This window comes from Taudactylus pleione, unplaced genomic scaffold (assembly GCF_031769625.1).
Source record: "Taudactylus pleione unplaced genomic scaffold, aTauple2 ptg000065l, whole genome shotgun sequence".
NCBI lineage: Eukaryota > Metazoa > Chordata > Amphibia > Anura > Myobatrachidae > Taudactylus > Taudactylus pleione.
Genome location: NW_028284467.1, coordinates 11,530,532 through 11,674,710, shown reverse-complemented (window position 1 = coordinate 11,674,710; position 144,179 = coordinate 11,530,532). Strand labels below are relative to the sequence as shown.

At 45.3% G+C, this 144,179-nt stretch overlaps 1 protein-coding gene and 1 pseudogene across 1 annotated transcript; one reads left to right on the top strand and one right to left on the bottom strand.

The window, feature by feature from the left end:
- Positions 1-57,915: 57,915 nt before the first annotated feature.
- Positions 57,916-117,163, bottom strand: LOC148534686 (TRAF family member-associated NF-kappa-B activator-like). The gene is made up of 4 exons (XM_088466363.1): positions 117,088-117,163; positions 93,674-93,799; positions 90,420-90,949; positions 57,916-58,317 (listed from the first exon to the last, which is right to left on the bottom strand). The coding sequence occupies exons 2-4, from the start codon at positions 93,783-93,785 to the stop codon at positions 58,150-58,152; spliced, it is 810 nt and encodes a 269-aa protein (XP_088322489.1). The 5' UTR covers positions 93,786-93,799; positions 117,088-117,163; the 3' UTR covers positions 57,916-58,149.
- LOC148534687 (5S ribosomal RNA) lies at positions 82,940-83,058 on the top strand (annotated as a pseudogene).
- Positions 117,164-144,179: the final 27,016 nt, after the last annotated feature.

The window sequence follows — 144,179 nt, the reverse complement described above, 5'->3', positions numbered from 1 at the left end:
CATTCGTTACTTCAAAATCAGAGATTGTTTACACTGACATTAGTAGACTCTTCCTGCAAGGATTTGCAATTTTTGTCACTAAGATTGTGTGTTGTATTTTTATGTAAAACAGGCACAAGAAACACCTAACAGTAACAATCTAATTTCCCTTTTTTGGTGTAGTCACAACATTTTGGTGTATTACTACATTTTACAGGTTCCTATTTGGGGTGCAAGCTGCTTAGGCCGATATTACGAAGCCAACTGATTGTACAGGATTCCTTTGGGTGTTGGTTTGGACCCTGAAAACATATTACATTTTAGCTCAACTTGCGTCATTACTGGATTACCCCTTAGGCAAATGTAACGTGTGTGAACCTGGTTACACTTGCTTGTAACGTTCAAAAAAAGGTACAAAGACATTTATTCACAACATAACTCCAAAATCAAAGTGGTCACTCACAAACAAAACACACAGTGATAATCACAAATACAACACATACCAAAAAAAACAAAAAAAAAACACCACAAATCAAGAACTGGTTGACGAAGGACCATGCCAACATGATTCCACAAATATGGCGTTGCAAGATGGGTTCCATAATATATCCCCAAAATTTCCACATACAGGTTTTTTAAGGGTAGCAGGAAGTAGTCATCGTTGGAGTGCCAAAGATTATGGAAAAAAAAAAAAGATGGAGAAAATAAAAACAATTAATTAGATGTTCTCAAACAAACCGTACCACATTGGGTATAAACACTGTTGTTTTGACAATAATTACCTAAAATATCTGGCCACCACATCATCGCGTATGGCCCCCCACATACTGACCTCCGACCAACCTCGGGGGGGCCATCCTCAGGTAAGGCATCCTCTGGCTGCATTGGGACACCACTCCTTATGGCAATGTTGTGAAATATCCCACACAGGACCACAATTTTCGAAACCATATCCGGCAAATACATGAGCTCGCCACCAGAGCGGTGGAGGCATCTGAATCGGCCTTTTAAAAGGCCGATACAGCGCTCCACCACTTGCCTGGTGGCTGTAAGTGCGGCATTAAACTCACTTTGTGGCCCTGGTGTGGGAGCCAAATAAGGAGTGAGCAGCCAGGGTGTGCAAGGGTAGCCACTGTCTCCTGTGAAAAAGAATAGACAACATCAGGATCACTCTGTATGAAGCTTAACATTGTTATGTACTAAAGGTCTCCACTTACCCAGAAGCCATGCATCACCAGCTTGTAGGTTGGTTAATTTGTGCCATATCCCTGATTGCCGGATGACGAAGGAGTCATGTGCACTTCCTGGTAATTTTGCATTCAGGGACAGGATCTGGAGGGAGGCATCACATACCACCATTACATTCAGGGAGTGATAGTGTTTTCGGTTTCTAAATATTGCCTCCAGCCGTGCTGGAGGCTGAAGTGGTATGTGAGTACCATCCACAACCCCTATGATGTGTGGGAAGCCAGCTATTTGGTAAAAATTGGCCTTGGCCACACTAAGGGCACCCATATCCAAAGGCATTTGAATAAAATGATGGAGGTGCTTGAAAAGTGCCTCCATCACTGCCCTCAGGATCCGTGAAAAGGAGGATTGTGAGATGCCCGCCACTATTCCCACCATTGTTTGAAATGATCCTGAGGCACAGAAATGGAACACCGCCATAAATTGCGTAAGTGGTGGTATTGCTGTAGGACTGTCAATTTGCCGCTCAAGATCACTCTCTATTAATGAGAGAGTGTCTATGATGATTTTGGGAGGAAGACGGTAGCGTCTTAAAACCTCATCATCGGGCATTCCAAAAAGGGTGACACGTGTTCTATATATCTGGGGCCTTGCACGCCTATGATGCCTATGCCTGGGACGAGATTGAGGTTGGTCAGCTTCCGGGAGCATGGCCAGAACAATCCGACCCGGATCAACCTGAAATGGCAAGATTTGAATGAAAGGCTTTTTAACCCCCCCAAAAAACAAAAATATAACTTAGCTTGATGCTACCATCCATTGATGCTTACATGCCGGGGTATTGTCATGATACGTGCAAACTGGAAATAATCACAACATAAATATACATCATTTTATGCTGGCCATTTCTGTTTTCAAATTTTGTGCAAGACAAAACATAAAAGGGGATAAACACACATTTGGCCAAAGAGCAAAACGACATTGCGCACACTATGTCAAATTGTGGCCAAATGTAAGCAACAAATGCAAAAGAGAAAACACAAACAATTTTACGGGATGAATAAGCATTTAAAAATGCGCTAATTAGTTCGCAAATACAAGTCACAATAGAAACTAATAAAAATGCGCTAATTAGTTCGCAAATACAAGTCACAATAGAAACTAATAAAAATGCGCTAATTAGTTCGCAAATACAAGTCACAATAGAAACTAACAAAAATGCGCTAATTAGTTCGCATATCCAAGTTAAAAAATACGCAGCTACAAAAAAAAAAAATTTTTAAAACATTTCGGAGTTAGAAAAACAAAGGTTACAAGTGTAAGGCCACCCAAAGTTGCGTAAAGACAAACATGAACATTTACAAAACAATGAAACAAATGAACTTACCAAGAGATAATATATAAGATTCCGGATCAAAAGGTCTTTGGGGCACAGCCCAAAAAAACCTAAGAGAGATGAAATGACGACAAAAAAACGATAGAAAAATCAGAAACAGAAGGAGACACGAATTTAAGCAAAGTTAGACTTCCAAAAACTTACCAAAACAAGAAACGCCAAAAAGAAATCCAACAGAAAAAATGCGAACGGAAATAAAAAAAGCAAATATATCAAAAATAAACTACTTCCACCAACGCCAACTCCAAAACCCGCCAACAATCAACTCCAACCAACGTAACCTCCAACAATCAAAAAACGCCACCTCGACTCGAGACGCCCCAAGCCATAAATAGTGTTTAGTTTCCCGCACAAATTAAGGAGGGATCATAGGAACGCACAATTAATGATGCGGTCGAAAAATAAGGATGCATGTATAAATACGTCACGAGCCAAACCAAACATTCTGGTGTATTTCTTGTTTTGAGCTCAGACATGGCTACAGACCAGGGAAACAATGGACAACAGTCTGGCGGTAAGTATTTCAGGCATTTTGACTCAATGATGAATTAGAAACATAATATTGTGCAAGTTGTGAAGTTGACAATTCTCCAAATTTACACAAATAGGTGAGGAGGATGACATGGAAGAGGCTGCCGGGCCCAGTATTCCGGGCAAAGCTGCCAAAAAGAAAAGGCAGCCACAATTCACAAGAAAGGAGATGGAGGTTTTGATTCAGAAGTGTGTGGACATCCTGCCACAGGCAGACAGGAATATGAGTGCAAGCCAGAAGTGGAGAATGTGGGAAGAGGTAGCCGTTGATGTCAATAGGGTGGGTGATTATGTCCGTCTAGCCCCGGATGTCAAACGGCGGTAAGTAAACACTTGCCCCCCCCCTAAAACCAAAACCCATTTTAAACAAAAGGATAATGGTTCCAATTTCACCCACAGATGGGCCGACTTCAAATATCGCCTGAAGCAAAAACTGTCGGACAGGGCTAGGCATGCAAGGGGGACAGGTGGGGGTCCCACCCCTGTGTCATTGGAGTTGAATGATTTAGAAGAGCTGGCACAGGGGTGTGTGCAGCCTGTGGAGGTGTTTGGCGTGTCCAACATGGATACGGACATGCCAGACTTTGCGGCTCCTCTAAATATTGTGATGTCACCAACTCTGAAATGTTATTGTGCCAATATGTAGATTCTAATGTGACTCTTTTCTCATTTTTCCAACAGAGACACAGGCGGATGAATCTGCTCCAGAGGGGAGCCTTTGCCGCAGAATTTCTGCTGGCTCTGCAGGGGAGGAACCAGTACATCCGGCTGAGGACCCTGCAGAAGCCAGTCCAGGGCAATCCCCCTCGCAGGCAGTGTCCCTCCTCACAGAACTCAATTTTAAATCGGATTTCCATACGGAGATTCTGCAGAGGATGGACGCCAGTCTGGTACGGGTGGCTGAGGCCCTGGAGCAAAATGCTGCGGCCAATGTGACCATTGGTCAGGCCCTGGCGGAAAATACCAGGGCCAACATCCGCATCGCCAATGCCCTGGAGCAGCTCGTTCGCCAGCACATGGTGGAGCCGACCTCCCTTCCTGCCGGAACATCAGGATCCTCCACCTCTGGCACAACATCAGCCAATCCTCCTAATGTGCCTAGCCCTGTGCCTAGTCCAGAGGCCACAACATCTGCCTCTGGACAGGCCAGCCCGATGACATCCCGGCCTGGCGCCCTCCCTCCCCCAGCCAAACGGGCGAAAAAACGGTGACAGCATTGGCTACTTTTCCCACACTCCTTCTGTGCTTGCCTCATATTCCTTTCTGGCCAAAACTTCTCTCTCCTTTCTTGTGAATTGTTTTTAATTTTTTGAATTACGTATACCAAAAATTTATTGTTTGCACAATTAATAAATATTGTGGAATGAACACTGCCAAAAATGTTTGTGTAAAATATGTGCATTATTTTTTTTTGGGATAGCAATAAATTTACATCAAATGTACGACTTTGTATTCTGACATTATTGTCAAAATGGGTTACATTTAATCCGGGCCCACAAGGCAACAACGTTCAAAAAAAACATTTTACATTTGAAAAAAAGGGCTCTTTAAGGAACGTTTAAAACATTACCTAAGGATGCAAATTCACCTTGCAAAAACAAAATGAGACTAAAAACCTAAACATGATGACATTATTGTTACAATAGTCCAAAAACCACAAATTGAGGCCAAAATAAACCCCCACAAAAGTACGCTAATTGATTGTGTAATCCAGACATTAGCAGCTATGATTTCCACCTGCGTTCGGTTTTGTGCTATCCAAAAAAACTGCTTTCCAAACACATACCAAGCCGGTTTTCAATCCAACACTAATTGATTTTCTGACAAGCCGGGATTAATCGATGCTACATCGTGGAGTGCCGGGACGGAGGAGAAGGCCATCGCCAATGTGGTCGAGTTATCCAGACCCTAAGCTGTGCGAACATTTTGAAGGGAAAGAGGATCATCCAGTGACGTATGAGTTGGTACGAACACATTTGACGTTCGCATTTGTTAATGTATGTACGCCCCAAAAACACCTCGCCACGCCTGCGTTTTTCCATCTCCTCCCCCGTCAACACCCAAAAACGCCCTGTTCTGTCAATCACATTTGACATGTCACTTCCTGTACGCTTTTTGACGAACGAGACAAAAAAAACTTGCAATCTGCCGTACGCACATGCGCAGTGTAACACCGACGCATGCGCGGTTAGTCAACATCGGAACGCAACGAGCGTACTGCTGTTAACGAACGGCTCTGAATCAGGGCCTGTATCTCCCCTGGTTTTGGATCTGGATCTGGTTTTGGATCTTTTTCCTTGGTGTTTTGTTTTAAAGTTTTGGTTTTAGATCTGTATTTTTTCCCAAAAATTATATAAACAGTTAAAACCACATAATTTGGGCCTATTTTTGTTCCTACAGTATTATTAACCTTAATAACAATCATTTTCAGGCATTTCCATGCATTTTAACCACATCACAGCTCACAATATTGATCTTTCTAGTTTTCACCAATACAGGCCAAAGGCTGCAGCGAGCTGGCTGGCTAAAGTAAGCAACAGAGCAGTGGCACAAACGCACGGCAGTTAAAAAAAATATAGGACATCTATGAAACATTGCCACACAGCAGTGGCAGACAAGATGGCAATTTAATAAACTATAATAATGTCAGTCGGCAATGCCCCAAATTGTGCAAAATGTAAAGAAAAGAGGTGTAAGATGGAATTGTCCCTCCCACCCACTCTTATGTGGGATATTAAAAAGGACATGCACAGTTTAACAAACCAAGCACTTTAGCCACTAGGACTGACACTTTTGTGGCTCAACTCCTTGGTTTGTTTGGGCCCCACAAAACATTTTTTGGAAGGACTACCTTGAATTATTAAGGAGGAGGTTGATGATGAAGGTGTTGGTGGTGGAGATTGCATGTGCTGGTCCAAACTGCTGGTAGCTGATATTTGACTGCTTGTTATTAATTTACAAATTATAATTTTGTTAAACAATATTGCATGAACTCGTTGCAAATGACGTAACAGGGAGGAGGTGCCTAGATGGTTAACATCCCTTCCTCTGCTAACTTTGGCTTTACAAATGGAACAACAACTGTTGTCAGAATTTAGATTAAAATAATTCCACACCCAAGACGTGGCTTTTCTGGCTTTCTTTTTATCATGAGCAAGAACTGCTGCCACTGGTGACTGATTTACGCAAACAACATCCTCATCATCAACATCTTCATACCATCAGATAGGACACAAATTTCCCCCTTATCCTCCTTTTGCACTTCCTCCACACTATCATCCTCATTTTTTATTATTTCATCTAATATTATCACAGCCGTCATGGCATCAGTGATCCGCTGTGAAACTGGGTGACAGCTGTTATACTTACTTCATCTATCAAAGGACTGTTTAATAGGCAGTTGTTTTTTTTATTACTACTAGTAGTAGTCTTCTTGGTCCCTTTCTGGGATGAAGATCCACCCCCAGCAGCAGCAACAGGCGTAACACTCAAGGATCCTTCTAAGGAATCATGGATAGGAGAGGAGTCAGTCATGCTTATGAAATTGGATGCAGGACTACTTCCAATCACGAATGAGGATGGTGATGATGATGCAGGTGTTGGTGGTGGAGATTGCAGGTCCTTGGATCCAGATAGAAAGGGAGCAGCTAGGTGACACTAAACTGATTGTTGTTCGTTTTATTGTCCCCAAAGATTTAGAATTTGAAATACCCTTTCCAATTTGATGAATGCGCTGCAAGTGACGTAACAGGGAGGAGGTTCCAAGATGGTTAAGGTCCTTACTGCTACTCTCTGTTACTTGGCAATGGTTACAAATGGCTTGGCAAAGGTTGTCCGGAATTGGGTGGAAATAATTCCAAATATGAGATGTGGATTTTTTGGTCCTTTGCCCAGGTATACCAACAATGGGATTTTTCCCACAATGGGCAACAACTGTTGGTTGATTTATAGTTTTTACACAAACATCTTCCGCAGCAACATCCTCATCATCATCAACATCCTCATCAACCTTCTTGTTATAGCCAACAAGATAAATATCCTCCTTATCCTCCTCGTGCAATTCCACAGAAGCATCCTTGATTTCAATGTCAGACTCAGAAGGCACACAAATGGTCGAAGGAGGATCCTCCTCAAGTACAGTAATAGAAAGGTCAGGCTTACACGTGGCAACCGTGGATACACTTGGACTCTCCTCGAGGATTTGTGATTTTTCCGAGCACACAGTTGGTTCCGGTGTCTTTCTCGTCTTAACAATTTTTTTTGTACCTCTCCTACAAGCAGAGGGGCTTAAATTATCATTAGAACCATTAGTCATAAATACAGGCCAATGCCTTATCCTTTCTTTGCCACTTCGTGTAGTGAATGGCATATTGCCAATTTTTTGTTTCTCTAAAGCTGACTTAGCTTAGCTTTTTTTTTCTTTTTCAGGGTAAAAGTTGATTTTTTTACACGGCCTGACTTAAGCCCTAGTGCATCGGCCTTCATAGATGACATTGACGGCCTTGCATCGTCTGCTGGCAGGTACAAGACTGGTATGTGGATCCTGCTCTCCTGTCATGTGACTGTCCTCCATACTCTCTGCGGTCTTACAGCACTGTCACCAAGCAATTATAGTGCAGCTCAGCTGTGGCTAATGCACACAACAAAAAAATTGTTTTTATTTTTTCACTGGTGGTGTGGCAGGCTAACACGCACACACCAAAAAATAGTTGGTTTTTTTCACACTGGAAGTGAACCCCTGAAAGAGGCAGCATCCCCTTGACAGACAGTAGCACAGCACCCCTGCACACCTACGCTGATGACAAGTGTGGCTAACATGCACACACAATTTTTTTTTTAATTTTTCACTGGTGTAGTGGCAGGCTAACACGCACACACCAAAAAATAGTTTTTATTTTCTCACTGGCGGTGTGGCAGGCTAACTAGGTGACACTAAACTGATTGTTGTTCGTGTTTTTGTCCCCAAAGATTTAGAATTTGAAATACCCTTTGAAATTTGATGAATGCGCTGCAAGTGACATAACAGGAAGGAGGTTCCAAGATGGTTAAGATCCTTACCTCTACTCTCTGTTACTTGGCAATGGTTACAAGAAATAGTTTTTATGTTCACACTCCAGGGAAGGAGCTGTTGGGTGCCCGCTAGTAACCAAATCTCAGCGGGCACCCAGCAAATGGAGTAAGCAGTGATGGCGCCTCCCTGCGGCGCAGGGCCGGCTGAGCGAATTGCGCCGGCCCTGCTTCTACTTAGCCAAATATATTATGGTAAGTCTTCCATATTATTTTATTGTAGTGAACAGATATCAGTTTACTATATCTAATGTAACCACTTTCCTGTGTTATAATAAAAGTATAACTAAAATATTATAGTCTGCTGATATATGTAATCAAATATAGGGGGAAATTCAATTCAGGGCGCTGTTGATAGCTACGGGAGGGAGCTATTCAATTCAGCGCGCTGTTTGGTCCGACAGTTAGAAGTTAAGTCGGAGAATGCCGGTTCTTGGAACTTAACCTGGGTGTTTAGTCGTGAGAACCGGCATTCTCTGATTACAGTGCTGGCCGCGAGGCCAGCACTGTATTCTGTATCTTTTTTACGGAAGGTAATAAGTGGAGCATTGTCTATCTGATTCCGCAAGTATTTAAACTTAATGTTTATTACTAATAAGTCTTTCTGGCAGCTACGGCTTCGTGTTTTCCTGTTTGCACAGTTTGGCACTAGTTACAGAGAAATGTAGCTACAAATTAAAGAGACTAATGATCTGCAGTAATCATCCTAGGACATGCCACCAAGCTGCTATTTCCACTAAGGCAGGTTCTGCAGCGTTAACCAGTCATAATAAATTCAATTAATTGTCTCTGCAGTAAACCACAAAGGTCTTGTCGATTTATGTAATTGTTTGTAGGGCTAAATTTTCTTTATATTTCAAATGTCTCTAATACTAAAATGACTATCAGTAATAAGATTAAGAAAAACATGCACACCAATACAAAATAAGAAATATATTACTACTAGGGACATTCTTAGGCACATATTCTATTTTTAGTTTTACACATTTAAAAAGCCAGTCATCATCATGAAGGTGATATGATGAATGGTATATTTAGTATGCTGCCAAATAAAGATAGTCATTCATGTGCTTTAAACGTATCTCTTGATACTACCACATTCTAACACACTTAGGATATATGCCTTTTACAATGGGCCTGATTCAGAAATGGACATAGTTAGCACTGTCGCTGTTTCTATGTAGGCAGCGGCTGTGCTAAAATATGCATAAGCAGTAGGAGGCGCCTTGAGTTAAAAATCGTCCAATGCCGGCTTCTATGTTCTGATGCTGCATCCAAGGACGCATCATCGGATCAACTGCATGACCATTGGACATCTGAGTAACTCTCAGGTAACCCAGAATATCCAGTTAAATCATGCATCCGTGGCTGGTGAAGCTACATCAAAGGACACAGCCATTGGTTTTGGTACGCCCAGTAAATGGGCCCAACACCCCCATTTTCTGTAATGCGTCTTGTCGCCGCCCCCAAATGCCAGTAGCATGTCAATCATGCTGCGGCAATTGAGGCACTGGGAGCAACATCGCAGCCCCAGATCTGCACATGTGCAGTGTGGCTTCTGTGCTTGCACAGATATAAAAACATTGGAGAAATATGTAAACGTGCATCTCTGAATTAGCCCCAATAACCAAGGAAGAGTGCAATATTTGTGACCCACATCTCCCATGTATGATTGAGCTACAAAATGCGTATTGAGCCACAATGTGGTGAAGCAGGGGAATATACAGGGTGTACGTTTTATGTGGTTTTATCTACATGGACCTTGTTGTACTGCAATTCCCTTTGCAACATTTTTATTGATATTTAGAATAATTAATTTATCTTGAATTTTAAGTATTCTTACAAAGGATCAGAGTCTTTATACTGTAATTCACATGTCTTACTCAATGTCATACCTCCCAACATTTGAACATCTCAAGGAGGAACAGGTCGCGCGACGAAGGCGTGTGCGGCAGAAAAGGGGCATGGCTTATGCAAAAGGGGTGGTGTCTATGGAAAACAGGGCGGAACCTTCGTGACTTCCCCCGTTTTTGTCACTTTGGGGGCCCCCAGGCAGTCCATACACTTGCACACGGCTTCTGTTCTCCTCCTGCACACCAGCTGCTCTGCTATGCAGAGCAGCAGTTTGTGTTCTACCCAACTTCCCCCCCACAGCGGGACACTGTGGCCCGGGGGTGGGACAGTGGGACAGTCCCATAAAAATGGGACTGTCCCACTTGTCACAAATCATACTGTTCTCCTCCACAGCCGCCAAGTGCAGTATACAATCTTGCTGCACTACTGGCTCCAGCAATCCGGTCCGATTCCGATGTTCCAGAACTCCAATCTCAATCCGGTGTTCCAGCAATTCGGTCCAATTCCAGTGTTTCAGCAACCGGTGACTTCAATGTTCCGGTTCCATTCCGGTGTCTCCAGTATTCTGGTTTCATTCTGGTGACTCCAGCGTTCTGGTCCCATTCTGGTTCTAAAGCATTCTGGTCACATTCCAGTTCTACAGCATTCCGATACCATTCCAGTTCTCGACATTCCGGTTCCAGTCTGTTTCAGTGTCTTGGAAACCCAGACTGGTCTAGAGCTACTCCTGGTTCCTCTTGATCCAGTTCCCATCTGTTTATAGCCTGGTTCAAGCTACCGAAGCTTTCCTTTGTCTTGTCTACCTGCACCTGTGTGCATCAGTATCTCCTCCAGTTGCCAGTAGCCAGATCTTGGCTACCAGTGACATACAGTGCACTCTCAATACATTTAACATTCCTTACTCTAGTACATGAACAGAAACTATATTAGGATGCCCAGCTTTCAGCTGCTAGTTCCAGAGTCCATTCCAGCCAAAGACTCCAGGTTGGTTTCACAAACAAACACAAATGTGACAGTTATGATGACAAGCAGTAATATGATTTGCATGTCAATTTCATGTTTATATTCTATTGTTCATATCAAGATTTTGATTATTTACATATTGTGTTTAATGTATGCAAATTGGAAGGAATTTAAAGAACTGTAGTATAATGTATATTTTCTCAATATTGTAAAATTTAGGTTTATTATTCATTGCTTTCATTTTTATCTGTTAGTATGTAGATCTTCAATGATGGTAACATATGTTTAAACACATTTCTCATTGTGAGGACTTACTGCAATACCAGTTACAGGCGGCAGCTGACCAGGGCCGGATTAAAGTCTGTGGGGGCCCCTGGGCAACAAACATGTGGGGGCCCCTATTACATGCCCTTTATGCAGTGCACCCAGTAGTAGTGCCCCCAGGAGCATTGCCCCTTATGCAGTGCCCTCTATGCAATGCCCCCTGTAATTATACCCCCAGTAGTAGTGTTCCGAATAGTAATGCCCCCTGTATAAATACCCCCAGTAGTAATACCCCTGTAGTTGTGCCCCCAAAAGTCATGCCCCCTGTGTGTGCCCAATAGTAATGCCCTCAGTAGTAATACCCCTGTAGTTGTGCCCCCTGTGGTAGTGGCACCAGTAGTAATGCCCCCTGTGGTAGTGGCACCAGTAGTAATGCCCCCCCCTGTAGTAATGTCCCTCCCGAGTAATGTCCCCTGTAGTAATGTCCCCCCCGAGTAATGCCCCCCCCCCGAGTAATGCCCCCAGTAGTAATGTCCCCTCCAGCAGTGGAAAAGCCGCTTGCGCTACAGAGAAAATAAAAAATCATACTTACTTTAAGCCCCGCTCCCCCTGCCTTCTGATCCGCTCGGCTGGCGCTGCTCCTCTGCACAATGGGAGAGACGCACGACCCGCCCCCTCCTACACACTGAACACAGATGATGATTGTTCAGTGTGTACGAACGACCATCATCTGCAGATATATCTGTATAGTGTGTACCCAGCTTCACACTGATCTCCATCTCCCAGCATGGTATGAAAGTGTCGGCACATGCGCTGCCAGCTTACCTTTCAATGATAGATAATTATTCTATGAACCTGCTCTTGTGATCTGTGAACATTTGAGCTCTTCTGACCTTTGACTTTATTTTAGACTATTTTCTTGCCTGCTCCCATGGTATATATTATGCTTAGCAACAATCAAAATGTTGACAAGCATTATGGGGTTCCCGGAAGTCAGGCACTGCTTTGTCAGCAAGTGTATAATGCTATTTACATATACCTGCTGGCAGTACAACTGAAGACATGATAAATTACCATCATGTTTACTGTTGTACTGCCAGGGCATGTAAAATGTTTAAAATAGCACTTGCTAACATTGTGGTGTCTGCCTTCTGGGGTCCACATACTGCTTGTCAACTTGTCACCCATGCTTGCTGCTATTGCCTTCACGTTAGGGAATACGATTCTGGGATTGTTTCTGGTGCTCAAATTTCCCTGGAATCTCAGTATCAAATCCCGTACTACGTGTATTACGGGACTCTCACAGTATCAGTGCCAGATTTACAGATACATATATGAACCCGAGGGTTCATGTGGGCATTATACAAAGGTGCAGCAATATGTAGTGCTGGAAATTTGGTGTGTTTCGATCAGGGATGTGCGGAAAAGATAAACGTTTTGACGGAGACAGGCATTTTTTTTTCCTGTTACTGAACCGTCCCATGAGAGGCCAGGCCACTGAAACCCTGCCAGACAGCCCCCAAACCTACCCCGAGTCAAGGGCAAAATAGAAATAGTGACACAGTAGAGGGCTTCACAAACCCTCTCTGCGCCGCGTAGTGTCTCACTGCTTCCTCCGAGTCGTTATGTCACGCAGGGTGACGTCACATAGTTGGGACGGAGTCGGACTTGATGTGTCCAAAACAAGATATGCACTGCAGCGCTCAGTGAAGGCGGCCTGGTCCTCCTTCTCTTCATTGTAGTGACACCATCCAATTCAGCTAAACCAAAAATCTGCTGTGAAGGAATTGCTACAGTATGTGAATGCACTGCTCCAATGCTGCTGCTCTCTCCGCAGATCCTGGTAAGTTGCTGCCCTCATAAAATATATATAAATATGTATATATATATATATATATATATAATTTCTGTACGCAGATGCCTGTAACTCCTAGGGGTATATTTACAAAAGTGAGAGTTTTTAGAAGTGGAGATGTTGCCCATAGCAACCAATCAGAATCTACTTAACATTTAACTAGCATCTTCTAGAAGATAATGGCTAGAATCTGATTGGTTGCTGTGGGCAACATCTCAATTTCTAAAAACTCTCACTTTAGTAAATTTACCCCCTAGAGTAACTGTCAGGTTGTTGTACAGGTTGCTTTTCTCCTGTCCATGAGAAACCAGCCTTATACCATACATGTAGTTGCTAGTTTCTATAGGTTGCTAGGTTCTGTAGGTTGCTAGATTCTGTAAGTTGCCACGTACTGAGGAGCAGTTTGGAAAGCCACTGGAAGTATGTTGTAAACCTATGGAGGACACAGTTACAGAACATGCTGGGGATTGTAGTACCATTTATTGACTTTTTTTTTTGGTCCTGTTTGCCATTTTATCATTAGATTGTAAGCTCTCACTAGCAGGGCCCTCTTCCCTCTTGTGCTCTTCCTTCCCTCACTTATACCATTATCTCATTCCTCTGCCTGTCTCGACACAAAATCCTTTGGGTTCTGCCACCCCGCCTATGATTTGGGTCTAATGATTGCTAATGCAGCAATGTTTATAAACATTGTCCTTGGTTGGCAATGTTCTGTACTGTTATTCAGGGGGGGGGGGGTTCATACTGTTCTTGTTTATGTACACTCAGGGCCGGTTCTAGACATTGTGGAGCTCAGGGCGAAATATTCCATTTGCGCCCCTCCCCCCCAAAAAAGGTTCTTACAGATTCCGTTCCTCTGCTCGCGCTTCCGGAAAGGGGGCATGACTTATCGTGGAGGGGGTGTGTCCTTTCAGAACACCCCCAATTCATCACACTTTGGGTCCTGCCCTGCACTTACGGAGGTGCTGGGCTTCCCCCAAGCTCTCCCCTCATGAAGAATAATTGCTGTGCGCAGTAATGCGCCTTACATAGTAATGCCCTTTATAACACATTATGCCACACACATGTAATACCCTTTATAACACATTATGCCACACTCAGTAATGCCCTTTAGAATACATTGCAGAAGCCGTTCTTCAGTAGTATCTGGGTATGTGAATGAGACTGCCTCCAGTAGTCAGTGTCAGTCTCTAGGGTTAAGTGGTCCCTGGGTATGTGGAGGAACCTGCCTCTAGTGGCGAGTGGTTCCTGGGTATGTGGAGGAACCTGCCTCTAGTGGCAAGTGGTTCCTGGGTATGTGGAGGAGCTTGCCTCCAGTAGAAAAAGGTATAGAGGTAAGTGGTGAAGCCTGCCTCCAGTGGTGAGTGGTACCTGGTTATGTGGAGGAGCCTACTGCCTCAATTTTAAGGTGTACCTTGGTTATGTTGACCCTCAGTGATAAGGGCTACAGGTGTATGCCTCTCAGCAGTAAGGGGTACCTGCCTGGGTATGTTTCTGAGCCTGCCTCCATTACTCGCTCCCCCCTTGACCGCCACTCTAATACCAGCAGCAGTTACATTCCCCCTCCTTTACACCAGCAGCAGTTACACACTCCGTCCCCCTTACCAACACCCCAGCACCTGCAGAACACTCCCCCCCTCACTAACCAACACCCCCGCAGCACACTCCCCCCCAACTTACCAACACCCCAGCAGCACTCCCCCCTTACCAACACCACAGCAGCACACTATCCCCCCCTTACCAATACCCCAGCAGCACACTCCCCACCCCCACTAACCAACACCCCAGCAGCACTCTCCCCCCTGCATACCATCACCCCAGCAGCACTCTTTCCCCCACATACCTATACCCCAGCAGCACACTCCCCCCCTTAACACCCCAGCAGCACACCATCCCCCCTTACCAACACCCCAGCAGCACACTCTACCCCCTAAACACCCCAGCAGCACACTCCCCCCCTTCTTTACCAACACTCCAGCAGCACACTCTCCCCCCACTTACCAAACCCCAGCAGCACACTCCCCCCTTAACACCCAAGGAGTGCACTCTCCCTTACCAATACCCCAGCAGCACCCCCGTTACCAACACCCCAGCAGCACATCTCTTCCCCCCCTTACCAAAACCCCAGCAGCACATTTCTCCCCCCATCCCCCTTACTAACACTCCAGAGCCCAGCAGCACATTTCCCCCCCCCTTACCAACACCCCAGCAGCACGTTTCTCCCCCCCCTTACCAACACCCCAGCACATTTCTCCCCCCCCCCACCAACACCCCAGCAGCACATTTCCACCTCCCAACACCCCAGCAGCACATTTCCCTGAAAAATGGGGCTGTCCCGTTAAATTCGGGAAAGTTGAGAGGTATGATCTTTACAAAAGGCCCTTCCTAAATTTCAGCTCCAGGCCTATGTGGACCTTAATCTCGCACTGCATCCAACTAGTTGATTGGTTGGAATGAAAATCTGGTAAGGTATGAAAGCAAATAATCAGCAATTTGCTACCAATACGGTAAGTGGACAAAAACTGTTGTTTGAACAAATTGTTTAGATCAAACATTTAACAAACTTGTCTGACGGCCATTTTCATCTGTTTTCTGGCATTTAGGAGCAAATTGCAGAATGTCATTTGCTTTCATACCTTACCAGATTTTCATTCCAACCAATCAACTAGTTGGATGGTTGGACAGAAAATCTTTACATGTGTATGCAGCATAAGGATGACAGGTCAGAACAATTTACTTCACTTTACTACTTTACTAAATTTTTTTCTGAATTTCTCAATAACAAACTTTTGACTTAGGGGTGCCGTGAAAAAAATTGCTGATACCCTAGGGCACCATGATTCAAAATAGTTTGGGACCCACTGGGTTATGTTATCATTACTGTACCATATGTACTTTTACTTTTTTTTAAATAAAAGTGTAAAAAACTTTAATTTCATTGTTGCAATATTTGCTGCTTATTATTAGATCTGTTTGTATGATCTGTTTTGTACCTCTTTGGAATTTTTTATCATGGCAACTGCACAAAAAAGTGCAACGTTGAACTTTACTCAAAAATGTTGTGTGAGTTGTCTAGTTTAATTTTTTGACAGCTATTGATAATGAAACAGCACAATGCAAAACTTGCAGAGCTATTTTAAAAACCGATTGTACAAAAGTAGTGCGTACAAATGTAACTGTCAAACATAAAATACAAGTACATCTAAAAGAGGCCATGGTCATAGAAAGTCAAAGTCAAATGAATATTGATGAAGGTCCATATATAAAACAAAAACTTTCCTATTATTTTGGGCCTTCTGAAAATACATCACTAGATTCCGCCTCCAAGATTTTGTCCTCGCTGCTCCCCACCTTTGGAACTCCGTCCCTCTCCCCATTAGACTCTGCACCTCTCTACAATCTTTCAAAGAAATTCTTAAGACCCACTACCTCATTAAAGCCTTCCAGCTCTCATCCTAACGCTGCTACATCTTTCTTCTTCCCCGCCTACCCCATCTGTGTCACTCCTGTTTGTCTGCCCCTCCCTTAAAGAATGTAAGCTCTTTCGAGCAGGTCCCTCTACCGTCTTGTGCTTCTCCCTACTGTAATTTTAATTTATCGCTTACTCCCCACTAGGGCAACTAACACTCGGCTGCTTATGTGGGCGTAAAGGTCGCTAATATAGCAATGTTTATTATACATGTCCATGTCTTGCTTTGTATTGTATTGTAAGAGTCACTTGTTTAAGTACTTTGTAAGGCGCTGCTGAACACTTGTGGCGCCATATAAATAAATGATAATAATAATAACAGATTAAACGTTAGCACTAATGACAGCTTTAGATGGACTGGCATTCAACTTTTTTTCTACATCACATGATTTAAGGCAATTATTGATTGCTAAAGAATATGTTAATTTATCTTCCACCACCAATGTCATACGAAATAGAGTTGTGAAATCATAGAGGAATTAGGTCATTATAAAATGGAGGGGTCTGCTGAATGATGAATGGACTTCTACTGCTAATAAAGAATATATGAATATTATCTTACAAGATTGGGTCTGGTCAGAGTTCCTGGATTGATCGTTTTTTTTTTTAAATTTAATAAAGTTTAAAAAGTATTTTTTTTTTAACTATTTAAAATATACCTAGGGGGTGTTGTGCACCCCCCCATATCCATAGGCACCTATTGTAATATCACTTTCCAACCCCCATCAGAAATAGTCCCCCAGTGGTATTAGATCCCATCTTTATCAACACCCCACCACCCTAGTAGTACATTATCCCTGTGACAGAGCCCCCACCCTCACCCACAATGGGCCCCCAGTTTAGTTCCCCTCTGATGAAACTGCCAATATTCACAGCGGAGAAACGCGTAAGGGTTTCCCTTACATACCTACCAGCTGGTTTCTTCCACACTTTGCCAACAACGTATGTTCCAGCAATCTCCGGGGATACACGTGAAGACCTGTCACTTCAGCCCAACTGAGGTTAATGTGGCTTTGCGCGTGACGACTGGAGAGTCCCGTCTGTTTTCTACTGACAGAGCAGGACTTTTTGTGCAACAGCCGGCCGACGGTAAGACACATTATTACAACTGATTTATGGGAACCAGTCTTTAACACACGTGTATGGACAGTACTTTATCTTACTGTGACTAAGGTTCATACCAATGAAGATATGCTGAGGAACCTCAGAATCACTTGCTACAGATGACTGACATTAATTGGTGCTTTGTTATTAAGTACCAACTTCAAAACAAACGTATTTATACCTTCAAGGGTGAGATTTAAATTATAGTGACTCTGATGTCTGAAATACATTACCTACCCGGATAATCAAAACCATATGGTGGAACTGTTTTTCATAGGGCAATTTTTGAGATACACCTACTGCAGAGGTGTACCCAATTTGCTTAGTTAGACTATTCTCATTATTAATCACCAGCTTTGTGTATGTTTGTGTGTGTTATCGATGTGTTATTTTTATGTTATTTTTATCTTATTATGTATTAAATTGATTTTTATTACAATTTAGCGCTCTTTGTTTGGCTGGTCAGAGTTGTCAATTACACTACTGATGTATCAGTTTTATTTTTTCGATACTCACTATAGATCCAGAATTTATTGTTTTAGTTCCCCTCCTCCCCATGTGCCTCTATGTGTGTACATTTTTATTTTTAATATATTCCCCCCCCCCTGTCAAATCTAAACATATTTTATGGGGCAGCATTCCTCACCTTCAGTGCCAAAACATGACCCCCCCCCCATTATCCCCCTTCTCTGTGGCCTAGCCCAAACCCCTCACCTTATTGCAGGGTATAGTGGAGCATGAACCAGGGAAGACTAATCATCAGTCCCACCTGCTGCATATTTGTGCTCGGAAGGGAACTATGTTCTCCTCCTCAAACTTTTTAGGCACATGCACCCTAGATTGCCATTTGCATGGCATTCTGGGGCACAATTTTGGGAGTGATATCAGCGGTCACAGACCGCTACATCACATTTTCCACATGTGCATAATCGATCACTTGACTGCACTGACCAACCAGAGTCTAGCAACATTGGTCACCTGCTTTGCCAAGCCTATCGGCACTCAGAGCAGACTATTTAAATCTGGACTTGCACTGTGATCATTGCCAGAACAACTTCTCTTCTCCTCATGATCTGCACGAGGAGAAACATCATCAGGCCCAGAAGTTTCATACACTCTCCCAATAGAGCAGCTGGCCCAAGGGGTCCTAATCTGAATCACCAAGACCCTAGGGTTGTGACAGTTTATTTTGGCCAATGGGAACACACCCTATTGACGAACTCAGTCTAATTCCTGGTTAGCCATGTGGAGAATCAAGAAGCTAACCTGGACCAAACCATGGAATTCCTTCAAGGCCTGTCTACTCACATAAGCCCGTATTCAATATGTTTCGCACCCGCAATACTTTTTCGCCTGGTGGACTTTTCACCTACAGTCAGGTCCATAAATATTGGGACATTGACATAATTTTCATATTTTGGCCCCTATTCACCACCACAATGGCTTTGAAATGAAACAAACAAGAAGTGGTTTAATTGCAGACTTTCAGATTTAATTTGAGGGTAATTACATCCAAATCAGGTGAACGGTGTAGGAATTACAACGGTTTCTATATGTGCCTCCCACTTTTTAAGGGGCCAAAAGTAATGGGACAAACTAAACAATCCTAAATCTAACTTTCACTTTTTAATACTTTGTTGCAAATCCTTTGCAGGCAATTACAGCCTGAAGTCAGGAACGCATAGACATCACCAGACGCTGGGTTTCATCCCTGATGATGCTCTGCCAGGCTTCTACTGCAAATGTCTTCAGTTCCTGCTTGTTCTTGGGGCATTTTCCCTTCAGTTTTGTCTTCATTAAGTGAAATGCATGCTCAATCGGATTCATGTCAGGGGAATGACTTGGCCATTGCATAACATTCCACTTTTTAGCCTTAAAAAACTATATGGTTGCTTTTGCAGTATGCTTCAGGTCATTGTCCATCTGCACTGTGAAGCACCGTCCAATGAGTTCTGAAGCATTTGACTGAATATGAGCATATAATATTGCCCAAAACACTTCAGAATTAATTCTGCTGCTTTTGTCAGCAGTCACATCATCAATAAATACAAGGGAACCAGTTCCATTGGCAGCCATACATGCCCACGCCATGACTCTACCACCACCATGCTTCACTGATGAGGTGGTATGTTTTGGATCATGAGCAGTTCCTTTCCTTCTCTTCTCTTCCCATCACTCTGGTACAAGTTGATCTTTGTCTCATCTGTCCATAGGATGTTGTTCCAGAACTGTAATGGCTTTTTTAGATGTTGTTTGGCAAACTCTAATCTGGTCTTCCTGTTTTTGTAGCTCACCAATGGTTTGCATCTTGTGGTGAACCCTCTATATTCACTCTTGTGAAGTCTTCTCTTGATTGTTGACTTTGACACATATACACCTACCTCCTGGAAAGTGTTCTTGATTTGGCCAACTGTTGTGAAGGGGTTTTTCTTCACCAGGGAAATAATTCTTTTGTCATCCACCACAGTTGTTTTCCATGTTCTTCCGGGTCTTTTGGTGTTGCTGAGCTCTCCGGTGCGTTCTTTCTTTTTAGGAATGTTCCAAACAGTTGATTTGGCCACACCTAATGTTTTTGCTATCTCTCTGATGGGTTTGATTTGATTTTTCAGCCTAATGATGGCTTGCTTCACTGATAGTGACAGCTCTTTGGATCTCATATTGAGAGTTGACAGCAACTGATTCCAAATGCAAATGTCACACCTAGAATCAACTCCAGACCTTTTACCTGCTTAATAGATAATGAAATAACAAGGGAATAGCCCACACCTGTCTATGAAATAGCTTTTGAGTTGATAGTCCCATTACTTTTGGCCCCTTAAAAAGTGGGAGGCACATATTGAAACTGTTGTAATTCCTACACCGTTCACCCGATTTGGATGTAATTACCCTCAAATTAAATCTGAAAGTCTGCAGTTAAAGCACATCTTGTTTGTTTCATTTCAAAACAATTGTGGTGGTGAATAGAGGCCAAAATCTGAAAATTCTGTCAATGTCCCAATATTTATGGACCTGACTGTATATCGTGTGTTTTGAGTGTGGAAAGTTTTCGCACGCGTCCCCACGATTCCCCGTATTCAATATGAAAGTACGCGAAAACGGCACCCGGCAATACTTGAACAGGGGGAAAGTCCTCTCCAAAATGGGGTTATCAGCCTGGCAACCCCTAAAAGATACACTGGCATGGGGGATCACTATGGATACCCCCGAATTGGCCGCCTAGGTATTTGGTGTATTAAAACACCTGGGGCATACTTGGGGACCAAAACAGGAATCTATTTCACTTGTTTTTAACTTTGTCCCCCAACTTTGTTTTTGTTTTTGTTTTTCACCCCCAAAGTGAAAGTAATTTTTTGAGGTGTTCTTAAGTCTTTTTTAAGATTTTTTTTACGCAGTTTACCTTTGGGGGACTGTCTTAAGGTTGCACGGGGGTTCCAGCAACGTTGCACTCCAAAACCCCAATTCTGCACTTTTTTCCGCCTATTACATTGCATTGATTTTCCGCCTAGACGGAAAGTCTTTGAAATTGAATACAGCGATACTTTTCCGCCTGGTGAAATGACATCATCGGTGATCAACGTTTTTCGCCGATCTCGGCTTTTCGCTCCAAATTGAATACGGGCCATAGACTCTATTCAAGCGTCTCTGAACAGACAACACCTCCTACACCAGCCAAACATGATGGCAATCCCAAAACATGCAGAGGATTCTTAAATCAACGTAGTATCCACTTTTAACTACAACCATTGAAATTCCCTACATTAAGAACTAAGGCCCTCATTCAGACACGCTCACAAGCGCTATGCGCTCACAAGCGGGTCGATGGTGGGGCACTGCGCACGCGCCACGCGTGCTGTGCACGTGCGCAAGCCCCGGAGCGAGTGAGAAATTCACTCGCTCCGGGGCTCGCTACAAACAGGGCGGCTGTCGATGTCGATGTTCAGAGCCGCTTTTTGCGAGCGGCTCTGAATGTGGTCCTAAGATCACCTATATCATATCACTACTCATTGGGCAAGCCCCGACAGGGGAATCTCTGCTTTTTAAAAAATCTCATCCCATTCTTTCAGATTATGTTACATTCATAACCACTTTTCGTAGGATATTTGAAGAGCCTGGGAGAACCACCATCCCCTGCATCAGACATTTTGCGACTACATCAAGGTTTACATACTGTGGGACAATACGTAGTGCAATTCCGAACTCTGGGCCTGATTCAGCAAGGAACGCACGGATGCAGACCCATGCATCTGTCCGCTGCGAGAATATGCTAATCAATGCATACTATGCCGCCCATCTTCCTTTACTCACAGCCTGATCAGCACGCAAGACAGCGTAAACATCGGTAAACTCAAGAACCATCAGACTGATTAGCATAATAGTGGTTGACCTAACCTGCCGCAGGATTTTGGACCTGATTCAGACCTGCTCGCTAAACTGCGGCCGCTCGCACTGACTGATAGTCGCCCATCTGCGCATGCGTATAATTCGCAGTGCACGTGCGCAAGCCAGTCTTAGCGATGGGGAGTCGTGCGCTCGTAGTACACAGACTGCCCGCTAATTTGAGTGACAGAATGTGCCGTTTGAGGGTGGTAACGGGAAGATGCTTGTGAACGGGGGAGTGGATGTGCAAATGGACGTGTGTCTGAGTGTACAAACGAGTTTTGTGGGTGTGCATAATTAGCAAAGTAGTGTCATTGAACACGTCACTTGGTTGTTTTTAGCCTGAACTGCTCGCAGTGCTTGCGGGAGGGTAGAGTCAACCACAAGCGCTGCTATCGCTTCCGATGGTCTTCAATGTACCAATGATTTAAGACACTTCCTGGAGATGACGTGTGCTAGTGGGCGTGTAAACACACGCTAATGGGCGTCTACATTGACAAAGTGATCGCATGCCAAGACATAGTGGCAGTGCTTATGCCTTGCCGAGCAAGCGGCTGCCTTGACGTCACTTTGCAAATTTTCATAAGCTGGGAGCGAGCGGCCGCAATTAGCGAACGGGTCTGAATGAGCTCCTTTGTCCGCTTCCTGTGTACAGCTGATGGTATGGCTATGTATCCCGCTGCACTGCCTAAATCATGCACGTCCCTATAATGCACGCAGGCGTTATAACGCCTGTGTTCGCCTGACCACCCCCACCTGTCACCACCCACAAACGGCACTACCTGTCAATCAATATCGGAGGGGTCTGCTTACACAATGCGTGTAGTCTGCGTACCCTAACCCGATCGCACTGGCTAGTTTGTGCACGGGCAGTGCAATGCATACGCATGCGCATTGCAAAAACATTGGCCAAGTGCGTGCGTTCCTTGCTGAATCAGGCCTTCTGTCTTCCGAGCTCAAGTGGAATAGCAAGGAGCCTACTGCTGTCTTTTGGCAATGCCTTTCAGATTGAATTAAAGATGAATTGGCTGCCCAGGACATATTGCAGTTTGCATTACATTTAGTCATGTAACTGGGCTGTTTTACCATTTTGCTTTGACTTTCTTTTTATTTATTTTTCTTATCCCAATTCGGAAAGTAATCCCAAGATCCCGACATTGTATCACGGTAGCCCTGAAATCATGGGCTTTCTAAATAATTTTGGGACTGGAATTCCTACTTCCTATGCAGCTGACCATTGGCTGTTATTTATTTATTACCAGTTATTTATATAGCGCACACATTAAGCCGCTTAGGTATGAGGGATTCCCTTGTGCCTACTTCCTGGTAGCATCTTTTATGCACTCTATATGACCACCTTTGAACCTCATTGAATAAAGACACAACACACCATAGGTGGTGGAAGAAGATCCAATTTATTTATCACTTCCATAAAGTTGGTGGCCCAGAAAAAGCAATTGCAAACATACTATTCAATTTTGTAATTATGGTGGGTACTCCTACCCATCCCATCCACCGGTGGGCCCATTCAAGCCCACCCAATTGCAACGGACTGGGTTCTCCATTCCTACTGACCATTGAAGCGAAGACCTCGGTCACTCCTCCTTCACTAGTGGGGTGACGGTCCAAGTTTGGGCCTAGTGCCCCTGCGCCTGCCAGCTTGGGAGGAGCCTTCACGTTCCATCATCTAACAAAAGGGGTTGTGACACTACTCACAGCACTGCTGCCCACATTGGCACAGGTGTCATACACCGACATAGGTCTGTTTTGCCCGTCATGAGGCAAAGAGAAAGCATTTTCCTACACATTGCCTTTTGCTGACTCCGATTCATCACGTCCCTGATTAACAGGCTGTGGCCAATTGGGGGTGGGCCGGCCTGCTTTCCTGGAAATGGGGGTGTGTCACCCTTATTTTCTGGGAGTGCAGAGGTCAGTCAATCCCAAACCCAGCTAGTTCTGCTCTTGAAGTTAATATCAACATGGCCCTCACTGAGCTGAAACACCTCCTAAAGGGGATCAGTTGCCCTATTTCTATTCTCACCACAAACAACAAATCTGCATTATATTCAGGGGATTATACGGTTGAACTCTTAATTGGCACAGTGTGGTATTTACTGTAACATGCCAGCAGTTAAGCCGGGTACACACTGGGCAGTGTGTACCGGTGTCATATGTTGGTCCGCCGGGCCGAAATATCGTACCTCGGGTACACATTAGAACAAAGTGATGAACGACAGAACGATCCCTCATTCTGTCCTCCATTAGTTGCAATGGGGCTGCATGCGATATAGTCCGGTTGGATGTGCAGCATAGCTGACCAGACGATACCGCATGTGACTGCAGAAACACGCATATTGGCCATACACACTGAGCGATGCGGCCGATATGACGTTCTGATACGGCCGGAAACAACATATCATGCCCACATCATCTCAGTGTACCCAGCTTTACAGTATCTCCAACATTATACCTTCATGCTTAATTCTTTAAGTGGACATCTTTTCAGAGCTACTGTACATATTCCAATTTGAGACTGCAACACTCACCAAGGTGCCCATGGTACTCTTGGATGCCTGTAACAACTGGTCCAACTTACTTCTGTGGGCATAGTTGTTATAGAGTAACCTACTGCAGGAATCTATAGGGCGGGTGTGGTATAAGAGATAGACAATTCCTAGGTAGACACCAGATCTTAGATAGACAATAGGTCTACAGGGACAAAAGTTTGACAGGGACAAAAGATCGACACACAAAAGGTCAACATGTTAGAAGGTCGACAGGTACAAATGGTTGACTGGGTCAAAAGGTTAACACAAAAATGGTTGACGCATGATTTTTTTGTGTTTTCTAGTCCTAATCTTCACCCTAACCCTCCCTTTGGTGCCTAACCCTAACCCTCCCTCCTGGTGCTATCGATACCTCATAAAAACCTCTGACAATCCTGCTTATACCTTCTAAAATTATTGCAATTAGCGTAATGAGTCATACAGTAAATAAAAGCCTTCAGACTTTGAATGTGTTTCCAACGCACAAAAGGTTATTATTCAACATAAAAACAGTAGGTTACATGCTGTGATCTAAAGACAATTTAGCGCAAATAAATTATGCAGACCCAAGGTACAGTTGTTACATACGCTCGCGCTCTGGGACCAGATACCAGCATCAGCAAGAAACCTCCGTCAACAGCATCAGCAAGAAAACTCCCGATTGGGGTCAGAGATCGCACATTTATACTTTTACAGGAATAGGCAATACAATAGGCAAGTATGGCATGATTCCATTGGTTCTCCGTCACGATGCTTCTGTTACAGGACAGTTAACAGGTCAATTCAAATGAACACAGGTCAGCCTCCAACAGCCTTTTGTCTCCTTTTTCCCGCTGCATGCAAATCTAAGCTGCTAATATTACATAGTACATTTTAGTATTTTAACTCTATATAGTCCATAAATTGCGGACGCATGTTGCGATCTTCTCACCGATGACACCGGAAAGCTGTTGAGACAGAGTAGATCAGTACAACACCAAACATGGTCTGCTTATCATGTACTAAACCTTAGATACCAAATAGTCTTTATTTCACAACATTAGTAATAAATGAATAAACCTTGAATATTACCTTGAATATTACACCTTTTCTGTAAGTGTGCAGTGTGTAAGCGTTAGGGGTTTGGGAAAGGACGCTAGTTAGAGTTCACCATGGTAAGTGACTATCTGTATTTATGGAGTATGGACTTTTAACTTGGGGAAGATGCGTACGCATGAAACTAATAAACAGCATTCGTACGCAGGGTATTATGCATTCGCTAATGTGCGTATGGTGTTAACAACGCAACTGTTCGTATTTAATGTGTATATAAGATATGCGATCGCACGATGCTAATAATTGCATCGCCATATGTACTTAAGTGTGAGATTCGCTAAAATGGCGCTGGGCGGCCATTCGCAAAATGGCGTTGCGTAGATCTCATTTTCAAAATGGAGTCTTGTCGCCATTCGCAAGATGGTGTCGCTCTGATCCAATTTTTAACTGATCCTGTCTCAGCCAATTATCCGGCTTCGACAGTGCCTAACCCTAACCATCGGGGTAGGTGTCTGACCCTAACCCTCTGGTAAGTGCCTAACCCTAACCACAAACCTAACCCCAACAAAAAAAAAAAATCATGTGGTAGACTTTTTGTGTCGACCATTTTTGAGTCGACCTTTTGACACTGTCAGCCATTTGTACCTGCCGACTTTCTTACATGTCGACCTTTTGTGTGTTGATCTTTTGTCCCTGTCGAACTTTTGACTGTCTATCATCTGGTGTCTACCTGGACAATGTCTATCTAATTACTGTCTATCTACAGTCCAGAACCCCTACAGGACATCCCCATTCTATCTTATCAAATGATCACCTTGTCTTCCCATCATGCTTCTGGGGTACCTTCTTCAGAAACGCATATACAGTATGCCTAATCACTGTGGAAGAGGCTGCAGGAGTGACTGAAGATAGATAGGTAGATTACTAGAAAACGTTTTTAGAGTAGTGGAGACTGAACAGGTCAGTGTTATGGGCGACAAAGTGTAGCTCCCACTCTTAGTAGATTGGTTTATTTTATAAATATTTACAAATTAAGCTGTTACTGCCTAAGCAAAAAGTTTCCATAGTGAGAAAGTGTTTCAGTGACTGAGATGTCCTTTACACATAATACTGATAAAAATACATTGAGAGATAATATTGAATCATATTATACTAACAGAATCATGTTTGTAGATATGACACTTTTTAATGAAAGGTATAATGAGCCTTGAGATTCCGTACTTATGTCTCTTAGTTGCAAAAGTATGGTACACACAGCATAGGAAAGCATTATGTTTATGTAACGTAAGTGCACCATGTTATCTTGTGCTAGAAATGATGTGATATCAATCGACATGCATGAGCACCATTATTATTCTTTTTATTTATAAAGCACTGACATACTATATTAGCAGTGGTGTACAATGAGGGTCATCATGATATAACACAAGGACACATTGACATAAAACAGAAGGTAAATATGGCCTTCCCCAAATGAGCTGGGGAACACATGTTACAGAAGGTAGTGTGGCTGGCTATTGTTCAGTAATTGTATTATCACCCTTCAATAATAAATAATAAGCAGTCATTGGCAACTGGCACTTCTATGCAGCTACTAGTGGTGTGGTACAGATGGAACAAGGAGAGGCCACGGAAGGCAAGGACTTGAAACATGAACCAATCACTGCAGAAATCTTTAAGCCACCCATTTGTTTTATTATTCCCTTTTGTTAATTTAACTTAATCCTAAACCTAGGAATAAACACACTGACACATGTATGGAATTAAAAGAGGTCACAGCCAGAATTTATTGATCAAATTGAAATTTTAGAATAGGTGGCAAGAAGAAAGCAGTGCTCCAAGGCCACAGCCCGATGGATACCAATACTAAATAATAGGGGCGGATCCCCGCCCTGCGCAGACTGACCTGGGGCAGTACCATCCTCCCCTAATTGGCACAGCATTGGCCCCTCCCTTGGAACAAAGACCATGTCCCCCCTTTAGGCGGTGACAAACTGGCCGCTCTCAAAGGAAAGATGCTACCACAGGCACTCCTGCGCTAATAATAGGCCGCCCGTGAGCACTGCTTCCCGCCAAAGCCCGGTTCGCAGAACTAGGCCTGCCACTTAACTGTTACCTTCCTGAAAATAAAGGGAAACTGCAGAGGTCACTGATCAACCACACTAGCCCCGCGTCCAGGAGTTTAGCCCCATTGGGTCTATGAAAGCTCTCCGCCCTGTAACGTAAAAAACTTGGGTATTGCATGACGCGTCCGACAACGCTAGATGACAAGTGTGCAATGACCATATCCGCTCAATACCCATGCATGCGCCCAAATCATTCCCTCCCAAGTGGGGCCCCAAACGTCTCGTCTGCTGCCCATAGGGCATCTAGCAGGCACTTCCAATGCATTTCTCGTAATCCTAACAATTGCAACTTACCCACTCACAACAAAAAATTGGACCTGCAAATCCAAGGGGTGCTGGCTAGCCCAGTAAAAAATAGGAATTTACCCACACCCGACAATTAGCATTCCCGGACAAACCTGTCCGAGAGTTCACGTAGACATAAATTGGCATTTATACAGACAGATATTGGAATTTAATACAGACAGAAATTGGTATGTAATAATAACAACAATAATTTAACCCCAAGGAAAGGGAAACAAAATAGTTGGGTGACCCATCTGAAGATGAAAAACAGCAAAACCTCTTTGAGGGCAAAAGCTGAAAATCCTTTCAGAATCCCTAGCGGCAGTAGGCATAAGGCCCCTAGGTTTCCCAACAAACTCGCAAGGAGCGCAACTACCTAGTGCAACTTATCCTCCTTTAAATACGACCTCACCACCCTAACTGTTTTTAATAAGTCGACTGAAACACCTGCCCCCGCTGCGCAAGCTGCTGCCCTAACTAAATTAATGAGTCCTGCAAAGCTCCGTAGCTATACCTAAAGCAATAAGATAATTCTGAAATACCCTCATAAACTGCCACCTGGACAAAGGGGGTTAGATTAGCAAGGATAAACCAGTGCCCGCCACCTGGAGGGCGAACATTATTAAAGCACCCTGCCTGAGCAACTGGACAAAATCACGAGATATGCAAGCGCCTGAATAGAAATGCAACGCCCCTTGGCCAGCTAATCTGTCTTAAACCTATGTAATTAGCATAAGATCAATACCTGCTTAATAACCACCTTATTAAACCTTAAACCTGCTAGCGCATAAAGCTTATTAGCAGCAACTAGCTTGCCCATGTTTAGTATAATGTAATTGGCCAGATCCGCCCACGGCGTGCCTGGAAAAATTTAGAGATACTTGATAATGCTGAAGACAAACCGCCTTGGAATGACCCCTTTCGTGGCATGCCCCAGACAAACTCTGCTATATAATCATCAATCGACCTACCTCACCCGCTCTTGGAAGCTAAGACCCTGCCCATCGTACCAAACCGCCGTGTAGGTCTTTAATGTACTAGGCGTCAATGACTTCAGTGTGAGGTCCTTGATGCCAGCCCAATGAAATGCCGGGCATGGAAAGGGAAGGTTAAACCATTTAAACAGGAGGCACGATAAAATGAACCCGTCCCACTGAAAAAGATTTTAGGCGTCCGCCATACCGTTTGCAGCGCCTGAAACCTGCCATGCCCTAAATTCAATATTCCTTACCCACTTAGCAGTGTAAAATACATCAACAACCGTAAGGCTGGATCTAAGTCCGTCCCTAATTAGCACCGACCTACACCACGCTTAAGTTATCCAAAAGGGAATTCGCCTATTGCAAATCTTGCTCTCCTACAGCTACCTACCATTGGGAACACTCTCTAAAAGGAGGATGTTCTTGTTTAGGCCCTGAAACCCATAAGTAATCGGCCCGGGCTCCATGCACCACACCCTTACAAAATGCACCAAAACTTAAGGAACCGGACACATCTGTAAACAGTTGAAGTTCGAATTGGCTACAGATGCCGGAGGCCATATCTTTACGCCATTGAATTCGCACATAAACAACCAACCAAAAACGCAGAACCTCACTCAGCTCCAAAGAGATGCAGAATGAGGTTATGAGGCTTCCTAACCCCCGCTGAGGCCACCTGCTGAAAAAAAAAACCCAACTCCTAGGTATGACTCTAAACGCAAAACTGAGGGGACTCAATAGCGATTGCAACTACATTAACTAAACCTTCTTTACCGAAATGAACGCTTCTAGCAACTCCCCCGAAATGCCACGCCCTCTCCATAGACAAGTGGCATAACCCTATCAAGGTATCGGTTTCTACATCCAAGTAATATATGCGCATAAGTAGACCTTACTAACGACGAACAAGGCCGGCAAGCAAAAAAGTAACTAAACCCTCGAAAAGTACACGAAATGAAACAGCCCATCGACAGACATCAGTCTACGTAATAGAGCTCTACTACTTTAATTCCCACATATCTAAAGGACTCGGGGTGAATGGGCAACAGCCGTAAAGCGGATTCTATATCCACCTTAGCTAGTAGAGCCCTCCCCCCGAAACCTTGTACTATTTCCAGGGCGTTTTTTTTTATTTTTTTTATAAACAGATTGGCAAACGACACGACAATCTGATGGGCATCATGCGTGGGAGCCCAACCCTTCTATCTGGGCAAGAGAGATGCTGTATCAACCCAAATCTACTCGGTTCCTTCTACAGTGCCGCCTTAAAGGCGGTGCACCTAAACTTTCAGAAAAGGGGGGGGATGCAAAAAGGTGGCCACACATGCGCCCTAACCTGGCTTCCGCCTCCACCGTACACCTAACGACTTCCAGATGGACATGCGCTGATTTCAGAATCCTCCTAGAAAACCCAGATATCGCCCATGTCAAAGGTAAACACCAACCCACGCCAAAACCTTGCCCCCCCAAAAAAAGGCTGCTTCCTCCCCAAGGGGATAACGACCCAACCAACTCCTCAAAATCCCCAAATTACTCAGCAACGGCGCTTCATTGAACACCTCCGCGATGCTCGTTGCCCTATTCTCCTCAACCTGTTCCTACGCCGCAGACCCCCTGCACATCTTGGCTGGGTGACCACTCCCGCAGAGCATGCAGATATGCCAATATCCACAGCCTGCCCCTCATGATGCTGCGTGTTATTACATGCGCAGCACGGCACGCAACTGGTGCCCGCAGATCCAGGGTGGATCAGAAAAGGCTGCTTCAGACCAGCCGAGGAATCTGCAGGCGCGTTAGGCAGTTGATTGACTGCAAGCCAAACCTCGACGTCCTTGAAACCGAATTAAAACACTGCCACCCCCTCCTGCTGTGTCCTAAATGCGTCATATTGCCGCCAAGCAGTACCTTTAGCTGACTAGTTTAAGCCATGTACCATGTGCATGTATTTTAGCACATTCATAATACTCCCCAGGCCTGGATTCAAGGGGCGTGCCGCGAAAACATATATACGCGCCACCGAATTCTGGTAAGAACGACATGTCGCCTCCGCAACTACCCCAGCTGACTAAGTCCGATCCAAAGACCTACTTGCGTAATCCGCAACCGCAAACATATGCACAAATTTACTCTTCTTGATCTGCTCCCTAAATTTAGAACTTAAACCCTTAAGGATAGCCATATTCGCGCAGTGAACCTAATCTCCCGATGCATCCGGCACCTTAGTTGCCGACACTGTGTTAGACCTCTTATAGCTCCCCCGCTTTGCCTTAATTTTTGTTTATTTATTTATTTTTATTTATTTATTTATTTATTTTTGCGCAAAGTAACGCCTGAGATTGCGCGGCCTATCAGATGAACTGGAAGAATCGCTAGAATCAGTGGAAGATAAATGTGCGCTGCGAAATGTAGAAAAACCATGCTCACCAGAAATTGCCGCCGAAGGACCAGACATTTCCTCCTGAGCATTCGCCAACTGTCCCTCACTGCGCGGTGCGCCCACCACGATTTGACTCGCTGATACCACTGCATCATCCATCTGCTGGACCTCGATAACGCGACTGGAAAGATCAGAAACTCCTACCTGGGGGCTTGAAACAGTAACTGGTGAATTGGACCGCACAGCAACTGTGCCTGCGGAATGGGGGGCAATGGGTGGCAGTGGGGGGCGTGGGCAGATTGCGGGGAAGGCAGGGGGGACAGAAAGGGAAGGGTTGCATATGTGTAGTTTGGGAATATGCAGGTGCGGGGGCATGAGGCAGGGAAAAGGGGTGAAAAAACCTGATAGGAAGGTGCAAAAACCTTGTAAAAGGGGGTTAGGGTCTGGAGTTGCAGCAGGGGGGGGCTGATGGTACACGGAAGGGGCAGGATGGTAAGGGGCAGTATATTTCAGTGTAGTGTGGTGGTGTATAAATATGGGGACCTGTCCTACTGCTGAGCCAGAAACGGGGCGAAGGGGTATAACTCCCGCCCCTGGGAGCCGGCCAACAACAGGGGAAAGATTGCTGGGTGTATAAATATGGGGCACCTGGGGCCTTGGAAAACCCTGTTACTAAAGAACAGCGGGGAGTGCTGGGGGGGGCCCTGCTCCTGGAGCAAAGGGGGCGGACGAAGGGGGGAACAGGACCAAGCAGGGCTCCCTGCGTAGGCCGAAAATATATAAAATGGCCGCCGTGACCCTGTGGCTGGGGCCAACCGCCGGCGCAGGGAGCGGGCTGGCCGTGATCTGCGGTGCTGGGATGGGGGGCTGTGGCCACCTGAGCTACTCGCGGCGCCGCCGGAGAGCCAGACGGCCATGATCTGGGCCATGTGCGGGAGCGCAGACAGGCGCGTGGTCGCGGCCTATAGCAGGGCGCGCCCCGCTAAGAGGAAGCCACTGTGGTGAGAGGCGGCGGGGGGGAGGGCGTTGGCTGAACGGCGGGGCCTGGGAGTAACTGAGGGGGGTACTGGAAGGGGACGAGGGGGCCGCAGGGCGAGAGGCCTGGGAGCTTCCATAAGGCGGCGGGCGGGCGGGGGTTGGGGGGCGGCTGAACGGCTGGGCATGGCTGAGAAGATACTGGCAGGGGACAGGGGATGGATGAACACAAAAGCAGGGGAGGGAGGAGGAAAATGTGGAACAGAGTCTAAAAGGAAGCAAAATAGATAAACAATAAAAGAAATACTGACAGGAGCTAGAGAGGGTGTAAGAAAAGGGTAGATAAATGAGGTGTAAAATGCAGATGGGCAAGGGAAAGACAGGCAGATTAAATATAATATATAAATGACACTTAGCCAGCCTGGTTGAATAAACTGGAAAGAGGAAGATGGCTCCCTTCCCCAGACTATTTATATGGGACCTCTAAGCCCTCCCAGAAATCCTACCATAGGCTTATACTCCTCAAATGACCAATAACTAACCGCACCCCCCTCCAGCTTTTAACCCTTAACTTACCTAACAAAATTACATATCAAACAGGGTGCTTATCTATCCTCAAACTTATTCAAGTATTCGGATGCATAAAACAGCAATCTATGCTGGCAGCCCTAATTGTCCATCTCCATTTTTCATAATGCAGCAACCTTCCTGTACAGGTTCCAGCCAAAGCTTTTGCTGTCATTCTGCACAGTCACTCTTGTGGTTATGTGTCAGTTTACAGCAGCCAGGGCTGTACCTAGGGATGTGTGCTGTGCCGCCTCACAGAGTGGCGGGCCCTGTAGGCGGCACTGTTGCTGCTCCATGGTCCCTGCATCTGGCTAGCAGGATGCCTAAAACAGCACCCTGCAGCCAGAATCGCTGCAGTGGTGGCACTTGGCAGTGGTGTAACTAGGGTATTTGGAGCCCAGGGCAAATTTGAAAAGGGAGCACCCCCCCCCCCCCCCGATGTGCGCGCGCCGAAGGCCCGCGCGGCAAAAAAATGGGTGTGGTCACTTAAAAATGGGGCGTGTCAACATGACACACCCCTTTATTTTCAAACTGAACATTCCTATCCATATCCACCTTAACCCCAGTAGTAACCATTACTCAGTACCCCAGTAGTGGCCCCCCCAAATGCAGTGCCCCACATAGTGTTCCCCCTTATGCAGTGCCCCCAGTAGCAGTCCCCACAATGCAGTGCACCCAGTAGCGGTATCCCCTTATGCAGTGCCCTTTATATGGTGCCCCCAGTAGTAGTCCCCCCCTATGCAGTGCCCTTTTATATAGTGCCCCCAGCAGTAGTCCCCCCCATGCAGTTTTCCCAGTAGTGGTCCCCTTATGCAGGCACCCTGTAGTGATCCCCCCTATCTAGTGCCCCCTGTAGTGGTCCCCGCAGTGCCCCTAGCAGTAAGCCCCTTATATAGTGCCCCCAGCAGTAGTCCCCCCCCCTCCCATGCAGTGCTCCCAGTAGTGGTCCCCCTGATGCAGGCTCCCAGTAGTGTCCCCCCTATCCAGTGGTCCCTGTAGTGGCCCTTCCTATTATTGCCCCCAGTAGTAGTCCCCCGAGTGCAGTGCCTCTAGTAATAGGCCCCTTTTAGAATGCCCCCAGTGGTAGTTCCCCCCCCAAGTAGTAGTCCCCAGTAGAGTAGCCCCCCCAGTAGAGGTCCTCCCAATGGTGCCACCAGTAGTAGCCACACCTCCCCCCGTAGAGGTCCCCCCAGTAGTAGCCACCCCCCTCCCCCGTTGTGCAGATAGGTTAAAAAATAAATAAATATATATAAAAATATACTTACCTGATTCCACGCTGCTCCTGTCCGTGATGCCGCTCCTGCCCGCCAGTCCGCCCGGGCTGGCGCGCTCAGCATTATGGGACAGATGTCATAACATCAGTCCCATTACCCACTGCAGGAGCCGGACGGAAGTCCGGCTCTTGCAGTGGGTGCTGCAGCAGTCAATGACAGTCTATGTGACTCTCATTGGCTGCTGTTTAACACATGCATCGCCGCCAGCGCTGGCGGCGATGCGTGTGTTATGCACAGCCTGAGCCCGCCTCCTAGCGCTATTGGGCAAGCGCTCAGGGGGAGGGAACGGGCTCAGGCGTGCAGCACAGGACCAGCGCTGGAAGCCTAGCGCCGGTCCTGTGCAAATGTGTAGCGCTGACCGCACTCATTGCGGTCGGCGCTACACTGGCTAACTAGGGAGGGCGGGACGGTACCGTGGCCGGCGACGCCCCCCCGTGCCGCCGGTCCAACGGCGCCCAGGGCACGAACCCCGCTCACCCTGCCCTAGTTATGCCACTGGCGCTTGGACACTCCAGACGTGGACACCACAGCCTATATATTGTTGTGATGAACTTGGGTCCAAGGGCCTGATTCAGCAAGGATCGCTATAGCAGTTGCAGTTGCGATTATGCATGCAGTCTAACTGCGAAAATATGCTAATGATTGCAATCGCAATGCCGTTGCAGCCAAACATATGGATTCCCACTTTACCTTATCCACATCCGTAATACTTTGCAAATCTACAAAAGCATTGGTAACATTGAGTACAATCGCAGCCTCACGCACACTTGCACAAGGCCTGACCTTACTCAGGAATTGCTAACCTCATCGCACGCAGTGAAAGCCCAAGCTGCGTATGGCATTGCAATGGCTAATTTATGCACGCCCCTGTAACGCCTTTCAAATGCATTGACACGCCTGCGTTTCACTGACCACCCCCCGTCTCCACCCACAGACGGTCACTTCCTGTCAATCACTCTGTGATGGGTCTGCGTAGTCACTGCGATCGCAGTCCCGATCGCAGTGGATCCTTCACGCATGCGCACGGGGATGCATACACATGCGCAGAACGCAACTATTGGCCAATTGCATGCATAATCACAGCTGCGATCGGTAATGAACCAGGCCCCAAGTTAGAAGCTCAGGAGGTACAAAAGTCTTTCCAACAGGAATTTAAACTTGCTCTGGGTGATATTAACCAAGATCACAAGTCCGGAATTGGCTTGAGGTCAGAAGTAGCAAAGGATCGGAAATGGCATCAACCTTCATGTTCTTGGATTCTGAGTGAAAAGTGATGACCAGATCAAAGCAGGAAAATAAAAGTGCCCATTTTGCTGATCATTGATTCAACCTCTGAGCTATTGACTGTTAATATAGGTTTTTATGATCTGTGTAAATTGTGATAGGTAATGCTGCTTCTTCCAGTATGTGGCACCACTCCTTCAAGGCTAGTTTAATAGTCAATAATGCTTTATTCCATATTCCATAAGTCTTACTGCTGGGGAGAATTATTTCAGAACCAAAACACAAAGTTGGAGTTTGCCTTTATATATACAGGTGCTGAGATAACACTGCCCCAACAGCAAAGGAAGAAGTATTCACCTCTAGGAACAACAGTGCGAATGGGAGCAGATACAAAGGTTTCCTTTAATTTATGAAAAATTGAACAGCTTAATCTGCCCAGACCTTCGAATTAGCACCTATGTATAACTCATAATGAATTGTCTGTAAAATACAAGGAAATGCTGAGTGGATTTAATTCCAGAAGGTTGAGGCCATTCCGGTATAGCCTTGACTTTTTCTGAATCCATTTGCAGACCCTGCCCAGACAGGATGAACAAAAAAAAGGAGCATTAGTTTGCTCAAATACGCATTTTTCCAACTTACAGTATATGGTAAGTGATTCTTTCTCAGATGCCCAGACAGGATGTAACCAAAAAAAGGAACATTAGTTTGATCAAATAAGCATTTTTCCAACTTACAGTATACGGTAAGTGATTCTTTCTCAGATGCTGCAAAAGCTCTTGAACCTCATTGTTCCAATTTAGATCAAAAGCCATGGTTCAGAACTGAATAGCATATTGACCCAATGTAGAAGACTCTTGGTTTAAACAGAGAAGTCATGTGGCAACTGATGACACCGTCCAGGCTCGTTGAATATTTTGTGGAAGGTGTCCAGGAAGTCAGTACAGTTATGTAGTGGATCATTCCACTCCCAAAGAGAGATGCTCAGGTCAGGGTTTGGTCAAAGAGTAGCAAGATTATGAAACATGCTTTAGCCTTCTCAGAGAGAAAGTTTCCCGGAAGAGTTTCTAAATTGAATAGTGCATCGGGTAAGAAACCTCTTTGGCTCCCCATCATACTTGGGAGGATTGGAACTTTGTGACAAAGCCAGAGATTTGCCCAGTGGTGGCTCAGTGTGGCCCCTTGTACACATAGTGGGCTGCAAGGAATCCAGGTGCTGAGCCAGGCCCTGAAGAAACTGCATAACCTATTAGTGAGACTCTTCCTGTTTTGTTATATGAGAAATCAGATTTTGTAGCATCTTTTGGACTGTCAACAGCATCCATAATTGTGTCCAGAGTGATTTGTCACAATTCTGAGGTATTTGGATTAGACTGGGGTTAGCACTGGCAAAGTCAAGTCATGGAGTCTAATGGACTCCCCTCTATTCACTAAGAATGCCGCATAGCAGGATGGACTTAGATTTTGGGGTCCACAGGTAATGGCCCTTTAATGCCCACCTAGCAGTGACTTTGATGAAGTACAGGCATATTACAGAATTGTCAGATACTATAAGTGAAAGGTCTAGCAGGCAAAGGTTAGGATCACATGCACAGTTTCAGAGCAATAGATCAAACCAATGGTCAGAGTCACTGGATTAGACCCTGTTTTAATCTCTTATTTTTTTAAGTCTATATGCTATTTTATCATTCAGTTGCTATTTTTATTATTATACTGTGAAGTTTTTAGTGTATGCTATTTTGATCTTCTGGTTAGTTATGTGCGCTGGCCCCCGTGTTTTGGTTTTGGTTCGAAAATAATTGTGTTTTGCTTTTGGCAATACCACCCTCAACTGTTTTGGTTCGGTTTTGGTTTTGGATTTCTTTCAAATTGAAAAAACAACTAAAATCATGTAATTTGGACCCGTTTTTGTTCCTGCAGTATTATTAACAGGGGTGTGCACCGGCCACTTTTTGTGTTTTGGTTTTGGATCTGGATCTTTCTTCGTGTTTTGGATCTGGATTGGTTTTGCCAAAACCACCCTTCCGTGTTTTGGGTTCTGGGTTTTGTGTTTTGGATCTGTATTTTTTTGAAATGGCAGTTTGAAAAACAAGGCCCCAAACAGTACATACTGCAAAGAAAAAAAAGAAGTGCAAGATGGAATTGTCCTTGGGCCCTCCCACCCACCCTTATGTTGTATAAATAGGACATGCACACTTTAACAAACCAATCATTTCAGCGCCAGGGTCTGCCACATGACTGGGGCTGAAATGATTGGTTCGATTGGGCCCCCACAAAACAAGCTGGCAATTAATGTGTCCCTGCACAAACTGGCTCTACGGAGGCAAGATGTCGTCCTCATCCTCCTCATCCACCGATTCCTTGGATAAAACAGGAAAAAGGGATTTAGGTGTCCCTGGACTGCTTACGGTCTTAGCCAAAGTTTCTGAACTTGACAGTAACTTTTTATGAACGCGCTGCAGGTGCCGTATAAGGGAGGATGTTCCTAGGTGGTTAACGTCCCTACCCCTACTTATTTCACCTTTACATATGGTACATATGGCAAGACAGTTGTTGTCCGGATTTGGATAGAAATATTGCCAGACCAAAGAGGTGGAATGTTTGGTCTTCTGCCCAGGCATGACCGTGATGGGCTTTTTCATCCCACGGACAACAACTGTCTCCCCCGGAGCCTGATTTAAACAAACCACATCACCATCAGAATCCTCCTTGCCAACTTCCTCCTCAGTGCCAGCTACACCAGTATCCTCATCCTGTTGTACTTCAACAGTGACATCTTCAATTTGCATATCAGCAGGTGGACTGTGGGTGCTCCTTTCAGCACTTGCAGGGGGCGTGCAAATGGTGGAAAGAGCCACCTTTTCCCGTCCAGTGCTGGGAAGGTCAGGCATCGCAACCGCCACCACACTTGGACTCTCCTTGGGGATTTGTGATATCTTCTTAGAACGCACAGTTCTTCACTGTGCTTTTGCCAGCTTAACTCGTTTGATTTTTTTAGCGGGAGGAGGGCTTCCATCGTCACGTGAAGCTGAACCACTAGTCATGAACATAGGGAAAGACCTTAGCCGTTCCCAGAGGTGTAGCGTGGAGCCATGGCACCCGGAGCATGCTATTGGTACGCGCCCCCCTCTACTGTACATTGCTAAAGTGGGCGTGGCTAGTATGTGAGGGAAATTTGAAATTAAAAATAGAATCAAGAATTATCTACAGAGAACATATTTTGCTGGATAATAAATGCACCCTTTGCTTCTGTTTTCCCTTTGGCTTTGTTTACCCCACCCCTCTCCGCCCCGGGGCACACAGCTATGGGGGATGTGGTCAGCTCACCTCACAGCTGGCAATATAAATGGCACAATTATAAAAAGCCTCCCCATAGATGTTTGGTAATTCCCCCTTGGGATAGCGGCAGAGGAGGAAAGAGACCGATAGAGAGGGACAAATGAGGGGAGAGAGAGTTTGAGATGGGCAAAAGTGTGAGTGGGAAATAAAGTGAAAGAGAAGGCACAGAGCGAGCGAGAGGGACACAGATAACGCCACAAGGACTGGGTAAAAGAGACAGACGGAGAGAAATAGTATATAAATGAGAAGATGATGTATAAAGAAATCAGTCTCTGAAATGCATGGAAGCTTGATACCCCCAGTCCAGTTACCCAAACTTTTATAAGGTTAAAATGCCAGCCTTTGTAGTAGTTTATTAAAAATGCCTTCTATGACATCGGTCAAAACAGAAGTTCAAACCTACCAATTGCTCTCTGGCTGTCAGGCCATTAAGTAATTACAGTCACAGACGGAGAGGCGGGCAAGTACTGGAGGCAGGCAGGGAGGCGGGTGAGTAGGTGGGTGAGGACAGGAGTTGGGTGAAGAGATGAGTAAGGAGGCATGCTAGTAAGTGGCATAGGACTGGTGGTGGGCGAGGACTAGAGGTAGGTGAGGAGGCAAGTACAGATGTGTCCACATACATCTATCCTTGTGCTACAAGTCACGTTACACAGTGCTGTGAGACTCTGTAGCATCAAGCAATTTTTCAAGCGACTTTTTACCTTCAAATGCGTCTTATTCTCACAGGGATGGGAATGAGAAATGCTACATTACCGTGTCAGCGGCTGTGACACTGTAACAGCATTTTGCATGTAGATACACCCTCAGGGCCTGATTCAGACCCGCTCGCGAACGGGTTGATGTTTGGCCACTGTGCATGCGCACGCCGGAGCCGGCTCCAACGTGCGCATGCGCGAAACCCGGCTAGCGACGGGCGCTCCGTCACTACGGGTCTCGCACCAAAGCTGGGCAGCTGTCGATTTTGATTGACAGCTTGCCCCGTTTTGGAGGCGAGCAGGGGAGGTGGCTGGCCAAACGGAGGCATTCCCGAAGGAACGCCTGCCGTTTGGGGGCGGCCCCACTGACATCACGAGTGATGTCAGTGGGTGAGCTTGGCTCTAATAGAGCCGAAAGCTCACTGGAGCTTGCAGGAACGAGGGTCTCATCGCAACAAGGGTCTCGTCGCAAGCCCCGATGGTCGTGATGGTCAAGACCATCACGACCATCACCTGGACGCTCACAATAGCTGTGGGTGGTCGCCCACAGCTAAGTGAGCGGCCAGGAGGCCGCACAAAAAAAAAAGGCCCTGATTCAGAGCGAGTGCTCTTTCAGAGCGTCCGGCTCTGAATCAGGCCCTCAGTTCCACACAGAATATAGACATGCTGCATATAATCTTATTCAGCAGGAGCTCCCAATGTCGTGCAAATAAGACGCATCTGAAGTTAAAAAGTCGTACGAAAAGACGCTCTACGCTACCAAGTCACGTCACAGCATGGCGCGACTAGAAGGATGCTTAATGCGCACGGAGGCTAGATGTATAAGGACACATCCAGGTAGACAAGAGTGGACTGGAGGCAGTGAGGAGGTGGGAAAGTACTAGACGGGAGCAAGGAGACTGGTGAGGAGGCGTGCTGGTAGGCAGGAGAGGACTGGAAGCGGGCGAGGAGGAAGGCAGGAGAGGACTAGATGGGAGCAGGGAGATGGGCAAGGAGGAGCGCCTGTAGGCAGGAGAGGACTGAAGTTAGGCATCTGGGTGAGGAGTTGAGCTTGTTAATGTAAAGTTAAAAAAAAGAGTAACTGAGGCTAATAATTATTAACAGATATTGTTGTTATAATAAACTGGTGACAACCCTACTTCCCTTTTAGTTTCTCTCCCTCTCACCCCTCTTTTCTGTCCTCCTCTGCTCCCCTATTTCTTCTCCTTTTACTTTGTGTGTCAGAGCTGCAGACAGGGACCCTCCCTTGCAGTTCACTTCCTCACTAGTAGGCTAACGCCGGTGACATCTCTCCCCCCCCCACCAGTAGCGTCCCTCCCCGCGCGGCACCAGGAAGTGGGTGTGGGTGATCCCCCGTGATCCCATGTTACTTATCGTCTCTGTTGTCAGGATCAATAGCAGGCACTTAGATGTGACTGTGCAGAGGAGGAGGCGATCAGGGGGCCCTGGCTGCCAGAAGGAGAAAGCAGTACACATGTAGCCCACACCGACAGTCTATCATTGTTTAAACAGCTGCCTGGGTCAGACTCCAAGTCCACAGCAGCCAGCGCCCTCTGATCTGGTCGGCGCCTGGAGCTCCAGCTCCACTGGAGCCGCCCTCCCTACGCCCCTGGCCGTTCCTTGCCACTCCGTGTCGTAAATGGCATATTGGCAAGTTTACGTTTCTCTTCAGATGATTTAAATGTTTTTTTCAAGGTCATTTTCCTGAACTTTGTCATTTGGGATTGTATGTGCCCTCTACTATGACATTGGGCATTGGCCTTGGCAGACGACGTTGATGGCATGTTATCGTCTATGTCATGACTAGTGGCAGCAGCTTCAGCACTAGGAGGAAGTGGTTCTTGATCTTTCCCTATTTTATTTTTATCGGAGAAAGTTTGGTCCTCCGCACGCTTGGTACTACTTTGTTGATGCACGTGCGGCTACTGCGCACACAATTCACAAACACAGAAAATATTTTTTTATTTGGTTTGGAGTGTACTTTGGGGGTTACAGCACCCTTTAACGGTCAAGCCAGCCGGCCCTTTACTTATGACACAGGCGCACGCTTGGCACTACTTTGTTGATGCACGTGCAGCTACTGCGCACACAATTCACAAACACAGAAAATATTTTTTTATTTGGTTTGGAGTGTACTTTGGGGGTTACAGCACCCTTTAACGGTCAAGCCAGCCGGCCCTTTACTTATGACACAGGCGCACGCTTGGCACTACTTTGTTGATGCACGTGCGGCTACTGCGCACACAATTCACAAACACAGAAAAAATATATATTTTTTTAGCACTTGGGGGGAGCACCCCTGACGGACAGAGCACCCCCTGGACAACACTACAGCACCCCTTTAGGACTGGGACACTGCACAGGACTTTGGAGTGGACACAGCCCCTATGGACAACTGACTGCACAACACAGTCCAGCCAGCCCCTATGGACTTAGGGGCTGTGTCCACTACTTCAATTAACAACAGCAGCACAGCACAACACAGCCAGCCCCTATGGACTTTGAAGTAGTGGACACAGCCCCTATGGACAACAGCAGCACAGCGCAGCACAGCACAGCACAACACTACTCTGCACTACACTACACTACACAGCCCAGCCAGCCCTAACTCCCACCCTCCCTCTTCACTGTCCACAGCCGAGTGAGAAAATGGCGCCGATGCGGGTACCTTATATAGGATCCAAAACCCGCGAGACCCGGAAGGCGGGATGATGACGTTTTGCCTCGATTTCAGATCCGAGTCAGGCGGGAAAAGTCGAGCCTGACTCGGATCGGCCTCGGATCGGGGGGGGCTCGGGGGGGTTCGGATTTCAGAAATCCGAACCCGCTCACCCCTAATTATTAACATCAATAAGATTCATTTTCAGTCAATTTTGACCACCTCACAAAATAGTTTTCTTCAATATTGGCTAAAGGCTGCAGCAAGCTGGCTGGCTAAACTATGCAACAGAGCACCGGCACAAACACATGGCAGTTTAAAAGAATATAGCACATCTAAGAAAAACAATATTAAGTGCGGCTCAATTACAGTTCACTTCTACCAAATATACACAAGAGCCTGTTTGCACTGGATTGAAGGTGCTATCTAGTGTCTGACAAACAAACATACACAGTGGCAAAATTGCCTGCAGTCTTTTACAAGATTCCCACCCAATCCATCTACCTACAACTCTCTCTAATGGTGACTAGTATTGCAGCATGAACCATTGGCCGATCTTATGAGTAGTGGGCACAGGTGCAAAAATATGCTGTGGGCCCCCATCCTCCGTCCCATGGTGAAAGGCAGTGTTATAAATCCTGGATAAGTTTCACCTTTGATGAGGGCAATAGTGCTGAGGATTATATGAAGCGATGGAGTCAACAGAAAAGATTGCCAGTTGCAGCCTTGAAGGCTGGAAATGCTTGACAAGGATGTGGCCTTGTGGCCAAGTTGCAGCCTTAAGGGCTGTAGATGCTTGGCAGGGATGTGGCATTGTGAACAAGTTGCAGCCTTGAGGGCTGGAGATGCTTGGGAGGGATGTGGCCTTGCAGCCAGGCTGCAGCCTTGTGGGTTGGAGATGCTTGGCAGGTATGTCTGGAGACACAGAGCAGCAGAGGTAGCCGAGGTATATGGAAAAGAGCACTCAGATGCTGCAGTGCGGCAGATGCGGCTGGAATGTAGTACGGCAGCTGAGATGACTGGAGACACAGAGCAGCGGAGATAAACGGGGTTCTTATGGCTGAGGGTACTCGGGCACTGCAATGCGGCAGATGTTGCTGGAATGTAGTACGGCAGCTGAGATGACTGGAGAAGCAGAGCAGCGGAGATAGCCGGGGTCTTATGGCTGAGGGTACTCGGACACTGCAATGCGGCTGATGCCACTGGGATGTAGTACATCAGCTGAGATAACTGGAGAAGCAGAGCAGCAGAGATAGCCAGGGTCTTGTGGCTGAGGGTACTCGGACACTGCAATGCGGCTGATGCCGCCGGGATGTAGTACAGCAGCTGAGATGACTGGAGACACATTGCAGCGAAGATAGCCATGGAGTTAGGCTGAGTCCACTCAGACGCTGCCGAGTATCTTGGAACAACAACATGACCAAGACTGGAGACACTGGAGTAACACAAGGAGAGAAACCAACACTATGGAACTGGAAACACGTGAAAGATGCTATCACCGGCATCTGAGCAACGCACAAGCGGGAAAGAAAAAGGAGGAGGAACCAATCCAGTCTAGACAGATGATGAAGCAGCCAGATGGGAGGACTTCATGGATTGGCAGCGTGGAATCCATGTCTCCCAGCAACAGGCCTGAGAGAGCCGCCAGGAGCACCATTGTCCAACAAGATGCAGCGCCGACTTGTGACAGGCAGTGAGTGGTAGGGAGAGGCAGTGGATGCGGTGAGAAACAGAGGGTGACAGAGGGAGAGGCAGTGGCATTAGGAGGAAGAGGGTGATAAAGAGAGGCCATGGGTGACAGGGAGAGGCAATGAGTCGCAGATTGTGACAGGTCAAAGCATTGGCTTACAGGGAGAGGCAGTGGATGGCAGAGTGACAGCTGAAGTCAGGGGAAGCAGTGGGTGACAGAAGGAAAGGCAGTGGCAGGGGGAGGCAGAGGTTGACAGGGAGTTGCAGTGGGTGGCAGATTGTGACAGGGAGAGGCATTGGGTGCAGAAAGCAGAGTGTGGCAGGGAGAGGCAATGGCAGGGGGAGGCAGAGTGTGACAGAGAGAGGCCATGGGTGATAGGGAATGGCAGTGGGTGGTGGATTGTGATAGGAAGAGGCAGTGCGTGACAGGGAGAGGCAGTGGATGACAGAGGGTGACAGGGGAAGGCAGTGGGTGACAGGGGGAGAGGTAGTGAGTGACAGCGAGAAAGGCAATGGCAGGGGGAGGAAGTGGGTAACAGAGAGGCCATGGCTGACAGTGAGAGGCAGTGAGTGGCAGATTGTGATAGGGAGAGGCAGTGGGTGACAGGGAGATCTATTAGATGGCAGAAGGTGACAGGTGAAGGCAATACAAGGCATTGGGTGTCAGCAGGAGACTGAGGGTGACAGAAAGATGCAGTCAGGGACAGGGGGAGGCAGTGGGTGGGTGACAGCTAGAGACCGTGGGTGACAGCGAGAGACCGTGGGTGGCAGTGGCAGGCAGAGAGTCTGTATCACATGAAAAAGCAAGCAGCGCTATAATAATGTATAAGATGCACAACAATGTATCTCACAATGAAAATGGTATTTATTACAAAAAATATGAAAGTTTAAAAATCAATTAAATGAATATATAATACAAGAACCAATGATAAATAAAAACACTCGTTCCTAATTTGGTTGCTGGACTTGAATGAAACTACTCACTAGGACAGGAAGGCATGTGTGCATGGAGGAGCATAGTCCATATATTGGGTGTCCCAAATACACACTGCTGGAGGAACAGTCCCGTATTCAATAGTGGTTGTAATCCCAATATAAAAGGGGGGGTTGTAGATTCCTCACCAGTAAGCGATGTCTTGTTGGTAGAGCCCTTTATCATTTGCAGATGAGCATATGTCCAAGGATGTTGGAGTAGTAGCTGTTATAGTTAAAAGTCCAGTCCTGGTTCAAGCGTAATAGTAGGTTCTTGGTAGGTCCTTGATAGGTTTAAAATCCACACCTAATGCAGCTTTAGCAAAATTGACTTTCTCTATGGCTTGGCTGGGTTTAAATACCCTCCTAAATTAACCATTCTATGTGCATCTGGTGTTAATTAACCATCTGATTACATACACCATGTTTATAAACATTCAATCAAAACAACAATATTTTGACTCAGAGGCAGACTTATCTATAAGTCAAAATATTGTTGTTTTTGATTGAATGTTTATAGACAAGGTGTATGTAATCAGATGGTTAATTAACACTAGATGCACATATAATGGTTCATTTAGGAGGGTATTTAAACCCAGGCAAGCCATAGAGAAAGTCACCTTTGATAAAGCTGCATTAGAACAGCAGCGAAATGCGTTAGTGGGGATTTTAAACCTATCAAGGACCTGCCAAGAACCTACTATTACGCTTGAACCAGGACTGGACTTTTAACTATAATAGCTACTACTCCAACATCCTTGGACATATGCTCATCTGCAAATGATAAAGGGCTCTACCAACAAGGCATCACTTACTGGTGAGGAATATACAACCCCCCCTTTTATATTGGGATTACAACCAATATTGAATACGGGACTGTTCCTCCAGGGGTGTGTATTTGGGACACCCAATATATGGACTATGCTCCTGCATGCACACATGCCTTCCTGTCCTAGTGAGTAGTTTCATTCAAGTCCAGCAACCAAATTAGGAACAAGTGTTTTTATTTATCATTGGTTCTTGTATTATATATTCATTAAATTGATTTTTAAACTTCCATATTTTTTGTAATAAATACCATTTCATTGTGAGATACATTGTTGTGCATCTTATACATTATTATAGCGCTGCTTGCTTTTTCATGTGATACTAACTTGTATGTGGAGGTGACTTCTCCCACTTTAGAGCAGCTGCTTTTAGAAAAACATCCCTAAGTAGCTCCCGAATATACCACATTGGAGGCAGAGAGTCACATGGGAAGGCATTGGATGACAGCAGGAGGTAGTGTGTGACCGGTAGAAGCAGAGGATGATAGGGATAATAGCGGGGACAGGGAGAGGCAGTGGCAGTGGTGGAGTCAGGATTGCTGCAACACATCAAAGCAGTTTAAATGGACCTGTGCCCCTTCATAAAGCCCCAGGCCTACTTTGGCACTTTTCCTTTCCTCTGGCAGGGCTCCTGTTACAGCCCTGCACAGTGGATGTACACCCAGTGGCTGCACAGAGCCCCTACACCCAGTGGTTGCACAGAGCCCCTACACCCAGTGGCTGCACAGAGCCCCTACACCCAGTGGCTGTACAGTGCCACCATACCCAGGGGCTGCACAGTGAGAGTTGGCTCCAAGCATGGCGCAGTGTCCACCACGATCATAACACACTGGTGTCTGTTTAGTTCCCATATGGCAGAAACATTTTGATTGCCAGTGACATAGTCCTATTGCATCCCACTCACTGCAGTAGAATTGACTGTTGACTGCATCCAAAGTGTATCAAAAGCTCATATGTGCTTTTTGTGGGTTTTTCATGTTCCAAGCAGAAATCTGTTCAGTGAACTGAATCCAATTTTGCATCGTCATATATTTTACTTTAAACTTCATTACATATAAAGGCATGTATGTAACAAACACATGAAATAAAGGGCCTGATTCAGAGCTGCTCGTAAGCGGCCGCTCGTTCGTTCTGACCGATGTTCGCACATCTGCGCATGCGTACGGATTGTAATACGCATGCGCGAACCAGTCAGTGCGGCCGAAAATCATTTGTTCGCTATATAGCGAATGCCTGCTACTTTGAGTGACAGAAAGAGGCGTATGTGGATGGTAACAGGGGAAGGTGCTTGAAAACGGGGAGTGGAGAACAGAACGCAGGCGTGCTTAAAGGTCAAAACGGGCGTTTTAAGGGAGTGCATAATTAATCCAGCAGCGTCATTGACCACGTCACTTGGTTTTTTTTAACTCAGAACTGCTCGCAAAATAGCGAAAAAATAGTTGAAAAAACCACCCCAAGAATAGTGAGCAGTTCATACGCTATACGATGTACTCAATTAATCTAATAAATAGCGGACATGACGTATGGTGCGAGCGGCAAGGGAGCATTTTTTTCAAAATTACAACCGCAAGTTTTGCTCGCTCGTTCAGACTTAGAGGCGTGAAAAGACCGCAAAGTGCAAATGGTTCATTTGAATAGCCACCCCTTTTTATAAAACGAACGACCGCAAATAGCGAGCGGCTCTGAATCAGGCCCTAAGTTCATAAATTAATCTTATTTGTTATCTTAGCTACCTTTATGAGGACAGTACAGTTGTGACAAATTACAACATTTGTCACTGTGATAATTTCCTGGCATAAAATGGACAATGCAGATATTCCGTTTTATCTAAGATAATGTAATTTCAAGAAAAGCAAGTTTTACCTTCTCATGTACAGTAAATTGCTGCTATGATAGCAGTCATAAAAATAAATGAAAAGTCTCATACTGTATTTCTAGATTTGCTGAATGATAAATGAACAAACTAAAATTTAGCACTTTGATTAATTTTGTCAGCTGATGCCAAGGGGTATATTTACTAAAGGTCGATTTTAATCGATTTTGATCAATTTAAAATCAACCAAAATCAATCAACATCGATGTTGTATTTCTGGGACTAAGGGCCTGATTCAGAGCCACTCGTAAGCGGCAGCTCGTTCGCTCCGAGCGATGTTTGCCCAACTGCGCATGCATACGGATCTTTATACGCATGCGCGAACCAGTCAGTGCGGCCGAAATTCATGTGCTCGCAAAATAGCGAATGCCTGCTATTTTGAGTGACAGAATGAGGAGTTTGTGGGTGGTAACAGGGGAAGGTGCTTGAAAACGGGGAGTGGAGATCCGATCGAAGGCGTGCTTAAAGGTCAAAACAGGTGTTTTAAGGGAGTGCATAATTAATCCAGCAGCGTCATTGACCACGTCACTTGGTTTTTTTTAACTTAGAACTGCTCGCAAAATAGTGGTTGCAAAAAACAACCACTAGAATAGCGAGCAGTTCAGACGCTGTTCGATGTACTCGATTCATCTAATAAATAGCGGACATGACGTATGGTGCGAGCGGCCAGGGGGCGTATTTTTCAAATTTACGTTCGCATGTTTTGCTCGCTCGTTCAGACTTAGAGGCGTGAACAGACCGCAAAGTGCGAACGGTTCATTTGAATAGCCACCCCTTTTTAGAAAACGAACGACCGCAAATAGCGAGTGGCTCTGAATCAGGCCCTAAATCACATATTTAATAACAGACATATTTTACTTTGTTTTTTAAGTATATGTGTGATTTAGGGCCTGATTCAGGTTGGATGCAATGCTGCGTTCGCACACACTCGGCTGCGGCAAAAATATGCTAATGAATGCATTCGCACTGCCATTGCAGCACATGATGCAGACGCCCAGCACTACATAATGCCACCCCCTTACCCTCTTTTCACATCCGTACTAATGTGCAAGTATGCAAAATCATCAGTAACATCGAGTAACATTGGAGCTGCACGAACACATGTGGTTGACATGATCCTGCCGCAGAAGTGGCTAAACTTCCTGCACGCATTGAGTACCCAGGCTGCGTATGGGTTCCCTGTGAATAATTTATGCACACCCCTGCAACAGTGTACAAACGCATTTTAAATCTATCAAAATCGATTAAAATTGACCTTTAGTAAATATACCCCAAGTGCCAACAACATTTATTCGGTCCCTTATCTCTTCAGTAATACAATCTTCATTACTTAATATTTCTAAATGAGTGCCAATAGTGATTTTCTGGGGTTTATAAACTTTATACAGGGTGGCAATCAAGTATCAGTTTACAAAATGCTGAAAAGATCATTCAAAGTGAGGAGAGATACTCATTAAGGAATCTCAGGGTCCCCTTTTCTGGCAGATAATTACACTTCACTAAATTGCACACATCGCCAAGAATTTATTTGCCCCATTAGTTTGTTCTTATAAATTAACAACCTTTGATGTATGTATGCATACAGTAAATTACTAAATTATGGAATCACAGTGAATTACTGATTTATTGATATAACGTAATATCAGATGCAATGTCCATATGACCTTTCCCATTACGAATGCGCCTATTTATCTGAAGCTGTATTTGCTTAGTGCTTGTGTACGATAAGGTGTCATTAGTATATGTTTACCAGAGCTATATTACTAACATACATGTGTGTCTGTCAATATGATAATGTATACACTCTGGACCTGATTCAGAGCCGCTCGTAAGCGGCCGCTCATTCGCTCTGAGCGATGTTCGCACAACTGCGCATGCGCATGGTTCGCAATGCGTATGCGCAAACCAGTCATTGCGGTTGGAAATCGTGCGCTCATAAAACAACGAGGGGCTGCTAATTTGATTGACAGAATGTACCGTTTGTGGATGGTAACAGGGGAAGGTGCTTGAAAACGGGGGAGTGGAGATCCGAACGCAGGCGTGCCTAACGGTCAAAATGGCATTTAATGGGAGTGCCTAATTAGTAAAGGAGCGTCATCGACCACATCACTTGGTTGTCTTTTAGCCTGAACTGCTCGCAGTGATAGCGGGAAGTAAATCCTACTACAAGCACTGCGAGCAGTTCAGATGCCTTTCGATGTTCCCGATTAATCTAATAAATAACAGAGATGACGTGTGATGCGAACGGCAAAGGGGCCTCTTTACAAAATAGCGAGGGCATTTTTCGGACGCTCGCTCAGACATAGAGGCGTCAACACACCGCAAAGAGCGAGCGCTCAATTTAAATATCCGGCCCCTTTTTAAGAACGAGCATCCGCAAATAGCTTCCGGGTCTGAATCAGGCCCTCAGTTACAGTATCACTAAGCATTGATGTCATTCCTGGAAAACTCATTTCAAGATCAGGACCATGGCCAGCAACCATATCATTTATTAATCATACTGACACATTGGGGTAAATTTACTAAGAATCGAGACTGGTCGAAATGCCAATCTCGGGTGATTTTAGGGTTGATTTTCATCTCGCAAATTTACTAAAGGTAAAGTCGGGTGAGATGGAAAGAGATTTCTCTCTTCTCACTCGTAAAACTCGGGGGAGATAGCTAACTCGAATCAACTCACCATTGGTCAAATCAGAAGTACTTTTCACCTAAAATATAGATCTCTCAAATTTACCAAGAATCAGGATGACAAGCTCGGGTGAGACGACAGCAAACTATCTGCCAAATTGAAGTTTTAAACACTCAACTCCAGAGCTGCGAGTTTGCCAGAAATCACCCAAGATTCGGCGATGCAAATCGAGATAAAAAAAACTAAATTCGACCATTCTCGATTCTTCGTAAATTTACCCCATTGAATCTTACATTAAAGTAAAAACAACCCTCTCTAGATATCATCTTCATAATAAAGAATTTAAACAAATTTATTTTACTAATTACGAGTACTGGAGCAACTTACAGTATCGTGTGTTAAACTGAGTGCTAAAAGATACATTTTAACAATTATCGGTAGGATGAAAAGGTGTAATAGAAATATGATTAAATGCATATATTTTAAAAAAAAAAGTTAAAATACAAAAAATAATATCATTAACAGTGATGGGTACAAAGGTATTAATGCATAACAACAGGTCTTCTTGCACAGTGTAAAACCATACTGTAGGTGTTACTTATTGATAAGAAACTTCAGTATGTGGTCTAAGTATAAGCTAGATAACTGTTACTAGCCTTATCTGAGGTGACAACACATTTTGATTGTCTTCTTGGAATTCCTTTTGCTCTCAATACTCAAGAGAAACATTATTAAGAATAAACAGATGTAATGACTTTGAACACTTGAGAAAAGTGTGTTGTCTTTAACCCATAATTCTCGTAATTGGTTTATAAAAGGGGGAGTCTGCAATAGCAAAACACTAGCACAATTAATGTAATAAATTAGGTTGAGAGGAGCCATTCAAAAATACTTTAATGAGAAAGAACTAAAAATGATTAAAGATATATGCAGAGAGTTATTTGCTACCACACAGCACAGTGTACAGTGGCAGGCTTGGCCAGGGGGCAGGGTGCCATGTGCCCCCCGGGCCGCAGCGCCATGCAGGCCACGGGCAGTCTGTGTGACGCAGCTGCACCGCGCATGTAGCGCTGACCGGACGGAGTTCGGTCAGCGCTACACAGTTACAAACACACAGCCGCCGGCTCCGGCAGCTGTGTGTTTGTTTTGAGTGGCAGCCAATGAGAGTCTGACAGACTCTCACTGACTGCTGCTGCGCCCACTGCAGGAGCCAGAAGATGGAGCGGGTCATGACGTCTCTCCCATAATGCAGAGCGGCCCGGCCCGGGAGGACAGACGGAGGAGCAGATGGCGACGGCGGGAGTTTGGATTCAGGTAAGTGTTTTTTTTTAATTATTTATGTGTGTGTGTGTGTGTACTGTGGGAGGGGGGGACCACTACTGGGGGCACTACACGGGGGGGACTACTACTAGGGACACTACAAGGGGGAGAACACTACTGGGGGCACTACAAGGGGGAGAGCACTACTGGGACACTACAAGGGGGATTACTACTGGGGGCACCACAAGGGGGGCTACTACTGGGGGCATTACAAGGGGGGATTATTACTGGGGGCATTACAAGGGGGGGACTACTACTGGGGGCACTACAAGAGGGAGAGCACTACTGGGGGCACTACAAGGGGGAGAGCACTACTGGGGGCACTACAAGGGGGCTGCTACTGGGGGAACTACAAGGGGGAGACTACTACTGGGGGTGCTACAAGGGGGGGACTACTACTGGGGGCACTACAAGGGGGAGAGCACTACTGGGGGCACTACAAGGGGAATTACTACTGGGGGCACAACAAGGGAGGGGCTACTACTGGGGGCATTACAAAGGGGGGACTACTACTGGGGTCACTACAAGGGGAGAGCACTACTGGGGGCACTGCATAGGGGGTACCACTACTGGGGGCACTATATAAGGGGCTTACTACTGGGGGCACTGCAGAGGGGGGACCACTACTGGGGACACTATATAAGAAGCTTACTACTGGGGGCACAAGGGGCACTGCACATGGGGGACCACTACTGGGGGCACTGTATAAGGGGCACTGCATAGGAGGATCACTACTGGTGGCCTGTATAAGGGGGTCCTCCCCTGGGGCACAGGGGGCACTGCATATGGGCACCACTACAGGGGCCTGCCCCATATCTTTATTTTTACTTTACATTAATTCCATATGGATCCGCCTCCTCCCTGGAACATTTGAGGGGGGGGGGCGCCTAAGCACGCACGTGCTCCGGGCACCCTGGCTACACGCTACTCCTCTGCCAGGGCCACCTGCATGCATTTGTCCCCCAGGCTAAAAGTTGCCAGCCAGTCCCTGACAGTGTATATATTAGCATAGCACTTTTCAACACTTATTCAATTTGAAGATTTAGGGTGGTTAACCTCCAAATTTATTCTGATGATGTTTCACCTTTTGTACTACTCTAACCTCTGCATATATGCTACAAAGATTCAAAGTCTGGTTACAGCACAGGCTCCTCGTTCTTTGGTGATATATTAATTAAACTAGGGACTATAAAAGGCAGATCCAGTAGGCTTGCCATATCATCCTTTTAATTCAGGACACATGAATTATGCAGGTACTGTCGCTGATTAAAACCAGGTGAAATGGAGACTTGAAGTCAGCAAGCCACTGAATCTGTGTAATTCATATGTGTCCTGAATTAAAGGGATGATATGGCAAGCCTGTATACACACTATTATGACAATGTTTTCCAAGCTGCACTATCTATGAGACTCTTACAAACCCACCAATTACATTTTGTATTTAATATATAATATGAAAATATTTTTTTATTAATGGGTTAATGAGGGGGTACAGAAGAGAAAGTGGCAGGGTGAGAAGAGCAGTACAATATTAGGTGTCAGTGTGGCAATTACAGATTCAATCAGGATACAACAATAATAAAAAGTGATTAAAGTTACTGATCAGTGTACGGGGGTCCAGGACTAAGACTGCCCCACCAAAATATTAAGCCATGAAAGAGTGGAGAAGAAATCATATAGTGGTCCAGCCAAGAGAACCATATTGCTGAGAATGTGTTCCATGTATTAGAGATAACACATGATATATATTTATTTGTATAAACAAACCAGATCCCTTTAATGATGGAACATAAGTATTGGGTTTGGCATTTTCCAGTAAGATGAGATTGAACATTGTACAGTATTAAGTATATGCCATATAAACTATTGAGTAGGTTTAGGTATGTCAAGAAAGTGATGTGGAAGAAGAGAGTAGGATTGACCATAGGACATATGAACCTGAGTGACATTTTATATAAGGCAATTAACTTTTCTCCACAAAAAGGATATTTCTGGACATTCCAAAATATTTACAGAAGGACTCTCTCCTGTCCATATCTGCACTAATAAAGAGGCAAAGCATCCATATGTCTGTGTATGGACCAAGTGCCATGAAAGGAAGACTGTCATGACCACGCACAGGAAATTTCGGGAGGGCTGGAAGTCGGGGTATTAGGATGTGGAGTGACAGCAGATGAGGAGGAAGTCTTCCTCCTTAGCTAGATCCGAGTGTTGGCGAGACCTGACCAGAGGCGTGGAGTCTAACCCACTGGTGGTTTCCACCAGTGACCCCTCCAATTGGGATTTGGGCTTCGCGGCACCCAGTGAGCAGGTCGCTGCCCTCTGGTCAGGTACCTGGAAACTAGCAATGAAACAAGGTGGCAGGGTAGAGAAAGATAACTACCCACACTGGGAAATAACTTGTAGAGAATACACTGGTGAGAGACACGTAAAGGATGTACTTGAAAAATGACTCATAGAGGGTACACTGGTATTGCTGGAGAATGTCTCGTAAAAGATACACTAAAGACTAACACGTACAGGGTTCAATGGAGGAATACACATAGGGAATACACTGGAGAATGGCACGTGGAAGATTCTCTAGAGAATAACAAGTAGGAGGTACACTGTGGAATATCACTGAAAGTAGGGAAAGTGTATTGAGTGCACTTGTGATCCAGACGCAGGATAGGGTACTGAGGCACTTGGGATCCAGACGTAGAATAGGGTACTGCGTGCACCTATATGCAGACGCAGAATCAGCTGAGAGCTGGCAAGGCTACCACTGGATGAGGGCCTAGTCAGGTGATATGGACCAACATGGCTGCGCCCATGACCACCACCACGGGACCAAGACGCACACATGGAAGTCCTAGCAGACTCCCGGGAGAATACTCAGTATGCCACCTGCTGCTGAACCCGGCGTTTGACCATCAGGAAGATCAGGGGAAGCCGGTGCAATGGTGAGTAGCGGTCGATCCCAGGCCGCATCCTGACAAAGACTTTGGTGGTATTTTCACATACATGTATCTAAGAGGAAGAAGTTACAATGTTACACCTTATGTAGGTCCATATCTAAAGATCTCTCCTAAATCCCGCTCCCATGCCAATTCATGAGGATCCTTAATGGGGTATTATTTTGGGGGTTTTTTTCTCCAGGGGGTAGGGTTAGAGAGCTTAAAGCTTAATTTGTTGCTGATCTTCCTAAAATATCCATCATTCACATAAAAAAACAAATTCATGTATAAGTAACTCTCATCCTTGGCAGAGTGTTTTTGACTTTACTACATATATTTATGATTTTTTTTTTTTATATTACTTGAACAAAGGGCAGTTCTAAACACCATAATGCAATTTTAATTTTCAGTTAAACACTGCCCAGTATTCCACAACATTCCTAATTACTATATAACTGAACACCTGTGGACAGCTGGCAGAAATGTTATTTGGGATAGTCTGGTTAACATCCCTGTATTTGAGATTCTGTATTAAAAAATCTAGGAATGTGCTGTTATGGGGGAAGCAACGGACAATCTCCACAGGTGATATTTGTTGGGGAGTTAGGTATTATCTATTGTTACCAAACTGTATATAACAAAGCCCAGTAAATTATGTAAAGCCACTCCCATGATCAATAGCTCCATATCCACAAAGTCTCTTTATGCAGAAAAGCCAAAATCCTAAACATTGTGTATAATAGATTGTGCACATGTACAAAGACATATGAAGTATGGTAATTGTATCTAGTGATTCATTCCACTCATAACTTTATCTTAATTGCATTCACAGTATTATCCACACATTGTGCGGTTGGTAAATGGTTGCACTGGGAAGGGGGGAAAGTGGAATAGGAACAGAAAGCAAAGATGAGAACCTTGTTTTTGGTATTTTTGGAATTCTGCCAGATTTTTCTTAGTCGTTCTTAAGGAGACCTGTCTGAGAATCCAAAGGTAATTTTAATGGCTAGTCTCAAACCGAATGACTATACTGTCCCTTTGTTTGCAACAAAGGACTACAAAGAGGTACAGTACAGCTGAAAATTGTATTTTTCCACAAAATTTCTTTACAGTATTATTATAAGGTGACATCTGTTATTTTTCCACAAAAATCCTTTGCAGTATTATTATTGAAATAAATGTCTAAACTCTGTGAAAATTAATTTGTTAGCAGTGTATGTTTTCTCATTTTGAGGAATTATGTGATTATATTGTCTATAGATCCACCCAAGCATATAAGTGAATTAATCAAGAGATAACACCAAGTGAGTTTTATCTGCTACACTCAGTTCCTGTAAAGACTGTGTCAGGATGCGGCCAGGGATTGGCCGCTACTCACCTCTGTGCCGGCATCCTTGGGCTTAGGTGTTCAGTCGCTGGGAGTGGGAGTGGTGGCTGAGTATTCTCCTCTGCTAGGGCTTCCGTGTGTGCGTCCTGGTTCCCGGGGTGCCGGCATGGACGCAGCAATGTTGGTCTATATCACCTGACTAGTCTTTCCCAATGGTAGTCCTGTGGTCACTCAGCTGATCCTCTGATCCAATGACCAGTGTGTTGCTTCAGCCTTCTTGTTGTTCTCCAGTGTTATTTGCATCAACTCCCAAGCTAACTTCCAGTGTGTCATTTCAATTTCTCTCACTGAACTCCAGTTCTTTTCTGGAGCTCTTGTGTTGCTATTATTGTGCTGTTCAGTTCCCCAGCTACTTCTCTGTGTTACTGGTGTCTGCTTTCATGCTAATTACTAGTTAGCTTTCAGCTGGATCCTTAACAAGTCTCAGTGCATTCCTGTGTTACATTTCCCTGTGTTCTCAGTGCAAGTTAGCGACTGGTTTCTTTACAATTCTCAGTGCATTCCTGTGTTACATTTCCCTGTGTTCTCAGTGCAAGTCAGTGACTGATTCCTTTACAATTCTCAGTCCATTCCTGTGTTACATTTCCCTGTGTTCAAGTATTCAGTTCACAATCTGATCTCCTGTGTTCAAGTATTCATTTCATACGCTGATTTCCTGTGTTCAAGTATTCAGTTCACGCAGTGATCTCCTATGTCCAAATATTCAGTTCATACGCTGATCTCCTGTGTTCAAGTATTCAATTCACACACTGATCTCCTGTGTTCATGTATTCAGTTCACACACTGATCTCCTGTGTTCAAGTATTCAGTTTACACGCTGATCTCCTCGGTTCAAGTACTCAGTTCATACACTGATCTCCTGTGGTCAAGTATTAAGCTCACTAGCTGATCCCTTGTGTCCCAGTTATTTAGTTCTTACGCTGGCCTCTAGTGTTATACCTTTATTGTCTCCATGCTGGTTTCCTGTGAATTAACTATTGTAAATATAGTTACTGGTCTTCCTGCCACTCCCAGGTACCTGTCCAGAGGGTCGCGACCTGCCCACTTGGTGCAGCGAAACCCAAATACCATCTGGAGGGGTCACTGGTGAAGACCACCAAGTGAGTTAGACTCGGCGCCTCTGGGCAGGTCTAGCCAAACCTGGGTTTGGCCGCAATAGGGGACCTAGTACTGTCACTAACCTGCTTGTTCCCTAGACACCCTAACTCCCTGGCTTCTATCATCACCCGAAGAACTTCCGATACGGTTCCTGACATTTCCGGTATTTGGCTGCAGAGATAAATAGTTTAAATCATATAAACAGGGAGAAAACGTCAACTTTATTATTTTTTTTTGTTTTTATTACAGGACATTCGTTTTTATTTAAGTATAAATCCATTTTTGCATGTTCATTCGACAGCAGCGCCCAAGTGGCACATATACTGTATAAGTGTGCAGGACATGCTCTGGTTTATATATTACATTGATATCATATAGCACAACTAGGCAATTTGTAAGTGCGAAATTACATAAAGAATGTTCCTTTAACATGGAGGTGACAGAGCTAAAATGCTTATGGAAAATGCTGTCTACAGGTTATGTATTTATACACACAATAAAACACTTTATAATACCCAGACTCCATTTATATATTTTGTTTTGCAAGCTACATTCAGATTGTTGCTCTCTTATTGTCCAAATTTAGAGACTCGCATGACCTTGTTTTACTTTCTGGTGTTTTACAGTCCTCTTGTGGTAAACACTAAAAATACATCTTAGAGGGTTTCCACCTGTAGTGAGCCTGACACTTTTTAGATGAATCAGTTCTAACACTGCATTACTCATATGTAAGTGTATTTTTGGTTGCTCCCTCTGTCCCAACGCAGCTTGAAAGCATTATGCTCAGTCTCAGTCAGATTCCTTAATACTGTTCTTTTGCCTTGTAACCACTGGTGTTGCAGAGAAGCTGGAATGTAATGAGGACCCCAAAAGTGGGCCTATGACTCATGGTATTTACATATGTTATTGGGGGTTTCAGTTATCGCTATCATGGGCCGAGGAAGGACAGAAAATGTCAAATATTCATACACTTACATGGTACAAAAATAAATTGATCTTATAATCTATGTAATTTATTCCATTGCCATCATGAAACTTTACTTCATATAATTTTTCTTGCTTACTACTATGCTTTTCAGTCCTGTATTTATATCAGCAGACTGGAGTTGTTTTTTTTATATTTGCTTACCTTTATAAAACCCAAACCTGCTGTGCCCGATAATAATAAATACATGGATGAAAATTACAGGGATGCCAGACAGAATATATAATACACAGAAAAAATACACAAGCCAATAACTGACAGTTATATGCAGTTGGATAATCGTCATATGTCATGATTCCGAAGGTCATTCCATGTGCCCAGTAAGATGTCCAAGAAATTCTGCTTTGGTTGCTGCACCTGCTGGAAATATTGCCTGGCAGAATTCACATATCTGAGAGCTGAGACCAACGTCCGAGTCCACACACTGACCCAGCTGGCATTCTTCTGACAGACAATCTGGGCTCCATGTAGACTGAAGGAAACAGAGCAAAATGGACATAAATGTTCGAGAATTCAATGTATTTTAATCATGACAAAAATGAAAATGTTCCTGAATAAAATAGAGGAGTAGCAAACATTCTGCAAGATGTAAGACTACTATCTACATGCTAAAAAGCAGGATTTCATAATAAAATAACGCATACAGCAAAAAATATGTATTTTTTAAATAAATAGCCAGGGTTAATATTTCATTTATACACAATACAGTAGATAAAATATATCATTGTATTTGTTTCAGACTTCCTTCCATTTGACAATAGAGAGCTGCTGTTGAAGTTTCCATCAAGCTGCAGTGCTGTTTTATCTGCTTGCCCTCCCCTCTATCTGTTTGTGTTACATGTGACATCTCCGTCCAGCTGCCAGTACTAAAATATTGGTTGTGAGATCTCCTCAGACTTTGGGCCTGATGCATAAATGAATAAAGTGGGCACACATTGCTGAAAATAAGCGTATACGGAATCCATTTGTATATTCGCCCATTTGCAAAGTTCTATCTCAAGATGCGGCAGCATCTGTGTGTGTAGCATATGCACCTGATTTGATACTAGTCATCATCATCAATGTGCACTTGCACCTGCCCTATGGTGTCTCCAAACAGGTGTATTTTCTCTTATGTCCAGGTCTGCATTTGAGTGAACACTGCCTGATTGAACTTTGCCTATTTATGAGAACGCTACGTTACAGGCCAATAATGCCTATTCAGTTATAAGCATGGGCGTAGCTATAGTAGGTGCAGGGGTTGCAGTTGTTTAGAGGGCCTTGGACCCAGGCCATATAGTTGTCTACCAAGTTCCCAGAACTGCCTGCTAAGCAATTGTGTCTGACCTGTTGCCCGGCCTGAAAAGGGGAACTCGTCAGTGCTCATAGAGTATGAATTGGGGGCACTGTGGGTGTAATTTGAATTTGGGCAATACTATGGGGCATACATTGAACTAGAGGACTACTATAGGGCATAAAATGAACTAGGGCAATACTGTGGGGCATAAAATTAACTAGGTCATTACTGTGGGGCATAAAATGAACACATAATGTACATAGAGGTGTCTCTCATGAAGCATTGGGCTGGGGTACCCTTCAAAATGTTGTTATGAGGCCCTTAAAGTTTTGGCTATGCCTCTGGTTATAAGTGTCAATAGCGCACGCAGGGGGGTTTCTGAGTACCTAGAAACCCCCCCCTGTGCACATACAGACAGCCCGAGCCTTCCTCTGCACGGGCTGTCAAAAAACCTAGCACCTCTGTTAACTGTAGCTATCGCTGAGGCAGAACAGGGAACCTTCTCTCTGCACTCAGGTTTCTGAACCCTCCCCCTCTACACAGGCTGGCTGCTGTACAGAGCTTACTCCACAACCCGGACAGTCACAATGGTGAGTTAACTCTTTGAAAACCTTCATGTTTTCTAGAGTCATTGCTTATGAATAGTACTTCTACATGGATGCTCTTCCAATACATCAGTAGCCCTGGCATAATTACAAATAAAGGAAGTTTGTATTTTTTATATTCAATGTTTTTTTTTTTACCTGTGCTAGCTATATACATGTAATTGTGTGTATATATATATGTATATATATATATATATATATATATATATATATATATATGTACAGTATGTGTGTGTGTATTATATATATATCTATATGTATGTATGTATATATATATAGTATGTTCAGTATGTGTGTGTGTAATATATATATATATATACACAGTATGTACAGTATGTGTGTGTGTATTGTATATATATATATACATATCTCTCTCTTTATATATATAATAGATAGATATATATATATAATACACACACATACTGTACATACTGTATATATATACATATATGTATATATATATATACAGTATGTGTGTGTGTATTATTTATTTATATATATATATATATAATGTTTATTAAAAAAAAATTTCTGAGATTGGAGATTCGGAAACCCCCCTTTAATTATCCTGCGTTTGCACCTGAGTGTAGATAAAATGCACACCTGCATGCGCCCATTTCTGAGCAAGCACAGTGCAAATTCATGCAAGATGCGTTCCACAAACAGACGTATATTCATCTCTGCGTCAACCCACTTTAGTATAAAGCAGTAGCCTTCCCTTCCCTTCTCCTGAGACTGCAAAAGTGGGGTTCTGTAACTGTGAATTAACCTATAATAATAAACAACTAATAACATTTACAAACAATCTATACAATTTCAGGAGATTTGTAGAAGTTAAGATTTGACCTTGGGGGTATATTTTCTTATACACAGCAGACTTTTGTAACAATAATCTTGTTGGGTACTGCAGCAAAGCACTTCTACACAACTTTAGCAGCTGATAAGAGAGACCATTGGCTGCCTCTCCGCCGCACTGCAAATTTAAATAGATTGATCTACTGAACAAATGTTTAATTGGTCAACACTAAACACAGTTACAAACTCTAGGCATTTATCAGGCTCCCTAATCTATAGTGACACATGTGTAAAAATAACGCAACTGCATTACTCAAAATGATAATTTCTATTTTTCCTTCAGGGTCCATAGGGGGTCCACAGGGTTGACCTTGGGGTATAGGTTGGGAATCAAATCCGGGCACCACGCAGTTAAAGCTTTCAGCTTCCAGGATGCACTGGGTCCACTCTCCTTATAACCCCGCCCCCCAAGCCAGAGGCACCTCAGTTTAAGTTGGTGCCCGGCCAGAGTCGGGTCACCTTTATCGCAGGAGGGGCTGATTAGCAGCCCCTAAGCTAAATTTTATTTTTTTGAGTTCACAGTGTTTTAATTTACTTTTGGACTCTTCAGAGCGTCAGATTGTCCATAGGATGTCCAAGCTGCCGCTCCGTCACCCCGCCGGCACCAAGATGCCAGTACAGATCTGGGGATCTCGGCGGGACCCCAGAGTCTGTGATAGTGTGACTCTGCGGGCACTCAGGACTGCTGCCGGATGGACGGGGAGCAGGTAAGGTTGCGGATCACTGCTTGCGCATTTATGCAGTCCGATGCCTCCGGTCTCTGGGGACAGACCGGAGGCACTGGCAGTGGCGGCGGGCCCCCCCCATACCACACGTGTCCACTAGACCACCAGGGACTTCAAGTTTGGCAGCGGGAGCCGGCATCCCGGGGGTTAATAGCCAGCCAGGGGAGGCAGCCTTTCCTGTTACACTGGCTTCTTCCCTCAGCTCAGCACGCCTTGCAATGCTATAGTCTGGCATCCCTGAGCTGCTTCCTCCATGGGCCACGCTCCCTCTGAGGTCTCCAGCGGCCATGTTTCCACTGGTGCAGCAGATCTCCTGGGATGCAAGCTGGTCCAGTCCCGCTGAGTACCTGGCCATTTGGGTGAGTGTACACAGCGCTATAGCCTCCCCAGACACTGAATCTGGGCAGTTGATTGTAGTGCCATTTGCAGTATATTATATGTCATGTTTATGTCTTTATATATATTTCTGCATTGTGTGTGACTTATGCTAGTGCTGACTGTCTGTGCTTTACTCTCTAACCTGTCAGTGTATATCTATCCCTTTTCTTTACAATCTGCCCTAATACAGGTTTACTTAGGGTGGTTCTGAGACTTCATATATATATACTTGTTAATATTTGTGCGGTTTGTCACATACTGTTGCCTGCTGCACGTTGCCATATTTTAGGTGGAACTGTGTGTTGCATACGCTGACAATGGGTCCCTGAAGCTAATCTTAGCGTCAGTCGGGACCAGTATAGCGCTGCTTAATATTTCCACAATGATTGTTAGTCAGATATGTCTGACCAGGAAATACTGCACCCATTTTTGCTATCCTGCAAGTCAGTGGCGGGCTGGGCCGGGGGGCAGGGTGCCATCTGCCCCCCGGGCCGGTACAATGCTAATGCTTCAAGGAAGGCAGGCACTGGCTGCATAGGATGCGATGATCTGGCTCTGGACCTCTTTCTGCCCAGAGAGAGGTCCGATTCAGGTAACAGAGGCTAATATAAAATGGCTGCCCCCATATCAAGCTACAAAAAGATGGCCGCTGTCGACCAATGGGGAGCCAGGTTTCCCTACCCACAATTCCAAGAGGCTGGAGAATGAGAAAGGGGGCGTGGCCTATCTGGGGAGTGGGAGCCTAAGAGGAGCTGAATGATAAAATACATTTTTATCATACCCATGGAGGAGAGAGGGCAGAGAAGAGGAGTGCCTGCTTCATGTCTTCTACACCAGTGGTTCTCGAACTCAGTCCTCAGGACCCCACACAGTACACGTTTTCCAGGTCACCCAGCAGGTGCAAAGGTGTATTCATTACTCACTGACACATTTTAAAAGATCCACAGGTGGTGCTAATTATTTCACTTGTGATTCTGTGAGGAGACCTGGAAAACATGCACTGTTTGGGGCCCTGAGGACCGAGTTTGAGAACCTGTGTTCTACACCCATACCAGGTAAGTGGAGGGTGGAGTGGGGCATATAAATGTAGTGTGTCACAGTGGCATAATGTTTCGTTGTTTTGTTATTTAAAATGTGTGTGCTGACTAAATGTGACTGTGTGTGTGTGTGCTGACTAAGTGTGACTGCATTTGTGTGTGCTGACTAAGGGCCTGATTCAGAGCCGGACGCTCTTTCAAAGCGCTCGCTCTGAATCAGTGCCCGCCTATTGTATTTTTAGAGCGGCCTTCTGGCCACTCGCATAGCTGTGGGTGACCACCCACAGCTAGTGCGAGCGGCCAGGATGATGGTCAAGACCATAGCGACCATCGGACTTGCGACGAGACCCTTATGGTAGGGTCTCGTTGCCGCAAGTCCCAGTGGACTTCTTGCTCTTACAGAGCAAGAAGTCCACCCACTGACATCACTTGTGATGTCAGTGGGGCCGGCCCTAGACGGTAGGCGTTCCCATGGAAAGCCTCCGTCTGGGCAGCCACACCCCCGGCCCGCCCACCAAAGGGGGCGTGCTGTCGCTATCCGGGTCTCGCGCATGCGCACAACGGAGCCGCCTCCGTCATGCGAACTGGGCCAACATTGACCTGCTTGCGAGCGCTCAGCGCTCGCGAGCGGGTCTGAATCAGGCCCTAAGTGTGACTATATGTGTGTGCTAAGTGTGACTGTATGGTGTGTGTGCTAAGTGTGACTGTATGTGTATGTGCTGACTAAGGGCCTGATTCAGAGCCGCTCGCAAAAAGCGAGCGCTCGCTCTGAATCTCCTGGTCACTCGCTAAGCTGTGGGTGACCACCCACAGCTTTTGCGAGTGGCCAGGTGATGGTCGCGATGGTGGCGACCATCGGGCTTGCGACGAGACCCTTGTGGTAGGGTCTCGTCTGCCTCAATTCCCAGTGATGTCAGTAGGGTGGCCCACAAATGGCAGGCGTTCCTTCAGGAACGCCTCCGTTTGTCCACCCTGCCTACAAAACGGGGCGAGCTGTCGATCAACATCGACAGCCGCCCCATTTGTAGCGAGCCCCGTAGCGAGTGAATTTTTCACTCGCTACGGGGCTTGCGCATGCCGCGCGTGCACAATGCACAACCATCGACCCACTTGCGAGCGGGTCTGAATCAGGCCCTAAGTGTGACTGTATGTGTGTGCTAAGTGTGACTGTATGTGTGTGTGCTGACTAAGTGTGACTGTATGTGTGTGCTGACTAAGTGTGACTGTATGTGTGTGCTGACTTAGTGTGACTGTGTGTGCTAAGCGTGACTGTGTGTGAGCGTGTGTATATATGTATAATGTGTGTGTGTGTGTGTATATATATATATATATATATGTGTGTGTGTGTGTGTGGTCGAAGTAGACATTTTGATGTGGGGGTATGGAAATATCAGGGGGGCTTTACTTAGGCAGGCCCAAATCCTGAGCCCCATGAAACTTCCATACCCCCACTTCCTCTTAAACACATCACACATTCCCTCACAGTCACAGCACACCACACACCATAGCTCATAGCGTACTTCACACCACAGCACACTGCCCACCTCACCCTGCTCTGCTCTGGTGACCACGGTCGCGGCACTCCCTTCCCTGGGCCCTTCCCCAATCTTTCTCCTTGGTGGCACTGGGATTTTGAATTCAGCGCCGGCTGTGAGCAAATGACAGCTCGCGGACCAGCAGCCAATTAGGGGCGGCCACATGGCCGCTCCTAATTGACTGCTGGTCCACTAACCTCGATTGGCTCGCGGCCGGAGCCAAATTTAAACATGCAGCTGCTTGGTGACCGGCACTGAAACAGTGATAGTCCCAGCCCCGGCCTCCCCTGATTGGCTGCTGCTCCGCGAGCCATGATTGATTCGCGGCCGGAGATAAATTGAAACAAGCAGAGACCAGCACTGGGACAGTCCTAGTGCCGGACGGGTGCTGAAGTGAAATGACAGCATTACATACCATTTCATACCGGCACACTTCAAGCACTATATATATATATATATATATATATATATATATATATATATATATATTTGACAGAAGGTGAAAAACAAGCGCCTTATAGTTTAATAAATTCAATGTCATTGAAGTAAAAAAAGGTAATTATTATGTGTACCACATAGGTTCAAAAATCAGGCATGTAGTAGTTTACTGTGGTAAACACCCCCAACATTATTGTTATGCCCATTTTTAAAAATGCATTCGCCGGTAGAAAAGCTGGGCCACTTGCTCTGGTTTGCCCCCCAGGCTGAAAGTTGCCAGCCTGCCCCTGCTGCAAGTCATGGTCTGCAGGTGTGAATGGAGGATTTAACTCAGAAAGGGTTATGTTTACGGTGTCATCAGGTGCCGGGCCCCCTCACAGGACCTCCTTGGGCAGTTTGTTTCTCAAGACCCTGGCCTCCATTGCGGATCGCCAGACAGCCCCCATAGTTGTAACCCACTTAGGGTTACTTCAACATGCTACCCTTCTCTCTCAGGGTATCTCGCAGATCTTGCGGTTTACCCCTATGACACAGATTATCCCTCCCTACCGGAATTTTTCACAGTACATGCAATTCCCTCAGGTACCACAATAGTCTGTCAGTTCCCTGGCAGGGTTTACCACAACAGCCACCCTGGGTTGATGTCGTTTCTACAAAACACAAAATGGCGTAATAAACGCACTGTGGTTACTTCACAGTCTGCACTGCTGTCTAACACAGATTGTCAGCCAAGGGTGAACTGGATGATGTATCGGACTTCTTTCCCTCTCACACGAGGGGGAGCCTAAAGTATTATTATCCCTGCTTTGGTGTTGGCGGTCAAGTCCATCCTAGTTATAGAGGATGTTGAACCTGCACCTAAATCAAATCACCCTCAGTTTAAGCATTAAAGTGTCTTCGACTGTGTTCCCCTTCTATGACCAGCGGGTGGATCACATGGCGGGAGTCTGGCTATCACCAGATAAGAGGTATCACAAAAGCGTTTGGCTTAATGTGTTCTATTCCCTGAGGGTCATTGCAAGTAATAGGAATCACCTCCTGGGGTGGATTTTCATGTTACTCGTCTGACTAAGAGCACTGGATTCTACGAATCCGTAGGTGGTAACTTTGCCTGAAATCAATATACTCACTTTCAGAAGTTGTTGCCTGTCCAACCATGGCTGTCACATGGTTGGCTAATGCTATTGATGCATTTGTAGAGCTTTTTCCCTCAAAACCTTCTAGGGATCAGATGTCTTTAGTTGCTCACATAAAAAATGCAGTTTCATATGTTGGAGTAACTACACTGGATGCCAGTCGCCTAACCGTCGGGTTTCGACTTAGACTGTATCCGCCGCCATACCCTATGGCTGCGCTCATGGAAGGCAGAGGTGGACTCCAAGACAGGCCTTAAAATGGATACCTTATATTGGGGAGATCTTGTTTGGTACTGACCTTGACAAGATTGTAGCAATGTTGGCAGTATCACTAACGGCAAAATTTATGTCTTCAGCTACTCCCACTACAAGGCCTCGGACTAAATCTGTTAAATCTTTTTGTCCTCAGGAGCAGCCTAAAGGCTAGTTTTTTCCTAGACTGTTGGTCTCCACGAGGGCCGCCGTGCCCGGAGCCGAGCAGGCCTGGACATCCAGACGCCCTGCTTCTAAACCTGGTGATACACATTCAGCCTGATGGGACAGGGCTTCATCTGGGGGATCCCAGAGAGAGATACCGACTTTTTCAGTTTGCCCAGTGCTGGTGTCAAGTCACCACGGATGCTTGGGTAATAGTTGAAGTCTCTCACGGGTATGCCCTCTCATTGTTCAAACGGCCTCCCCACATATTTTGCTACACAGACCCTTCCTTCAGACACGAACAAGGCCTTCCAAATCCAGAAAGCTATACAGTCCTTGCGGCAAGCAAGGGTAATTATGCCCGCCCCACTATCTCAGCAAGGGATTGGTTATCTACTTTTTTTCTGGTGCAGGGGCCGAATGGTCCTCATTGGCCTCTGCCCTTTGGACTTTCCACAGCCCCACCAGGGTTTACCAGATTTATGGCTTTTATGATGGCCCACCTGTACAGGGTATCCAACTGCTCCTGTATCTGGATGGCCTCCTGTTCTTTGCAGGAACACCAGGGTACTTTAAAGCCATTTCCAGTTAACCATTGCTTTCATTCACAAGCACGAACGGTTAATCAACTGGGAAAAAGTCCTTCCTGAATCCCTCAAAGGGTATGACTCATCTGGGAGCCCTGCTGGATTCTCAGAATCAGAGAATCCTTCTGAGGATGTCTATACAGTTGCCAAGTGTCATTACACTCAATAATGCGGGTTTTCCTTCGGAAGGGTGGAATATGCTCAGTTCCATTCCAGGCCTTTGCAAAAACTGATCCTCTCCAGATGGAATGGGTTTCTACGTCGGATCACTGTTCAGACGATGATGCTCTCTCCGGAGGTGCGTCTGTCTCTTCTGGGTAGCTATGGCCATCTCATGTCACCAAGGGTTGCCCCATTTTGGATCCCGAACTGGGTAATCCTTACAACGGATGCCAGTCTCTGGGGCACAGTGACAGGTCCGCACTCCTTTCAGGGCAGTTGGATGTCTGTCGATTCCACCCTGCCACTCGACTTATTGGAACTTCAAGCTGTCTTGGGCCCTCGCTCTGGCCTAGCACATACTCCTCGGTAAACCTGTAAATGTTCAGTCCGACAATGTCACAACAGTGGCTTACATCTAGGAAACACTCGAAGTTGCGCAGCAATGACAGGAATGTCACACATTCTGACATAGACCAAGGGTCTCCTCCCGGCCATCTGCAGTGTTCATTCCGGGAGTTCTCCATTGGGAAGCGGACTTCCTCAGCCGTCACGATGTGCATCCCGGGGACTGGTCTCTTCTCCAAGAGAGGTTTCTACTCCTAGTGAGCAGAGGGGGCTCCTGACTCTATCACACACTGCTGGTGTTAGGGTCCAGAACTGGAGATACTGAAGCAACCTTCGGTGACGCATTATCAGTAAAGAAGTCCTTCCAATTTGTGTACCTGTTTTCCTCGGGTCTCCCTTCTTCCTTGAGTTCTTCGGAAGTTCAATCGAGATGGAGGTACTGTCCTGCTGGTGGCTCCAGATTGACCCAGACGTCACTGGTTCTTAGATTTTCGGAGTCTCTCCATCGACACTCCGTTCCTGCTGCCTCAATATCCGGACCTGTTGTCTCAGGGTCCTTGCCTTTCCCTGGACCTGGGTCATTTGTCTTTAACTGCGTCAATACTGTGGTCCTAAGGCTTTTCTGGCTCTGTCATCATCGGGATGTTTAGAGCGCATAGGCCAGCTTTTGCTGGGATCTACCACAGAATGTGGCATGCATAATTATTATGGTATCGTACCTATAGCTACGATCCTCAGGTGTTTAGGATTTCCAGGAGTTCTGGCATTCCTTCCAGCTGGCTTGGGTCTGGCCCTCCGCCTGGCCTTCCTGAAAGTGTGGGTCTCTGCACTGTCAGTATGGTTTGGATGTGGAATTGGGTATCCAGACCTTCATTCAGGGTGTTTTCTGAATTCTACCTCCCTTTATCCTCCCTAGAGGCTCCTTGGGATTTGACAGTGGTTCTTCGTGCCCTTCTAGGGCCTCCATTTGAACCTCTAGTTTTGATAGCCCTTACGTGGTTTTGGCTTAGACTCTCTTTCTTATGAGTGTCGGAATTGGGGGCGTTCTCATGTGGCTCCCTCTTCTGGATATTTCACCAAGACAGGGTTGTGAGTCGCACTTGCCCTGTGTTTCTTCCTAAAGTGGTTTTTAAGTTCCATATTCTTTAGGAACTTATTGTACCGTCATTTCAGTCTCCAGTCGTCTCGGCTGGGGTGGCCTCATTGACTGTGGTCCGGCCTCTCCGGATTTGTGTGAACCGTTCAAGTTCCTTCAGGAAATTAGACTCCTTATTTGTGGTCTATGGATTTCACAGGAAAGGATCGCCGGCCGATAAACAGACATTGGCTAGATGGCTTCTTATGTTTATATCAGGGGCCTGCACATAGGAAGGCCTTTCTGTTTCTGTTGATGCTTATTCTACTCGGGCTGTGGGCCCCTCTTGGGTGGCTCGCTGTGGTGCCTCGGCTGTTCTGCCTTGCAAGGTGGCCACATGGTCTTCTGTCCACACCTTTCTAAGGTTCTAGGCATTGGATTCCTTTGCCTCTCAGGATGCTCTCCTCTCATCTCAGAAGCGTCCCACCCTTATAAGGACTGCTTTTGGACATCCCCAAGATCAACCCTGTGGACCCCTATGGACCCTGAAAAAGAAAATGAGAGATGAGAGATATGGTAAGAAAGTAAGAGATGAGAGATATAGTAAGAACTTACCCTTGTTGTCTCTCATTCTTCGAAGTCCATAGGGTCCACAATTTATTAAAAATCCCTTGCAGGTATTGAGCCAGCAATAAAGCTCTGTACCTGCGAATCCCCTCCGCAGCCTTATCATTGTATTTTTCAAAAAAAATACAGTGACAAGGTGCCCGCGCATGCGCCGACCGGCCACCGCTACTCCCCCTCGTGGTTGCGCCCCCCGTGACCACTTTCCCCCTCTGCAGCCCCCGTGCCCCCCCCCTTAATTTCACTTACCTCTGGTAATTGGTGCTCCGGTGATGTCCTCCGTGGCTCCAGTCAGCTGTTCCCCCATCCCGGTTACCAGGTCACAATGAAGGATGGGAGACCAGCTGACCGGAGCCATGGAGGACATCACCGGAGCACCGATCACCGGCCGTGGACTCAGGTACGTTTTTTTTTCTCGTTTTTTTTTAGTAGTTATCAGTTTGTGGTCTGTTAAGACCACAAAACTGATCACTGGGGCCGGCTCCGGGCTCTGCTCTGCCTGTTAATGGAGAGCAGGAGTCCGGTAACCGGGGGAAAGCCTGTATAACGCCACCTCCAGGTGACATTATTATCAAGGGGCTTCCCCCAGTATTTTTTCACAATTTATTTTTAGTATATCTCAGGCAGATCGCATTTCCCATTACAACTATGGGAAATGTGATCTGTTTACTAAAAATATGTGATAATTAAGGCTTGGAGTAGAATTTTATGAATTTTACTCCAGTTGCTGTTTAGTAGATTTAGGTGAAACTAAAATAATGTGAAAAGGGTGTGAAAACACAATTTTTTCGCTTAATTTATTTATATAAAGCACAAATAGAGACTAAAATGTGACTTTAAAGTAAACCAACTACAATTTTAAATAGGCAACTAAGGGCCTGATTCAACTTAGGACAGAATTGCAAACCTGCATGCAAGCAGCTTTGCAATTCCGTCCTTGCAATTATGGTAATACAGCAGGAGCCATCATGCCTCCTGCATGCATTACTAATCCAAGCATCGGATAATCTGCGAGAACATCGGTCGGCTAAGTGACCCATGGGGTCACGCAAACTGGCTGCCGCAGATGAGAAAAAGAGGCTAGGAAATCTCTGTCAGCCGACGGAGATCCTGGCCTATTCCCTCCGTCCCCCCCAACAGTGGCTACACACCTCCGTTTCAGGAAACGGAGGCCGTGGCCGCCACCTCCTGCCCACAAACTGCAGCAGACTGTCAATCATTGACAGTCTGCTGCCGCTCTGCGTGCGAACTTGCAGGTCTTGTACTGCACATGTGCAGTACGGGTCAGACACCTGCGCACATTCCCGAACATTGGGAATCTGGGTTCAGATTCCCAGTACGCTACTGAATCAGGCCCTAAGACTAAAACTAAATTTTAAATCCTTGTCAAAATTAACACTTAACCCACATGTTTTCTACTTTTCTGTGAAGCTGTACATTAAAGCTAGGGCAAGACAATGTATTTCCTATATGAAAATGTCATTATGGGTACAGTTGTCTAAAGGCATGAAGTTGTCTACATCAGGGGTGGGCAATAAGCGGTCCTCCAGCTGTTGTTGAATTACACATCCCTGCATGACCTGCAACAGTTTTAGCATAGCTAAATAGCAAACCTGTGGCACGGCATGTTACGAAGTGTAGTTCTACAACAGCTGGGGGGGGTACTTATTGCCCACCCCTACTCTAGATGGACAATTAGACACATTTTTGCAAATAAAATGTTCAGTGTTTGCATTTTCGGAAAAGACTTCCTTTACCTTACATGCTCATAGCAAACATGAAGGTGGGACATGGTTCAAATTTGATCTAAGAAGTAGCAGGACAGAGGGCCTCATTCAGAGGCGGTCGGAGGATGCAAGCGGTCGCTCAGAAACCGCCTCTGTTTCGGTCGTTAGGCTGTGGGTTTACACCCTAGGGTAGGGTATCACTTGTCGTAAGCACGGAGAGCTTCTGGCTCTGTCAGAGCCGGAAGCTCTCCACTGACATCACTAGTGATGTCAGTAGTGCCTCCCCCAAACGGTTGGCGTTCCCATGGGAACGCCTCCATTTGGGTTGCCACCCCCCGGCCCGCCTTCCAAATGGGGCGAGCTGCCAATCAACATCGACAGCTTGCCCCCTTTGGAAAGAGACCCGCTACGACCGGCGCTGTCGGTTGTAGCGGGTCTCATGCATGCGCACAAAGGAGCCGGCTCCCTCGTGCGCATGCGCACTTGACAAACATCGAGGCGGCCGCGCGGTCGTAGACCGTACGGCCACCTCTGAATGAAGGCCAGAATCTCTACAATGTAAAGGTCAGGTTTGGACTGGTCCACAGGGGTACATGGGAAAGCAGTGGTGGGCCACACTATCTAAGGGCCACACCCCCTCCTCTAGGTGTCATGTTCAAGACTGTGGCCCGTATTCAATTCCAGGCGAAAACCTGTTATCGGTGATAATTTATCGCCAATGACGTAATTTTCACCTATTGTCATTATCCTCGTTTCAATTACAAAGATTTCGCCAGTGCGAAAAGTCAGTGTAAAAAAACGGGGATCATTTTCCGCCAGCTTTTACCTGGTGAAATAAAGTGCAGAATTGGGGTTATGGGGTGCAGGCTATTTTTTTTTAACCCGGAACCCCTTAACCCCAACACTGCACTGGGAATGCCCCCTAAAAACAATGCGAGTAAAAAAAAAGTTTAAAAAAAAATATAGGGACACCCCCAAAAAATAAATAAATAAATAGGAAAAACACTTGTAAAACAGATAAATTCAATCCAGAGGGGTTCCAAATATGCGGCAGTTGTTTTCTTTCTTGCGGGTAGTAGCGGCAGGTGCATTCATTTTAGGGACTTAAAAATATGCTTGCACCCATTTTCATGTACCCCAAACTTGATGGGCATAGTTACTTTCCCCCCCCAAAAATGCTAAATGTTCTTCTGCATCACCTTCTTCAAAGCCGCATTTATGCACCTGCCGCGGCTATTTAAAAACCAGGACTTTCCCTTCAGCAGGCAAAAACAGGAGTACCCATATGGATCCCCCATGTCTGGACATCTTTAGGGGGGTCCAAGGATGATTTCCTGAAATTGTCATTTTTTTTCGCCGCTTCAAGTTTCGCCGGGTCCTGTTTTCGCGTCCTTTCAAATTGAATACGGGGAATGTCGGGCACATGCGCGATACTTTTCCATCTGGAAAACAGGCGAAGGAGGTGAAAAGTCCAGCAGGCGAAAAGTCTGGACTTTTTGCCCCAAATTGAATACGGGTCTGTGCACTGAATTGTACATTTTTACTCCAATAGAGGGCCATTTACCCTGTGGAGCAGGACTACTGATAAACATTGGTTCTTGGATTGCTTCTATAGAAACTACACAAAGATTTGCCTAATGCAAATGTGGTGACTGGCCACCACCCCTCTGGTGGATGGCCACACCTCTTAAGCATGGGCCCCTATCACTGCATTCCCCTGATGAGCCCTTTATGCCTCAGCCCTACACTGTGTAAGGTCAATAAGAAGAGTAAAACTGCATACACACACAACGATATTGTTACCAACGATATTATGAACGATTTTATGAACGATTTTCTGTCAGATTATCTGTCAGATTTTTTAAAGTGAACTACAAACGATATTTGCATATTCCCTTAATGAAAATCGTTGAGTTGACAAGTCTGACTGAACTACAGTACAAACTACAAACGTGAACGCGCAAGTACGATAATCATTCATCGTTTGACCCAGAAAGTGAACAATTTTTTCAAACGATTATCGTTAAACGATATTGTTTAACGATAATCGTTCAAAAAATCGTTGTGTGTGTATGCAGCTTTAGAAATAAGAAAAAGGGATAAAGCAGTTGAAGGTTGAGTAATCAAACCAATGAAACAAGAAGAAGGTCAGGGCAAACAACAAACAAGGAAAGCAAACAGGCAACAAGGTAATCAACTAGGCAGAATATGTCCAGCCAGCTATAGAAGACCAAAGAAAAGTGTCACAAATACACACATTTAAAATATCCAACCCAGTGGTCGAAGTGGGAATTTTGAAGTGGGGATATGGAAAACTAAGGTTGTACTTGTGCGCATGTCAAAAAAAATGGTGGATGGCCACTCATTAGTGTAGTGTACCCTACCGTAGTACCCTCTATATGTATTATGCTACACAATAGTAGTGCCCCTTATGCAATGTTCACAGTAGTAGCACCCCCTATCCAATGCGCACAATAGTAGTGCCTCTTATGCAATGCCCACAGTATTGTCCCCTATACAATGCCCACAGTAGTAGTGCCCCTGTGCAATGCCCACAGTACTAGTACTCCTTATAGAATGCCCACCTTAGTAGTGCCCTTAATACAATGCCCATACTGCATTGTCCCAGCAGCAGCTGCAGAGGGCACTTGCCCAGACAATATTACAGCCACAGGTGAAGAGGTGGGCATGGAGTGGAGGCAGACATGGAAGTGGGTGCGTAGGTGGGAAAGAACAGAAGGTGGGTGAAGAGTCTGAGATAGGCAAGGATGCATACTAGTAGCTAGGAGAGGACTGGAGGTGGGCAAGGACTAGATGCAGGTGAGGAGATGAGTGGGTAGAAGGGAGTGGACTGGAGGCAGGTGAAAAGGTGAGCGAGTAGGCAGGAGAGGACTAAAGGCAGGTGAGGAGACAGGAGGGTAGGTGGGAGAGGAGTGGATGGGAACAGGGAGACATACAGAGGCATGCTGGTAGGCAGGAAAGGACTGGAAGTAGGCAAGGACTAGATGCAGGTGTGGAGACAAGTGGGTAGAAGGGAGTGGATTAGAGGCAGGTGAAAAGGTGAGCGAGTAGGCAGGAGAGGACTAAAGGCAGGTGAGGAGGTGGGAGAGTGGTAGAGGAGTGGATGGGGACAGGGAGACAGATGCAGAGGTGTGCTGGTAGGCAGGAGTGGACTGGAGGTGGGTGAGGATTGGAGGCAGGCAGGTGGGTAGAAGGGAGTACACTGGAGGCAGGTAAGGATGCAGGAGAGACTAGAGCAGGCATTAGGCAGTGAAAAGGTGGGTGGGAGATGACTGGATGGAAGCAGGTAGATGGGCGAGGAGGCTTGCTAGTAGGCAGTAGAGTACTGGGGGTGGGTGATGATTAGGGGCAGGTAAGGAGGAGGTGGGTATGGGGAGTTCAGCATTTAAAGTGAAAAGTAAAAAAAAAGTAAAATTTCCAGATGGTACCTGTCTGGACACTTTGGATAGTCTGGAAATCAGGTCCTCTGAGTAGTAATAATTACTCACCACAGTGTGTCAGACCTCCATTGCAGCTCCCTGTGCACTAATAAGCTAATGCCGGTGACAAGTAGTGGCTGCAGCTCCACCATCTCCTGCTCGTGGCCATACTCCTTCTCCCCCCCTCCCCATGCAGCCATACTCCCCACCACTCCTGGCCCTACTCTGTCCCCCGCACGCGGCAGTACTCCCGAAACCCACCCCCCCGCTCCTATACCTACACCCGCCCCCGCGGCTGTCCTCATGAGCATCGAACCCCCCCACCTCCGTGGCTGTGCTCCCGAGTCCCGACGTCCCCCGCACGCGGCAGTACTCCTGATCCTGTTCTACTCCCGCCCCCGAGGCTGTCCTCATGAGTCCTGAAAAACCACTCCCTCCCCCCCCTTCACGGCTGTGCTCCCAAGTCCCGACACCCCCTCCCCCCACCACCTGCACTTTAGTAAATATACCCCTATGTGTCTAAATTAAAATATTACTTATCTCAAACAACGTATAAAGTAATAATATCCCTGGGTACATTTGACCTTGCATTGGATCTGAATACTGTATGGCGTTTATGAAAAGTTTGAGAACTGTACACTCAAAGGTTCATAATCATGTCCACTTATCCATTTTTAGAACATTGCTCCGGCTCATTTAAAAAGGATCACCAACATTAAGCTGCATTTTGACCCTTGAGGCACTCTATTTGCTAATCCTGCCAAAGATATCAAGGTTTGACCCATATCTTGCACTGGATAAGATACTGTACACCATATGTGCTTAATTGCAGTCCACATATTCAATTTATAGCAGGCATTGAATAGCTAGCTGTGAGATGACTGGCTGTGTAACTATCAGCAAACCAAAGAGTATTTGGGAGCATATTATTTCACTAGTCTGTTTTTTTTAATCCAATACATTGAAATACTGAAACTGTACTTTTCCTTGTAAAGATTACGCTCCACATGCATATCTGGAGTGCTTCTTCTTGTAAGATAAGAAAAATATTCCCAAAATAGTGGCATGAAGCACATTATCTTTCATATTGAAATTCCTAGGCAATAATCCAATATCAGATTAAAATGTTAATACTTTGCTGATTATACAGTAAATTTGGAACAGTAAATAGTTAAATAAATACATGTCCATTGGCTGTGATAGTGATGTTCAACATAGGACCTGATTCACTATGGATCGCAACTGTAACAGCCCACGCAGATCAGCCGATGGTGCTTAATGCGCATACGTATGCATTGCAGTGTGTGTACGTGAGTTAGCAATGCGATCGCTCTGCGATCACACACGCAGAAAGAAAGGCATGGTAGATTGAGGGAAGGGACGTCAGCGTTTGGGGTTAATGACGGGAGTCGACAGAGAAATGTGGGCGTGTCTGTCTGTTTGAACGCTGTTTCATGAGTGTGCATAAATTAGCCACTGCGATGGAATACGCAGCTTGAGTACTTACTGCGTACGACAAGATTAGCAATTTCTGAGTAAGGTCAGACCTGATGTAATTGTGTGCGAGGGGCTCAGGTTACGTGATGTTCCCAGTGACGGTTCTAGGTGCGGGCTAACAGGGCCGTCGCCCAAAGCACAGACACCTAGAGGGCGCCACTGAGTCCCCCCCCTGAAACCACCCCCCCGCTAGCCGCCGCAGGGAGGCTGCATTTGCCAGGCGCCCGCTGATATTTGTTATCAGCAGGCACCCGGCTTCCTCCCTGCAGCAGCAGCCGAAAGCCAGAGCTCACTCCTGAGCTCCGGCTTCCGGCAGAGAGAGTACTATGGGAGGGACGTCATGATGTCATGACGTCTCTCCAATAGATCCGAGGAGCCGCGGTCGGACCGGACGGCAGCGGAAGCAGGAGCGGGGCTAAAGGTAAGTATTGTGTTGTTTTTTTTTCAGTCGGAAGCACCAGCACTGGGGGCACGATTATAGGGGCATTACTACTGGGGGGCATTACTACTGGGGGACGACTATAGGGGGTATTACTACTAGTGGGCACAACTACAGGTGGGCACAACTACAGGGGCCATTATTTCTGGGGGCATTACTAATGGGGGCACTACTACTGGGGACATTACTACAGTTGGCATTACTAATGAGGGCAGTACTACTGGGGAGCATTACTAATGGGGGCACTACTATAGGGGGGCTTACTACTATGGAGCATTACTAATGGGGGCTCTACTAATGGGGGCACTACTATAGGGGGCATTACTAATGGGGGATTACTACTGGGGGAACTACTATAAGGGACATTACTACTGTGGGCATTACTACTGTGGGCACTACTAATGGGGGCACTACTGTAGGGGGCATTACTAATTGGGGGATTACTACTGTGGAGCTTTACTACTGGGGGAACTAGTATAGGGGGCATTACTACTGGGGGCATTACCACTAGGGGTACTACTAATGGGGGCACTGCATGGGGGGCACCACTACTGGGGCCATTGTGTAAGGGGCACCACTGCTGTGGGCATTGTATAAGGGGCACTACTACTGTGGGCCTTGTGTATATGGGACACTAATTTTGGCATTATGTAAAAGGGGCACCACTGTGTGTCATAACATAAGGGACTACTATGTGGTGTAATTTGAATTGGGGATAATGTATTATAAAGGTAATTGCTGTGTGTGTTACAATGTATTATACAGGGCATTACTGAATGTGGCATAATGTGTTATACAGGTTATTACTGCATATAGCATAATATGTTTAACAGGGCATTACTGTGTGTCGCATAATGTGTTATAAAGGGCATTACTGCGTGTGGCATAATGTGTTATTACTGCGTGTGGTATAATGTGTTATAAAGGGCATTACTGCGTGTGGCATAGTGTGTTATAAAAGGCATTACTGCATGTGGCATAATGTGTTATAAAGGCCATTACTGCATGTGGCATAATGTGTTATAAAGGCCATTACTGCGTGTGGCATAATGTTATCTTATCTAAAAAAAATTATTTCTTTCTTTTTTGGGGAGGGGGGGCACAACTGGGAACTTTCGCCCTGAGCTCCACAATGTCTAGAACCGGCCCTGGATGTTCCCGATGTATATGGAGGATTTCAAAGTATTATGCATGTGAGATAGCGGTAGTGGGAGTCTTTATGCTGGCTGTGCGATGGCTCTGCGATTGCATTCATTAGCATATTTTTGCAGCAGACCTGCGTGTGTAATCGCAGCCGCAATAGTGATTCGTAGTGAATCAGGCCAATAATCAGATAAGCTATTTCAAACAAGTATAATTACATGAATTTACTCTGCTTTTCAACCATATGCCTAATTAGTGAGGCACTCTCTTTATATATATATATATATATATATACACACATATATATATACACATATACACAGTATATATATAAAATGCCATTTATATAATGTGACAAGAATCACATAGACCGGAGTGAAATCCAACAGAGGTTTATTTTCTCACCACAGGCAGATATACAGGTCAGTGCAGTGCTCACAGGCAAGATGTTACAGCAGGTACACAGAATCTTCCATACAGCAACACAGCTCCTTTAGTGGACCCTCAGGTCCAGGATCCCTAACACTAGTCACCTCCGGGCCTATAACCTGGGTATCTAATTCACCATCAGGATCATGGTAGGATTTGCACTGACACAACTTTAAAGACAGATAACAGGTACAGCTAATTAGCCTTGCTTGTGGCTTACAAGTGAGTCCAGGAAAACCTGGAATGGATCTCATTATCATGCTTTTTATTGGTCCATATATGCACAAACCTGCTGCTGCACATTAACTTCATGTGAAAGCACGTTGTCCCTATTACACTATATATATATATATATATACACACACACAAAAGAGAGCGCCTCATACCAATTAGGCATATATATATATAAACCAATGTGAAGGCTATGGCGCCAGCCAATTACAGAATGTAAATAAATGTAAACAATAATGAGTATTTTAATATAGTGAAGAATACGACAGGACGCTCTACCTAAAGGTGTCAGCTGGATACCAGTGATAGGGATTGGGGCATAAATCCCAAACAGAAATATGGAAATGGTGAAAGATACAGCGACAGGCATCTCTAATAATAAAAGTACACAGTGCAATAAATATATAAAATAAAAACAATTTATTAAAAATTCATAAGGACATAAGAAAATAAAACGCACAGAATTGTAAAAATATACGAATTGATCCTTTTAAAAGTGTCAAACTAGTTGGTATACTATAAAGGAGCAAAGATGAAACTATTTAATCATAAGCTGTATTAAAATGCAGATCAACAAGTCTCAGCACCCTGATATTTGAATAAAGTGCAGATAAACAATAGTATATATTGCACAGGCCCAATAATATATACTAAAAGCAAATAAGCGGAGAATTAGGTTCTAAAAACAGCAGTAAATTTAAAAGTGCTTATCTTGGTAACTCAAAGGCAAGAGTGCAGCTTTCCAACGCGTTTCATCCAATGGGACTTTTTCAAGGGATGATAGCTAGCAAACATAAGTCTATATTTATACCAGGTGGAGCCTAAAGTGAGGGCGGAAGTCGCGTGCATCAAGCGGATGTCGACCTCGGTGCAATGTGTCTCCGTATAGACCCGGAAGAGGGCGGATGTTGATGCTAAGGGCAGAAATTCACCTCTATTGGGCGGAAGTAACCGCCAAGGTAAACGCTTATTTTTATATATTTTTAGCATTATCTGGACATTACTGGAATTCTCTTTCATATTCTAAATAATGCATTACCACATAGGAGTGCTTTGGATTTTCGTTTTGTTAAATCCCACCGTTAGACCGGATATGAGGCCATCAATTGACCTAAGGTTGATTAATCAGTTCTGTTTAAACCTGGTATAAATATGGACTTATGTTTGCTAGCTATCATCCCTTGAAAAAGTCCGCCCTCTTCCGGGTCTGCTGTTTTTAGAACCTAATTCTCCGCTTATTTGCTTTTAGTATATATTATTGGGCCTGTGCAATATATATTATTGTTTATCTGCACTTTATTCAAATATCAGGGTGCTGAGACTTGTTGATCTGCATTTTAATACAGCTTATGATTAAATAGTTTCATCTTTGCTCCTTTATATTATACCAACTAGTTTGACACTTTTAAAAGGATCAATTCGTATATTTTTACAATTCTGTGCATTTTATTTTCTTATGTCCTTATGAATTTTTAATAAATTGTTTATATTTTTATATATTTATTGCACTGTGCACTTTTATTATTAGAGACGCCTGTCGCTGTATCTTTCACCATTTCCATATTTCTTTTTGGGATTCATGCCCCAATCCCCATCACTGGTATCCAGCTGACACCTTTAGGTAGAGCGTCCTGTAGTATTCTTCACTATATTAAAATACTCATTATTGTTTAAATATAATTTATTTACATTCTGTTATTGGCTGGCACCATAGCCTTCACATTGGTTTATTTTGATTGGGTATTTTTTTTGTTAGGCAGCCTTTCTAGACAGTCTTTTGTGTGATTGCACGATTTATTACACCTTTAAGAATGTTTAGACATACTGAACGCACAATTAAGAGAAGTGATTTGTGTCAAAAATTTTTTAATGAGAGCAACATAGTGTCACATACAGAGTTACCCACCGAGAGTATTGATAATTTATTTTGGGATATAGAAAAACTTATGACCAAGGAAATTAAAGCTTGGTGGGATGTAAAAGGTCTTGAACATTACATCTCTGTAAATAGGATCCCGAGAGGACTTAGAATTCAGAAAAATCCCACCTTTGGTCTGGATAAAACAGACTTCATTAGGGAATGGGATAAGATCCTACATAGATGTTCCTTGGACCTTATGCAACTCATAATTAAAGAAAAACAGGATCTCTTGCTCAATTTAGAACAGGAGATTAAGGCTAAAGAGCAACAAATGGAAGAATTCAAAACAAAAGACAAGTTTAAGGAGAATGAAGTGGTTTTAATGAAGAAACTAGAAAGAACAGAAGAAGTGGTAATCAAAGGCAAAGAGAAAAAAATCCATAGGGATAAACAGGACTATGAAACCAATAGAATTAAACATTGGTCAAGATTCCAGAATTCCAGAAACACTGTTCATCCCACTCCATCTAGGACTCATTCCAATTGGAAACCCATTCAAAAAAGAAGTTTCAATTATTATAGGGATGAACATTTGCCGAGATTTAGGGCAACATACACAAGGAATAGGTATGCAGCCCTACAGAGACTGGAATCCACTGGTGATTCAGATCAACATAATTTTTTATCCCCAGGTCTGGACACACCAAACGATATAAGAAAGCAACCTGTCAGGGAGACAGCAACCATAGCATCGCCCCTCAAAAGAAGACAACGAGAAGAAGAGGAAAACGGGGCGGGAGGAAGAAACTTAAAGAGAAGATATCTTCAATGAATCTCCAACAACAAGGCATTTCAATTTATCAAGACATCAATTAACGGAATCTGAGATTAGTTTATTAAGCAAAGGGCTTAATTATGCACCGACATCCAGTATGAACAAATTTGATGTATATATAGACTTAAGTAAATTTGTGAGAAACCTGACACTTAAAAGGCACATTATAAGAAAGGAATCAGCACCTATTAAGAATTTTATGGAGTCAACTTCAAAATCAGGATTGAAATGTAAATCTACATACTATCCTTTAGAATCTAAAGGTAGTCACATAGAAGTCTTTATGAGACAGTTAAGAAGGACCTATGTGAAGGAGAGGGGGAAAAATTACAAAAACAAAATTTAAAGAATAAAGAGAAACATGCCCTGAAGGAACTGCAAAAGAACAAAGATGTGATTATAAAACAAGCTGATAAAGGGGGGGGTTTGGTCATCATGGATCGGGAAGCATACCTTAAAGAAGCGGAAAGATTACTGAGTGACACAAACTCATATAGACCATTAAAGGGAGACCCTGTAGAAGAATATTTGGATGATATGAGGTCACTTTTGTTATGTGGTCTTCGTAATGGAGTTGTAATTAAAGACGAATTTCAGTTTCTCATGCAGATCAACCCCACTACCCCTATATTTTACTTTTTGCCCAAAATTCATAAATCGATGACATCACCTCCTGGGCGCCCTATAGTGGCTGGCATAGACTCGCTTACTTCCCATCTCTCCGAGTACGTTGACGTGTTTTACAGAAATATGTTATCCTATTAGACTCATATTTGAAAGGTACTGCGAATGTCTTACAATGTTTGAAGGGGATTAAATGGCAACCAACATATGCCTGGGTCACGATAGATGTACAGGCTTTGTATACATGCATTGAGCATAACAAAGGAATTAATGCATGTAGGAAAGTCCTAGAAGAGGACAAATACAATAGTCCCCTCCATCGAGAGTTCTTATGTGACCTAATGCTTTTTATTCTCACTCACAATTATTTTAAATTTTTGGATGTCTTTTATCAACAAATATGTGGCACGGCCATGGTTACTATTTTTGCCCCCAGTTTTGCAAATTTTTATGGGGTGTTGGGAAGACAATTACATTTACAAAAATAAACCATTTCATAAGAATATTGTACTGTACAAAAGATATATTGACGACATTTTAATTATCTGGGAAGGTTCTGAGGAACTTTTTAAAGATTTTTTAATTTACATTGCAAATAACGATTTTAATCTGAAGTTCATGTCCCATTTTAGCAGTATATCAGTGGAATTTTTAGACTTGTTTTTACTACATGAAAATGGGGAGATCATCACAAATAACTATATTAAAGAAGTTGACACAAATAGTTATTTACATTTTAAAAGTGGACACCTAAAAAGATGGAAAACCAACATCCCTTACTCTCAGTTTCATAGAATTAAGCGAAACTGTACGAAAGAACAAGATTGTGAAAAACAAATTAAGGTCTATACTGAGAGATTTATTAACAAAGGTTATCCAATTGAATTATTATCACAGGCGGCAGATAAAACCAAGGACCTGGCAAGGGATGAATTGTTAAAATATAAAAATAAAGATCTGGGAAGGAAAAATTGTGTGCCTTCTGTGACCACTTACAATGGACACGAGAATAAATGAGGAATTCTTTACAGAAACATTGGCATATTTTACTCATGGACCCAGTCTTAAAAGAGGTTCTTCCCTCAAGGCCTGATATAATTTACAAGAAAAGCAGGAACTTGAAAGATATTTTAGCACCGAGCATGATTAAGAGTGGGACATTTAAAACCAATGAAGTCCTCCCCAAATGTTTAGGTTGTTACAAGTGTGGACATTGCAATATTTGTAAGTTCATTCATCCACGAAGAAAAGTATTTTACAACTTTGATGGATCAAAGGAATATAAAATCAAGAATTACATGAACTGCAATACCATCTCCACCATATACCTCTTAGAGTGCAAGTGCGGCTTGAAGTATGTGGGGAAAACTAAGAGACCATTAAAGTTGAGAATTCAAGAACATGTCCGAAATATTAAGAACAAGGTTGATGGACATGCGGTGTCTAAGCATTTTTCTGTTTACCATGATTCCAATCCGGAGGACCTTACTTTTAAAGCAATAGAGCATGTGAAATTAGGAAAGAGAGGGGGTAATCTAGGGAACAAACTTTCAAGAAGAGAAATGTTCTGGATCTTTGAGTTGAATACCATGGCCCCACAAGGATTTAATGAGAGTTACGAGATTGCTCCATTCTTGTAAGAGACGAGGTGGTAGTTGTATTTGTTAAAAGGGACCTACAACCACACCAGTGTGTATATGCCCAATCTCATCCAATCTTGGAAGCTAAGCATATGTGGGCATGGTCAGTACTGGGATGGGAGACCTCCTGGGAATACCAGGTGTTGTAGTGTCCATACATATTTACAACAGGACGTGAAACAGTCACTGGGTCTTTGAATGGATCTAACTCTCTACCCTTGTTCCATGGATTAATATGAGTTCTATCTACAATCCCCTCCTCTGTCATTTTCACTAGAAAGATCATTGCTCTCTATTAATATTCAAATTGCTAGTATTCTCATTTTTAGTTTTAATATTCTCAGTTCATTCATTTTTATCTATTTTTATCCAATTATAAATCATGCTAATGTCGTCATTTTTAATTATATTCATTCATATCACTTTTATGTTATGTTTTCAAAACCGTGCTGCCTCATTTAGTTTTAGACCGTCTTTCATTGTTATTAATATGGTATGCCTATCTAATTGGTGTGTCTCTTAATTACGGGCTAGGACACCCTTTTCCAAAATGGCGCTTGTGAATTAAAAAAAACTACTAAGTTTTTTGGCTTTCGCAGATGTATGGCTGTGCCTATCAAAGATCCTGACCACGTCAAGGGAAGAAAGTGCTGGACCTAGGCGGGATGCACTTACGTCATCTGTGGGTGGATGTTCGCTGAGTTGGTGGACAATCAAGCCAGGGCGGAAGTCACGTGGACCGGACGGGAGCTGTGCACCTGCGATACCATTCCCGGACGTTTACTAGGAGGATGGACGCCGCGTGGAGCCTAAAGTGAGGGCGGCAGTTGCGTGCATCAAGCGGATGTCGACCTCGGTGCAATGTGTCTCCGTATAGACCCAGAAGAGGGCGGATGTTGATGCTAAGGGCGGAAATTCACCTCTATTGCTATTTGTGCTTTTATTGCCACTATTGGATATAAGGTATTCATGTGAATTGTGTGGAGATACAAATTGGCAGTGAAAAGCGGCGTGCCAGTGATCTATAAAAGCTCTATGGGACATTGAGTTCTTGCATTGAAAGACACATTTTTACATACACTGCTCTGCAGTTTTATTTTTAATCAAACTTGGATTCAGAGGTTAATTATTTCCAGATATTACTTTGAGCTTTGTATTAGCATATGCATTTGCCATCACTACTGTGTTGTCCCTCTCAGGCTTCTGTATACAGTATGTAGTTTGTTTTGCTGATGAGCACAACTCATATTTGCCTACTCTCCTGAAAAGGGTGGGAGGCTCCCGAAAATTGGATGGTGCTACAGGCCATGCTGAAAAGTAGTCAAGTCTCCACCACCACCTGGACATCCAACCCCCCCCCCGTGGCCCTTCTCCATCTGCTCGCACCCCCTCGAATCAGTAAGCAGGCCACAGGGGCTAATGATGCTGTTTGCGGTAGCCCTGCCCCCACTATACAGTGCCTATACAGCGGGGAAGGGGGGGATGCCGCCCCTGCAAATCTGTGTCTGTGTTTCACAGCGTTATGCTCTACATGAGTGCCAGCTGTGGGTTTTGTGGAGGTTGAAGTACCTACCGCGTTTTTGTCCATTTTTTTCTAGCCGAGTACCGCACCTACTGTCTACTATCATTATTGATTTGCGAGGGCACAGGCCAGGGTTACACCAGCTTCATTGTGGGAGTGCCGGACCTTTGGATTGAATATAATATATATTTATACACACACACACACATACATATACCAACACATTATTTTTTTTTCTCAAAAATATTTAAACTTTTCCACTATTTTGGATCTGAGCTAGTTTTCCCTGACCTTCCTATATTTATAATGGGTTATGTTAAAAAAAAAAGGGGGGGGGGGATTTAAGAATGTTTTCAAGGTTTTAAATCAGGGAAGTTTAATGGCGATTTTAATTTTCAGAAAAGTCACTGAACAGTCTAAAGGCCCTGCAAATCTTCACACTGAAATTAAACATCTGACAATTGGCCTGAATTAGGGATGAGCGGGTTCGGACCTCAGAGATCTGAGCCTACCCGAACTAACGGGATCCGAGTCAGATCGGCTTTTCTCGCCTGACTCGGATCTGAAAATGAGGCAAAATGTCATCATCATCCTACTGACAGATTCTCACGGGTTTTGGATTCTATAAAAGGTCCCGTGATCGCCGCCATTTTTCATTCCAGCTGTGGAGAATGAAGAGGGAGGGAGCAGGGAGCTGTGCTGCACTGCTGTTCTGCATTGTGACTTGTGATTACTGCTAGGTTGTGCTGGGAGCTGTGCTGCATAATCGAGGGCTGGCTGTTATCCATAGGGGCTGGCTGGCTTTTGTCCTGTCCATAGGGGCTGGCTGGCTGCAGTCCATAGGGGCTGGCTGGTTGGCTGTTGTCCATAGGGGCTGGCTGTTTTGAGGTTGTCCTGTAGGTCTTCATGGTCCCCTTCTGGGATGAGAAAATCCACTCCCAGCAGCAGGCATGACTCTCAAGGATTCTTCTGGGGGCAAGGACTGATTTGAATGTGTCAAATATTTATTTGTAAATGGGAGATGACGGGAGATGCCAGACATGTACATTGCAGTATAAAGAATCAGCCAGTACAAGCTCTGTCAGGAAGACACCGGGAGCCTGTATTGCGGCCCAGCAAGACATTTAACACACAGCGTGTCCTCACTGGCCAGATATCGAGCCGCTGTTTATTAAGGTCAGAATTTGTTTTTCTTTTGCTGGCCGGGACACCGGTGACAGCATACAAATAGGTGAGACTGACCTTTTTTTTTCCCTTTTACTATTGGCGGGATCTGTATAAGACCAAAGAGCCTAAATAATCTGACCTTCACATGAAGTGTTTGATTCACCATACCTACAGTGTTTGTCTGCTATAAAAAATAGTGCTGCTTGAATCTTTCCAGTATATGAGCTGATGCTTAATTACTAACACCCCTTTTCCACCAAAATTCTGTGGCTGACTCGGAGTTGGAACAGAGTTCCTATCTGGGTCAGACCCGGAATTTAGCTGGTGCCGACTCTGGATATTCCCGAGTCGGCGCCGCTCACCCGGAGTCGGGTCTGCATAGACCCGACTTTCCCGGCGTGAAAGTGAACGCTTGGAGATGGTGTCATCTGGAAGCCCCAGTGAAGCGGACCAATTTGCCGGCTTGCAGCGCACTCCAGGTCATCGTGACCCGGAGTGCGCTGTTCTCACAGCACGGTTTCATGGGCTACGCCCGTATTAAACCCTGCTATTTACCTGAGTTGGATTGCCGGGTCACTCGACCCGGCGATCCATCCCTCTCCCCTTTTACACCAGGGAGCTGCCCGGGTTAACCCTGCAATAACCCGGGTTTTAGCTTTGGTGTAAAAGGGGTATAACCTACATGCTAACTGCAAGAGTGCCTGATGCTAACTTTATTGCTGCTTGAACTTTTTGACACACAATGCTGGCTACAAAGTATTTTTATGCTTGATTATTAATCTATATGCTTGCTGCAACTAACAAGTCCTTTTTTATTATTGGAGATTGACATCTGTCTTTGCTGCCAGTGCTGCTTGAATCTTTTCAGTATATGAGCTGATGCTTGATTACTAATCTACATGCTAACTGCAAGGGTGCCTGCTGCTAACTTATAAAGTATATTTATGCTTGATTACTAATCTACATGCTTGCTGCAACTAATAAGACTTTTATCATTGGAGATTGACATCTATCTTTGCTGCCACTAACAACTGGATTGCTCCTTAAAAACGAATGGTTGCATGCTGAGCTTAATTACTGGATATGTGGATATGTGGCTGTTTGATCTTCATTCTTTTGCATCTACAATTTAGCTGTGAAGTAGCATTTCTCTCCGACTGGAGGACATTTAGAGATATTTTTTCCCATCATTCATGATTATCTCTAAAAGTAGTGGTATTATCTGTTAGAACATACCTATTCTGTGTGCACACATTTATTTGGGTTTGTAATCATTCATACACCATTGTCTATGAATTTATTATATACATTTTAGTGCTTTCTGGTATATATATTGTATTTATGATTGTATTAAATTTATATTTATATGTGATTTACTCCAGCGCTTCCCTTTGTTTGCCGTTGTTCATATTTGTTTGAGGGTCACAGCTCCCTCTTATCACTAGGTGAGCTGCAGGAGCAATATCACTTTATTTATATAATAGTTTGCTTTGGATTGGACATATTCATTCTTTAGTGCCCGATTTTTTGTTTATCTTTTCTATTTTTTGTAAATGCCTCCTCCCCTCTCCCATAAATTTTCTTCGGAATCAAAAAATTTAATTCAATTTACTACCAATCTACCCTTCCTGTCCCTGCCCTGCCTTCAACTACATACATACTCCAACTCCCTCAGGCCTCTCTTGAATAATAAAACCATTTGTTTCCTGATGTGCCATGTTGGAAGTTGAACTGCCATGTGTTTGTGCCGCCCACTGCTGCTGCTTAACTTAGTGAGCCAGCTAGCTTGGTGCAAATTTGGGGCCTAAACGGGATGAAAACAATATAGTGAGCTGTGAGGTTGTCAAAATTGACTGGAAACGAGTGGAAATAAATGTTATTGAGGTTAATAATACTGTAGGAACAAAAACAGGCCCATTTAATATACACACCAGTAACTTGCATGGAGAGAAATTTGCCGCAGAAACAGCAATGGTAGGACATTGGATGCAAGAACTTTTAAGCCATGATGGAGCTGAAGTTACATTCCAGTTTGCTCAAGTCAAAGGAATTGCCTTAATACTAACTATGGTCAAAGATATTGCAGAAAACTGTTGTTTCCCAACAGCTGAACATGTGTACTACTGAAGAAGGCCTCATATACTGTGAGATAACAACTGCGCAGGTATGGCAATTTGGATTCATGATATTTTGAGGATGGAGAAGTACCGTATTTTACAGCCACAGAGCTTGATGTTTTCAAGAGCAATGCTATTTCAATTAGTGGCTCTGCAGTACAAGCCAAGAGATTATTCTGAAGTTTTGACAGACAAAAGCTTTTGAGACATTTAAGAAACTTTAAGCAGAAATAACACGGCATACACTAGTGAAGATATATTTTTTTACTACCCACAAAGCTACCAGTGAGAAAGAGTAAACGTTTTGTGAAGGGAATTGAAAAGTTTAAAGATATACGTAAACTACAGATGTGTCCTCGCTCATCTTTGCCACCGATGCGCCAAACGTGCGCACGAGCTGACAACGTTGATATTTCACATGCAAATTAATACTTATTATTCATAATTGAGGCAATACTGCCCCTGCTGTAAACAAAAGTAGAGTATTAGTGTATATATTCTGGGGAGACACTTCCCCTAATTCAAGGGGATAAAAAGTGAATTCATGTGACATGATATGCCTCACTGGACCATTATTTATTAATTAAATATTTATTGTCTATAAATAAACTGCTGCTCATTTATATAAACATATAAATGGGATTAAGTGTTGTAAGGTACTTGATGGAGTTGTGGCAAGGGTCACAACCCAGCTGGGGTACTAGTGAGTGGTTGAAATGCTTGTACTCAGACTGTAGTATGTGTCTTGTGATTACTGGATAGTGCAGCTGATGCAGGAATGCTTTTGTTTCTACCTTAATTTAAGATTTCAATTTACAATTTATTTGTAATAATTTGTGACAAATTTATTCTACAAACAAATGTCTCTGAGGGGTCCATTTATAATCCTATAAATCACAGTTTTAACACTGATTTTACATATATATGTAATTTTTATGTGTCAGCCCCTTTCATCAATATTGTAATGCAGGAGATATCATGGATATCTCCTGGTTACAGTCCTGTCACAATAATTTCCACAGTCCCCATACTTTAGTATGAGGATGTAGAAATTATTCTATTCATCAACTTCCGAAAATATATTTTCAGTAATTGACTGTGTAACTGTACACCATCCTCAGATGGTGTACAGTTCCCAAAATGCATTACAAGCTGTCTTTTATACTGCAGATTGTGCAGGAAAGGGATCTTTTCAGATCCCATTCAGCTGTCTCCCTTCTACCCCCAGCTCAGTGGCCAGAGTCTGCAGCCAGCTCTGACTAACTCCTGCACGCACCTGGCAGCCTCCAGGCATTGGTGGTCCTCAGGTGTGAGGGATAGAGGATGGGGGAAGCCATCCTGCTGCCATGGGACAGATCCCTGCACAGCGCTGGTAGTGCAGAGGTGATGGAGAGGGGAGATCGATAAAGGCCATGGGTAGGGTGCAGGGACAAGAGGAAAAGTGACAGTCTGGGGCCCCACAGACATGGAGAAGCACTGTGACAGGAGATACTTATGTAAAGGAAGGATGATGAATGCATCCGATATTGAGGCACTCGATGTGAGTTTTCAAACTAAATTAGCACAAAATGTTTTTTAGTATTTATGAATAGACCCCTGAGTTTTTAGTTATTATGTATGATATAAGGTTTAGGTGTCTATTCATGATGTAAATTAGAGGGCTCATGATGTTAATTATAGGGGTCCATTCAGACTCCGAAAATTAACATTCTAACTAGCCGCAGAATCCAGAGCAATTCAGCATTGCTCCGGCGCGGTGACAGCTGATATGAAAATCAGCTGTTCCGGAGCAGTGAATCTTTTCACTGCTCCTTTCGAAGTAGTAACAGTAGTGCGCATGCATGACCTACAGGTCACGCATGCACACAAGAGCCCCGACGTCTGGCGGGAGGAGCCAGTCAAGGATGGTGGGACCCGAAAGTATCCCTATTCACACACCTTGGTTGCAATCCACAAGCAGGAGCATTCGCCATCTGAAGATGGCAAATACTCCCGCGTTCAAGCTTTGAATATATTGTATTTCTGGTGCTTGATGAATTCTGTCCCCATACTAGTGTATGGGGACAGCGGGCCATTCCACCAGAGGAAGGTAAGTAAGAGATATCTGTAATATCTTCTGCTTTATCTTCTTGATGAATGGCCCGAATACTTAATTTTTACAAGTGCAGGTGAAAATGTTCATTTTCACCGGCTTTAAAAAAAAAAAAGTGGTGATGAATAGGCCCCTTAATGTTAAGTTTCAAGTTGAAGATATAGCACAATTGTTAAGGTACAGAGGCCCAATTCAGACACGCAGCGAAAGTATGCAAATCCGCGATCGCATGGCAAGGGAATAGCATGTCCACTATGTCTTGGCGTGCGATCGCGGTGTGTATGTAGACACCCACCAGCCTGTCTTAAGGCGCCCACTTATGCATGTCATCTCCAGGATGTGTATGCAACCATCGGTAACATCGAGTACCATCGGAAGCGAACGCAGCACTCTTACTTGACCATACCCTACCGCAAGCACTGCGAGTGCTTCAGTGTGTAAAACAACCATGTGACGTGTACTATGATGCTCCGTCTTAATTATGCACGCCTCTGAAATCGGGCCCAGAATTCTCAGGAAACTTAAGTAACTCACAATTGTTTTTCTTATGAGCAAGATTCAAAGGGTAAAAACCGAGACGAGCCTTTTGATTATCAGAAAACTGCATTCCCATACCTGGGCTGGTCCTCTTATGTCATTCACATTCTTGTTCTGTGGGCCCAGAAGCGCTCCAAGAGATATGTCTTTCGACTGCAGAAAACTCAAGTCTTCGTCATAGATATTAGACAAATTGAAATTGTGACCTCCATCAACTGGGGTTAAAAAGTCAAGATGTGAAATTGCAGGAGTTATTTTATCTCCAACTCCATCTAGATTTGGAAATGTTGGGGTGTAGTTTTTGATAAACAATGCAAGGTTAGATTGTTTCTCTCTTTTATCCAAGCTGGATTCTCCATGGGGGAGATCATTGGCAGCCTCTCCTTTATCGGCTGCACTGTATTTGTCTTTATTTGGAGAGAACTGTACATGAAAGTCAAAGAGACTAGATTTTTCTGTAGTTCCTGATGGCACAGACAATTCATCATTCACAATATTGGAGGTTTCTATATGAGTGGCTTCTGTTCCTTTCAACCTGAGGAATGGTCTCTCAGAGCATGTATGGTCCCCTGCATCTGTGCATTGGACTGGCTTTGAAATGGGCATTTCTGCAAGATAAAACATCAGAGTAATTTAAAATTAGTTAAAGTAGCTATAGAAGTGTATCTGAATGGAACTATCTTTTAAACTGATACAGTACTTGGGACAAACCTGTGACAAGATGTTCTAGATAAGACCACAAACCAATTAGCTCAGAGGTTCCAAATGCGGTCCTCAAGGCTCTCCAATTGCTGAGGTACTAATTAAGTCACTTGTGCTCAACCATGGATATCTCCAGTGATGGCTCCTACCCACTTAAGGTGCATACACACGTAATGATTTTGTGAACAATTTAACTATAACGACGTCATCGTTCAATCGTTGAAAAAAGTCGTTCAGTTTCTGAGTTATAATGATGAATGATTATCGTTCATGAGCGTTCTCAATTGTAGTTCATTCTGACTGACCAACTGAACGATTTTCAATAAAGGAAAGTTAGAAAAATCTTTGTAGTTCAAAAAAATCGTTCATTACATTTTAAGAAATCTGACAGATTATCTGCCAGAAATCGTTCATAAAATTGTTGGAAACAAAATTGTTGTGTGAGTATGCAGCTTTAGATGAGGGGGCTGTCACCGCCGAAAACAAGGGTACATAAGCAAAAAAATCACAGAGTCACCGGCTCCTCCTGGCCGGGTTCCGGCACCTGCACAATTGATCTGACAGGCGCCAGAATCGCCGCATGTGCACTAGCGGTGGGGAGTTGCACATGTCACTGGCTTCCAAAGGGCTACATCGTCTGCAGCACCTATGTGCCAATTAGGGCTGGCGGAAAGGCAGAGAAGCAGCTTCCTACCGGAAGCTGCTCTCTGCTAATAGCAGCCTGGACTGGCAGTCCCAGGGGGATGAGACACCTCCCCCTGAGACTGCATGTTGTGTGATTGGCAGTTGGCGCTTCCATTAGGAAGCAACTGCCAGTTACAGTGTAGCCAGTGCAGTAACAAACTGCACTGACTACACTGAGGTGGAGAATTTACTGGGGGGGGGGGCTGCAGCCTCACAGCCCCTAGGCAATATCAGCCACTGGATATCTCTAAAACCAGACCTGTTGGGGAGCCTTGGGGACCGCGTTTGGGAACCTCTGCCTTAGCTTATTAACCTCCACTCTTCTTCAATTATGAGCAATACGATCCACTCACATAATGAGAGTTAACCAACGAAGAAAGGGTGAGACAGCTACAGTCCACAATGCTTTCATTTTCATATGCACACTATGTAATGCTGAAGTAGATTAATGCCTCTGTTCATGAGGACAATGAACATTTAAAAAATGGAGCAGTTATTCTACCACACACTGATATGATGCTGGTTATGTAATGTGTTCAATAAACTTGTGTTATGCACACAGTAATATGGATTCACATCTACCGGGATACCTGAGCCCCGATATACTTACCCTGTGCCAGGTTGAGTGCTGCAGGATTCTCCCCTCTTCTGGTCTGTCCTGTCTCCATTGTGGCAGGGACAGCCATTGGGGCACACATCACACGTCCTGCATGCTGCAGCTCTCACTTAGCTTGTTCATGTCAGAAGTTATAACCAATGCAGGGAAATTATAGTAAAGGAACCCATTTAAATGTACATATCTCTGTTTTTTCTGTTATATAATGGGAGTAAAGTACAATCAGGGAGATTACTAGACTCTTCAGGGAGTCTGGGAGATTGCTACTATTTCAGGGAGCCCCCCCGACAATCATGGAAAATTGTCATGTACTGTATAATGTAATCTCAATCAGGAATTGAGCAGGGGTATTATGAATGTATTAAGGAGTGCTGAACTGCTATATATATATATATATATGTATGGCAAACCAAAGCCCTGCTCCTGTAGTCTCCTGATGTCTCTGTCAGCACTGATCTATTGGCACCTCACTCTTATTTCTTGTATGGAGTGGGGCTTACAGTGAGCCAGCCATCCTCTTCATCCTCATTGATTTTAGCAACTCCCCTCAGGCTCCGGTGCCGATCCTCACAGCTGACCAAGCGCACCCGTCATTCGGAAGTCATAGCTCCATTAGTAAGTGCTAAAGGGGTTATGACTCATTCATAAATGGAGCCCAAATCTTAATAAAAAAACAAGCAAACACCATCTCAAAGCTAATATTATACGCTTATACAGTACACAATGAAATATGGTGCTTTCCGACTTATCATTTCCATTCTTACACTATACCCAGAAGTGACCCAATATACTAGACATTACATTATTCCAGCTCTTTTCGCATACTCAAAACCATTATATCCTGTGTCCCCTGAGCATGTACTTCTGTACTATTTACAAATACAATTTACAAAATTATTCCAAACAACTGTAAAATGGACATTCTGTTGATAGTATATACCACACAATACTGATGGTCTTGTGACCAGGAAAGATCTCTCTTATGCTGCGTACTCACGAGACGGTCTGTTCAGCGATCGATATCGCTGAACGATCTCCTTTGAAATTCCTGGTGTGTTGGTTGAATGATATAATTCATCCACACACCAACAATATCACCCACAACCAACAACCATTCCCTCCTGTAGGCACTGATAGATATCGTCCAGGTTGGCCTGCATGCATGGACAATTAACAATATCATTATCGTTGGTCGTTTGCCGATTGTTCGCAGCTTGAAAATTAACTATATGAACAATTTAACAATGAACGATATCGTTATAGTTCATATCGTTCATTTAAATCATACGGTGTGTACGCAGCATAACAAGGACCCCTGGGTTCCTCTTACCTGCAGCAAGATCCTTCTTTGAAAGTAGTTGTTGTAAAAGTTCAGCCTGTTTTGAACATACAGCTTGCAGCACTCTAAATTCTTGGTAAAGTGCCAAAAAAGCATCTTCCATTGTTTTTATAGTACCTGAAGAAAGGAGAAATAAAAATAAGTTTGTACATGTAATAACAGGAAAAGCCATGTTTCCAAAATAAATAATACTTCATCTACAACTGGCGGTTAAAAAAATGACTTTCTGGACCTAAAGAAAAATAATTGACACTATTTATTTACAATATATCTATATAATACGCGAGCAAGCATGTCTGTTTGTCCTTTATGCATGGCCAGAGTTTTGGATCTAGCTCCACCAAATTGGCAGGGTGATGTAGTTTGACCAGGATTAGGTTTTTGCCTAGGTTTGAACTTCATCAGGGCCACACGCTGTCACACAATCCCTAAAAATGGGGATACTCTTTAACTACACAGGGCCCGGCTCTGGCTCAAGTGGAAATTGGCAGTCTGACAAAAATCTGCGAGAAAGCTACAAAAGTATCCTTTTAACCTCACAGTCTCAGCAAGGGTCAAACTTTATGATTTAAATCCAGAGTTAGTAATTTTTTAAGTGACTATATAAATTAGTAAGCCCTCTGTGTTTGCATGCAAGGGCATAACTAGAACTTAGCAAGATCTTAAAAGGGCTCCCCCAGAGGTTACAAAAAACACATACAGTACATTTGCCCCGACACAGAGCCCATTCATGTTATGCCACATAGTACCCCTTATACACATTATGCCATGGAGTAGTAGTGCCCCTTATACATTATACCACACAGTAATGCCATTTACAGATTATGCCACTGTAGTAGTGCCCCATATAACACATTCCACACAATAGTAGTACCCCTTACACTTTATTCCACACAGTAATGCCCCTTACACATCATGCCCCCTCCCCCAACAACTGACCTCCCCGTGTCCTTCCAGCAGCCTCTCACCTCCCCCTGTGTGCCATTAGCAGCCAGCAGCTGTGGATTTGGGGGCAGGCTGCCAGCTAATTACAGCTAGTGCACCGTCAGGCAGCGGCAGACATGGACAGACAGCTTTGGTGCAATTTGAATCTGATGCCGGTCCTGAGCCAATTGGAGCTCACGGACTGGCAGCCAATCAGGAGCTGCCACTGCTGAATGGCTGCCAGTCTGCCAGCCTTGCGATCAGTTGCCCTGTCTCTCTATATGTTTGCCTGCCAGTGCGCCAGCTTCAATTAGCTGGCAAGCCAGCACCTAATTAACACCGCTGCCATCCGAGTCCCCCTCGGAGGCCCAGTTTGGACTGGCCCACCTTGTGTGCGTGACTGGATGCAGGGGGAGCGGCGGGCCACAGAGGCAGCCTAGGCACTATAGCAGTCGCTTGCTGGGACCTCTAGTTCTGTAAAAGACAGTATTCTATTTTATTCTATCTATTTTTTGACACAATCAACCCAGCACTGGGATAACCCCAGGCTATCAGCACAGGCCTGGGGTGCCATGCTGAGGGGGAACCCCTTTATTGAGGGTGTCCCCATCTCCCCAGGGATCCCAGCCTGGGCTGACGAGCAAGGGGTGATGGATGCTTTGGCTGCGGGATCCAAGGAAAAGATCCCACGGCTGCGGCATTACACCCCCGCTAGAAAGAGTCCGGTGTTGGTTGTGGAAAATACAGGGGATCCCTATTCATTTTGACCCCTGTATTTCCACAAACAGGACTGGCTCACTGAGCCTGGTGCTGGTTGATGAAAATACTGGGGAACCCTACATCTTTTTCCCCCTGTATTTTCACAACCAGGACCGGCTCAGAAAAACCCAGTGCTGGTTGTGCTTTTATGGGGGGAGCCCACATAAATTATTTTTTTTAACACTTTTCAGGGTTTCTACACGCAGACGCATGCATGGATCTTACAGATCTGTGGCATGTTTCTGTGTAACTCGGATAATATGAGCTGTGAGGTTGTCAACATTGACTGGAAATGAATGTTATTGATGTTAATAATCCTCTAGGAACAAAACATGTCCAAATTATATGATATTAGCTGTTTTTATAAATTTTTCAAGAATACCAAAACATTTGGTACATTCTATACTGTTCTTTTGTTGCAGAGGAATTGGTATAAGGGCTGATTCATCACAGATCACAAGTGCTAAGGCGCACGCACTCGTCCGATTTTCATGATCTGCGCATGCATATAAGACGCAGCCAGTGGTGGATCCGGTGGGGGGGGGCAATCCGGGCAATCGCCCCCATAACAAAACTGAAAAGAAAAAAAGAAAAGTTTTTTTCCCAATAAGGGGGTGTGGCCACGGACCCGCAATTAGGCCATTCCCCCCTGATCCAGCCGCCTCTCTGCAGGGACAAGTGCTCAGGAAGAGAAAGAGCCTGAGGAGCAGGCAGCGCCCACTATACTGGCTGTCGTGGTTGGAGCCGCAGGACGCCAGCAGCAGGACGATCTGATTAATGGAACAAAGGCTCTTCACAGTCATAAAATTAAGTATCGCTCCGGCTTTCCTTTTCATTTGTTGGTGTAACACAAGGTGCATTCTTACAAAGTGAAAACTCCAAACCAAGGATTAGCCCCACTCCGAACTCTCAGCATCTTCCTTACAGTACTTCACCGCTGTCATCTTCTGGACCTGGATCCTCAGGCCATCAAGCCCCTTCTCCTAAATGGTCCTTCACCTAACTCGCTTCTGGCATACAACTGGTCCTAGGCCTCCAGGAGGACATTCTTTTATTGTTATTGTTTTTCCACTGTCTCTCCTACAAGTTCTATGATTCCTGTCTGTCCCCATGCGGTATATTGCATCTCTTTATGTTATTCTTCTTTCCTGGACCTAGCTAATTGTTTTGCTTCCCCCACATTTAAAATTCATAACTGTACTAGGCAAGGATGCCCCCTCTTGTCTTTCTAGTTTAAATTTTTTTGTAATTTTTTTGGAATTGGTATAAGGGCCTGATTCAGCACAGATCACAAGTGCTAAGACGCATGCACTCATCCGAATTTCATGATCTGCGCATGCATATAAGACGCAGCCAGTGGTGGATCCAGTGGGGGGGGGGCAATCCGGGCAATCGCCCCCCGTAACAAAACTGAAAAGAAAAAAAAGAAAAGTTTATTTCCCAATAAGGGGGTGTGGCCACGGACACGCAATTAGGCCATGCCCCCTGATCCAGCCGGCTCTCTGCAGGGACAAGTGCTCAGGAAGAGAAAGAGACTGAGGAGCAGGCAGCGCACACTATACTGGCTGTCGTGGTTGGAGCAGCAGGACGCCAAACTCCAAAAAAAAGGAGCAGTCCATCTGCTGAAATGAAGGTAACTTGGAGGGGGCAGGGGAGCTGGTTGGTTGTTGAGGTTACTCAGGGCTGGAATGATAGGGGCCTGGAGGGGAGACAGGAGACCAGAATGTTGTGGGGCTGGAAGGGACACGGGGCTGGAGGCTGGAATGACAGGTGGCTGGAGGGGACACAGCTGGCTGAAAGCTGAATGATGGGACTGCAGGGGACACAGGACTGAAGGCTGGAATGACGTGGCTGGAGGGGACATAGAGGGCTGAAGGCTGGAATGATGAGGGGCTGGATGGGGACAGGAGGTTGGAGTGACAGGTGGCTGGAGGGGATAGAGGTGGTTGGAGTGGACACATAATGCTGAAGGCTTGAATGAGAGGCTGTAGGGTACAGGAGGCTGGAATGACAGGTGGCTGGAGGGGACACAGGGCTGAAGGCTGTAATAAGTGGTTAGAGGCTGGAATTATGGGGGGCTGGAGGGTACACAGATGACTGGAGGCTGGAATGACAGGGGACTGGAGGGGATATAGAGGGGTGGAAGCTGGACGGAACACGGGGCAGGAGGGGACACAGGGGGCACATTTCTGGTTGAACTTCTGTTGTACAATGATGACATTGGTTATATTCCTACACAAACAGGCATCTTCCGGACCATGTGATCTTCAAAGTGAATAGTGACTACTGATTGAGGACATTGGCCCGGATTCAGACCCACTCGCGAGCGACTGTCCGCTCGCAAGTGGGTCGATGTTCTGCACTGAGCATGCGCACGACGGAGGGAGCTCCGTCGTGCGCATGTGCCAGACGCGACGAGCGAAGGAAAGTCCTTCGCTCGTTGTGTCTGATCAAAGGGGGCGTGCTGTCGATGTTGATTGACAGCACGCCCCCTTTGGTGGGCGTGCTGGGGGCGTGCCTCCCTGACGGGGGCATTCCCACGGGAACGCCTCCCATCAGAAGCCGGCCCACTGACATCACTAGTGATGTCAGTGGGAGTGATTTTGGCTCTGATAGAGCCAAAATCACTCCGGAGCTTGCGGTTGAAAACCTCAACCGCAGGCTCCGGCTCGCAGTTTCGATGGTCGCGATGGTCAAGACCATCGCGGCCATCAAACTGTACGCTCATATAGGCTGTGGGTGGTGACCCACAGCTATACGAGCGTCCAGGAGGACGCTCCATTTTTTAGGAGGGCGGCCCTCATTCAGAGCGTGCGCTCTGCTCAGAGCGTACGGCTCTGAATGAGGGCCATTGGCCCTCATTCAGACCAGGACGCAAGTGGCCGTTCGTACGTTGGGCGAACGTAAAAAAATATTTAAATTCAGGCACACGCTCGTATTTTCGTTCGAATCAAAACATCCTCCCCAAACTCAGGCGACCCCTCCTCTAACTAACGAACGTGCCAAATAGCGAGCGTACATCCCCGAAGTGGTTTGAAGGGAATGCACGCACTAGTACTACCCGGAAGTTGGACTGTGACATTTCGATTAACTGCTCGTTTATTCTGCCTACCTCCCTCAATCGTAACATGCCAATCAATATATCAATTAGCTTAATTGTTTTTTTGTTTTTTTTTACACAATGCAATAAACTTTATTTATGTCCGTGTTTGTGTTTACCCGCAGAATACGTACGGCTTAAACATTCGCTTTTAATTGTCAAAATACATGTTAGCCCCTATTAAATAATTGGTCTATTTGTTTTTAGACCCGCATATTTCCTGGAGTTCATTTCTTTATGTAAATTTGCTTACGCATGTCACTGCATTAAGCCTATCATAAGTCTCCACAGATTTCTGGCCCTGTCGAACACATGACTCATACACTAACCAATAGAATTGCTCCTGTTAATTTCCTAAATACATTAGCCAATCATTAAATTTGGGAGCACTTTATCAAAAATGATTTTTAGGAAAAACTCCATTGCCATCATGAGAGCCTCCGCATTCACCAGGCGCGAGCTGCTGGTGCTTACGGAGGTGATGGATAGGCGGATCACCAGCCAGCCTCCACCCATCACCAACCGCGAGAAGCGATCCGCGTATGCGGAGGTTCGGGCCCGCCTGCGCTCCTTCGGCTCACGCCGCCATATCGGGCAGCTGGAGCGCAGGTGGTCGGACCTGCAACGGCGGACGCCCCGCTTACTGGCATGCTTTCGCATGCAGATCGCTGAAAGTAAGTTTAATGGATTGTGGTTTTCATGTTTGTCTTTGTGGCCCTAACTGCATGGCCATGTTTTCCCTGTCTTTCATATTTATTCATTCTCCTCATATCTGCATGGCCATGTTTTCCCTGTCTTTCATATTTATTCATTCTCCTCATATCTGCATGGCCATGTTTTCCCTGTCTTTCATATTTATTCATTCTCCTCATATCTGCATGGCCATGTTTTCCCTGTCTTTCATATTTATTCATTCTCCTCATATCTGCATGGCCATGTTTTCCCTGTCTTTCATATTTATTCATTCTCCTCATATCTGCATGGCCATGTTTTCCCTGTCTTTCATATTTATTCATTCTCCTCATATCTGCATGGCCATGTTTTCCCTGTCTTTCATATTTATTCATTCTCATATCTGCATGGCCATGTTTTCCCTGTCTTTCATATTTATTCATTCTCATATCTGCATGGCCATGTTTTCCCTGTCTTTCATATTTATTCATTCTCCTCATATCTGCATGGCCATGTTTTCCCTGTCTTTCATATTTATTCATTCTCCTCATATCTGCATGGCCATGTTTTCCCTGTCTTTCATATTTATTCATTCTCCTCATATCTGCATGGCCATGTTTTCCCTGTCTTTCATATTTATTCATTCTCCTCATATCTGCATGGCCATGTTTTCCCTGTCTTTCATATTTATTCATTCTCCTCATAATTTTTTTTATTTTTTATTTTGGGGGTGCATTTGAAATAATTTTTGTGCGCGGATTTGTGTTGGAACTAACCCCAATTTGTTTCCCATCTTTTAGGGAAGACTACGCCGTCAGCGTCCCGCCAGACGGCGATCACGGCCACTCTCCCCCACCCCCAGCCAACACTCCAACTCCACTCCTTCCCCTATTCCCCACTCCTCCCCAGCCTTCCTACACCCTCAGCCAGATTTTTCTGGACTCCTTCCCCTCCGTCCCAATTCCCCCTCTCCTCCAACCACCCCTCTTAGAATGACCCCCTCCCCGGAGTCGGTCATTACACCGCCCCGATCTTTGGGGAATGGACCCACCTCCGAGGAGGACGATGGAGGGCCTTCTGTAGCTGGCGTTGGGTCTTCCGGGATGTTTTTTTTTGCACTTTTTTATCGTCACAAACTGTTTGTATGTATTCTTGTTTTTTTTTTTTTTTTGTGTTTATTTTCCAAAATTAAGTAGTTTTGGCCGATTGCCATAACCTGTTACTGCTGTTTTCAACATACACATAGCACACCTGTCGGAATTTGGACATAGGCCTTGTATTTTTGCCCTACACCATTTTAGTGTGATGAGTTTTATTGCAGTTTTTTTAAAATGCTTTTTGTTGTTTTTTTTTTTTTAATGTGGTTTCACTATTGTTGTATTAATCCCCAAACTTTTCTCACCCACAGAGGAACAGAGGCTTCGGGCCAATTTATCCGGCTGTGTGGCCCAGATGCACAGCCAAATCATCGGGGTGCTGGTGGTCCTTGACCGTATGTCGGTCCTCCTTAGAGAGTAGTTGTTTTTTTTTTCCCCATTCTGTAAATAAATTGTTTTGTTTGAAGTTACATTCTGGCTCATTCGTTTTGTCAAAACCACATATTGTTTACCCTGACATAAGTAGAGTGTTCCTGCAAGGATTTCAAGTTTTGGGCAATAAGAGTGTGTGTTGTATTTTTTTGTCAAACAGCCACAAGAAACACCTAACAGTACAAATCTGATTTCCCTTTTTTGGTGTAGTCACAATTAGATATTTTGACATTTTACAGGTTCCTAGTTGGTGTGCAAGCAGCTTAGGGCAATATTACGAAGCAAAAGGATTGTACAGGCTTCCTTTTGGTGTTGGTTTGGACCCTGAAGAAAGAAAACATTTTTGCTCAAATGGCGTCAGTACTGGATTACCCCTTAGTCAAATGTAACGTGTGTGAACCTGGTTACACTTGGTGGTAACGTTCCAAAAAAGGGACAACATTTCACTCTCAAAACATTTATTAGCAACATAACTGAAAATTCAAAGTGGTCACTCACAAACAAAACACACAGTGATAATCTGAAATACAACACATACCAAAAAACCAACATCACAAAAAAAAAATCAAGAACTGGTTGATGAAGGACCATGCCAACATGATTCCACATATATGGCGTGGCAATAAGTGTTCCAGAATATATCCACAAAATATCCACATACAGGTTTTGTAAGGGTAGCAGGAAGTAGTCATCGTTGGAGTGCCCAAGATTATGTAAAAAAACAGAAGAGGGAGTAAAAAATGAGCCAAAAATTAGATGTTCTCAAACAAACCCAACCACATTAGGTATCAACACTGTTTTTTGGCAAATAATTACATAAAAAATCTGGCCACCACATCATCGCGTATGGCCCCCCCACATACTGACCTCCGACCAACCTCGGGGGGGCCATCCTCAGGTAAGGCATCCTCTAGCTGCATTGGGACACCACTCCTTATGGCGATGTTGTGAAATATCCCACACAGGACCACAATTTTCGACACCATATCCGGCAAATACATGAGTTCGCCACCAGAGCGGTGGAGGCATCTGAATCGGCCTTTTAAAAGGCCGATACAGCACTCCACCACTTGCCTGGTGGCTGTAAGTGCGGAATTATACTCACTTTGTGGCACTGGTGTGGGAGCCAAATAAGGAGTGAGCAGCCAGGGCGTGCAAGGGTAGCCACTGTCTCCTGTGAAAACGAAAAGACAACATCAGGCTCACTCTGTATGAAGCTTAACATTGTTATGTACTAAAGGTCTCCACTTACCCAGAAGCCACGCATCACCAGCTTGTAGGTTGGTTAATTTGTGCCATATCCCTGATTGCCGGATGACGAAGGAGTCATGTGCACTTCCTGGTAATTTTGCATTCAGGGACAGGATCTGGAGGGAGGCATCACATACCACCATTACATTCAGGGAGTGATAGTGTTTCCGGTTTCTAAATATTGCCTCCAGCCGTGCTGGAGGCTGAAGTGGTATGTGAGTACCATCCACAACCCCTATGATGTGTGGGAAGCCAGCTATTTGGTAAAAATTGGCCTTGGCCACACTAAGGGCACCCATATCCAAAGGCATTTGAATAAAATGATGGAGGTGCTTGAAAAGTGCCTCCATCACTGCCCTCAGGATCCGGGAAAAGGAGGATTGTGAGATGCCCGCCACTATTCCCACCGTTGTTTGGAACGATCCTGAGGCACAGAAATGTAACACCGCCATTAATTGCGTAAGTGGTGGAATTGCTGTAGGACTGTCAATTTGCCGCTCAAGATCACTCTCTATTAATGAGAGAGTGTCTATGATGATTTTTGGAGGAAGACGGTATCGTCTTAAAACCTCATCATCTTGCATTCCAAAAAGGGTGACACGTGTTCGAAATATCTGGGGCCTTGCACGCCTACGATGCCTACGCCTGGGACGAGATTGAGGTTGGTCGGCTTCCGGGAGCATGGCCAGAACAATCCGACCCATATCAACCTGAAATGACAACATTGGAATGTCAGCCTTTTTACCCCACCCAATAAAAATACATGTAACTTTGCTTGAAAATACCATCCATTGATGCTTAAATGCCGGGGTATTGTCATGATTTGTTGTAACTGCAAATAATAACAACAAAAATATACATCATTTTATGCTGGCCATGTCATTATCACAAATTTAAGCAAGACAAAACATAAAAGGGGACACACACACATTTGGGCAAAGAGCAAAACGACGTTACGCACACTACGTCAAATAGAGGCCAAATGTAAGCAACCAATGCTCCAGGCAAAAAAAAACATTTTTAAGGGATGAATACACATTTCACAAAGCGCTAATTATTTCGCAAATACATGGCACAATAGGAAGTAGTAAAAATGCGATAATTAGTTCGCAAATACATGGCACAATAGGAAGTAGTAAAAATGCGCTAATTAGTTCGCAAATACATGGCACAATAGGAAGTAGCAAAAATGCGCTAATTAGTTCGCAAAAACAAGGCACAATAACGCCGCATAAATAATGTTCAAAAAACACAGAGTTCGATTTTGCAAAAAACAACGTTACATGTGGAAGGCCAACCAAAGTTGCGTATAGACAAACAAGAACATTTCCTAAACAGTTTAACACATGAACTTACCAAGAGCTAATATATAAGAAACCGGACCAAAATGTCTTTGGGGCAGAGCCAAAATAAAACCTAAGAGAGATGAAATGACGGGAAAAACTTATTAGAAAAATCTACACCAGAATGAGAGACAAATTGACCCAAAGTTATACTTCCCCAAACTTACCAAAACTGGAAACGACCAAAAAATTCAAAATGGAAAAAAAAGGAAAGAAAAACAAAGAAAAACCGAAAAAATAAAATAAACCTCAAAAAACGCAATATTCGAAACCAGCCAACAATCAACTCCAACCAACGTAACCTCCAACATTCAATAAACGCCACCTCGAGTCGAGACGGCCCAAGCCATAAATAGTGTTTCGTTTCCCGCACAAATTAAGGAAGGATCAGAGGAACGCACAATCAATGATGCGGCCGCAAAATAAGGACGCATGTATAAATACGTCACGAAACAAAAACACAATTCTGGTGTATTTCTAGTTTGAACATCACACATGGATACAGACCAGGGAAACAATGGACAACAGTCAGGCGGTAAGTATTTCATGCATTTTGACTCAATGATTAATTATAAACATAATATTGTGCAAGTTGTGAAGTTGAGAATTCTGCAAATTTTCCCAAATAGGTGAGGAGGATGACATGGAAGAGGCTGCTGGGCCCAGTATTCCGGGCAAAGCTGCCAAAAAGAAAAGGCAGCCACAATTCACAAGAAAGGAGATGGAGGTTTTGATTCAGAAGTGTGTGGACATCCTGCCACAGGCAGACAGGAATATGAGTGCAAGCCAGAAGTGGAGAATGTGGGAAGAGGTAGCCGTGGATGTCAATAGGGTGGGTGATTATGTCCGTCTAGCCCGGGATGTCAAACGGCGGTAAGTAAACACTTGACCACCCTAAAACCAAAATCCAAATCAAATAAAAAGTAATGGTTCCAATTTAACCCACAGATGGCAAGACTTCAAATATCGCCTGAAACAAAAAATGGCACATAGGGCTAGGCATGCAAGGGGGACAGGTGGAGGTCCCACCCCTGTGTCATTGGAGTTTACTGATTTAGAAGAGCTGGCACAGGGGTGTGTGCAGCCTGTGGAGGTGTTTGGCGTGTCCAACATGGATACGGACATGCCAGACTTTGCGGCTCCTCATGTTGTCCCAGGTAAATGTTGTGATGTCACCAACTGTGAAATGTTATTGTGCCAATATGTCGATTCTAATGTGAGTCTTTTCTCATTTTTCCAACAGAGACACAGGCGGATGAGTCTGCTCCAGAGGGGAGCCTTGGCCGCAGAATTTCTGCTGGCTCTGCAGGGGAGGAACCAGTACATCTGGCTGAGGACCCTGCAGAAGCCAGTCCAGGGCAATCCCCCTCGCAGGCAGTGTCCCTCCTCACAGAACTCAATTTAAAATCGGATTTCCATACAGAGATTCTGCAGAGGATGGACGCCAGTCTGGTACGGGTGGCTGAGGCCCTGGAGCAAAATGCTGCGGCCAACGTGACCATTGGTCAGGCCCTGGCGGAAAATACCAGGGCCAACATCCGCATCGCCACTGCCCTGGAGCAGCTCGTTCGCCAGCACATGGTGGAGCCGACCTCCCTTCCTGCCGGAACATCAGGATCCTCCACCTCTGGCACAACATCAGCCAATCTTCCAAATGTGCCTAGCCCTGTGCCTAGTCCAGAGGCCACAACATCTGCCTCTGGACAGGCCAGCCCGATAACATCCCGGACCCGGTCTGGCGCCCTCCCTCCCCCAGCCAAACGGGCGAAAAAACGGTGACACCATTGGCTACTTTTCCCACACTCCTGTGCTTGCCTCATATTCCTTTCTGGCCAAAATTTCCCTCTCCTTTCTTGTGAATTGTTTTTAATTTTTGCTTTTACGTTTACCCAAAAATTATTGTTTGCACAATTAATAAATATTGTGGAACACTGCCCAAAATGTTGGAGTTCAATATGTGTTTTTTTTTTTGGGTGGATACCAATAAATTTACCAGAAATGTACGACTTTGTATTCTGACATTATTGAAAAAATGGGTTACTTTTAATCCGGGCCCACAAGCCAACAACGTTCAAAATAAAAAATTACACATTGTAAAAAAAGTGCTCGTTAAGGAACGTTTAAAACATTACCTAAGGAGGAAAAAACACCTTGCAAACACAAAATGAGGGACCAAACCTAAACATGATGACATTATTGTTACAATAGTCCAAAAACGAACACATTGCGGCCAAAATACACCCCCACAAATGTACGCTAATTGATTGTGTAATCCTGACATTAGCAGCTATGATTTCCACCTGCGTTCGGTTTTGTGCTATCCAAAAAATCTGCTTTCAAAACACATACCAAGCCGGTTTTCAATCCAACACTAATTGAGTTTCTGACAAGCCGTGATTAATCGATGCAACATCGTGGAGTGCCGGGTCGGAGGAGAAGGCCATCGCCACTGTGGTCGAGTTATCCAGCCCCTAAGCTGTGCGAGCATTTTGAAGGGAAAGAGGATCATCCAGTGATGTATGAGTTGGTACGAACACATTTGACGTTCGCATTTGTTAATGTATGTACGCCCCAAAAACGCCTCGCCACGCCTGCGTTTTTCCATCTCCACACCCGTCAACGCCCAAAAACGGCCAGTTCTGTCAATCACATTTGACATGTCACTTCCTGTACGCTATTTGACGAACGACACAAAAAAACTCGCAATCTGCCGTACGCACATGCGCAGTGTAACACCGACGCATGCGCGGTTACTCTACATCGGAACGCAACGAGCGTACTGCCTCTAACGAACGGCTCTGAATCAGGGCCTTTGTCTGCCCATGGAGGATCAATTTCTTTAGAAGTTCCCCATTGCCAAGAAATCACCATATAGGTAAAGTGAGTTTTTATTTAGTACACACAAATACAGTATTGATTTTTTTGTCCTTTTAAGTGGGGCACCAAAAAGAATTTTGTCCCTAGGCTCTACTTGGTCTAGCCCGTCCCTGATATGACACAAGGTCCCCCTCCTACAGGTGACTAAAACCAGATTAATGAGGAGTTTGAGGGACCCAGGCTCCCTGAGCCCCCATTGGGATCCATGATGATGGACAGATCGCTGACGCGATGGCAAGCACATCCTTGCCACCACTGCATATATATATATATATATATACACACACACACACCGCTCCCCCTAAAGCAAGAGTCTAGACTCACCCCTGGACGCAGCGCAAACCAAGCACTGCGATCGGGAATGCGATCGCAGGCAGTATGCAGACCCATTACTCAGTGATTGACAGGAAGTGCCATTTGTGGGTGGTGACGGGGGGGGGTCATGTGAACGCAGACGTGTCAATGCGTTTGAATGCTGTTGCAGGGGCGTGCATAAATTATCTGCAGCGAACCCAGACGCAGCCTGAGTACTCACAGCGTTCAGGAAGTTTAGCAATTCCTGTGGGAGGGTCAAGTCAACCACTATTCTGTGTATTGGTCTGATGGTTATCGATTGTACCGATGTTTTGGCAATCTTGCACATTATTACGGATGTGAGTGAAGGTTAGGGGTGAGTCTTCATGATGTGCTGGTTGTCTGCATCTTGTGCTGTGGTGGCAGTGCGTATGCATTCATTAGCATATTTTTGCAGCGGCCAGGTGCGTGCGATTGCAGACTTGTGATCCGTGCTGAATTAGGCACTTAAGTCGCAGAATAAACATAACAATATTTGGTGCAAGGCATGGCGCTGGTCACTCGAATTGGACCTCTGTCTTTTGCCTTTTTATCCAGATTAGCAACTGAGTTGCATACAGAAGCTACATGAAATGCCAGCGTCAGTATATAGGTTGCTCCTGTACTTTTGTTGCATTAGTGATGTGAGGAAGACATATATTTTGTGAAAATAACTGCAGAAGGAACCGATGGAAGATGCTGAAAACAAATCTCATCGCTACAATGCTCGAATCCAAAATATTTCTGGATCCATAGATTTTGATGCCCTCCTTAAATTCTTGGAAGGCCTTTTTACTCAATGTCTACCTGAGGCGCCCCTCAAAGCCCTAGAATTGGAATGAGCACATACAGCCCTCTGTACCAATCCTCCCTCTGATCAACAGTTTAGCGCCTACAATTTCCTGTCTCAGTCAAAACCTCCAACTGTTTCAGTACCTTGCCCCATCCACCCTAAAAGGGTGCAGGGATCTGATTAATGGAACAAAGGCTCTTCACAGTCATAAAATTAAGTATCGCTCCAGCTTTCCTTTTCATTTGTTGGTGTAACACAAGGTGCATTCTTACAAAGTGAAAACTCCAAACCAAGGATTAGCCCCACTCCGAACTCTCAGCATCTTCCTTACAGTACTTCACCGCTGTCATCTTCTGGACCTGGATCCTCAGGCCATCAAGCCCCTTCTCCTAAATGGTCCTTCACCTAACTCGCTTCTGGCATACAACTGGTCCTAGGCCTCCAGGAGGACATTCTTTTATTGTTATTGTTTTTCCACTGTCTCTCCTACAAGTTCTATGATTCCTGTCTGTCCCCATGCGGTATATTGCATCTCTTTATGTTATTCTTCTTTCCTGGACCTAGCAAATTGTTTTGCTTCCCCCGCATTTAAAATTCATAACTGTACTAGGCAAGGATGCCCCCTCTTGTCTTTCTAGTTTTAATTTTTTTGGCATCCAAACTGGCCCTGTAGACCATAAACTGGATTTTGTATATGCAGACTATGAATGCTCACTATGACCTAGCTTTCTTCTTCCCCATTATCTAACTTTAAAATCAATTCAGATAAAACTGAGGTCCTCACTCTCCACATTGATCCCCAAAATGCTTCTTCAATTCCAAAGTAATTTTAACATTCACCGACTTTCTTGTTCCTTGATGGTACTGTACCTAGATATGCGCAGATCACCAATTCTTCTGACCAACTCTTCACTGCAAACCTTCCTCCCCTCTTAGAGTAAATTCAGCAGGACCTTGGGATCTGGGGAACCCATTTTATATCTTGGATTATCCACATTAGTGCCATTTCAACATCCTCCTGAGGTTTCTCTATTTAAGACACTTATTTGCCCCCTCCCTTTTTATATCTAATCTTCAATGTTTAGTATGGTCTGGTAGGAGGCCTAGGTTACGGTTTAGGGTTCTCTGTCATCAGCCCAAAGATCGTGGCCTATAATTAATATGACAAGGAGGAGTGAGAACACTCACTACTAGCAGCGTTTGTTATATTAAAACAGTGAAAGACTTATATAAGAATAATATATACAATTTTATTCACAAAGTATTGCCACAATGTTAAAAACATTCCTAAAAATAGAAAATATACAGAAAAATCAAGTCTCTGGTAAAGATACACCTGCTCCAAAGTGTTAATTGAATAATTATAACAGATAGGGTGAGATGTAATAGGGTCCAAGTTCTAAAAATGTCAGTTAGCAGTAAACATATTTAGAACTCAGAATATGTAATAGAATGTGAGAACATGGTAAATCACATGTTTCTGGCATTCCCACAACTCGCAATGGCAAAACAGGCATCCAGATGTTTTGCCATTATGAATATACAACATGCCCTATATAATAGGGTCGGAGTTGTAAAGACGCAAAAAATGTGTTCGGCAAAACAAGGGAAACAAAATAGATCTACCTCAGGCTAACGATCCATGCAGGCTTCTGTCTTGGTAAAAGCAAGTAAATAGTTAAAAAAAAACTCTGTTGAGCCTGTCCTGTTTCTTATAATACAGGGGAAAAAATGCTGTATTTTAAGAACCAGCACCAGGCTCTGACCTATCCTGGTTGAGAAAATATGGGTCTGTCACAACTCTCGGATGGCAAATGGACGCAACCCATATTTGGGGATTGGCGTGACCTATTTCTGAGGCACGGAGTCTATAGTGCCGGCGGTGTTCACCAGGGACCCTCGCAAGAGGGTATGGGCTTGGCTGCATCCGACACACAGGTCACAGCCCTCAGAATAGGTTCCCCTATACAGGTGCTGGTGAATTCTGGATGGAGTGGAGAAGATTTTCAGCGTAGTGAACAGGCTGGATCAGAACCAAATGGACAACAAGGTACCAGGGAGCAGACGTGTGCAGGTCGTAGAGGATAGCCAAGGTCAAACCAGATTACCAAGTGCAGTATCAGGGATTAGACAGAAGCAGGTCAGAAACAAAGCCAGGGTCAGGAACAGATTTGCAGAGGCTGATTGCAGGAATCCTCTAATCAGTGCAGCTGGTGATTTCACTGAGCTGGATAATAGACTGCAACTGATGTTTGCTGAGTAAGTTCACTGGAACAGCTTGTGATTCCTAAACTGGAATACAGCAGCACACAAATAGGATAGAACTTAACACTGGGAAGCAACTATTTGCTCTGGCACCATTGGGAGTTCTCACAGGGGATATGAGTCTGTTGCCAGTCCCTGATAGACAGCTGAGGTCAGCTGAGGCAGGAGCACTTCCACTGGAAGAATGCTAGCAGCTGACATAGTGCATGATGGTGATGTCAGTGCATGGCTCTCAAACAAGGGCAGGCAGAAATCCTGACCTGCAGCAAATGATAATGTAAGTCACACAATTCGATCAGAGTGTGACATTACCCCCCTCCTAACGGGTGGCCTCCGGACACCCCTATGACTTGAGAAAGAAAAAATCTTGAATAGATCTCTGAAGATCAACACAACTATTCATTGGAGAAGCAGAAAACATGTAACCATTAATGCTTTCAGCGATTCTTCTTGCCCTTTCGGGAACTTCTTGATCCACCTGGAAGAGACGGAATCTCTGGTTCAAGGAAAACTTCCTTTCTAAACATAGGACCTCCAGGGAAAAGGTGCTTCGTCCGCTATAGGATCAGAATCATAATCTAAGTCAGAATCAAATTTTTTTCCTTGGAAACAGCACCAGAAGAGGATGATGGATCCAAAGGACCAGGATACCCAGAGGAGCCTTCATGGAGAGGGACCAAGGAAGTGATCCCAAGTCTCAATAACGCAGGCTGTGGACCTTGTGCTGATCTCAATGCTTTTGGAGCAAACCTTTGCAGTACCGCTTCAGTGAAAGCTGAGAGATCTTCTAAAATGGGATCCTTGGTTTCTGAGTGGATTAGCCCAGTCCAAAAGGAAATATTTTACCACATTGGCAGGAGTAAGTGAAGGCAACAATCTGGAATCCACATTGGAAATATATTGACGTGCCGAGGCGTAAAACTGATCTAAATCTCCATTAAAAATAAACGGATGGTCGATCATCCACCAAACTTCTAAGCAGAGAATCAGGTGAAGGGCCCACTGCAGCAGGTATTACATTGGTCTGTGAGAACTCTAAGCCCTTTTTGGAACTAGGAGATGGAGGGCTCTCACTTGGCTGAATAGGTAGAACCGGAATGGGATTGGAGACACTTAAACTGTCAGGAATTGTACAGGTCAAAACTGGACACACTGTAACTGGATGGAACAGGAAGTTTAGATGACCCTTTCTGGGTCTGGACCGTACTAGATGTCCACATGGTGAAGCTCTCGTGAAGTGGCAAACAGGAATCCATGTCTGTATCTATGGCACTGTGAATCCCTCCTGGGATCTTGGCACTGGAAAGATCCCCTGAGGCTGAGGCACTGGACACCCCTCGTGGGGCTGAGGCACTGGTGACCCCTCCTGGGGCTGAGGCACTGGTGACCCGTCCTGGGGCTGAGGCACTGGAGACCCCTCCTGGGGCTGAGGCACCTCCTCTGGTGTTGGCAACTCAGGCACCTCCTCTAGGGTTGGCAACTCAGGCACCTCCTCTGGGGTTGGCAACTCAGGCACCTCCTCTGGGGTTGGCAACTCAGGCACCTCCTCTGGGGTTGGCAACTCAGGCATGTTTCCTGGAGTTGTAAAATCAGACAAGCCTCCTGGGGTTACAAAGTCAGATGCCCTTCCTAGGGCTACAGAATCAGATGCCCTCTCTGGGGCTATGAAGTCATATGCCCCCTCTGGGGCTAGAGAATTGGATGCCCTCTCTGGGGCTGGAAAGTATGATGTCCCCACTGGGGCTGGAAAGTCAGATACCCCTTCTGAGGTTGGCACATCAGTCATTGCTCTTGAAGCCAAAACATCTGCTGCCCCTGCTGGGGTTAACACATCAGATACCACTGCTGAGACTAGAACATCGTATACCACTCCTGGGGTTGAACACCTCTCTTGAGCTTGAAACATCGGATATGTCTCTTGAGGTTGAAACAAAGGATTCCCCTGCTGGAACCAAACCATTGGATACCCCTGCTTGTACAGGAACATCGGATACCCTTGTTGGAGGTGAAACATCGGATACCCCTACCGGCACTGGAACATTGAATCTCTCTCTTGCAGCTGGAACATTGGATACCCCCATTGGGGTTGGAATATTGGACACCTTGCTTACAGGTAGAACATCAGACACACCTGCTGGTGTCTGAACATCGGATACTCCTTCCAGGGTCTGAGCATCGTATAACTTTGTTGGAGTTGAAGTATCGGATACCCTTGCTGGTGCTGGAACATCAAATATCACTGCTTGGACTGAAACATCGGATACTCCTGCTGAGGACTGAACATCGGATGCTCCTTCTGGAGTTTGAATATTGGATACTCCTCCTGAGACTGCAAGAACAGACTTCTCACTGATTTTGGGAGATCTGAACACTCTTGATTTCCAAACCTGGAATAATGTGCTCTTGTCACTGGACCCCAATCTTGCACTGGAGTTCCATTTTGGGTAACTTCCTTAGCACTCCTAGTAGTGGAAACTGGAACTGAAGGTGACAATCTAGATTGTTCATTGGCATTATTGCTGTGACACTGAGATTTGTCACCCTTCCTTGATTTGCACAGAGAACAGTCTTTTATAAAATGATCAGGATCCCCACAGTAAAGCCAAAGTTAAAATTCCTTGCGCCACTGACGTTCAGCTTCTGACAGCATGGGCCGTGGAAAACTCTGATATTTCTCCCTTTTTGGAACAGAGGAGGAGACCACAGTCTTTAAGGCTCCTAAATCAGCAAACTCCTTGGCTTTATTATACTGAGTTGGGGTTTTCTCAGAATCAGAAGCAATTAATTCCGATAGAATCAGCATAATATTGGTTAAAAGCTTTTGCAGCTGCTCTAGCATTTGCTGAAATACTCCAAGTCATGCAGTTTCAGGATTCGGCGGTGTTCACCAGGGCCCCACACAAGAGGGTATGGGCTTGGCTGCGTCCAACACACAGGTCGCGGCCCTCAGAATAGGTTCCACTATACAGGTGCTGGTGAATTCTGGATGGAATGGAGAAGACTTTCAGCATAGTGAGCAGGCTGGGTCAGAACCAAATGGACAACAAGGTACCAGGGAGCAGACGTGTGCAGATTATAGACGATAGCCAAGGTCAAACCAGATTACCAAATGTAGTACCAGGGATTAGACAGAAGCAGGTCAGAAACAAAGCCAGGGTCAGGAACAGATTTGCAGAGGCTGATTGCAGGAATCCTCTAATCAGTGCAGCTGGTGATTTCACTGAGCTGGATAATAGACTGCAACTGATGTTTGCCGAGTAAGTTCACTGGAACAGCTTGTGATTCCTAAACTGGAATACAGCAGCACACAAATCAGGACACAGAAACTGTAGATATTGAGCCAGATGGCAGTGATGGTATTCTGCACAAAGGAGCCACAGGATAGAACTTAACACTGGGAAATAACTCTTTGCTCTGGCACCAGTGGGAGTTCTCACAGGGTAATGTCAAAATCACCTTCATGGAGAGGACCCTGACGTCATCAGCCAGTGTGCAGCGTCATTCCCTGCCATCCAAGTGGCCATAGAGGGGGAATATAACCATGTGGCGAGCGTAGTGAGCCACCGTGCCTGAAGCGTGGCGAGCGCAGCGAGTCCGCGAGGGGACAACAAACTTGTTTAAGTGGGGACAAAGTACTTCTGTAGCTGGCTCTCATGGACAGGAACTGCACTTCCGCCCTCACTCACGTCACTTCCAGGTCCCTAGCACGAAGGGGAAATACAGCCAACCGTTCTCACAGGGTATATGAGTCTGCTGTCAGTCCCTGATAGGCTGCTGAGGTCATCTGAGGCAGGAGCACTCCCACTGGAAGAATGCTAGCAGCTGACATGGGGCCTGATTCAGAGCCACTCGTAAGCGGCAGCTCGTTCGCTCCAAGCGATGTTTGCCCAACTGCGCATGCGTACGGATCCTTATACGCATGCGCGAACCAGTCAGTGCGGTCGAAATTCATGTGCTCGCAAAATAGCGAATGCCTGCTAATTTGAGTGACAGAATGAGGCGTATGTGGGTGGTAACAGGGGAAGGTGCTTGAAAACGGGGAGTGGAAATCCGATCGCAGGCGTGCTTAAAGGTCAAAACGGGCGTTTTAAGGGAGTGCATAATTAATCCGGCAGCGTCATTGACCACGTCACTTGGTTTTTTTTAACTCAGAACTGCTCGCAACATAGTGGTTGAAAAAACCAACCACAAGAATAGCGAGCAGTTCATACGCTGGTCGATGTACTCGATTAATCTAATAAATAGCGGACATGACGTATGGCGCGAGCGGCCAGGGGGCGTATTTTTCAAATTTACGTTCGCATGTTTTGCTCGCTCGTTCAGACTTAGAGGCGTGAACAGACCGCAAAGTGTGAACGGTTCATTTGAATAGCCACCCCTTTTTAGAAAACGAACGACCGCAAATAGCGAGCGGCTCTGAATGAGGGCCATAGTGCATGATGGTGATGTTAGTGCATGGTTCTCGAACAACGGCAGGCAGAAATCCTGACCTGCAGCAAATGGTAATGTAAGTCACACAATTCGAGCAGAGTGACAGGGTCACTTGAATCGGACTGCTAGGTAACCGTTATTATCCTTGTGGTTCCCACCATTGAAGTCAATGGTGGGAACCGCTCATTGGCTGAAAGAGGTAGAGGCCCACCTCTCAGCTAATGAACGCTCAGCCCATGCATTTCTAAGGGAAATGCCACAGCTGAGCCCTCATTTGGGAAGCACTGTCCTTAGAGAACTGTACCTGTCCGTGGGCTTGGGTATTGTCGTTTTCTTTTTTCCGAAGTCGTGGATGCCTACATGGACTGAAGAGGAATGGAACAAAGGAGTAGTTGAGTATGGATTTTTTTTTAATTTTTATTTACAGGTGTCATGGATGCTACTGGACAAGTGCATGTGAATGGCTGTAGGGATTTTAGGTGAGTATGCGTGAGTGTGAATGTGAGTGTGCATGTATATTTTAATAAAATTATACTTACATGGCGTGTGTCCTGTGGTTATTTTAATATTTCTTTTGCAGGTTAACTAGAGATACCAGTGGGTCTTTAATGCCCCGTATGCTAGCACTAGCATGTGGGGTAGGCTTGCTGGGACCTCTAGTTCTCCTGTAAAAGATAATATTATTTTATCAATTTTTTGACACAATCAACCCTGCACCCACCGCCACTGTAGTTCCGGGGATAGCCCTTTATTGAGGGACCCATCCTCCCCAGGGATCCCCTTCCTGGGCTGTCTAGCGGCCAGGTGTGAATGCTTTGGCCGGGGGGACCCGGTGAAAGGGTACCCCGGGTTGTGGCATTACACCCCTGCTAGAAAGAGTCCAGTGGTGGTTATGGGAAATACAGGGGACCCCATCTAATTTTGTCCCTTGTATTTCCACAACCAGGACAGCTCACTGAGCCTGGTGCTGGTTGTTGAAAATACAGGAGAACCCTATATTTTGTTCCCCTGTATTTTCACAACCAGGAACGGCTTAAAAAAAGCCCAGTGCTGGTTGTACTTTTAAGGGGGGAACCCACGTAGTTTAATTTTTACATTTTACTATTTTTTTTTTTTACACACAGAAGCCTTCACGGTTCTTACTGATCTGTGAAGGCTTCTGTATAACTCAGACTTTGTAATGAAAGTCGCATTACAAGGTCCTAATTTTCATACCAGGAAGCTCACACACACACTCAAATAATGTAATAGCCGCGAACTCACAAGTTTGCAGGCTATTACATTTGCCGAGTTGTGGGACAAATTCTGACCTTTAAATGTGCGAGAAGGTCTGCGTTTGTCTCGTACATAAAACTCGGACCCTATTACATCGCGCCCATAGTCTTTTACAGATCCAAGAGCGTTGTTGATCCAGGTATAAGTATTACCAGTTGGCAACAATAGGTCACAGTTAGAACCATTTGTGTACACAGATAAAGGCGCAGATGGATTTCTAAAACAGCACTGTGATGTTAATAATAATTAATTAGCAGCAGTGTGGATTCAGTCTGTACTGTGTAAATATCCAAGGAAGAGCGCAGGGAGATCTTGTTGTCTGTGCTATGTTAATCCCTGTGTCACATATTCCAGGCAGCACATTGATGGTAAGTTGCAGTGCTAACATAGGGGAGAGCGCTAGTTGTTATATGCAGGCAAACGCTAAGCTCAAATCTCCTGCACTCCGTCAAAATTATAATGGTTCAGTGTCTTTGGGGTTTTAGTCGTGTGTTTCTTACCCATGCTTATTTTCAAAATGTCACTGCCTGCCTCTCAATGTTTAAGCAGCAGTCTCCAAGTATACTCTATCCCCAGATGCTAGAAGTGGTTTTCAGCAATCAGGCATCTTTAGCAACCTTACAGCAGATACATTAAGTTTATGCAAATAGTCAATATTTGCAGTGTTAACCCTTCTTTTTCAAGACCTCTGCAATTCGCCTTGGCATGCTGTCAATCAACGTCTGGGCCACATACTGACTGATGGCAGCCCATTGTTGCCTAATCAATTCTTGGAGTTTATCAGAATTTGTGGGTTTTTGTTTGTCCACCCGCCTCTTGAGGATTGACCACAAGTTCTCAATGGGATTAAGGTCTGGGGAGTTTCCTGGCCATGGACACAAAATTTCGATGTTTTGTTCCCCGAGCCACATAGTTATCACTTTTGCCGTATGGCAAGGTGCTCCATCATGCTGGAAAAGGCATTGTTCATCACCAAATTGTTCTTGGATGGTTGGGAGAAGTTGCTCTTGGAGGATGTTTTGGTACCATTCTTTATTCATGGCTGTGTTCTTAGGCAAAATTGTGAGTGATCCCACTCCCTTGGCTGAGAAGCAACCCCACACATGAATGGTCGCAGGATACTTTACTGTTGGCATGACAAACAAAAACCCACAAATTCTGACAAACTCCAAGCATTGATTAGACAAGAATGGGCGGCCATCAATATTGACTCTTTGCATAAACTTAATGTAAATGTCAATAAAAGCCTTTTACACTTATGAATTGCTTGTAATTTTACTTCAGTATACATAGCAACATTTGATAAAAAGGTCTAACACTGAAGCCGCAAACTTTGTGAAAACCAATACTTGTGTCATTCTCAAAACTTGTGGCCGTAGCTGTATACCAGTAACAAAAGCCAAATGTAGATAATCATGCAATTACACACAGTGATGAAACTAGACAACCAGTGCAGTATCTACAGGCAGGTGTTCATAGTTTCTATGCTACAACAGCTGAGATCCTGTCACTATTACTTCAGCACAGGAGCACAGAGGGGCCACTGGTGGACAGAATATGTCTCCTGAACCCCCCACCCCCTCCCAAATGTTGCTATTTGACACAGCAATGGAATGTTCTGCCCTACTGTTCACTTTTCACTGTATTTACCAAACAGAATGAGGATGGTTAAACTATAGAGTTGAGTTTATAAGTCAAGAGGTGCATCCAAGGTCTATTAAGGACACAAAACAGCAGATGATTATTGTGGATTTAGATCTAAAAGAGGCATAGTTACTATGCTCAGAACTCAGACCTCAGAGTGTTAAAACAAAAGGCATTGCATTAAATAAAGACTGGTAAATCACACTTACCTCTAAAACACCAACCCCTCTGTATCTTCTATGCTTTCTTGTGCTGATAAAAGTCTTAAATAAGCCGTTTCCATGTATAGTAGTGTAGCTGACCATCCAGCAGCCAAACAGTATAGGAAAGGTGCATAGTCATAGCCATTATTTAGAAGTTTTTAAGATCTTTGTGTAAATACTAAGTTTCTCTCTTTGGTTCCTGTAAATGTAGCAGTATTGACTCTTTAAAAGAAAGTCTGTTTTACTAAAGGGAAGTTCCCAGCTTTGCTTCATTAAAATTGAAACTGGCAGCCCACACAAAACAGGAAACTTACAAAATAACTCTCTTGTTAACATAAATATCTTAAGTTTTTCACTCAAGTCTCCATGAAATCAAAGTGGGAAAAATATACGGAGTGATGTAGTGGTAGCAAGGACAGTTCTGACTTCCCAATGATAAAAGAAGGCATGGCCACAACAAAGCAATCAGAGTGGTACTGTACATATGCTGTTCAGGATGCAATCAATTTTGGAATATTACAAGGTATTTCACTAATATGAAGGATACACTTACTGAAGTCTTGTTAGAGCACCACAAGTGCCAATGTGACATGAAGAAAGAATGTCTTTGTAGTTTGGACCTGATTCAGAGATACACGCAATGCCTGTATTTTTGCTGTTGAGCGATTATCGGTAAGCAAGCGTCTAACTTGCATTGCGCACTCGACAAGGTACATTACAGTAGTGCAGGCTTGCCTACCCACCCGATTTGGCCGGAAGCCTCCCGAATACTGGGTGCCGCTTCCGGCCCCCTGGAAAGGCAGGCAAGCCGCCCGGCGGCCGCCGACCCTCCCGGCCCCCTGCAGAGTAAATATAGAAACTCCCGCAGCGCGGGGGAGAGCGGTGATGTGGTTTGCGCTGAATCGTGTCCCCGCCCCCTGCTTCACAATACAGTTTATTCCGGCATTGTGAAGAGGGAGCGGGCCACGATGACACGGTCCCGGAAGAAGGGAGCTGAAAGTCGGCAAGTATGCAGTAGTGGTTTGCAGCAACGTGTTATTCGCAGTATTTATTGACAGTCAGGGAGCATTTGTGGTAACAAAAAGTGGCGGCCAAGAACGGAGGACAACTGTTTTTGGGGTGTGAACCGCAACCGATGCCTTTTCTTTGTACTAGAGATGAGCAGTTCGGTTTAATTGAAGGTCGAGCAAATCAAAACTTCGGGTCAAGACTGACTGGAAATGAATGTTATTGATGTTAGCAATACTACAGCAACAGAAACAGGTAGAAGTTACATGACTTTAGCTATTTTTATTAGAGATGAGCGGGTCCGGGTCTCCGAGAACCGGACCCATCTGAACTTTGAGATCCGGACCGAGATCCGAATACGGCTCGAGGTTTCCCTCGTGACTCGGATCTCAAAACGGGACAAAACCTCATCCTTACGCTGTCGCATTCCCACGAGTTTTGGATTATATAAAGGTCCCCGCGATCTGTGCCATTTTCACTCCGGCTGTGGAGAGAGAAGCTGTCAGTCACTCAGTGTGTGTGTCTTGGGCTGAAGGCTGCTGCTGTGTTGTCCATAAGGGGGTTAGGTTGCAGTATATAAAGGGGGGGTTCCTTCAGTGGGTGCTGCAGCTGCTGTGTCACTTGCCCCGTGACTTAACTGTTGCTGCTGCTGTGTTGTTGTCCTGGTCATCAGGTTAGGGCTGCAGTCCATAAAGGGGTGCGGTGTTGTCCAGGGGGGGTGCTCTGTCAATCAGGGGTTCTCTTCCCCAGTGTAAAAAAAAATAAAAGTGCTTTTTTTGTGTGTGTGCGTCAGCAAATTAGGTGCGCTATTATTGTTTGGTGACACTGCCGGCCAGACTGCTTTTTATTGTCCACGTATTGTGGCATTATAAATCGTAGCGCAGTGTGTTATTCTTATTCATAAAAAATATTGTGACACTGTAAGTGGTAGCGCAGTCTAATATTCAACTTTTCACTTCTTTCCTCAATCGTGGATAAATACTTAGTCTACACGCCGACTACAAGACCACAATAAAGTGCTAAATAACATGCATTATATATAAAACAATGACATCACTGTAAGTGGTAGCACAGTGTATTATTCTTTTCTTATTCATACAAAAATCTTGTGACATTGTAAGTTGTAGCGCAGTGTGTTTTTCTTATTCATAAATAACCTTGTGACACTGTAAGTGGTAGAGCAGTATGTTATTTTCTTATTCATAAAAAATCTTGTGACACAAAGTGGTAGTGCAGTGTGTTATCTTTTTCTGATTCATAAATAATCTTGTGACACTGGAAGTGGTAGCGCAGTGTGGTATTCTTTTCTTATTCATAAAAAAATCTTATGACACTTTAAGTGGTAGCGCAGTGTGTTATTTCTTTCTTATTCATAAATAATCTTGTGACACTGTAAGTGGTAGTGCAGTGTGTTATTCTTATTCATAAATAATCTTGTGACATAATCTGTAGATCATTGATACCGCAGTGTAATATTTAAAATTTATGCAAATTGACATGTGTGCTGTACCCCACTTCATCTGTGTTTGTTGATATGGAAAATGATCAGTTGAGAGGAGACCAGGAACCACATACTAGTGCTGGAGCTGCTGCCAGTGCCACCAGTCATGACGATACTAGTCCATCTACATCATCTACTAAAGCCGATGCCCAAGGGCATACAGGGCTTAAGTCAGGGCATCTAAAATCAAGAACTAATCTTTTACAGTGGTAAAGAAAAAAACATCAAAGGGAAAGTTAGCTGCAGAAAGACATAAAATTGTCAATATACCTCACATGAAGTGGCAAGGAAAGGCTATTATTTATGAATGGTGGTTCTGCCTCTTATGTTGATGTAAGCACAAGTGAACATGCTGACATAGAAATCGAGGATGCTTCTGTAATGCACCAGGATGAGCAGGATATTTGTGTAGCTGACGCTAATAAGGATGTTATTGATGAGGATGTTGTTTGTGTAAATCAGGCACCAGTGGAAGAAACAGTTATTGCCCATGTTAAGGAAATGCCCATTGTCATGCTTGGGCACAAGACAAAAAAATCCACTTCTTATGTGTGGAATTATTTCTACCCAAATCCAGACAATTGTCAAGTCATCTGTACCCTTTGCAAAGCCACAGTAAGTAGATGTAGAACCTTAACCATCTAGGAATCTGCTCTCTGTTACGTCATCTGCAGTGCATCCATACAAAAAGTTTTCTCAAACTTCAGAAACTTTGGCTAAAAATAAGTACCAACAAGCAGTCCAGCGTCAGCTAGTTCCTTTCTCTCTGCTAGATACCAGCACCTGCCATCTTCAACACCAATACCATCATCAACAATATCAATCATAAAGTGATTGGTTTGTTTGGGCCCCCACAGAACAAGCTACCAATTGGCAGCTGACATTGCTGCCAGTGATCTCTATGTGCACAAACTGGCTTTACAGAGGCAAGATGTTGTCGCCATCATCATCCAATTCCTCACTCTCATCAGTGTGTATATCATCTTCACACAATATTAATTAGTTCCCGCTGGAATCCACCATTACAGGTGCCTCTGTAATTTTTAGATGTAATTGGCATAGAATTTGTAGTTTATTTTGATGGACATCATTCCACACTTTGAAGAAGTAGTCTCCTACATCGATTGCTGACAAGGTTCCTGGCTGTGCTGAAAACTCTTTCTGAGTACACACTGGAGGGTAGGCAGCTCAAGTAAAGCAAAGCCAGTTTGTGCAAGGACCTCCAGATTACCTTTTTATCCCACCAGTAGTCAATGGACAGTCTGACATGCCTATTAAAAAAATTAAAATAGTCCTCAACTATTCTTTGAATAGTGACCATATCAGATGGAGTCATGGTAAAGGCTTCATGAATTATAGGCAATTCCTTTAGACCCGACCAGATGTCAAAACTTGGTTATGTTGACTCATCTGCATCACCAGTGGGTCTTTTGGGAAAGTTTAGTTTTCTCTCGGTAGATGCACTTGCTGGAGAAACTGAAGGAGAAGACATCGCTGCATCATGTGCCACTTGAGCTGACAAATTGCTGTTTGCATCTCTTCTGATCTGTGTCCATTGGGAAGAAAGAAACAATGTATGACTTAAACCTTATATGTTAAATCTTGCTTTTGCTCTGTTCAGCTTGTCCACATATCTGTGGTTAAGTGGACTGTGAGTACAATGGCATTTTGGAGGCCACTAATTAAGTTTTATTTTTATGTCCCTGTACAGGTTGGGAATTGCTTTTCTAGTAAAGTGGAATCTTGATGGGATTTGGTAGCGGGGACATAAGACCTCAATTAACTGTCTAAAACCCACTGCATTATTGGCAGATATTGGATGCACATCTAATACCAGCATAGATGTTATGAGTCAGTGATCCGCTGTGCAACTGGGTGACTGCTGTCATATTTGCTGCCCTTTGCAAAGTTTTGTTTAACAGTCAATTGTTTTTTAAAGTACTACTAGTAGTCTTCCTGGTCCCCTTCTGGGATGAAAATCCACTCCCAGCAGCAGACATAACACTCAAGGATTCTTATGGGGCAAGGACTGATGTGAATGATTTAAATATTTTTTGTAAATGCCTCCCCTCCTTCCCTCCCCTCCTCCCTCATAAATTTGCTTTGGAATCAAAAAATTGAATCAAATGTACTACTAATCAAATCTTCCTTTCCCTGCCTTCAACTGCATACATACTCAACTCCCTTAGGCCTCTTGAATAATAAAAACATTTGTTTCCTGATGTGCCATGTTGGAAGTTGAACTGCCACAGCTGCTGCAATCTTTGACATGCGGTTGCTGAATGCCACAAATGTCCAGAAATGTTTATGGCCACAGACAGCATCTCCTGCATGCCTCTTTAATTTAAAAAAATATTCTGAACCACCAAGTTGATTTTGTTGGCAAAACATGGGACATATTGTTCACCCATGCTCTCCCCTTCTCCCTCATAAATTTGCTTTGGAATAAAAAAATTTAATAAAATTTACTACCAGTCAACCCTTCCTGTCCCTGCCATCAACTACATATATACTCCAACACCCTTAGGCCTCTTGATTAATGAAAACATACGTTTCCTTATGTGCCATGTTGGAAGTTAAACTGCCACGTGTTTGTGCCGCCCACTGCTGCCGCTTAGCTTAGTCAGCCAGATAGCTTAGTGCAAATTTTGGGCCTAAACCAGATGAAAACAATATTGTGAGCTGTGAGGTTGTCAAAATTGGCTGGAAATTAATGTTATTGAGGTTAATAATACTGTAGGAACAAAAAAAAGCCCAAATTATCTGATTTTAGCTGTTTTTATAATTTTTTTTTAGAAAAAATACAGATCCAAAACACGCAAGGGGCGGTTTTGGCAAAACCAAATCCAGATCCAAAACACAAAGAGATACAGATCCAAAACCAAAGTACGGGGGTCGGCGCACATCCCTAGTTTTTATACATTGTTAAAGAAAGCCAAAACCGAACCAAAAAACACTTGATGGTGGTTTCGCCAAAACCAAAACATGCTGATTATTTAGGACAAAAACCAAAAGACGGGGGTCTGCGCACATATCTACTTTGTACACAGACGCTTGGACTTGCAAAGCTACAGGTGGGCATCTCAATACAAATGCTGGTGGCTGCAACATTTCCATATTTTCAAACAGCAGCTGCGTCCACAGATGCAGCATTGGCGCCATTAGCGTACAAGCATACATTAGCGAATTAGTATGAAAAAATGTAGGAACAGCGAAGAAAGATCTGATAAATATATACTTACATTTTTGCAAAAGTATGTAAACAAATATTAATTCTGTGAATTAATATAATATAATATAATCATTGTGTTTTTATGAATGATCTAAATTAAATTATGACTAAAAACAAATATTATTAACAATAAAGTGTATCTGCTTTTAGCTTAAAGAAGTGAAATGGTAAAAACACAAGCTACAAGCGGTCATTATTACCTTAACAACATTTATGAATATATTAAGGAACAAATATCTCCCTATTATAGCAGCATAATATATCTGATGCATGATTAAAGCAAAGTTCAAATATATAAAAGTTAAATATATTAGAAATTAAAGTTGCAGAAAGCAGAGCTGCTATTAACAGCAGTGGCGTAACTACTGAGGATGCAAAGGGGTGCGGCTGCTCTGGGGCCCGGGCTGCCTCCAGGGCCCACTGCTCCCCCTGCACCCAGTCATGCACAGATTGGGCCCCCGGCAATGGCAGATAGGGTTGCTGAGCCAGTTCCCGCTGTGCCGGTCCCTTGGTGGCCGGCGCCTGCCCAGCGCACCCTTTAATGAATGAATGACCCCCACGAGTCTCCGCTCCCCAGTCCTGCTGCCACAATAGCTGCACAGCTTCTGTGCAAGTGCAGAAGCTTAGAAACATTTTAAAAAAAAGTAAATGGCCAACAGGATAGGGGAGCTGCTGCCCAGCCGCAGAAGCTCCTCCTATAAGCATTTGTGGAGCTCAGGTCGTCAGTCAACACTGGCGGCCCGCCTCCTACACACGCACACAGGCAGCAGACGCAGCACAGTGCTAAGTGCGAGCTGCCAAAACAAGAGGAGGCGGTGGCGGCTGCCAAATACAACTTTGCTACGTCACCAGGCAGGTTGGTACCAGCAGAAAACCAAAATAATATGTATATATAACATAATAAAGTAAGTCTACTCTAATCTGTATTACTTATATGAGATATATAGGCCCCCCAGGATGCAGCCAGTGTCCCCTGTCAGACCAAGCCAGAGACATCCGCCCGGCCAGAGAAGGAAGAAGAGTGGCACATGGGATTTGTAGTTTATCTTTTACTGCTCACACTCTGAGCAGTTAAAGATAAACTACAAATCCCATGAGGCCATTAAGCCCTTTTCAAAGATGACCACCACTGGAGCTAGCCAGCAGATGGGCTCTCCATGTCCACTGCTGTATACACTTCGGTGCAGGAGCGCAGGCTGTGCAATCAATGAGGCAGTTTAACACACCAAGGCCCCCCATTTATTAATGATCGCTATATGACATTACTGCCCATGATTGCATTGCAATATGCAATCATAACGCCCGGATGAATCATCCGGCACATACGGGGAGAGGGGCTCCATAAGTAGCCCATCCCTGCGATGTGTCCGGAGTGCTCCTGGGACTGCTGGGCATGCACAATCACGCTGACTGCACATGCACGGCCACCATAGCCGGGGTGGGTTCCGGAAGAACCCTCCAGCGGCTAATTATGCGCAGTGTAACCCATAGGCTACAGCGGCTAATGACATCTTCAGATGGCGTTAGCTGAGGGGGCAAATATCTGGAATGCATCACATTCCGGTTATTGGTAAATTTGGTAGCATCGCATCCCCCGTAGACACCTATGGTGGATGGGGCTGCCTGCAGGAATCACAGCAGGTATCTGAGATACCTGCTGCAGTCCCTCCTTAATACATCAAGGGGAAACTTAATATTTGAGGTGAAACCCAATGTTTTCGGGGATTATACCTCAAATTTAGAATGATAAATGGGCCCCCAAATGACGCTGCCTGTGAAGTCAAGCGGCTTCCAGGGAGCACTAGAAGGATGTAGAGGAGCATAGATTGGTGTAGAGCAGTATGCTGGGCATGTTTTCTTTGTTCATGTGGGGGTCCAATGTGTTTTTTTTCATGTGGGGGCAAATTCAAATTCAAGATTTTGCTATGGGGCCCACAAAGTTCTAGTTACACCCCTGATTAGCAGTGTATACAGTACAGTACTTGCAAAACTTCTAAGCCATCTCTGCTCTCTTCCATTTTACAATCTATACAAAATTTGCAGCACATGGGAGATGATAAGTATCAATGCTTACATGAAGATTTTATCTTATGAAATATACATAGGTAAACCACTGTATATAAAAAAAGTTGTGAGTACACTTCCTCTTCATTTACTGTCCATCATTTTCTCTTTTCAGTCACATTTTTAAATCACTTCCCCTTAAACTATAAACAATGTATTTCCTTATTTCACAACTACAACAGTAGTATTATCTGGGAAAACATATCTTAGAGCATAGACAAAACAAATATTGAAATTCAGTTGTATGGTCTGTATGTAGCTTTATTGCGCCCTGGATATGTTACTGTGTTATACTATGGACGTTTGCAATTATATGTAGGCATTTAGAGCTGTATTATATACTAGGCCAGAGGGTCCCAAACGCACCCCAAGGCACCCCAACAGTTGAGGTTTTAAGGATATCCATGCTTGACCACAGGTGAATTAATTAGTGCCTCATTTAATTTGATTTAACCACCTGTGCTCAACCATGGATACTGTATCTCTAAAATTTGAACTGTTGTGGCACCTTGAGGACTGCGTTTGGGAACTTCTGTGCTAGGCATGAGTGTTTATTACATACACATCCATTTAAGCTGTATAATAAGTGATTATAGACTTGGTAGTTAGGAACTACTGCATCAGAATATGCACTGGGACCATTTTGGCTACATCACCGATATTTACCGATACTTGATCGTTACCAGTGCTGACACTAGGGGAGCCTTAGGCAGTACCCAGCTCCTCAGAAACGGCACCCTCCTTCTGCAGGCATTGCTCACCCTATTTACCATAGCAGATGGGAGGTGGGGTCAGTGGACCTTAGCGTGGAAGTGTTTTGCTTGGCTGTGACATCATAGCCAAATCCACACTATTAGTAGTCTGAGAGATTGCAGCTTTTAATTGGTCAATAATTTAAATGGGTAAAAAATATGTTACACAAAGGACCAGTATCTATCCTGTAAAGCAGGATAGAAGGAAAAAACTCCTTTGTGGAGGCACTCTTATTAGTTAACAATTGTAGCAAAAATTTATTAAAACATTGCTCTTATTAAATATGCACCTAAAACAGAAGAAACTTAAATAAAAAAAAACTCAAAGACATACATATGACTTGGCATATACTGTAGTGTGTCCCACATAGAAAAAGGATTTATCATAAAATTCTCCACACAAAATTGTGTATTCCAAATTCCCCCTATTATCAATCGTGGAGAGAAAAAGGCGAATATTGGACATGCTTGTATAATTTTCTGACAGTTGCAATTTTTTTGCACATGAAATGCTGTCTTCATATATTAAAAATAATGTTCATATCAAATCGGTGTCAATTTAATTTGCAATAGAAGGACATCATCCACCTTATAGCATCATGCATTACAACGGAAACTTTGGAATTACCTACAATTATGAAGTTATAGAGATAATCACATCCAGGTTCACTTTATATTGTGATCACCAGAGCCCAGTAACAGAATCTCCCACTCTACTGAAATGTTAAATAACACAATACCAGTGGCGGAACTCCCGGAGACAATGGAGTCATTTGCCGCCGGGCGTCAACCCTGAAGGGGGCACCTGGCTCCATTGTCCCCGGGAGCTGCATGGAGAAGGAGCACCGCTGATCGGCGCTCCACCTCCACTGGCGTAACTACGGAGGGTGCAAGGGGTGCCCTCCATTTGCTGGGCGCCCGCTGAGTGTGTTACCAGCGGGCGCCCGGCTCCTAATGAAACTCCCGGCAGCAGCTCCCTCCGTCTTCCGGGTCCCACAGTGTACTATGGGAGTGACGTCATAACGTCACTCCCATAGTGCCGAGGAGCGGACGCCGGGGACGGAGCTCAGGAGTGAGCTCTGTCTTCCGGGTCCCGCAGTGCATTATGGGAGTGACGTAATGACGTCACTCCCATAGTGCCAAGGAGCGGACGCCGGGGATGGATGGCAGCAGCACTGGAGCGGGGATAAAGGTAAGTGTTTGTTTGTTTGTGTGTGCGTGCGCGTGCTCGCGGGGGGGCCATAACTAGTGGGGGCAACTACAGGGTGCTCACTACTGGGGGCAACTACTGGGGGTAACTGCAGGGACCTCACTATTGGGGACAACTACAGGGGGCTCAATACTGGGGGCAACTACAGGGTGCTCACTACTGGGGGCAACTACAGGGGCCTCACTACTGGGGGAAACTACAGGGGGCTCACTACTGGGGGTAACTACAGGGGCCTCACTACTGGGGGCAACTACAGGGGCCTCACTACAGGGGTCTCACTACTGGGGGTAACTACAAGGGGCTCACTACTGGGGGCAACTACAGGGTGCTCACTACTGGGGGCAATTACAGGGGCCTCACTACTGGGGGCAACTACAGGGGGCAACTACAGGGGGCTCACTACTGGGGGCAACTACAGGGGGATCACTACTGGGGGCAACTACTAGGGGCTCACTACTGGAGGTTCTGCATAGGGGGACCATTACTGGGGAGCACTATATAGGCGGGCACTGTATAGGGGGACCACTACTGGGGGCATTATATAAATGGAACTGCATAAGGGGGGCGGCGGCAGCTGGGGCTGGCATAGGTGCTGGTGGATGGTACATTTTAGTTTGGGGGGGGGCACCAACATTTATCTTGCCTCCGGGCACCTGGGATGAAGTTACGCCACTGCATAATACCATTCAACACAGCATTTTTATATTGGTAATGGTTACTGAACCTAAACCATGCAATTTATCATCTCTTAAATAGTTTTGCCTCTGCTGTAAATATAAACATCTATTTGCACAGCAGCACTTTCATATATGCAGTTCGGCTATTGTAAATGATAGGTTAACCATGATAGTTGAAAATGTGAAAGAAAGGTTACAGTCAGGAGCGCCGAGAGGGGGGAGGGGGTTAGTAGGTACTAATTACCTGGGCCCGGGCTTGCTGGAGGGGCCCGGCGGGGGCCCCGCAGGGGCCCGGGTCCGGCGCCGCTCCCTCCCCCCTCTTACATTACATGCTGCTGTATGCTGGGCTGCACTGGGAGACTGCTCGTGGCTGCTATGAAGCAACCACAGCAGTCTTGTATGCCTGTGGGGGGAGCGATCAAGCTCAGCGCACCCCCCACTGGTTATGCGCCAGGCTGAGGGGGCTTACTGCACCTGCCTCGCCAGCGCGCAGCAGAACTTTTTTTTTTAAACTTAAGGGGGCGTGATCACGCCTCCCATGATTAGGCCAGGCCCCCTTTTTTACCAGGGTTTGGCGCGGCTCTTGGTGGGCCTGGTTACAGTAACATAAACCCCGTGCCCAGGAGTTAAAGTGGGCCGGAAAGGAGCGGTCCTGCATTCAGTCACTTCTAATTGGAGACGGAACCAATTCCGCCTCCTCCGGCCCACCTCAGCCTGGCACCGCAGGGAGGCTCCATTTGCCGTGCGCCCACTGAGATTTTGTTACCAGTGGGCGCCCGGCTCCTTTCCACAGTGCCAGCGCTAGCCAGAGGCTGGAGTTCACGCCTGAGCTCTGGCTTCCAACTCCCTATTGGGGGCATTACTACAGGTGGGCATTACTATTGGGCACATTATTATTGGGGGCACTGCATAAAGGGCACTACCACTACTGGGGACATTGCACAAGGGGCACTAACACTACTGGGGGCATTGCACAAGGGGCACTACTGTGTGTCATAACATGAATAAGGGACACTACTATGTGGTGTAAAGTGAATCAGGGGCACTATGGGCCTGATTCAGAGCTCACGCTGTGCGTTCGTAAGGGGGCCGATGTTCTGCGGCAGCCCAGGGTAATGAGTGACAGGAGAGGCCGTTTGTGGGTGGCAACAGGGGCAGGACACTAATAACGGGGGGTTGGAGATGCGAACGCAGGCGTGCCTGAGTGTTTCAACACCGTTTCAGAGGCATGCATAATTACCTGCCAGCGTCATAGTACACGTCACTTGCCTTTTTTTTTACACTGATTTCCTCGCAATGCTTGCGGTAGGGTAAAGCAACCGCAAGCACTACATTAGCATCCGATGGTGCTCGATGTACCAATGTTTTAATACACTTCCTGGAGATGACGTGTGCTGGTGGGCAGCTCTGCCTGTGCGATTGGGCGTACACTCAGACAAAGTGGCCGCTCGCTAAGACATGGGGGGCGTGTTTATGCCTTGGCGAGCGTTCGCTTCCCGTGGCATCACTTTGACAAATTTGCATACGCATCCTGCGACCGGGTCTGAATCAGGACCTATGTGCGGTGTAATGTGGATAAGATTGTGCTACTATGTGGTGTAATTTGAATTGGGAATACTATTGTGTGACCAAACCCCTTTCTTTTGAGACCACGCCCTCTTTTTCAGTGGTGCGCGCTGTCCCTTTTTTGGAAAAGCCCCGAAGGGGGGAGGTGGGGCGAGTTCCACCACTTCACTAGGACCACTTTAAGCACTGCCCATGCCTCATCTGCTGTTTGACAATGTGACAAGCATTGATTGAAAAATGAGAGTACGGCACCGTGGTATTAGAAATATGGGCCTCTGCAGGTGTGGAAGATGCTTAGCTTGTAAGGAGATAAAAATCACGGACACCAAGTATACAGATGTAACCCCCCCTTTTATCACTAAAGGGTCACCAGGTTACTACCACCTTTGTTACTCCTAATGTACCCACCCTTAGCATTCCTCTAAGCGGTGTACATCCCCATTGTCAGTTGCTCTGTTGGGGTGACGAGGCTTCCTACCCCTGGATCACGGTATGCAAAACACTACTCCTGTGCTTTATCAATTTTCCTTACAGCCGGCTGGGAAGATAAGGAAACTCAACACAATTTGTGATGAATTGTACTTAGCGCTCAGAGGTACATCCCCTTTGAGCACGTCTTTTATAAGTTCAGAAAACTGCTGTCACAAACATTTGCCAAAAATGGTTTGACAGAAAAGAATACACATGATTGGTTTAACAAGTACATAGGATGTGTCAATGCATCATTCAGTTAGTCATTTTTTCACAGTGTCCAGACTTAGTATCCTATTCTGGGATCATTCAGCTGTTGTTGTCTTGTAACTGCTCGTTCAGTATACCGTAATGTGGCTCAATCTCATGATATTTGTGTAAAGGAAAATGGACGAGCCCCCAGAAATGTTGGGGTGACAGCCGGCTGGGAAGATAAGGAAACTCAACACAATCTGTGATGAATTGCACTTAGGGGGTCATTCAGACCCGCTCGCGAGCGGCAGTAGGCTCGCAAGCGGGTCGATGTTCCCCACTGCGCATGCGCACAACGGAGGGAGCTCGGTCGTGGGCATGCGCGAGACCCGGGGAGCGACGGGCTTTCCATCGCTCCGGGTCTCGCACCAAAGGGGGCGTGCTGTCGATGTTGATTGACAGCATGCCCCCTTTGGTGGGCGTGCCGGGGGCGTGCCTGCCAGACGGAGGCGTTCCCATGGGAATGCCTACCGTCTGATGCCGGCCCCACTGACATCACTAGTGATGTCAGTGGGAGTGATTTTGGCTCTGATAGAGCCAAAATAGCCAAAATCGCGACCATCTTTTTGGCCGCACGCATATGCTGTGGGTGGTCACCCACAGCTATGCGAGCGGCCAGGAGGCCGCTCCATTTTCATGGAGGAGGGCCCTGATTCAGAGCGAGCGCTCTTGTCAGAGCGTTCAGCTCTGAATCAGGCCCTTAGCTCTCAGAGGTACATCCCCTTTGAGCACGTCTTTTATAAGTTCAGAAAACTGCTGTCATTTGCCAAAAATGGTTTGACAGAAAAGAATACACATGATTGGTTTAACAAGTACATAGGATGTGTCAATGCATCTTTCAGTTAGTCGTTTTTTCAGTGTCCACACTTAGGGCCTGATCCAGAGCCGGTCGCTATTTGCGTTCGCTCGTCCAGAAAATAGGGGTGGCTAATCAAATGAACCGTTCGCTGTTTGCGGTCTGTTCACGCCTCTAGGTCTGAATGAGCGAACAAAACTTGCGGTCGTTTTTTGGGAAACTACGCCCCCTGTCCGCTCGCATCCTACGTCATGTCCGCTATTTATTAGATTAATCGAGTACATCGACCAGGGTATGAACTGCTCGCTATTCTTGTGGTTGGTTTTTGCTACCACAATTTTGCGAGCAGTTCTGAGTTAAAAAAAACCAAGTGACGTGGTCAATGACGCTGCTGTATTAATTATGCACACCCATAAAACGCCCGTTTTGACCTTTAAGCACGCCTGCGATCGGATTTCCACTCCCCGTTTTCAAGCACCTTCCCCTGTTACCACCCACATACGCCTCATCCTGTCACTCAAATTAGCAGGCATTCGCTATTTTGCGAGCACATGAATTTCGGCCGCACTGACTGGTTCGCGCATGCGTATAACGATCCGTACGCATGCGCAGTTGGGCAAACATCGCTCGGAGCGAACGAGCTGCCACTTATGAGTGGCTCTGAATCAGGCCCTTAGTATCCTATTCTGGGATCAATCAGCTGCTGTTGTCTTGTAACTGCTCGTTCAGTATACCGTAATGTGGCTCAATCTCATGATATTTGTGTAAAGGAAAATGGCTTTTTCTGATGAATCATACAGTATGTTTTAAATAAACACTATAAATTATTATAGACTCTCACACCTCCACCCAGGTTAATTATTTTAAATGTCAAAAGGGCTTACCTGGGAAAACCCAGTGATAGAATATATAGTGTCAGTATAAGTTTTCTTTGACTACCATGTATACTGCATATATATGTATATATATATATTAGGGGTGTGCACCGGCCACTTTTCGTGTTTTGGTTTTGGATCTGGATCTTTCTTCGTGTTTTGGATCTGGATTGGTTTTGCCAAAACCACCCTTCCGTGTTTTGGGTTCTGGGTTTTGTGTTTTGGATCTGGATTTTTTCTTAAAAAATAAAAAAAAACGCTAAAATCACATAAAATGGGCCTTTTTTTGTTCCTACGCTATTAATAATACTGTCACGGTGTGTGTGTCCAGTGTTTTTTTTAAACATTTTTTTACAGGTGAACTACAGGTACTAGTGGGCCCTTAATGCCCTGCATGCTGGTACTTGTGGTTCTCCAAGTACCAGCATGCGGGGCAGGCTTGCTGGGACTTGCAGTTCTACTTGTAAAGACAATGTTTGATATTCTTTATTTACACCACACCACACAATCAACCCGCCACCCACCGCCACCAGGGGTGGTGGGGATAGCCCCGGGCTATCAGCCTGGGCCTGGGGTGCCCTGGAGAGGGTGACCCCTTTATTGGGGGGGTCCCCAGCTCTCCAGGGATCCCCGGCCTGGGCTGACTAGCGGTCAGGGCTGATGCTGCGGCTGGGGGGCCCGGTGAAAGGGCTCCCCTGGCTGTGGCATCAGCCCCCCGCTAGAAAAAGTCCAGTGCTGGTTCTGGAACATACAGGGGAACCCTACTAATTTTTTTCCCCTGTATTTCCAGAACCAGGACCGGATCAGAGCCCAGAGCTGGTTGCGCAGAATACGGGGGACCCCTACGTCGTTTGTCCCCCGTATTTTGGCAACCAGCGCTGGTTCTGACTAGCCCGGTGCTGGTTGTGCTTAAGTACAGGGGACCCCTACGTCGTTTGTCCCCTGTATTTAAGCACACCCAGCACTGGGTCACTAATGCCCGAGGCTGGTTGCTCTTTTTTGGGGGGGGGGGCACGCAATTTTTTTCTTTTTTTACACAGGTTTTTTTTTTTTTTTTACCACAGCAGCACAGACGGGTCTCTCGGACCCGTCAGTGCTCTGTGTCAATGACACAGATGCAAGTAGCACAGATCTCCTGGTCCGTGCGTGCATCTGTGTCATTGAAATACACAGCAGCACAGACGGGTCTCACTGACCCATCTGTGCTCTGTGTCACTGTCAATCACACAGATGCATGTAGCACGGATCTCACGAGTCCGTGCTACATGCAAATGAGCACCATAATGCTGATTGGCTGAGAGCCGTGACAGACGGCTCTGTCAGCCAATCAGCACTTTGCCCATTAAAGGCAAAGGCATTTTTTTTTAAATGGCCGCTCGAGGCAAAACCTCGAGATCCGACAGCAGATCTCGAGGTTTTGCCTCGGGAGAGGGATCCGGGGCAGACAGGGAGATCCGAGCTTGGGCTCGGATCGCCCCGGATCCCCGAAGTTCGGGTGGGTTCGGTTCTCCGGGAACCGAACCCGCTCATCCCTAATATATATATATATATATGTATATGTACATACAAATATTCGAACACCTGTTATTTCTTTTTTTCCAGGTCTCTCAATTCTAGACTGGTGACGCTGTTCCAGTTCCTAAAAGGTAAGTACTATGCACCACTCTTGAATAGGTTAACACTTTGTATTATGTAATTCATGAAGCAAAATAACTCATATCATGACATGTTGCATAACAAACACAATATGCTTTGTTTCCATATGCAAATGGAATATTCAATTACAATATAATCACTTAACGCTGAATAATATGCCCAACACTTAGCCTTTGCCTACGAGTCTGTTAGCGTAGAGAATACTGAGTGCTTAAAGGTCCAGAACCCTAGAGCATAAGTCCTGTTGTACTTAACAAAGTAAAAGGAAGTTCATATATTTATTCCAGTTCAAGGCTGTATTCTCTAAGTGCTGGGGTGAATAAGTATTGTATATTAACACTGACAAGTATTATAACAACTTACATGTGAGTCTTAAAAAATGGAACCAGTGCCTCATCCTTACAGCTAGAATATGCTGTTTTCAGATATTTTTAGTAATAATATATATCCAATATCTATATCCTATACTGTAATCCTCAGGTATAAGTTAAATTGCAGTATTATGTATTTAATTGTATCCTTCCCTCTCTTCTTTCCCTTATGCTGAAAGCTATCTCCTTTGGATATAATAAAATGTCTCATATAGACACTATGAATTCCTCTCTTTTTCCTTTTCTGTTCTTCCCTGAATATAATCTCAAGATTACTGTAATGTTCCTTGAATGGCATATACTGCTTATTACCACTGCCACTATTTACAGCATCATCCACACAGCTAACATGCGCTGAAACCCTCTCTCCATATGAGTGTCAGTACCACAACCAAGTATGTACTCCTTGTGGACAGAGTATATGGGATAACACTGCTCTTCTGTCCTCAACAGCGGTCTCTATATATGGGTTATATGTAGCTGTGTAGGTGCCAAGTACTATGTACTCACAGTCCCCTCAACATTGCTGCTTGTATAAGCGCTGCTCCTGCTTTCTCCCTGTCACCACTGCTACCTCAGCACTGATCCCCCTGTCAGTGCTGCTGCTGCCGTCCTCTACACTGATCCCCCTGTCAGTGCTGCTGCTGCCGTCCTCTACACTGATCCCCCTGTCAGTGCTGCTGCTGCCGTCCTCTACACTGATCCCCCTGTCAGTGCTGCTGCTGCCGTCCTCTACACTAATCCCCCTGTCAGTGCTGCTGCTGCCGTCCTCTACACTGATCCCCCTGTCAGTGCTGCTGCTGCCGTCCTCTACACTGATCCCCCTGTCAGTGCTGCTGCTGCCGTCCTCTACACTGATCCCCCTGTCAGTGCTGCTGCTGTCGTCCTTTACACTGAAACGGCCCTGCCTCCTGGCTCTCTCTCTCCCACTGTCTGCCGTCCTTTACACTGAAACGGCCCTGCCTCCTGGCTCTCTCTCTCCCACTGTCTGCCGTCCTTTACACTGAAACGGCCCTGCCTCCTGGCTCTCTCTCTCCCACTGGCTGCCGTCCTTTACACTGAAACGGCCCCGCCTCCCAGCTCTCTCTCTCTCCCAATGGCTGCCGGCCGAGCTCCCATGAGCCAAAGGAGGAGGCTTGTAGCTGACAGCCTCCTGTAACTACGGAGGTGCTGCCCAGCACAGCGGGGACTCACCAGGCACTCTCACCCACACTGGCCTCGCCCCGATCAGCGCGGGTCCCTCCACTCCTCTCCGCCACTGGGACCACCTCCCGCGATGCCGCCTCTCCTGCAAAACAGGGTGAGTACCCCTGTCTCACCTTCTTCCCCATCTAAGGCTGGGCTCCCTCTCCGGCTCTGCCCCCCTGCGCCCGGCAGCATATCGCTGCTCACTGGCTGCCCAAGTCACAGGAGGGCATGCACTGGAGGAAGGACCTGCAGACTGCCTCCCAGCTGCTGGTAACAGCTGTTATATATCCTCCCCCTCATCGGATCCTCTTTTCCTGACAGGAGCCAATTCACTCCCATCTATATTACTCCGCCCCCTTCTGCAACTATCACCAATGTCTGTGAAATGTATATTTGCAGCATGAAGCACTAAAGTCCACTGGCATCATAGATATCTAACATGCACAGGGTACATACATTTCCACATATTTACTTATATTTACATCACATCACATATATCCCTACAGTATATTTAACATTTACCTCATTAAACTTCCCATCGTCTGAGGATTGACCTGCGTGTGAATCAGTGACAATAACATACTTAATTGAAATAAAGACACGGAGACTTGTATTTGGCAGAATTTGTTAGCTATTTATTTAAAAACATATAATGAATTAGTTACTATATTAATTAAATTAATTTAAATATGGTGGCAAAGAAAGAACGGCTAACAACAGCCCAAGCCTAACACTATAAACACTCCAACCACAACACAATACGCTCAAGCCTTCTATCTTGACTACCCACCCGGTAAGGTGATGATGCTGCCCCCGGCAGGGTGGTCCAGCAGACTTTATGAGTCAACGAAGGTGAGCAAAACAATGAGTAAACAAATATTCACAGTGCTAATAGGTAACCTGCCGTTCTTTCCCGCCTAAAATAGCCAACGAAACAATCACCAAACCCAAATCAAAAAGAGCCCATAAAAATAAACTTTAGGGAGGGAGGGTGGGAAGACAGGAACAAAAGAGGCTGACTCCGCCTCCAACAATCTCTAATATCCCTGCTATAACCTACAACCCTAAAAACCCATTGGCCCTAATTATCACATGATTCCTCACACTGGTCTGCCCCCAGCCTAGGAAGTTTAACCCTCTCCACTCCTATACAGTCATTTCGTTTATCTAAACTTCCCATCGTCTGAGGATTGACCTGCGTGTGAATCAGTGACAATAACATACTTAATTGAAATAAAGACACGGAGACTTGTATTTGGCAGAATTTGTTAGCTATTTATTTAAAAACATATAATGAATTAGTTACTATATTAATTAAATTAATTTAAATATGGTGGCAAAGAAAGAACGGCTAACAACAGCCCAAGCCTAACACTATAAACACTCCAACCACAACACAATACGCTCAAGCCTTCTATCTTGACTACCCACCCGGTAAGGTGATGATGCTGCCCCCGGCAGGGTGGTCCAGCAGACTTTATGAGTCAACGAAGGTGAGCAAAACAATGAGTAAACAAATATTCACAGTGCTAATAGGTAACCTGCCGTTCTTTCCCGCCAAAAGCAAGGTTCTGCCAAAAGAAACCTTGCACCGCCACCATAGAACTAACGCACAGAAACCACAACCTCAAACAGATCCTCAAGAAAATAAACATACCTTCCTCCGCTAAATGAACCCCGTCAGACCGAAAAAGGTAAGTATACCGAAATTTTATCCTAGGATGTCTGACCACTGCCCCACCATTTTCCAACACAAATTTTGAAACCGTAAAGTTCACTTTCTTCCGGGCTTCATCAATGGCTCTGCCGTCAACCACACCACTCCAACACAATCTAGGGACCATGAAAGACCAAACTATTGTGCAAGCTGGCCATGCCATTATAATCTGACCCAAATCCTCCACCACCGCATGCCTTAAATCCAGAGATGTCCTCTTGCCCAAATCATTCCCGCCTAGATGAATAACCACGACTCTCGGTAAGCCATACCGCTGAACCTGCTGCAAGAGTTTAGGCTTAAGGCTCTCCCACAACATACCTCTGACCCCTATCCATCTAACTCCACTAGCCCCCGGAAACAACGGCGCGTCCTGCGCCTGCATGAACCTAGCCGCCCAAAAAACAAATGAATGGCCAATTATCCATACAGTACAATCATCAAAAGCCATTCCTATAATGAGGGAAAAACAAAGAAAACATTAAAGTTATTGTAAAATTTTAGCATATTTAATCATGTATATCTAACGGGGAACATATTACTGAGGATCTGCCAAAAAGAAAAAATTTTGATTTGAATCTTTAAAGATCAACAAGCTTCTGTGCCAATTTGAAGCAACATGAAGACACAAGAGGATAAGTTAAAATAAAAAAGAAGGGGGGGGGGGAGAGCGGGGGGGGGGGGGGGTTTGGGAGAGATATCGGATAACACAAGTGAACTCGACCAGAGAGAAAACGTAAAACCTGCTGAGGGACATATAATTGTAATTATAAACCAAATAGCCGAATTAAATCCGTCAGATCAGGTAAAAAAATCTTCAAAACTCTCCAGACTCCCACTGAAATCAATGGCGAGTAGCTAGTCCCCGAGTAGGAAAGACAGGGGAAAACAAACAAGACCAGGACCAATGACATTTCGTAAAACATAACAAACCATATGTAACGTGCATGCACAACATTAACCTCAATGATTCGGTCGAATGTAACGCTTATAACTGGCTGATTTCCATCGGCCCAGAGCTTGAATCTGTGACTCTGGAAATCCCGCAGCAGCGGCGGAAGTGGCAGCACCAATTCGAAACGAATGCGTGCCGAACTCCCCTGGTGAGAGGCCCACGCTGCAAAGACATCGCCGCAGCATCCAACTAAACTGAAATTTTGTCAGCGGAAGCCCATCGCCATGCATCTGCCATGAGCCCTCCGCTGAGGGTCTGACAGATGCATAACGAGTGGCCAAGCCGACCGGACAAATTCGACAATCCGCCGAGGGGACCAATGTTATCCAGCGACCCCTGCCTAACTGATCGGTCTTAGAACGACGCAATCTGCACAGCAAGGACCTCTCACCCACCTTCACATCCGAACGCAGCATAGTTGAATCCCTCCACTTGGAGGGAGCAACCAATTCCGACACCCGGAAAGCACCATGAAAAGCCATGGAAAAAGCTAACTTAAACAAAAGCGTTTCGAAACCGGAGGCCGCCACGTCCGCAACCGCTCCTAGAATGGACGGTAACAGATAAATGTCTATAGGCCGTCTTTTATCGGGGTTAACCGGCTCAGCGCGCGCCCAACCTTTCAAGGCCTTTGTGATGACAAAACTCCTTGTAAGGTCAGGGATTCCCTTCAATTTGGAGAAAAACGAAATACCTGCCAGGTACCGTGAAACTACCGCTCTCGATTTGCCAGATACATACAGCTGCCAAATAAAAGCAAGCATCAATTGATGCTGACCCTTACCTCCAAGGCCTTGGCTACGGGAAAAAACTTCCCATTCTTCCCAAGACCGACGGTAAGCCTTGAGGGTACTTGGTGCAATGGACAGCTCCGCTAACCCCTCCAGTCCGGCTTGATAACCTGCCAAACATAAGAGGGGCACAGCACACCATCAGTCTCTGCATCAGGAGCCAATGTACGGAACCGACCCCATTAACATCTGGACAGCGCATCGGCAATCCCGTTGTCAACTCCGGGTACGTGTTGAGCTCGAAACAGCACATTATGGCGCAAACAGGCAAGCACCAGCTGCGCTAGCACACGCAAAACCAGCAACGACTTTGCTCGCTGCCCGTTTACCGCATGCACCACGCCCAGATTGTCACATCTGAACAGAATGCTGCGATTGCAGATGCGCTCGCCCCAGACCTCCAAGGCGACCATTATTGGGAACAGTTCTAAGAGCAGCATATCTCTTGTCAAACCTGCACGAATCCACTCCTCTGGCCAAGTTGCGACGCACCAGGATCCCCTCAGGTAGCAACCGAACCCCGAAGATCCTGCTGCATCGGTGAAAAGCTGCAAATCGACATTGCCCACCAGAGGGGATAACCATATCCTGATCCCATTAAAATCTGCCAAAAAGGAAACCCAAACTTCCAGGTCTCTCTTTATTTCTGACGATAAACGGATCAAATGGTGAGGTTTGGAAACCCCCGCTGTGGCCCTCTCTAGCTTTCTGCAAAATACCCTCCCCATCGGTATAACTCTACAGGCAAAGTTCATACAACCCAACAGTGATTGGGCCTGCCTGAGCGAAATTTTGCGCGCAACCAAACACTCTGAAATGGAATCTCGCAATTTGTCAATTTTATCGCGCGGCAGCCGACAGGATCCAGCCAAGGTATCAATCTCGATACCTAAAAATGACAAACACGAGAGGGGTCCCTCTGTCTTTTCGTCTGCCACAGGTACTCCAAAATGAAAAAACAGCGCTCTCATGGAACCAAGTAACTCGTTACAACGCTCTGACCCAGCGGGCCCCACGCAGAGGAAGTCATCGAGATAGTGCGCTATCCCATGACCCCCACAAGAAAACTCTACGCACCAATGAAGGAAAGTGCTAAATTTTTCAAAGTATGCGCAGGAAATCGAACACCCCATAGGCAAGCACTTGTCTATGAAGTATTCCCCCCCAATGCGAAAACCCATGAACCTAAACGATTCGGGGTGCAAAGGAAGCAAACGAAAAGCTGACTCCACATCCATCTTAGCCATGAGGGCCCCGCGTCCATATGCCCTAACGATACTGAGAGCATCATCAAAAGACTGATACCTCACTGAACAGAATTCAGGAGGTATAGCGTCATTAACGGAGGACCCCAATGGATAAGACAGATGCTGGATCAGCCGAAATTTTCCTGGAGTTTTCTTAGGCACCACCCCCACTGGGGAAAGAATCAGATTCCCCATTGGAGGATGCGCAAATGGACCCACCATACGTCCTAACTGAACCTCTTTCTCGACTTTTAACTGAAGAACGTCAGGAAAAAGTCGAGCTGATTGTAAATTTCTCGGGGAACCGACTCGAACTTCCCCTATAACTGGTAAACGAAAACCCAACTTGAACCCGAAAAACAAAAACTTAGCGTCCTGCCTATTAGGGTACCACCCTAGCCACCTGGACATAGCATCCAAACGGATAGGGGTTGGTGCCCTATTTAGCGCCTGCGCTACCTCCCGCTTTGGGAATAGCTCCTCCTCCCGACTTGGATCCCTGTTGGGCTGACAACCTGAAACAATTAGAGGCGGGGTGCGATCCGTTGCAACGCAAGCAAAGGTGTCGAAAACGGCACCGTTGGCCCTGGGAACAGGAGGCATTATTAAAGGCAAAACATTTACCTTTAAAAGGTGTCTGCGCAGAAAGCCGACCGGGGCCCGTCTGTCGACGCCCCGGGGAGGGATCAGAACTCGGGCGCCACGCCCCAGACCCCCCCTTATGAGTATCCCCGCCTACCCGAGAATCCTCCACTCCACCTTTTGGTGGTTGCGTGACGTCAAGCCACACTTCCACGTCCTTGCACCCAAAATCTAAGCGCTTGGATCCGTCCTGCTTGCGCCTAAATTCCTCATCATATGTTCTCCAGGCGCTGCCCCTGGATTTACGCTGCATCCCATGAATCAGGTGGATATACCTTATTACGTTCAGGTGCTCCCCTGGGCGATCTTTCAAGTAGCATGCTGCGAATACGCAAAACCCAGCAAGCCAGTTATCATAGGAACGAAAAGCTTCCAACCCCACCCCGCCTTTAAGCTTAGCTGCCTTGAAATCTTTTTTGGCTTGCTCAGTTAAAATGAACATGTCCACATAATCGCCCTTCCTGATTTTTTTCTTGCAACAATCGCGCAGACCCCGCAATACTGCTGTATTGTCGCAATGCACCACACCTGGTTGATGCTGACGCTTCTTGGACTTCCGCGCGCTACTACTCTGACGCTGCTGCTTAGCCCGCTTATCCCGCTTATCCGCCTCCTTGCGCGCATATTTAGCAGCCCTCTTCCGCGCCTTTTTCGCGCTGCTGACAGAAGAAGCCAGAGAAGAAGAGGTCGACGACAAGTCAGAGACAGAGGAAGAAGAGGAGGCAGAGTCAGCAACATCATCATCTTCTGAGATCTCACCTGACGATCCGGACTGCTCCCTCCCGGACACGACCGATGATGAAGCCTCCTCGACGCTGAAATCCTGTTCCATAGCTTCGCCCTCAGCAGTATCTGAAACAGACGATGAAGCCGCCCCCTGGGCCGAAACCCTGGGCACGGTCGACACAGCAGGAGAAGACACAGCCGCACCAGCCCCAGACGCCTCTGGTCTTGCCAACTGAGCCGCAGCGGAGCCCATAGCCTTGCAAGCCTGCATGAACTGATCTACCGCTGGCCCTAGAGTAGCAGAAATTGAACGCTGCCTCTGATCCACCCTTTCACTATCTGCTTGGCTAGGAGCCAATGCCGCAACCATGGGAGCAAAAGCAGATGTCATTGATGACATCATGGCCGCAAAAGCTGCAGGGTCAAAGGACTGACTTGCACCCCCACTAGGGACCTGAGTATCCACATAGCCAGAAGCTGCTGCCCCAGACATGGCCCTGTCTGCTGATTGCTGACTAACCTGCCAATCATCCTCCATCAGCTCTCCCTGTCCTAAAATGGCTGCCTCCCTGACTGACAAAGCCCCTAATGTGCTGCCAGGGCTGTCCATCTCCCCCACCTCGACATTCCCCACTTCATTAACTGTGGGGGAGTCCCCCCTGCCCCTCCGGGCACTAACAGGGCTATTAGCAGCCCTCCTTGCGGTGCGCGTGTGCGCCTGTGACCTTTGAACCCGCGGGGGGCGAGCGCTCACCGCCCTAATCGCGGCAGCTCTGCCCTCCCGCGGGCTCACTAACTGCCTCTCGCGGCTGCTCAGAGCAGCCGCGCCTTCCCCCCGCCGGCGGCTGTGTCCAGCCGCCCTGACAGCACCTGCTTGACGGCCGCGGGTAAGCGCGGCCGCGCCCGGCCGCCCATGACGCCGCGGGGCTGCGCGACTCGCGCTAGCCCCTTCAGCTCCCTCTTGAGAGGCAGGAGCCTCCCCAGAACTCCCTGGGCCTTCTTCCTGTGCCCGGTAACGGGCGGGGATCCGCGATGAGCGGTGCGGGCGGGGCATGCTACCAATTTGGGGGGGGTCACAGTCCTTATAAGGGTTAGGAGGATTGTTAGAAAATGCAGAGCGCAAAGGTGGGGGAGGGCAGAGAGAGAGAGGGATAGATGAAGAAGGTGAAGAACAAAGATAAGAAGAGGAAAGAAAAACAGAAGGATGGCTATGAAGAAAATATAATAGAGCTCAGGTAAGAGCACTTACCCACTCCAAGACAGGAACAAAAGAGGCTGACTCCGCCTCCAACAATCTCTAATATCCCTGCTATAACCTACAACCCTAAAAACCCATTGGCCCTAATTATCACATGATTCCTCACACTGGTCTGCCCCCAGCCTAGGAAGTTTAACCCTCTCCACTCCTATACAGTCATTTCGTTTATCAAATGTCATTTTGCTGTAAATAGATGAATAAAAACATATACCTGTTTTAATTGTATATATGAATTATATTTATATGTAATATATCTCCGTAACCCTAACCAGGGTTACACAGACTTTGAAAGAAATGGACAAACATAAGTGCAACAATTTATGACTTGTTATACAAGAAATGTTTATATAAGATATCCATTGGCTTATCGCTAATTAAATACCTTAAACATCCTTACTTAACTTAGCACTTAACTTATCTAATAAATAAAGAGACGGATACCATAACAGCTTGGATAAAAGGTCACAGCTTTTATTTCCCAATTAATTAATTCACCTAACCAAGGTGGCCAGGAGACGCTGCATACTCAGTTCTAGCTTTCAAGCTGACACACACAGGGAACGACTGAAACGCTCCCCCTAAAGACGCACTTACGCTGTGAAGGTCTCACCTCCCTCCTGGGCCAGTCTACTCCGAGCGCTTCCGTACAAAAGCGCTCGGGTCCCCTCGTACGAGGACAGACTTGTCATGTTACATCGAGGTCCAGCGCCCTCACAACGCTTTCTTGCACCACAATAAAGCCACTGAGATGCAGCGTTCTCCCGCCAAAGCCAGCCTCAAATTGAGACTGGCCCGCCACCTAGAGAAAAAAACACTAATCCAAAAAGACAAGCAACTCCTTAATAAACAAACCTAAACCCAAATTATGAAAATTAACCCCATCTGGACGAAAAAAATCAAGCTAACTCCGAACCCCAAAAGCTATGCCTGACTACCAAGCCACCAAAGGACAAGACATGTTTATTCAAAGCTCTGTTAACCTTACGCCTTGCCCTATCCAAAGCCTTGTGATCCCGCGCACCACGCCATACCAGTCGCGGCACTATTTCAGACCAGACAATGCGCACATTCGGCAACAACAAACAAACCAAATCAACCAACTCTCTCAGCCGAAAGGACAACTCCAAACCTTTCAACTTAAAAAGATAATTCCCACCAACATGCATGACCAACCAATCAGGTACTCCCCATTTCTCTGCAGACTCCACCAACAAATCTTGCACGGATGCATACAGCAGGCCACGCACACCTATCCAGCGAACATGCCTACAACCAACAATAAACTGGCACGTCTAGCCAAACTATGCCGTTCAGCCCAGATAATATAGGAATGGCCGACAAGCCAAACCTGCTATTGTCCAAAGTCTTCCACTGTAAGGAAAGAACACCCTAACCGTGAGCCACCACACCAAAACCAAGCTGTACACAACAAAATTAACACACAGCAACTAAACTAGCAGGGATGCAATGGGGGAAACAGGTAACCCGAGTGAAGAAGAAAAACTAAAAAACGTTCCCCGTGAACCAAGTTGGGCCAGATAATGGTCCTCGGGAGGAAAAATTAAAAATCCCTTCACACCCCCACTTATCAAATGTTAACCATTTGATAACTGGTGGGTAAACAACGTTTTCAGGTTGGCGCAGGAGCGCACCTAAAGCTTGTCGCAGTGAACATACGTTTTGTATGCAGAGGACCTCCACCTCCAAACCTTTTGATTACCACTGCTGGATGCTCCCGCTATTGCTGCACTAGTAGCGTCACCGATCCAAAGGAGTGGGTCCCATAATTAGCGCCATCTAAGCCTAATGCCAATAAACTATGCTGAAGAACAGCAGCAAATTGAAATTTGGAAAGAGGGGACAAATTTGAATGCACCAACCATTGGGCACCACCTGCCGGGCAACCAGTCATATACAACGCGGCAAGTCGCACCGGGCAAACAGAGGCGTCACCCTGTTTATGCAAGGTAACCCACCTGCCCGGCCTAACTGATCAATTTGGAAAACTGTAGTTTGCACAAAACGGATGACTCCTGGAACACGATGTCTCCCATCTTGAACCCTGTGGATACCGAGGACTTGCTCGAAGCTAGAATCTCCCAAAAAACGCGACAGCAAAAGCCAAACGAAACAGCGAGGCCTC

What these genes read in the sequence shown, in the direction of transcription:
- LOC148534686 (XM_088466363.1), bottom strand. Translation starts at nt 93,785, where the DNA reads ATGGAAGATGCTTTTTTGGCACTTTACCAAGAATTTAGAGTGCTGCAA. An exon ending in AAAGAAGGATCTTGCTGCAG is followed by an intron (nt 90,950 to 93,673) that starts GTAAGAGGAACC and finishes TTTATCTTGCAG; the next exon opens with AAATGCCCATTTCAAAGCCA. An exon ending in ACATAAGAGGACCAGCCCAG is followed by an intron (nt 58,318 to 90,419) that starts GTATGGGAATGC and finishes TGTTTCCTTCAG; the next exon opens with TCTACATGGAGCCCAGATTG.